Below are 126,203 nucleotides of genomic sequence, written 5' to 3' on the forward strand. Positions count from 1 at the left end.
TCCATGAAGTTTATAAACTGAATTGGTAGAGTACACCTGGCTAAGGTGTACTCTTAGTGTAAACAAGTCTTACTGTTAGCAATGTGAATTAAGCTCTGACACTGGATGTAGGGACCTAACAGCCTGTATCAAGGTGTACCCTATACTCCCAAAGTACGCCCAGGACTACCTGAATAACACAATGAAACATATTGCAGGTTATGGGCACAAAGCACATGCAGACTGGTTGGACAGTCTTGGGTAAATTTCATCGTAACTGTGCTGCCCGTTTTTAGTGGCACCACCGATTAAAATCTTTAAAGGCTTAAAATGCTCTAGTGTTCCACAGCCAGGATGAAACCCACTTCCTCCTGATTTTGAGGTTTGACTATCTCATATAATTTCTTCTCCAGAAACCTTGAATTTACCTAACCAAGAAGAATATCATTGGTAAGAAAATATTTTTGGAGTTGTGCTAAAAATATATTTTTTAATACAAATAAGTTTTAAACATTCTGTATTTTCAACATGGATGTTTAGTTTTGAATATCTGAACTAATGTCAAAGTTAGGTTGGCCTTTCTAATGTGTGCTTAGACTGCCCCCTTGTGGTTTTATCAATGCTTGCTTCAGTAAGCAAGTATGCATGATATGCATGAACCTTAGAAAATAAGTGATTTGAGCGTGTTTTAATGAAAAAAAAAACTTTTTAAAATTCTGTATATTTTCAGGTTTATTAATTTAATTATGGTTCAGTCATATTTCTTCGTCATTGTTTCTACTTTGAAATCAGACAGGAACGAACAACTGTTGCTTGTTTCCTCAGGTGGAAGCGGACGGCTCGTTGAAGGAGCAAATCAAAATGGCGAGTCAAGAGGAGTCAGTGAGGGAGTTCGTCGCTGTTACCGGCGTGGAGGAGGAGAGGGCCCGCTTTTTCCTGGAGTCCGCCGGTTGGAACCTGCAGGTAGAGATTTTCAGCGGGTTTTCCTACGGCTGTATCGAGTAGGACCGCGCTCTGTCAGAAGCAAACTGCGGTTAAATGGTGTGTTTGATGAGTAGCTTACCGGCTAACGTTAGCCTGTGTCGCCAGTCATTTGTGCAAGTCACCCCTGGACAATACCTACCCGAGTGATTTCAGACAACAACAGAGACGTTGTCGGACAGCCAAATAGCGGTTACATCCACGGCTACATGAACAGCTGTACTCGTCTGTATGCGGGCTTCTTTCTATCAAGTTTTATCCGGTGTGCCGTGGTTCCACGGCTAGCCAGCGTTAGCCCCCTGTTAGGTTGGATTAAATTTAGTTGACGCAGTAAGGGTAAAGCTGCTAGCCTGTAATCTGAAAAGAAAGCAGAGTCAACAATCGAATTCAAATATAACATTGTGTTTATGGTTACAGACATATTAATAAGACACCTAAATAAAGGACGTCCTTTATAGAAACTAAATAATCTCGAGTTTCTGTTTAAAAGCGACTCCGTAGATAAAAAAAGAAACTTGTCAACATGCCAGAGTCATGTGAGCACAAAAGCTGACATTGGATAACAGATTTAACGTTTTTTTTCTCTCGAGGCATTGTTAAACTGTGTTGGCTTAGTTCAGTGAGAATTTCTTTGACATCAATAACTAAATGTAATAACTGTCAAAAACTCTTCAGTGAAAAATAAGAGACCTGGCAGCATTTTAGTGCAAGCAGTTGAGTTATAAAAACCAAGACCAACTACCGCTGCTGATTTAGATATTTGAAACGTTACTTTAAAGAAATCAACATGTTTGTGTTTTTGCTTCTTATTTTTAATTGTCAAACCTACAACAGTGGCTGTGGGAAAACATGGCGCCCCATCTTGGCAGTTTCAGTTTCATTCAGCGACTAAAGGTTCCTTTGTTCTCACTTGGTTTTAAGATTTGGCCTGAACGATCAGATCTGAGTTACTTACTGTACAGACAAAATAAACTTGTCCCTCCCACAGTGGTCAACAGCACTGTTGACATATACAGCGTGCAAAAATAAACAACTTTTTTTGTGTGTTGGATATTAGCTAACAGTTTGATTGTTAAGTCCAGGGGTCAGCAACATTTTCAAAAAGCCACCTTATCTCTATTACTACAAAATTAAAAACTTGTCTAGAGCCACATGAAATGTCTTTTTGAATATGTACTAAATTAAGTCTTATTTTGAAAGCTACAGAAGCCAAGAACAGATGTTTTCCTGCATATATTTGTTTCTGATAGTTTTCTTTTAAGTTGATTTCCTTAAAATACAGGTACAACCACATGCATATGAGGAATGGAAGTTAATGCACACGTCAATCGCCTCATGTTAGTTTTGAGAAATCAAGGTTTGATTTTATGAGATTAACTCATCTTCAGAAAACCACTGGGAAAAGTAAATGCAGTAAATGTCCGCTCTCAGCTTTCATAGAAAACAAAGGAAATTCAACTAAAATCTTTATATTTTTGATCAAAGTGACTCCTCTAAAAATTACAAAAAACAAACAAAGAAAAACATCTATTTTGTCATATGAGGACAGGTGAATAGACCTTGCCCGTGAATATGTCAAATAAAGAAAGACAGGTAGCATAGCGTAGCGCTATTTACTTTTGAAAGCCTTGTACAGTTGGTGCCCTTCTGTTTTAGATATGGGGATACTGCATAAAACCTGCAAAAGAACTCATAAACCATCCTTTTCTTATTGTCTTCTAATCAAAAATATTTCTTATTAGAAGAGCTGTGGATGGAGGGGCCAAAGAGCCACAGGCTGCAGACTCTTTGTTTAATATTAGTTTTCAGAAATCCACTGATCAATATATTTCTCAGCTTTCTAACGTTGGGTATCATAATATTGGCTAGACTTCAACCCCCATTCCTCATAGAGAGCCTTCTGTTGCTCACTGTGCATAAAGAACCAGGAGAGCATGGAATGAAAGTTTGAAGTGACGTTTTTCTTCGTCCGCCCTGACCCACGACAGATGGGTCTCACTGCGGCCGGTGATACTAGTTCACCAGTCAGGTGGTGAGTGAAAGCCGCCTGGCAGCATTCCGGCGTCTCATTTCCGTCTCCATGTTTCCTCCCCAGCTTGCACTGGGCAGTTTCTTTGAAGATGGAAACGATGATGACATTATCACACTTCCTCAGCCTGAGGGCGGCTCCTCCGTGTCTCGATCTACTGGGCCCAGGTGGGATCTTTTTTTTTTTGTTTGTTTACATTCTTCAACATTTGTTCTACTCAGACTTGTATTAATATTATTATTATTGTTTAGTAATTTTGCAATATAAAAAATACCATTTATGTACAGTAGTCAGCCCAGGGTGACCTCCTTCAGAGATCTGATGCATGACGCAGAGGATGAAAGTGATGAAGAGGAGGGTCAGAGGTAAGTGGACTGACTAATAATGGCTCTTTTCTCTTTCTCCAGTGGAATTATTTCTACATTTAAATGTGCAATTAAAGAATAAAATGTCATTCAGAGTATATTTTAATAGCTTCTTCATGTTGGAGCTTTTAGGTACCAGTCATGCAGGGTTGCTCTCAGAAAACCTGGTGGCCCTCCAGGCTTAACATACTCTGGGGGAAACCCTGCCATGTTTCTGTCAATGCTTTTTTTTCATTTGCATTTTGATGTATTGATTTAGAAAAGGTTGACAGAAACTGAAAAATTCTAAATAACTTCAAGTTTTTCCACTCACTTGACATGTTTTTTTTCTTTTCCAAAAAAGAGTTAATGTGCTAAAGAGGAGATGGAAGCACATTTTCAGGATAAGTTTTGACATAGCGAACTTTCCCATCCAGTTCAAACTTCTAAAGTTTATCAAAGGAAGACTCTCTCCATTTTTATGAGATGTGTGCTCCATGCTTGTTTGCAAAGTCTGCTTCCTGTTTATTACGCCATACCTAGCATCAACATCTGACAAAATCCTGCCTTGCATAGCCTGGTTGATGCACTCCAAACCAGTAGATGGAAACACACTTAATTTGCCTGTTTTCTTTTTACTTATTTTTTTTTTTTGCAACTGTTTAAAAATTAGTTGAATATTCAAATGACAATCGGATGGGAACATAGCTAGTGTTAAATATAAAAATAAACACGTGGATATTTCAGAAGCTTTGATAAGTTCTAGATTAATGAAGGGAAAAGCGATTTGCACTTTCCCTTATAAATGGCTATTGCATTCATAGCAGCTCTCTCTGGCATCCTCATCCTGAATGAGGCCGACACAGGAAGAGGCACACCTTAGGAAGCTGGTTCCAGAAAGCACCAAACCAGTTTGGGCCTCCACCTCATTCACTGGGAGCTGATGGTGTTCCTGCTGCATAAACAGATTCCTCTGCCAGGGCGATCTGCTGGGCTGCTTTGTAACGGATGAGCGAGGATTTAATGGCGATTTTATTAAATCAGCACATGAACCGAACATTTTGACCAGAAATAGTTATCAAATAATTTACTAATCTACACTCTTGAAGTGGTTTTATGGTCTTAAACCAGGCTTCAATCGGACTTTTTGTTGGAAACAAAAGGTAGTCGTCCTTTGGGTGTGTTTGTTTACTGGTATTTTCTGCACTGTTTGTATTGTGCATCTCAGACCTGAGTTGGTATGACTAGCTGCTTATTCACTTTTTTAAACGATGAACATAAAAGTGGCTCACCTGATGGTAGTTTTTTATTTTCCTTTTGAAATGTGTAAAGAATGCCAGTCCAAACCAGTTAGCTTAGCCTCGACAGATTTCTGGTTCTGTGTGCTGATGAGAACTTTAACGTTTATGGAATAATCCAAAGACCGTCTGTGTTTTATTTTCTATTACTTTTAATATGCTCAAAGAAAATGAAGGCCCAGATCAAGATATTTAGTCACTAATGTTGACTAAACATTTTTAGTCAACATTGACAAATCTCTTTTGTCAACGAGATTTCCGATAATCTCAATTTAAACTAACCCTATAAGTTACAATAAATACACCATCCACACTAACTGCGTTTTCCTTCCAAATCACCTCAATCTAGCACCAAAACATTTTAGTGTAAAACAAGTTTTTTTTTTTTTTCTAAATTGCTGTCTTTCAAAATGTTAATATGCACAATTATATAGTCGGTGGAAACGCAGTTAGTGACGCTCAATTCAAAAGACGGAAAGAAACTGTACTGCTACAGTGAAACTCATGTTTTGCTCTTGAGAAAAATGTTTTCCCATGAAGCAGTTTGCTCTGGTCAGGCTAATGATTGAATCATTCCCTTTTGATTCATTTGACTCTCTGATGATTTAACCTTTAACAAAGTTTTATGTGAAACACAAATTTACAGTGAAAGCTCCCTCGCTTTGCAGAGGTGGGCATTTATCGTATCATTTTTATCTTATTGTGAAATACAAAGATTTATATTTATCACTGTTTCAATCATGTCAGGTTTTTCGCGGGGGGATCAGAACGCAGCGGGCAACAGATTGTTGGTCCGCCAAAGAAGAAGAGCTCCAACGAGGTCGTGGAGGATCTGTTCAAAGGGGCCAGAGAACATGGAGCCGTGCCGCTGGACCGGACTGGGAAAGGACTAGGAGAATCCAGCAAAGCAAAGGTCCAGTTTACTTACATTTTTACCGTCTGTTTTCTGTTTGTCTTTGACTCTGTTTTCACAACCTTGTGTCGTTTCTTAGGCTTTTGTTGGTGGAGGTTACAGACTGGGCGCTGCTCCAGAAGAGGAGTCGACCTACGTAGTTGGAGAGAGGCAAGCGTCTAACAGTCAGCAAGACGTAAGAGCAGATCCTCCTTCCCTTCACTTCCTGCTGGGTTTACCTTGGTGTTGCCATGCCAATCAGATCCAGGTTACCCTCTGTGATGCAAACTAACATGGAGCCACCTTACAAACAGAGGCTGTTTTCTTAGCAATAAAGAGAACACTAATAATCCAAAACAGAAAATGTACCACTTTAAAATCTCACTGAGTGACGGAAACATCTGTTTTCAGTAGCTGCACTTCCACCACAAATGTGCACAAAACTTGATATTGCTATTCCGCTTATTTTTGAAAATTTTGCAATTGCGGTGTTTCCATTAAATAAAGCAATTAAAATAACAGGTGAATAAGTATGTTCACATAAGTCATTAAAAACACACTACGTCATCCTCCTATCACTTCCTGTTGTCTTTGTTGTTGTTTCTGCCATTAACAAAATCTGGTTGTTGATCATGTGACTTGTGATGTGAATAAAGTGTTTCCATTGCAGTTTTGCAAAATCCATTAATTTCAATATGGCCAAAAATGCAACCTCATCCGAGCACCAAAACTTATCATCAAAAAACATTTTTGAAATTGCCTTCAATCCTATTCATCAATACTGTTTAAACACAGCCAATGTCCTTGGTGTGGTTATTTTTGTTGGTGTTTAAAGGTCGGCCAGAAAATTGCAGTTATTGCTTCCCTACAATAAATGGGCTTTTTTTCCCCCCCTCAACTCAATCAGAATTAAATCCCAGGGTGTAGTGATATTGTCTCATGTGGGTGTGTTTTTTTTTGTTTTGCGTTAGGTACATGTGGTTCTGAAGTTATGGAAGACGGGCTTCAGCCTGGATAACGGTGAACTTAGAACCTACAACGATCCAGGGAATGCCAACTTCCTGGAGGCAATCAGACGAGGGTGAGAACAACTTTTACAGGCCGTATGTCCTAAGTGGATAAATCCGATCCAGCATCAGTCATGTTGATGTGTTCCTGCAGGGAGATTCCTCTGGAGCTGAGGCAGCGTGCTCGAGGCGGCCAGGTCAACCTGGACATGGAGGACCACAGAGACGAGGACTTTGCTAAGCCCAAGGTCGCCTTTAAAGCCTTCGAAGGTGAAGGACAGAAGCTAGGAAGGTGAGATTTCTAACCAGGCGTATAACTGGCTGGATATCAACAATTTTTATAAATTTAACCTGATTATTGTATCTCTTTGGTTTTTCTTCTTTCTTTTTTCTCCAGTGCCACTCCAGAGTTGATTTCAGCTCCACCCACCTCCCAGCAGGACCAGGCCGCCAACGAGGCCCAAGCCAGTTCCTCCATCAGCCTTGACCCCTCCCAACCTACTACTAACATTCAGATCCGACTGGCTGACGGTGGCAAGCTGGTCCAGAGGTTCAACCACACCCATAGGTGAACGTTTATAGACTTCTGGAACAAGACTTCTGGAGGTGGAATAGTTATAAATCAGAAAGCTGCAGAACTTTGTGAAAAGAGCAGTATTACATTAAATTGACTTTTTGATCTTTATGACAGGTTAAGTTGTTACTCCCTCATCAAAAACATACCTGGAGTGTTGTCTTCACTCTATGCATGTTTTAGGAATCATGGAAACCAGTTGTACAAAACACCTGGTTGAACCTACTTTTTCCTTCAAGTTGAAGCTCTTCCTCAGCTGCAGGTTCCAAGCTTCCTCCTCACAGAGTAGCCCTCCCCTGTGGCTCCCACACTCAGCTCCTTCAGACTAGCCAGCAGCAATTAGCAAACACCTGGTGGAATTATGCACCTGCTGAGCTCATTATAGGAGCTACTTCTCAGTTCAATTCTGGTAAAAAAAAAAATAGAGGAGCCATGTTTTTATGACTTCATGAACATGGAGTTTCAGTAAGAGCAGGAGTTTCTTAAAGAGACAGAGGCCCAATTTCAAGTAAAATTTCTTTTAAGTAATTTGATATATAAAGGATTTTTATAATAATTGAAGGCAACATGGTTACTTGATTTGCTATAATCAATAAATACTAAATATTATGTGGCTGGAAAACACATAATACTGCCCCTTTAAGATTGTTATAAAAGCTGTAACCTAAGCGTGAGTTTGAAAAACCTTCACTTTTTAGTTAAACCTCATCTGTCTTTTGGAATTAAAGAAAAAAAAAAATACACTGCTCAAAAAAATAAAGGGAACACTCAAATAACACATCCTAGATCTGAATGAATGAAATATTCTCATTGAATACTTTGTTCTGTACAAAGTTGAATGTGCTGACAACAAAATCACACAAAAATCATCAATGGAAATCAAATTTATTAACAAATGGAGGCCTGGATTTGGAGCCACACACAAAATTAAAGTGAAATGTTCAATCTTCCTTTTAAACGGATGAGATCTGACCAGTCCCAGGTCCGACATTATAGGACACCATTTAGGATGATGCCTTCAGGTGCAATCATCTGCAGAAACCAAACAAGTGCAAGTATTTTAAATAGGTGTCATAACATAGTTTAACTAGTCTGATGGCGATTGTTCATTCAGCCTCCTTAAAGTAAATATTTGGTCGAGTAATGTTAAGCTAATACACTGCCGCACCCTCAGTGGAAAGAAGTCCCAGTTTTCTTGGAGAAACCAAAATATCTAACTGGTGCAAATTCTGGCAAGTATTATTCAAGTGATCTTTTTATTTATTTATTCTTTTTTTTTTAATGATGCCTTGGTGAATTTAAAACCAGTGGTCTAACATGCAAACTCAATCACTGTTAACTGAAGATTAATCAAGCGGGGCAATTCGTTTCACAGAGAGGCAAGATTTTTTTTTTCTTATTTTACATAAAATTAAAGTTTGTTTGAACAAACATATCTTGTGTTCCGCTAGATGTCTTTATTGGGGGAATAACATCAGCAGAAATATCCTTTATTGTCCCACAACGTGGAAATTCAGTTGTCGTAGCAACAGGTTGGAACATGCATAATAAAACAAAGGTTAAAAAAAAAAAAAACTCACAAAAATAACAATGAGACTGTACAGTAAGTATGTTACAGAAGAAAATGCATGCGCATTAGCCTGTGAAGGGAAAAGTAACTTTAACTGATGAAAAACTAAAATAGTAAAGCATTCTGCATCATTTTCTCTCTAAGCTAATGTTAGCTTTCCTTGTTTCTGCCGGTGTTCCTCAGGGTTTCGGACCTGCGGCAGTTTGTGGTGTTGGCCCGACCCGCCATGGCTGCCAGAGAGTTCGTTCTCATGACGACCTTCCCCAACAAGGAGTTGGCAGACGAGAGCCAGACGCTGCAGGAGGCCAACCTGCTGAACGCTGTTATCGTCCAGCGGCTAAACTGAGGCTGGGACAACGAGACAGCCAACACCCCCTTGAATTCCCTCTGACCCTTTGCTTCCCTCACCCCAAAGTGGCTGAAGAACCACAGCCCCTCTGAGGGAGCAGAACACACGGACTTAAATGGACTTCTAGTTTCTGATTTTTGTTTTTCTAAAATGAAACGTTAAGATGTTGCTCCCGCTTCTCCATCCTGTTTTCCATTCTCCTCCCACTCAGACGCCAGAGGGCTGAAACGCTGGTGAACCAGTCAGAAACCACCAGATGCTGGTCACTTCCTCTTGTCTTGATGAGTCTAGCTGAAGGAACATTATGCTGGTCCACTTTGGAGTCCAATCTACACTTTAGCTCGTACTATAATCTGGCCACTGAACAAAGTTTATATTCTGGTACAGGAGCAGATTTCCACTTGTAAACTGCACAAACAATAACAGAGATTAGATTCATCATGTTTTCTTTTCCCCACACAAGGATTTAACTAACTGATACCAGTAGCCTTACTCTCCTTTCTTCTATTGTAACGCCACAACCGGTCTGTTGTTGAAAAGCAAATGACTATTTTTTTAAAACGCCTCTGTTTCTTAATTTCCTTTTCTCAGTTAAAGATGCTTTGCCCCGTTCCCACAGCAGCATATTAGTGAGAGTCTGGTCTAATGAACCGGTTGAGCAAATGAACATAGAGATTGTAAACACTGGTTTCCTTTAGTAGAATCTGAATTTCTGTGACAATGACATCTTCTATGCATCCTGGGGCAACACAGAAACACGTTTGAACCTCCAGTGAAATAAACTCATTTTATGGTTGATGTAAGGAGAACCCGCTGTCTTGTTTTTATTTTGTTTTTATGTCTTGCTTTATTCTCGTACTTTACTCACATAATACGACTTTATTATAGTGTTTATAGAGGTAGGAACTGGGGGAACAGTTCCCACTAATATTGGAGACGTTTGCTAAAAATATTTGATTTTGAAAGCACTTGCGTGCTTTTATTTTGAAGGCACAACACAGCGCCCACCACCCCCTCAAACGGTTCAGTGTTGGAGAGGCAGGAGTCTGTAAATGTAAACTGACATTTTGTCAGTTTACTTTAATATATAACCAAATCTTTTGGCTAGGTCGTTTTAATTCTGGAATACTCACCTGTGCAATATTTTACTAATTCTGTCTAAAATTGTCTTTGTCATTAACATAAGATGCATTACTCCCACTAGAAATATTACATTTGGTATTCACAGCTGTGAAAATTTACAAAACTTTACCAAAACATTACTTAAAAGTATTTATTTTAATTTTTTTTGTTAAAAAAGCCACATTTTGTTGATCATGACTGATTTGTAAAAACAAAAAGGCCAATAAGAAAAAAAAAGACAAAATGTGTGAGTACTTCATATACTTAATATTTGGGACAAATCAAAACAAATAAGGACAAAGGCAGATGCAATTGTTGTTTCACTGGGTTTTACTTGCAGTAAGGAGAAAATACAGTTCATATCAAAACATTCTTTAACAACCATTAGAAAAGATTGTGCTTGTAAACAGTTCATTGCCTATGCCTGCGCAAAGATGGAGAGAAGATGCAACCTTACAAAAGCACATTAGCAGCAGACGGATAAACAGGAAATGAACTAATTACTGCAAAAATTTAAAAATGTTACAATGAGCAAATTAATGACATACTTTTCCACAGTTAAACTCTCTGGAAATGTAGGATATATAAGAACATAAACAACAATTAGTAAACAATGTAATGACTAAATGCCAAATGATGATTAATATATTGAGAAAAATATATGTGTAAATATGAGGAGATAAGTAAAAGATAAAAAATCATGATGAGAAAACATATTTTTTCCAACAAAAACATAATTCGGTGTATTTTTTGATGAATGATTTTATTTTTTTTACATCCAACAGGTCAGTTTTCTAGCTCATGATGCAACTTTACATATCAAAATAAGACATAGACCAGATAGTTCTGTTCTGTCATTTTATTAGTTACCAGCCAACCAACCAGGTCTCTCCCTTGATACGATTATTAGTTTCTCTAGAGTACAGTATAGAATTAATCTGATCTGATCAAATAAAAACAAACTTTAACAACACCAGTTACAATCAAAGTAAAGAAATATATTGAAACACAAATATATTTGTGTAAAGATAACACACACAAAAAAAATTAGTCTCTGTATATTTTACTTGTACTCAATGATCCAACCAACAGTTCAGCTCAGAGAAAGAGAACATGAAAGTGATGCAGAAGGAACATGTGACTGGTACTGGTTCTGATTCTGGTCCAGAACTCAGGACCCAAACCTGCTTCTAAAAGGCACAGAATTATAAACAGCTGGGTCTCGTTAGCGTATCACTGCATATCTGTTATCATTATCTAAGATTATTTGTGTGTTTTTCAGTCTTATTTCACTGCTGGCTTTAAATGAGTTTACTTGTGTTTCTAGTTTTGGAGAACATTTTTCAGTGGAACCACGGACTGGAGGCCTGCTTCACAAAACCAGGATAGCAGAATGAGCCAGGCTTCTGGATACCCTGACTGAATGAAGCTTTGATTCGGTTTCACAAAAGCAGCAGTGCATTGGTTGCAATGGGAACTTATCTTCTCCATAAGGTCAAAAGGTCTCTCTCATGGTCTGTTGAACGAAATCTGTAGAGGCACATTCACCTGAATTACTTCAGCCTGGCTCAACATAGTCGCACCTCCTGAGCCTGGTTTGGGTTTTGTGAAATAGAACTGATCCCATTATGATTATGTCAAGCCTGACTTTATCTCATATCCTGGATTTCTGAATCCTGCTTTTTTTGAAACAGCCCTCTGATCTTAAATGCTCTAAATATTTATCATCAGCTCTAAATAACAAATATATAAAAGAAGTTCTGGATGGCGCTTCATCAAATCAACGACCAGCCTGTTTTACGGGACAGATGATCATGGGAGCAGAGTTTCTACCTCCATCTTTGTTACAGGGGTCAAAGAACAGGTAGAGTTTCTGAGCGAAGCTACAGCCTGTAAAAGAGTAGATCAGATCTCCAGCACATGCGTCATAGAAAGAGACCAGACCCCCCTCATAATCCACAAACACCCCCACCTTCTCAGGACCAGGCTGGAGATGGAGACGGACCGGGGAGTCAGCACAAGCTGTGTACTCATCTACATTCCTCAACATAATGGTCCAGAAGCCGTTCTGAGGACTCAGTGGAGTTATTCTCTTCCTGTTGATGGACTCTCTAGCCACTCCTAAACTCCATTTAGTCTTCCCTTTAACCTGAACCTCAGAGTAAAATCTGCCTGAAGAGAAACTCTGCCGGCCAAACACAGAAACACACTTGGAAAATCTCTCTGGGTTGTCTGGAAGGCTCCTCCAAACATCACCCACTTCCACTCGTTTTCTGTCATCGGACAGGACGAGCTTAGGATGAGCTGTGTCAGGATCCAGAGTCACATCCACCGCAAACTGCCGGACCCTCTTCATCTCCGCCTCCTTTATTATCTTCTTCATCTCCTTCTCCAGCTGAGCCACAGCCCTCGCCATGATCTTGTCAATTGGCAGTGGACAAACTCTGACATCCATCCAGGTCTTGGTGGGTGGAGGGGCTTTCAGGGAGGAGAAGCTTTGGACGACGTGGAGGTGGTCTTCAGCCTGGGAGAGCTGCTTCACCTCGGAGCTCCTCTTCATCAGCACAAAGATCTCCCGTTCCAGATCTCTGATGAAGTCTTCAGCCTGTTTCTCTGAAGCTTTCTGTTTGTCCTCGATCTCCTTGATGAGCTCCTTCAGGCCTCGCTCAGCAGACTCCTTCAGTGCCGTGAAGACCCGAACGCCTCCCGCTTTCTCCCTGTCCGCAGCAACTTTGCTGATCTTCACCGACTCTCTGATCTCCTCGACCTTCAGTAGCCTGTTCTGGATCATCTGCTGAACTTTGATCTCCGTCTTCCTCAGCTCCACCTTTGTTCCTTCAGATTCTTCTCTCAGAGGGACCAGCTCATGATTATTGTGACCCATGACGGGACAGAGCGAGCAGACACACATCTGGTCGGTCCTACAGAACAGCTCCAGAGGTCTGTCGTGTTTCATGCACATCCTGTCCTCCAGGTTCTTCACAGGCTCCATCAGCTGATGGCTCTTCAGCCGTGGAGCGGTCAGGTGAGGCTGCAGGTGTGTGTGACAGAAGGAGAGGAGACACACCTGGCAGGACTTCAGGGCCTTCAGTTTGGGTCCCGTGCAGATGTCACAGGGAACCTCTCCTGGTTGAACAGCTTGTTGGTGAGCTTCACGTCTGAACTGATCAACCACCTCAGAGAACAAAGTGTTGGTCCTCAGCTCAGGCTTGGACGTGAAATGCTCATTGCACAGAGGACACTTGTAGAGACTGCTTCCATTCCAGGTTTTAGTGATGCAGGTTCTGCAGAAGTTGTGGCCGCATGGTGTGGTGACCGGATTCACAAACACGTCCAAACAGATGGAGCACAGGAACTGATCTTCAGACCACAGGTAGGTGCCAGAAGACATGTCTGAACTCTGAGGACAGGAGACACAGATCAATGATTTATCAAGATACTGTGAAGGTCTGCAATGACGTTCTAATCAGGTTCCATGTAGGGAGTTCAGTCGGCGGGACCAAAGGAGAATCACCCTGATCACCCTGAGACCAGACGGCGTCAGGAGCAACGGAAGCTGTTACTTCAGGACCTGATGTCTCAGCTTTCTGAAACACTTTCAATGAGAAACGATATGTATCCTAAACATTGATTCTTGTTTTCAGATTCTCTGCCTCACAAGGCAAACTCTAACGGTTTCAACACGTCCAACCAAATCAGACAAAGACATAAATGATCTGAGCCTCTCTGAAACACCAGTTCAGTTTCAATTTAGTTCAATTCTATAGCAGCAGTTTACAAAAAACATCTTCTCAATGCAAAAATGTATTTCAGTTCGATCAAATGGAATACATACATTCCAACTGTAACATTATGAAGCAAATTAAATTGCTGCCTTCTGATGTGTTTCTCTGAGATTCTGAAGTAATATGGCATGAAACAATTCTTTTAAAATTTTTACAGCATTATCTATCTGATAAAGATTGTCTATAATGAGATTTCATTAGAGGTTATCAGAAATGTTCAGACAGCACAGGGGGACGGGGAGTTGCTGTTATTTCTTCACACTCTGCCATGTGTCAGCACAAGGTCTAAGGTGGTGACCAGAGGAGGTAGGACTGTGAATTTTCTTAGTAAAGCCAATTGAGTCTAAGATAGCATTAAAGGTGGCATTTAGGCTATCGTCCTCAGTGTCAACATGAATGTTAAAGTCCCCCACTATATTGAGCTTATCAGTATTTAACACTGATTCAGATAAAAAGACTGAGATAAGATCTGAAAATTGAGAGTAAGGTCCAGGTGGATGATACAAAACAACTAACAGAAGTTATTTTATTGCTCCGCGACTAGGATGAGGAAAACTAAAGGCTAGATGTTCAGAAGAACTGCAGCTATTAGTAGGTGCAGGATTAATTAGTAAATCTGAATGAAAAATAGTTGCTACTCCCCCTCCTCATGTTGTACTTTGAGGAATATGAAAATATGAACAATTAGAAGGGGTTGGCTCAGTCATACTAACATAATCTTTGTGCTGCAGCCAGGTTTCTGTGAGAACAAAGCAACTCACAAATCAAGTCATAAATTAGAAAAGCCCTCGAAGAGAGAGATCTGATGCTCAATAAACCACGTTTAACTTGTTTCCATTTCGTTAGACATGTTTATCTTTATGACAGTTTGATAACTTGCTCCTTTCAGGTTAATCTTTAACCCATTTGACTTTAGCACTGTCCTAATGGGGTGATGGGTGAGTAACTGCAGAAAGAGGTGCTAAACTGCAATTATGCTTCCTGGTCTGGGCCGTGTTGTCACTGTTTTTGGAGGATAATATTCACCAAGCGGTGCTCCAGAAACCACCAGAGGTCCAACTGCAACATCTTAGTTCAAAGTGGTCCAGAGAAATGACTGAGACAATGACAGAGATGATCCTGTAGATGTTTTCTCATCCAGAGAACACACTTCAGAGTTTACAGCTTTAATCCAGATGCTGGATATGCTTCGACTTCTCCTGGACTAACTTTGACTAGACCGTCACGGCAGAAACCCAAAAATTGGACGAAACACAGACCAAGCTGGAGAATCTTCCTGTGGACTTTGTTTTGACACATTATAAAGATAACATTTAATCTCCTCAGAGGCATTAACTGGGATTATACTGCCTGCAAGAGTCTCTCTTTGAACTTTAAACTGGGTGGAGAGTACTTGTTGACTGGAGTTCAACAAAACCGACTTTTGAACCCCACCTCATGTTCCATTTTTCTTAATGGAAGTAAACAAGAAAATACACTTTGCAACATTTTCATTTAGAAACAACATACACAAGACAAATGATTGCAGATGATTTGTGTTTCCGAAAGTAATGAGATGATTTTCCCCAGTTTGCTGCTCATTGAAATCTTTTAGTTGGATGTTGACGCTGGTGGTAAGGAGCACAATCAATATCATCAGCTGTACTCACCGATGGTTGACTCAGGTGATGAAGAAAGGGAAAAAAAACAAACAAACTCAGACACAGAGAAGTCAGTCTCCACTGCAGCTCTGCTCTTCTTCATTAACTTTGATCTTCATTTGCAGAAGGAGATGCTTAAATTTTCCGTTGTTGCTCCGCCTCTGTCCAGAATCATCATTGGTATGGGCAAGAAGATCATTGGCACAGAGCAAAGGATGCTGGGAGATTTATACTAAAAGGTAAGAAAAAACAAATGACCCAACAAATTGTGAGTGACTTATTCCATGGCCCATTTGGGGAATTTAAGCTTCCCTCTTGAAGGCGATTTTAACAAGAAATCGTTTGTCTCAGATGCAATAATGTTTCTAAACTGTTGACCATTATTCAGACTGTCTGTTGTCAGCTTGTGAGTCTGACAACAGACAATCAGACTCACAAGCTGACAGAAACGCTGAACTGATACCAATGTCAGTTGGTATCAATAATTGTTGATATCAATAATTATTGATTCGTTTTTTGTTTTTTTTATCTGAAATGCTACGTAGAAACTGTCCACATTTAAAACTCTCTCCAATAATTGTTAAACCTTCACCTTGTCTCCAGACTTTATCATGCATGTTGGGTTAGGAAGAGATTGTCTTAAATCATATTACATTTTTTTTAAATGTTGAGTTTTCGTTTAATTAAAGATATGTAAAGTTATGTGAAAATAGCTGCTTCCTCCCCGGACAAAGACAGGTGGTGCATGATGAAAAAAGCCAGACTTAACAGTCTGATCTTAATTTTATATTTTGTAATTATGTCAAACAAGATTTTAAAAAGCATTCTGATTAAAGCTGATTTTTTTTTTTTTTTCAAATCAGCATTCATCCATGACGTCCTGCACACCCACAGTCCACATGTCTGACACTTTCTCCATGGTAACAAGAAACATCCCTGATGTTTGTTTTTTCTCATGTAAAAGTTAGAGGATTAGAAGACAGGTATGGTTATATATTAGCGTTTATATCTCCTTATTTATTTATTTATTTATTTATTTATTTATTTATTTATGTATAATTAGAAACATCTAAGTTCTTCTTTCTTTACTGTGCATTAATTCTACACCCCATGTGTCTGATGAAAGGATTGAAGTAATCAGATCTATAAGAAAAATGGTTGTTTATCTCTGAATTTTCTTTGTGAATAATTATGACTTAATGTAGCAAAACGTACTTCTGCCCACAGAAGAACAGAAACTAATAGAAAAACTCCCACCTTGCTCACTTTGCTACGCTGCCCATCAGGTGTCAGGTTAGTCAGAAACACAGGAAAATGGTGCACTCAATTGTCCTTCAAAATAAAAGCAGGAAAGCTATCCAATTCTTTATAACGAGGTTTACATTTAGACATTATTTGTAATCTTTACTCTGCCAATTATCTTGTTTTGTCACATTCAGAATAAATTAGAATATTTTTTAATTTATTTGGTGATTTAAGTTACTGAAATAAATATTTTTTTCAGTATTATTCTGTTTTATTTCATGGATCTATAGTTGCACTGATAAGATATATTCCAATTATATGCAGAAGTGAGGCTCCCAATCTGTTTAGGTTTTCAGACTGAGATGACCAGACTAGCTAGTGATGCTAAAAGACAAGACAAAATCAATAAAATCTGATTAAATCACTTTCACTGGAGTTCAATCTGAATTCATTTTCTCTCGTTTAAAACAAAAGACAACAGGAAGCTGGTCCATCAAAATTATATTTCTTATCCAGAGTGGTGTCTAAATACATAAACAACACCAAGGGAACACTTTAAATTAGACAAGGAAAGAGAAACTGTCTGAACATGATTTCTTTTGTTCTTTTTTGTGTATGGAAATTGATCTCAATCTGTCTGCAGAGCAATGCTGTTTACATACAAAATGTGTATTAAATTTCTTCTTAGAGATCGCATCATTATTTTTATATATATTTTTATTAACATGTTCTGTCTGGTGATGTGACACAGAATTGTTGTCTGAGTGCCAAGGTGAAGTCCATCAAATTCACTTTCACATGTGGAGCATTGCAGCTTTCTCTATAATGCTCCACGTGACATTTAAAAATCTTTATTAGAAGTTGCTTAGGGTTTATTTAATGTGTAATGCACATGGAAATGGAAAAGAAAGGGAGAGAGGTGGGACAAGAACTTTAAAGGGAAAAGACATGAGAGCAGAGGAGACAAAGAAGGATTAAAAGGAATACAAGATAAAAGCAGAAGTCTGCTTCTACACATGCAGAAAGAGAAAAAGAAATATATATATATATAAAAAAAAAAAATTCCCTTCTCACCCTCCGCGGGTGGTCTCTCTCTCTCTTTCATCCTCTGAGCTCGGGTCCTCTACCAGAGGCCTGGGAGCTTGAGGGTTCTGCGCAGTATCTTGGCTGTGCCTAGAACTGCACATTTCTGGACTGAGATGTCTGATGTTGTTCCTGGGATCTGTTTGAGCCACTGCTCCAGTTTGGGGGTGACTGCCCCGAGGGCCCCGATGACCACAGGCACCACTGTGGTCTTCACCTTCCAGGCCTTCTCCAGTTCCTCTCTGAGGCCCTGGTATTTCTCCAGTTTCTCATGCTCCTTTTTTCTGATGTTGTGGTCACTTGGTATTGCTACATCCACCACAACGGCTTTCCTCTGTTCTTTATCCACTACCACAATGTCCGGTTGGTTCGCCATTACCATCTTGTCTGTCTGGATCTGGAAGTCCCACAGGATCTTAGCTCGGTCATTCTCCACCACCTTTGGGGGTGTTCCCCACTTTGACCTCGGGGCTTCCAGTCCATATTCGGCACAGATGTTCCTGTACACTATGCCCGCCACTTGGTTATGTCGTTCCATGTACGCTTTCCCTGCCAGCATCTTGCACCCTGCTGTTATGTGCTGGACTGTCTCAGAGGCCTCCTTGCACAACCTACACCTTGGGTCTTGTCTGGTGTGGTAGATCTGAGCCTCTATTGCTCTGGTGTTTAGAGCAATAGAGGCTCAGATCTACCACACCAGGTGTAGGTGTGTGTGTGTGTGTGTGTGTGTGTGTATATATATATATATATATATATATATATATATATATTTTTTTTTTTTTTTTTTTGTTTTTTTTGTTTGCAATTTTGATTAAAGAAGATGACATGATTCTTTGGGGTTGCCATTGGCACTGTTGCCTTTGGGGGGCGCCTTTGAAATGAGGTAGGAAAAGGATGAAAGCAAGGATATAAAGGAATGACACAATAGCGGAAGAATATTTCCTTCATATTAATTTCTTTTTGTGTGTTTTTTCATTAAAATTGTGAAATTAAGTGCCAAACTTCTCCAGACTTCAACTATTTTGAAGTCCGAAGCGGAAGCGATGCTTTATAGCTCTCCTTACATTGATTGCAGCGAAAGAGAGATGGAGAGAGACAGAGAGAGAGAGAGAGAGGAGCGACCAAACAGGCTGAAGGAACCACTGCACTAAGAGCGCACCGGGTCCTTGGGCAGCAGGAAGACGCACAACGCTGACATGGGAGTCGAGATCGAGACACTCACGCCGGGAGACGGTAAGAGCCGCTGCACAGGAGGGGTGGAGAGGGAATGTAAGAGAGCCCGTCTGTCCGCTCTCCTGTCTAATTCCGCTCCAGGACTCAGAAATCACCTCCTGCTCTGCACGGTTCCAACTAAGCGCCTCTCTGCTTCCTCCACAGGAAGGACGTTCCCCAAAAAAGGCCAGACGTGTGTGGTGCATTATGTGGGTGAGTTTGGGAAGGAGATGAAACTTGTTCCTTTTCTGCTCCCTTCTCTGGAGATTGCTCTGAGACGAGCTGGGTGACTGCTGCGGGCAACTGTCTCTGCACCCCAAATAAGACCCTGGCTCAGAATAGTTCTATCCTGGAAGCACCGCGCCAGAAATGATCGGGACCCACAGACGCGGTCACTGTGAGGCACAATTGACATGTTCCTGCCCACACCTGCAGCAGCTGAGGCTTGACTTCCAGCCACACACGTCCCTGGGACTGGTTTTCCTACGAGATTTGGCAGGAAAAGTCCCCCATAACGCGTCATGATCGGTGCTCTGGATTCCACATTGCGCTTCAGTAATAAAAAAAAACAAAAAAAAAACGTGGCTAGAGATCATCATCTGTCTGCTCTGGATACAATAATACTCATAAACAGCGAGTATGATGAATCCCGCCTCAGGGTTTCCCCAGACAGACAGACAGACAGGGAGCAGGGGGCAGACAGCCGGGCTTTAAATCCTGTCTGATTTCCAGCCTGGTTCTGTCTTTTGTTGGAGTTTCTTCGGGGTCGAGGGGCGGGGGTCAGTGGCAGTTGAGCTGAGCGGATTAGAATCGTCTGGGAGGCTGGAATAATGGCAGCCTCGCTTGTATTGTTGTTCATTTAATATTTTTCAGCAGACACGCACATGAACGCAGTTTCCCTCCGCACCTCATCAGATTCGCCTCAGCCAGTCCTTCCCTCTGGAGCCGAACATCCTCCTCATGGATATGAAGCTCTTCACACGTCATTTGTAGCATAAAAGGGATTGTTTTTATGGTTTACAAAAAGGAAATGCATGAATTTCAAAATGTACTGACTAGTGTGAAAATTATTATTATTATTATTATTATTATTATTACTATTTTAAATGTAAATAGTTTTGTGCTTCTTGTCTTTTGCTTTAGTTATACAACTTTAAAAATATCGTGGTTTGATTTGTTACATTTTCTGCTGGTGCAGCTTTCACATTGCACTATTTCAAAGATCCCTTTCTTCCCCTCGCCTGTGGTGGCGCTGCACCAAGATCCACTAAAGAAAATGACAAGAAAACATTGAAAGAAGAAACTGAGTGCAACTTCATTCTCATTGAAATTCAAACAAAAAAGGAGTGATGTCTGATTTTAGCGGTTGTAGGATTTTCTGTTTCGTCTTTGATAAAAGACCACAAGCCATTTCTCCCACAGTCGCAAGACATGCACATTTGTTTTGGTTGTATTTACTCAGGATGCCTTGCGCTAAAGTCCGCTTCCTATGTTTGGAGTGGTCTCCGGCCTGCTTGCATTCACATATGCATTCCAACCGTACCAGAATTCACTTCAACAGAAACAAAACCTAGGTTTGTAGGCAAACAAGTTTGCTTTGTTGATCCGCATCAGAATTCAACTGCACATCAAATTTTTGAGGTGTTTGGAGTGAACTCCATACACCTCAAACCCGGTGCGATGCACACAGCCGATGCGAACCCGGCTGTGTGCAGGGGTTCGCATCGTGTGCTTATGCTCTCATTGGCCTTTTGAGGTGGAGTTCTCTTACACTCGCCCTGAGAGTGGGAGGTCCATCATATCTATATTGGTATGTTATAGATAAACATACCAATATATTGGTATGATAGGTATTTTTGAACCTCCATAAAAGAACCACAGACAACATATATCAGTTTTCTGACCAAACTTTTGCAAAAGGAGAAGACTCAGCAAACTGCTCCTCCAAGGTTGGGTGTGGCCTGGTGGGGGAATTCATGTTAGAGGACTCTGGAGGTTGGGGCCACATAGAGTTGGACCTCTGTTGGAGCTGGTCTGGTTGACTTGCACATTTGGACTGTGAACCTTTTTTGCCACGGTCTCTGGATGGGGTCGGTGTCTGAACCGGGGTCGTTTGGATGGTACCTAGCTCTAGTCTGGACTGATGGACCACTGCACTACTGCAGGAGCTTGGGCAGTCTGCTTGTCTCCACCCCAGACTGAAGCAGAGCACCTCCTGAGTTTGGGAGCTAGTTACCCCTCAGGGGTATCATTACCTGGACCTGGGAGTATAGAGTGTGTATAGGGAGTGTGAGTGGGTGTATGGCATCCATTTCTGTGTGTTTTTACATTGGATGAATAGGTGTGAATGTCTGTGTGAGGATGGAAATGTGTGATTGTCTCTGTGTCTGCCTGTTTATCTGCCAGGTTTGGTCTTGGGATGTTCCCTCTCCTGAATCATCTTTGTGCCTTCTTCTGCCCTGTCACACTTCCTTCTGGTGACTGGTGCCTCTGCCTGCCAGTGCATTGGTGGTTTTTGCTGTCTGGGGTTGGGTGTTTGGGTAGATTTCACTTCTAGTGACTGCTTGGTGCAACCTGGGCACCCTAGCTCTTGGGAGCTTGTGTCTTGGTGCACAAGACACAATTGTTGGTGGAAACTGTGGGCAGGCCACTTAGGCATCTGCATTGTGGCTACCGGGGGTTCCTCTGGGACTCAGTGCTCCTTTCCGGAAGGGAGGTGCAGTCGTCCCTGTGGTGGGGCTCTCAGGGCTCTGTGCTTTGGATGTCTGGGCTCCAATTTCCCTCATGCCTGGCTCGGGTGGGTCTGTTGTTCCCCACACACGCTATTGAACATTCTTATGGAGAAACCTTATATACACAAACTTGCACGCACCCAAGCACGCACACACGCACGCACGCACACATGCACACACACACACACACACGTTTTCATTCAGGTGTTTTCAGATACATTTATTTTTGGGCTACGGTTGCCACTAAATATATCTTGTATTAACTAGAACGGTGGGCTTTTCAGTGATGTTGTAGTTTTTTTTTTATAAGCATATATCATTGGTTGCTATGGTTTTTTTGGTTTTCTGGTTTTTTATTGTCCTCTCCTACTGCAGGTGTAGAGGCAGACCTCTGGGGTGTTTCTCTCTCCAAGCAATTATTGCAGAAGAAGCTGTCGTGAACAGGCGTGGCTGCAGACTACAAGTCAGACAAGACTGTCTACAATTTCTCTGATGGATTGATGTCTGGACAAGACTGTCCGACTTGTAGGGTGTGGCACACGGAAGAAAGCAATTGTCCTGTTTGGCAATAACTCAACAAGCTCAGGAAGAGGCTCAAGTGGAGCATCATAGCTGAAGATGTAATTCTCTGCTTGTGAAAGTAAATCTGTTGGGAATTGCTGTCTGAGTGCCACACTTTGGAACAGGACGCGTTGGGGAAAAAAGAGAGAGAGAGACTGCAATTCTACTCCACGGTTCCTTGCAAAACTCTTCAAGGTCTGTGAACATCCCTTTCCAGATCCAGCTACAATTTCTCTGATGGATTGATGTCTGGGCTTTGGCTGGGTCACTCCAGAACATCCACCTTGTTGTCTTCAAACCATTTCTTTGTAGCTTTAGCACATGGACTGTCAACATGTATCATTTAGAAAGATGTTCCAGCTATTAGCCTGGAACTCAGACATCATTTTTAAATACTTAATCAGATGTTATAATTAAATATTAATCAGTTACTCTGTACTTCAGTACCTTTTCAAGGAATACATTTACTCTTATTTGAGCAATTACTAGGACAGCTACTTTTTACTTTTTACTTGAGTAAAAATACACTGAAATAGTCCCTTTCTTGCCCGAGTACAATTTTTAGGTGCTCTCCCCACCTCTGCAGTTACTGAGGATTCACTTTTAGTAGCAGCCCAAGGCAATACATACCTAGTTAATGATGAATAATTAAATACAGCCGTATCTGATTCCCTGCACTACTTTAAATAGTTCTAAACAGTAAGAAGTGGGAATACAGATGCATGTTTATTTTTTTCTGTGCTTAAATTTTGTTTGAAAAAAAAAAAAAAAAAAAAAAAAACAGACCAGATGTTCAGCATCCAACAATGTAATAATAATTACAAAGCATATTTATGTTTTCGGTAGCTTCTAAAAAAGTCCAGTCCGTGTCCACTTGTTGTTGGTTCTTATTTTTTATCCTTGATTTGAATTTGAGGTGTTATGGAGCGCCACCCTTCAGTGTATAACTGAACAGCACCCCCTGCTGGTGCCTTTTTTTTCTTATTTCTGATTTTAAGGGAGATTTTAATCAAAAACCAAACAAAAAAACTAATATGAACGTCCTGGTTTTGCAGGACATGCCAAAAGTTAAAGGTACATGTCTTTGTTGTAAATATAGTCGCATCCTTTCTTTCTGTAAAACATGGGATTTTCTTTCTCTTAAATTCCCAGTTTTTTGCCTCGCCTCTGTGGCAGCTTGTATTCTTTGAGACATGGACTTCACTGATGGAAAAACAATATTCTCCATCAATTAGGTTACAGCATTCTCTACCACAGCTGAGGGATCAACTCTGTAAGATAGAGCTAGCCTTTTTTATTGTTTCAACACAAATTTTTGCTACAGTAGCCTGGCCATTGCCTTACTATGCAATCCTCCTTGATTCTCATTTCCCTCCAGTGCTCTGTCTGGGATTTCTAATATTGAGTTTGATTTCTCAGAATGAATTGAGCAACTAAAGTTGGAGTATAATAAATATTTAAGACATTGTATTGCTCGCAAAAATGTTGCGGCCCCTCTTATTGATAGATACCTCGCTCTACCTGGCACTTCTCTCATCGCAGTTTATAGCACAGGCGATTTTTAGTAAGCTTTATAATGTAGCTTCTTCAAGACCAAGTTGACACATTTCATACATCACTGCCAAACATTAGCTGTTGGCTAAAATTGGATCCAGTTGTTTGAAGCGTCAATAGAGTCCATGCCTCAAGCAAGCTGTCGTTCTCTATAATCGAGAGTCCAAACTCTCTGTATGAAGTAAACAGTAGAACAAAGAGACTTTTGCCAGACTGGTGCTCCAGAGCTCCACTTACAAAAACAACAGTCTGACAGCAGAGTGCCCAGATCAGAATTAGGCATATTTGCAGTAATCCAACCTGGTCTGGACTGAATTCAGGTTCCTTGTTTGTGGGCACAGTCTTGGCCAAATAAAGCTGATTATGATCTACTTATCTTAGATTAGGTCCAGTGGGGAAACCCAGACACTCCTTTACCCAGCAACAGTCTGCAGCTAGTTCTGGGAGCTTCTTGGTGCAGTGCCACCACAAGCGAGGGGGGAAATCGGGTTTTCAAAGGGTTTGGGTCATTTGACTTAGTGCAGAGCGTGAAAGGGAACAGCAGCAACTAAAACTATAACAAATGTTGCAAATTTGGTTTTCAATCGAACCGAATCAACTGGACCATCAGTCATGAAAACACCCTAAAAGTCACTGACCAAGTGCCCAAACTGGTTGTTAGAATGTCTTTTGCTTTCCAGTATGACTGTACATATATCAGGATGTTGACTAGCAGATTGGAGGGGAATCACATACGGTAACATTAGCCTGCTTGCTTCAACATTATGTAACTTGCAGTAAGGCCTAATTTTAGTCTTTCACCACAAGGCATTTCTGTTTAGAAGATAGCTTATGTTCTCCTTATTTCTTTTTTTCCCAAGGAGTATCACCCAGTCTGCAGGATTTCCTTTCTTATCCATTTTCCTGAAAGAATACAAAGCAGCCCTGATATTGGACATGAAACAGGATATTCTATTAAAAAAACAGCCTTTTTTTCCCCTATGCAGTGTGAGGATCTCTTTGAAGGGATGCTTCTGCAGGAAAACAGTCAGTGTGATGCTATGGGTATCAGTGTGTTGTGCTGTTGGCTGATGAAATGGGGGAAAAAGAGCCTCATGATGCTCGGATCAAACCTTTTGGCTCTTCTGGATAATTCCATTAGGCTGCCATCAGGCTGTCCAGCAGCGGAGAGAAGTCCCACTCAGCTGGCTGGATTAAAGGTTGCATCCCTCCCAATAAGATGAGCAAAGCTGCACCCACACAGACACATCACGCCTTGCACACACACACATCTTGTTGGTGCTAATAGCTCTAAAAGCCTTGCTGTGAATTATTTTTGGAAGGCGGCTGCCTTGGAGGTTGATGCATGGGTTTTCCTGACGCTGGCCACAGACGGCTGTAGTTGCTGAACAGAAGGCACAAAGTTCACCTATTTTCCTGCCAAAAAGCAAAGATAACGGCATCAACCCATCAAGGAAAATGTTTTATCTTTAATAGTATTTTTGATAACCACAGTGTGGTCACGAAGCAGAAGTAGTGCAAAGATTGAAGCAATGGGATGCACCGATAAATCTGCCCCAGTTTCCTTCATTTTGGGTGACACCGCTAAGTAGTTTTTACTGTTAAACTTATTGAAACAAGTACAATATTCGTGACTACCAGTAGTTCATTTTTGTCCTCTGTAGAAGACATTTATAAACTTGAATATCTCCCACCCCCTGCATTCTACTGAATTAATTCCTTTTGGTATCTACAGAGGACATTTAGGGCTTTTCAGTGATACCACATGTGAAGGTGTGGGACTTTTGTACGTACCTTTTTCTAATTCAGAAAAATGGCGTTCATCAGTACAAGCACATTTTATGGGGAGAGACAAAGTAAGTGCATAAAACTTTTTATTGTGCAAATTTTGGTTTAAAATGTTTTTGGCATATTCTAAATAAGTCTGTTAGCAGCATATTAAAACATTCTATGAATTATTTTGACTGTACTTTATCGTAGTATTTAAAAGTTGAAAAATTGTCCTCTGTAGTGGACATTTGTAATTATTTTTCTGTTTTTTCTGTATCCATCCACCCATCCATCCATCCATTCATCCATCCATCCATCCATCCATCCATCCATCCATCCATCCATCCATCCATCCATCCATCCATCCATCCATCCATCCACTCATTCATTTATCCTCCCACCAACCCATCCATCCACCCACCCACCAACCCATCCATCCATCCATCCATTCATCCATCCATCCACTCATTCATTTATCCACCCACCAACCCATTCATCCATCCACCCACCCACCAACCCATCCATCCATTCATCCACTCATTCATTTATCCATCCATCCATCCATCCATCCATCCATCCATCCATCCATCCATCCATCCATCCATCCATCCACCCACTCATTCATTTATCCTCCCACCAACCCATCCATCCAATCATTCACTCATTCATTTATCCACCCTCCATCCATCCATCCATCCATCCATCCATCCATCCATCCATCCATCCATCCATCCATCCATCCATCCATCCATCCATCCATCCATCCATCCATCCATCCATCCACTCATTCATTTATCCATCCACCCACTCATTCATTTATCCTCTCACCAACCCATCCATCCATCCATCCATCCATCCATCCATCCATCCATCCATCCATCCATCCATCCATCCATCCATCCATCCATCCATCCATCCATCCATCCATCCATCCATCCATCCATCCATCCATCCACTCATTCATTTATCCTCCCACCAACCCATCCACCCACCCATCCATCCATCCATCCATTTATCCAACCAACCAACCAACCAACCCGGAGAGAACCCATCATACACAGGGAGAACATGCAAACTCTATGCAGAAAGACCCTGGGCCAGGTTCTGGATTCTTGGCCTTCTTGCTAGGCAACAGTGCTCAGTTTTGTCAATGTGAAATTCATTCTTATCTTGATGTTTGGATATTTTCTTTCGGACAAACTGGTTGCCATCAAGGTTCAATTTCAAATGTATGGGGTTCCGATGTCCACTGTAGTGGACACATGATATTTCAAAAATAAAAACTTTTTTTCCAAAAAAATGTTTTCAGTATGCTAATTACCTTACAAAGATTGAGGAATTTGAAAAAAATGGTGATTGGACAATATTTTTTTTCCTGGTAGTCAGGAACGCATATAATTTCTTTACCAGACAATAGAATTGTAATTGTAAACAGATTTGTAAAAAGTGAAAGCAGCTACAACTTAAAGGGAACTGAGATTTTCAAAGAACTTTGAGTCAAAACGGCGACAATGGAAAGATGTACTTCAATTAAAGGGGTCAGTTTATGGATCACTGTGGACAGTGAGATAAAAAGATATAAATCTCTCTCTCTTCTAAAAGAAATTTGAAAATTATTTTGAAACAGCAATATGGTAATGAATCAGCTGATGTGTTGCTGTTCAATTTTTGAAATATGTTTGCGATAGACTTCTGAGCTGAATAGCACATTTTCTTATGCGAGTTCGGGCCAGATATAAGTTTATGCTTCTTTTCGTACATGATTTCTTTTAGTTGTTACGTGAACTGTTCATATTTATTAATGAGTGAATGAAATGAAATGAAGTAAAGCAACTTTTCGCTTAAAAAAACTGGAATCTACAGGTCAGGTTTTTATAAGATTTATTATTCGGCAGAAAACTGCAATAAAAGTGGTGTTCTGCTAACACTTAATATGTAACATGCTATAAAAACTCTACAAACTAGCTGCCTGTCTAACAGCACTGTTCCTCTCTGCTCTTCTCAAAGGCTCCCTGACGGATGGACGGAAGTTCGACTCATCCCGCGACAGGGACAAGCCTTTCCGGTTTAAGCTCGGCAAACAGGAAGTGATCCGAGGGTGGGAGGAAGGAGTGGGGCAGGTAAGCTGAAGGGTGTTAATAACGGTGTTATTAGACAGCATGTGACAAGAGCAAAACTACTTTTCGTTAGAAAACAACTACAGCTTTAAAGAAAACAATCTTAAAGCTGCAGTACGTATTTTTTTTCTTTCTCTCGCAAAATCAAAATAGCAGAATCTTTCTAAAAATTAATTTTCTAAAACATATCTCCAAGGAATTTCAGATAAATCTGTAGACAAACTCATAAAAGAAAACACAACCAAACCTTATTTTATCTATTTAGCAAATAATTTTTATATTAAAATGATATTGACAGAGTGAAAACAATTCTGCATGTCTAACTAAAGCGCAATTGTTCTTAATATTTACTCTGACCTTTTTGTTTTTTAATGAAATCCTTCTCCCTTATTCATCAGTTTTCTTTTATTTCAAATGAATTTTAGAAGGAGTTGATTACAGGCTTTGTACAGAGTGTGTGCTGTTGTGAGCTCTACTAAACCATAAAATTTCAAAGCAATGTAAGAAATATTTCATTAGTTGGATGAGAATAGGCAGACACAGCTACAATTCAAATAGCTTTCTTCTGGGGAATGTAGAATTACCTATTCAATACTGAATATTTGTATGTATTTGTCATTATTTTTGTAGAAATCAGTTTTCTATTTGACATTAAAGGGATTTTTCTTCTCAAAAATTTAGTTGATTGTGGTTTAATTGTAAAAGCAATAAACTGAAAAAAGGATAAGATATCCAAGTGGGTGAATGTTTTTTTTTTGACATGTACTGCAATAGGAATCAGATGAAAGGTTGTTGATAACATTTATCTCTTGAAATACGTGAAGTTTATGAAATGTCGCCACGCTCATCTTTGACGTGGAGCTGCTCAGTTTGGAGTGAAGGCGAGCTGCCGCCTGTTTGTTACGTAAGTTGTTTAACTGAACAACACTTGATATTTTTTTTTGTTTTTTTTCCCTCTGGGATGTTGATTGCTTCTGCGTGAGCTGCTGAGAGTAATAACAGTGGAACAGATGTAGTAATAGTGAAACATCATTAACAAATCAAGATGCCCCCCCGCCCCCGCCATGTCTCTTGTGAGATATTATCTCCCTTCAGCTGCATTATGAGCAGCTCTGTAAACCCATTATCTCTCCTCTCTGTTTGCCCTCTCTGCTCTCTCCAGATGAGTGTGGGTCAGAGGGCCAAGCTGATCTGCTCACCGGACTACGCTTACGGAAACAAGGGCCACCCGGGCATCATCCCCCCCAACGCCACTCTCATCTTTGACGTGGAGCTGCTCAGTTTGGAGTGAAGGCGAGCTGCCGCCTGTTTGTTGCGTAAGTTGTTTACAGAAAATAACCATCCGATAATGACGCATGATGTCGCTCTGATCTCGGTGCAATCAGCCAAAGCATTTTAACATTTTTGTTAAACAGAATAAATAAAAACGGGAATTAATGGGGAAAAACCATATACCGTGCGTTCATAAAACTAAAACATACTGAAATTATGCATATTTCATCCTACGTTTTTGTGTTTATGAATCTATTTACTAGCGTTCTGATCTGATGTGAAACTGATGTTTTTCCCATCCCCTCACACAAACAGTTTATGTCTGCCGTCGGCAAATTATGGCACTCCTTACTCCTCCTGGTGGCAGCTACGCTGGTCTGCAAAATGTCAAGAAAAAAAGTTGAGGAAACACCAGTCAGTTTGTTCCATAATAACTGAACATATTTTTTGAAAATATCTTCTGTTGCATATTCGTTACTCAATCGACGTATAAACAATCGCAATATGATACTTTGACCTTTTTGGATGCTCCACCTAAAACTTAACCAAAGCGCGAAAAAACTAATAAAAACTAAACAATATTTAACTAATGATAACTAATGAAACCTAGCAAACACACTCTAAAAACTAATTAAAACTAACTGACTGAGACAAGCAAAAATTCACAACAAAATAAAACTTAAATATAATGAAAAACCCAAAACTGTCATAACCCTGGTGCGAACTCCGATCCTGTTAGCGGCCAAAACTCTACGGATCAGATATAGAAGTATTGGGAAAATGGATGTTGACTCTACAGAGGCTGTGTGTGTACACTCTTGGATTTTACATCTGATGGTGTTTTAATTATGTTTTTTATATGTTGTTTTTTTTTTTTCTCTTATAAAATTTTTACCTGCTGGGTCGGGGACCATAGATGATTAAATGAAATTAGCACCTATGTTATACCCCGGACCAGTGCATCTATCAATCTACAATAAATAGTAAGACTGCAAAACAGGGCAACATTGTCACCGAGGCTGATGGATCTTATTCTATTTTATGGTATTATTAGGTTCAGGACTTTGACATGTAAATTTCTTTTAATTTGTTACATACATAGATTTTAAAAAATTAAACTCAGTTAATTGCTTTTTTTTATACATACAAAAGTTCCGCCCAGAACCTTTATATTCACTGTTTCTAGTACGCCAATAAATCTGATGCACAAGCGACATCCGCTAACGATAGACGATGAGGCTACTGCTCTTGGCCCATTGCTGGTTAAGTTTTGCTCAATAATGATCTGATGGGATGATGCAAAAATATGACTGTGTTCGAGTTGTGCTAAAAGGAGTTAGCCTATCAGTAAAGCTATTCAAATAGCACTTCAATGCTAAACATGCTGCAATAGCATAGACGTCCCCTACGCAAACGCCCTCTGTTGAATTAGCTCAGCTACTCGAAATGGGGTGAATATTTATGCAATCATTTATTTTGTTACATATTTTTATTTAATTCTCTTTATTTTGTATAAATCGATTTTCAAGTTTTTATTTTTTTTGTAAAAATAATTCTCCTTTTTGTCATCCTCACAGTTAACTTCGCACCTAGGCGACCTGAAGAGAAGCTTGGAAAGTCAGCGCATGATTCTTTCAATTCAGCGTTTTCATCAAACCGTCTGTTTTTGTTATTTTTTGTTTTTCACTCGTCCTCCATTTTGAAACATCTTTTTTCAATCCTACATTTTCTAAAAGTCTTGAATTGTTACAATTTTTTTTTTTTTTTTTAAAGAAAGTGTTTTTTTAATTTTGTATTTCTTGACATTCTGTTTGTGTGCAAACACAATGAATTGGGTGTATGAAATGCCATTGAATCACTAAGCAGCAAGGTTCAGCTTTTATGAGTCAGTTTGTTCTGGTATTATACAATTCTGCAGCTTATTCTATTGTATTAGACAGAAAAGTGAGCACACATTTACGATTTTAAAGGGTGGAATCGTATTAGCCTGAGTTCTAATAAAAGGTCACACTTAAAACTGAGATTTCTGCAGAAACAAAAACCCTACATTATTATTTCTGTTAAAGAAGAATGAGAAGAGTAATTGGTGGGAAGAATAAACCAGGCTTAGGTCCAGATACTTCTTGTGTGGCTAAATATGGTTACTACCTTGCCCTGTGTGCATGCCAAAAATCTGATGGCATTCACTTTGCATCCTTCCTATCTCTTTAGACCCATTTAAAGCCATACCTAAACAGTGCACAAGGAAGACTGTGTCGACTCACAGGAATAATCGGAACTGAAATTAGTCTGAGATGCTTGAAACTTCTAAAAGGTGGGCAGGGATTTGAACTCTTGACACTTTGTGTAATAACTTGAATTATGCATTTCCTTTGATGCCAAGAGTCTCTCTGAGAAAATAATAAAGCTTAAAGCAGAAACTCTCCTTTTTAGAATTACTGTTAGTAGTGCGCCACGCCGTCCCGGCGGATGTTGGAGTGAAGGTGTACCGTGAAGAAAAAAACAAAAATAAAGGCCAACATCATACGAGTGTTTTTTCTACCTGAACTAGTTTTAAATTGAGTCTAAATGAATGACTTGTGCTGGCCTGGCTCTCTGACACCGACCACGGCTGTCCGTGTTATGTGCTTGCCGTGCTGCAAGCGGCAGACCGTCTGTACTGTGCAGTTTTACGTGCTGAGATGTTACTGTGTGCAGGCTAAACCAATGATGTATCTCAAATAAAATAAAATACCATCCAACTGCCTCCAGTGTTCATTTCACTGTTACTTGATTTCTCATTTTTCCACAAAGAAAGAAAACGAAAACGGCTGATGATTAAACATAAACCAGCGTAACAGAAGTGTTCACGCTTGTTTTATACTTGCTATCCAATTATCTTTTCAAACATACATAACACTTTAAAATATACCCATTCTGAATGAAATGAGATGGACCGAATAATAAAATAAGCAAGTAAACTTTTTACTGGATTATGAATTGAAGACAAAGTGGAAATTGGCCCCCATGCACTATTCAATTGTACAGTTGTAGAAAACTCGTTGCACAATTTCGTTTGGACAACTATATAATTTTTTTTTTTAAACTTTTTTTATGCATAGCTTCCAGACAGAAAAACAAGGTTGTTTTTCTGTCTGGAAGCAGCTGATTATAATCTCAAAAATTCAAATAATAATACCTGATCTATGATGCCAAATCCCAATGAGAAGAGAGAGGAGAAAGTTTAAACTATTTCTTCAATCAATCATAATGAGCAACACCAGCATCTCTCAGCCCTCATTCTAATCATACAGACAGAGATTTAAAGAGGAGCAGCAAAAATCAAACGAGGTGGATTAGCAGCACCTGCTAACTGATGGTGTCAAACAGGAAGTGTGGTCTCTGCTGGCCAGATGCTGAGCTGTTGGCATGTCATAACAGTCACAAGACTATTATACAGCAACAGTCTTCAGTCAGACACTAAACTAAAGTGATTGCTACCAGAGATGCTTCCTGTCTACATCTTCACCATCCACAATTACCCTTTTGACAATTATGTGGATTATATGAGTTATGACAACATTTAATTTGCTTTTGGGACAAATAAAGTGTTATTGAGCTGAATTAGAAAGACATTAGATTTTTTGTTAGCTCTTATATGAATTCATAATGTAGTACTGAAGACAAGTTATTATAAGCAAGGAAGAAACCTGGATCATTTAATGAGTAACTTTTCAATTTTATAATCCCAACCAGATTAAAAATATGTTGATTTGGTTTGCATTTTATTTAATTTTTCACCTTTATTTATGCAGAGCATGTACAATAAATTATTGCAACAGCAAGGTAGGCATGAGAATACAAAAATACAAGTAGTATATATTAAAAATCATAAAATATCTTTGAGGTTATAATTGAAATTTCTTTACAAAGTGTTTTGGTCTCCAGCATATAGGACCTCCAAAGATTTTACTTATTCATTAATTTTAATAATAGCATGATTTTGAAAATATTGTTTTTACATAAAAACTCGTAGGCCTATAAAGGTGAATTGCAATAATACTGGTCTTAGTTACAGTAATCTAAAGTGAACAGGAAAACATACTTGCATAAAATACTGTATGTATTGTGTCTTTCCAAAATAACGTGAAAAGGACAGTTTAAGGACAGTTCCAGAAAAGATAGGGGATTACTTTAAAGCTGGGTCTACACTGGTTCAATGCAGAATATTTAGGCATACTGAAGGGAATTTAATTATTTTTTATTAAATATTTACTACGTAGCAAACATTTTTCCAACCAATATCACAATTTCCAAGAAATTATCCCATAAAAATGCAGAAGTGTGCTTGCTCATATATCAATTTTCCAGTAGAAATCTTATTGGTTAGCTGGTCTGACTTTTTTTTTCTTCCAAATCTTTATTGAAAGAAATGGCATCCATACATGACAGTAATTAATATGAACAGAATCTAGACTGATTATTCCCGTAAATACATTAAAAAAGATACAAAAGTTAAATGTTTTCCCCCAATTTCCTTGTCATAGGAGTCAAAGCTATTTATAATGTACTGTCCAAATTCTTTATGTCGATAAAAAGCGGGAAAAAAAAAAAAACGTAAGGGTGAGTCATGACTCATGTGACCGATACGGGGCGTGGCTTACGGCGTCAACACTGATTGACGTGGATCGGAGCAGGAAGCCAGCAGTGACATCACTTTCCAGAAGTCCCCTTCAGGTTTCAGACAGCGACGAAGAAGCAGCAAAATAAAGCGAGAGCGCTACTCTCTGGGAGTCCTGTTGGTCCTGTTGGTTCGAGTTGATATCCACGCAAACACTGAACAGGTGAGGCTGTTGTTTCTATTAGTGTTGAAGTGAACCCTTTCTGAGCGATGAAGGGTTTCGTTTCCCCCACCAAGCTAGCACCGTCTCGGCTAGCTCCCCTCCACCTCCTCCGCTGTTTATGTCGGAACAAAGACGGTCTGCGTCGCGGCTCCGCGACTTCTGTCTGCCGTCAGATTTTCACAGACGGTGCTTTTACTTGTATCGGGGTTTTTTCCTACCTGGTCTTGAAGTGGTTAACAAGTCTTTTAAAACCAGTCAGGCTTGTTAATTTTTAATGATTATGCAGTAAGGCTAGCTTACGTTGATTGGCGAGGTTTTGTGTCTCAAATACAACCTTAGTTCCCTAATAAAGTTGTTTAGGTTGGAAAACAACCTAAACTAATATTAAGATTATTAGTTTTTATATCTAGACGAGATCACCTTACACCGCATGTATCATTTCTAACCCTTTTTATTTATTTATTTATTTATTTACTTACATCACCTATAAGAATAAATACAACAACTGTCTTTTTATGTCCGTGGGTTTTTTTTTTTGCCTGTACTTGATGTAATGGAAGACATATTTAGCAGTTACAGCGTTCAGGGTGTGGGTCACTTCATATTTTTCCATCAGTCCTCCGACCTCCCTCTCTCCCTTCCTCTTTTTGCTTTCCCAGCCATGTCAGTAGACCGGAATAAGCTGCCAAAAACACCACATTCTTGGATCCAGGCCTCCTGAAGTTAGCTGTTCAGCTTTCGCCTGCTTTTAATAGCGGTTGTCACATACTACTGTTGAATAGAAGCAGAGGAAAGTGACTGAGTTTGCTTATTTGTCTGAGTATTTCTGTTTGAGTTACTGTTTGCATTCATTTCTCTGACCTCGTTACATATTACTTGGACTACGAGGAAGATCAAATATACTAAAGATGAGAATACATAACTGTCTGGCTTGTGAAGGTAGATTTCCACAACAGGATAGAAAATAAAACATATTGGAAAAGAACAAACAAAAGGTGACCAGGCTAACTCTGCTTTCTTGTGACTGATGACATCACAAGAAACATGTAGTAATAATAATAATAATAATAATAACAATAATAATAAAATCAGCTGTCTTTAGTAAACACAACAGCCGAGTGTTGAGAAAGAACTTACTGATATTTAATCTGCCAAGTTTTCATACTTACTCGTTACTCATGAAATGAGTAAATTCAGTACTCTGTTTCTGTTTTACAATCAGTCTGAAATTCTGCTAGCTTTCCTGAACAACTTCTGCCTTTTCAATAATGGGATTTTTTTTCTTAGTTCTGCCCTCTCGTGGAGTCTTCATGGCGATGGTGTGGAGGGTTGGTATGGCTATAGGTGGTTTGTTGGGAAATTAAATGTCGCCGTAAATCCTGCCCTTCACATATCTTCAGAGTTGTTGTGGACTGTGATCCTGGTAGCAGTTAGTCTCGCAACAATCTGAAGAAACTTCTGACTGTTGCTTTTTGACAGTGTCATGACCGCTATACATGACATACTGAAGGCTCAACTTCCAGGCAGCAGAAACAATACAGTAAAATGTCCTGTTAGACACCATCAGTTGTTAGCAGCTCTGCTAACTCTCCTCCTTTGCTTTTGCTTCTCCCTCTCTCCATGCGCTTTGGTCCTTTTCAACTCTTCTGGGTTTTGGGAGTTGTAATTCAGGTATTATTTGGACTTTTGAGATGCTAATTAGCTTCTTCCAGTTATAGAAAACATACCTTGTCAGGGTTGTACATCAGTTGTCCTGAAGTTGAAAAAAGTAAGAGCAAAAAAAATCCTCCCAGTTTCACAGGATCCAACGCCAGAGGGAATAATTGTTGAAAACAAAAAATAGCAGAAGTCTTGGTTAAATATTTTTGAAATGGGAACTTAATTGCAAACAAACAAATAGAAGAATATTTAATAGAAATACTGATTTGCAGAAAAATAGCTAAATAAGAATAATACCCAACCATTAAATGTAGATTTGGTGATGAGTTATATTTGAAGTGAGTTTGTCTTCTAGAAAAGAAAAGTTTTGCTTGTAACTTTAAAATAATTGGCAGTTGTGACTTAATATTATACTTTTTCATCTTACAAATCATGCAATAAATTATGTTGATGACTAACTTCCACTGCCGTTGCTAGAGGACCAGGTTATGTCATCAAGAGTTGCTCAAACTCCCATTTTCTCTTCAGTCCCATTCACGTCGAGTCCGCAGGTCGGTCTGAGAGAAGAACACAAAGCAAACAAACGCATCGCTGAAAAGTAAACAGAAGAAGATATTTAAAATGGCCTTCTTTGTGCGCCAACACAATGATGCGCTTGTGTGTGTGAGGAGTGTGAAGAAGAGAATAGAGTAGTGGCCGGAGTAAAGCTGGAGGACTGAGGTGTCTCAGTGATGCGATCGTGGCTGGCTTATTTACTTGTTTTGGGGGCTCTTTGCAGATTTGACATGTCTGTGTCAGAGCAGGTCTCTGTGCACATAGACTGTGGTTATGTAAACATGAGTCAGCAATGTGGGAATATTGAACATTTGGTATTTGGGAAGGTGCATTTATGTGGGAAGGGTCTGTTTAAACTCAGTGTGGTGTTTTAGCTTTCTCTGGTAATTCAGAGGAAAGCAAAGTCGTTCCATGGTCGACTGTTATCAGTATTAGTAGTTTTGATATCGATCAGTCACACCTATTGGTGTTTTTCTATTTTGCAATGAGGAAGTGTTCCACATGTCTTGTGACCAACACACATTGTTGTGCAATGGACTGAACTCCTAGATCTGCAACTACTGACACTTTGATTTACATCCTGAAGAATGTTTTTAGCATATTTAATAACAAGGACTTCTCCTTTTAATCGTTATCGGAAATGTCCCGATACAACTTTTTCACTTCCGATATGATTCAAATATCGTAGTTTTAATTATTGGCTGATACCAATATTGACCCACTTATACTTTTATTACTCATTTTATAGTGTGGAATGACAGAAAAGGCTTGATAAAGTAATATTACTCAGAGAACAGCAGTCCACAACAATAGGTATGAAAACAACTGACCTATTTATTATTAATCAGTGGGTCTGTGTGAGGGATACAAGTACTGCCTGAATAGACTTGTCACAATAAATCAATCGGATAATAAATTAAAACAAGCTCAGTAATTTCCGTTTACATGATTTAGAGTTTTTTTTTTTTCTCTTTTTTTTTTTTTTTTTTTTTTTTTACCAAAAATTGGATGATGAAAGTTTTCAGTCTGATGCTTTGGCCTCAACTAGCCCCTCTTTGTTTACAGAGACTTCATAATTAATTTTGTTTGTTGTTTTGTTAATTTAATTTGGATATTTAAAATGTCTTGTGGTGTTTAATGTTCATTAGAATTTTAAATTTTATTGATGTTGGAGATTGTGTTCCTGCGTTATTATGCCATTACCATTACGTTACTTGAAAAGGGTCTCAAAACAACAATATTATAGTTTATCTATTGCCCAGCAAAATTTGTTATCATGACAGGCATGCGGGATAGAAATTCTGGAGTGGACTAAATGCTGGATTGGATTGCTTGTATCAAAGATTTTAAACATCTATGCCAATGTAATACGATACCAATTCGGACTAAGTTCCAAAATCAATATCGAATTTGGACACTGGGTAGAAAGACTTGTAAAGTTGTCCTTAATATTATTACTATTGGATGAAATATTGTGCTTTTTATTTCGTCCTCATATATTTTTATTTTTTTTATTTTTATGAAAGAGGTAGCAGCCAGCTACGTTTTATTTCTGTTGCACCAGAAAAAACAGATTTGAATAATTGGCTCAATATATGGATCATGTTACACAGAATAGTCTCCTGTTTAGCAGTTTGCAAATTTCCTAGCTGATGATCTACAGAGAGGCTTGGCTGATGAGAAAACAGTTGAGAGCAGGTATTAGATTTGGGTTATGATCTTTATGGATCATAGCCTAACAATAGCAGCCAGGATGTTCTACCCCTTCTTGGTTCTCCATATTTTGCCCCTCTGCCCCATTCTGTTTCCATCTTTGTGCAGCCTCTGACAACCTTTGCATTTCGCATTTTAGAGAAAGATGAGGAAACAAATAAAAGGCTCATTTTCTAATTTGGTAGTTTTGTACCCGACTAAGTCAAGTGTGATGCACTGTGAACTGATACTAACCGTGTATCAGTTCACACCTGATTTAAGGATGTTTTTTAAAAAAACTTCTGTATTCTTCTGTAAGGCAGTGTGTTTGTGTGTCTCAGATAAATTATATCTAACAGCAGGTTTGATAAAGAGTCATAATTTGAGATCAGATCCTCAGTTGATGGTAACAGTGTATTCTTCGGCCAAAGACTTGGCCATCACCGATCTCCCAAAATGAAGGAAATCGGCACCGATAAATCGGTGCACCCTAGTGATTTGTATCACTGAGCTATACACAGTAACTACAGTTAATCAGTGGTACAAAAAGTGGGTATGCACTATGAGGGGTCAATGTGTGCACCAAATTATGGCGGAAAAATGACTTCTCGTCAACATTTTCTGTATTTAATTTGATATCTTCATTGAACAAATGGGAGAAAATAGTAAAACTAAGAATCCCGACGATTCGGACAGTCCCAGTGGGCTAAATAAGAGAAGCCTTGATCTGTGGATGATTGGATGGAACTTAATGTCAGTGATAAATCACCTTCCTCAGTTGGACAAGGTGGTGTTTCTGTAATCTTTTGTTTGGTGCAAGTCAAATAAAACCCAACATAAATGTTTGCCTTTAGAAAACCTCCTTCCAGAACATTGATAAGAAGCGGACAGTCAGATAAAAGAGCGACAGCTACCGCTGCAGTAAATCCACAGGTGGACTTTGACCTTTCCAGTTCTTTTCATTTGTTGAAGCAGAAGTAGGTTTGTGGGTAATGAAGTCATTTGAGAGGATTCGTGGCGCTTCTGTTCGGTATCTGTTATCTTCATGAGAGCCTCGCCCTGCTGGGCTGAGCTGTTGCTCAACCTCAGTCAGCTGATTTCCTTTCATTTCCGCATACTGCTTCAGGCTGCTGTCATGCTTATATCCAAGCTAATGGCGCTGGAGCTAAACTGTGCTTTCAGGAGACCTTAAGGGAATTTATAATGGAGAACCACAATCCTTTTTTGTGTCCACTTTTTTCTTTCCTGCTTCCTTCATGTTATTTCAATTAAGGCTGCAGTTAGTTTATTTAGGATAAAATGTCTTTGTTGTTTGTTAAAGTGGCAAAGTCTTCTTTAGAACTGCCTGTGTTTGGCTTTAAAGGCTGAAGTCTTAATATTTTATTAACCTAATCTTCCAGTAATGCATTTCAGCTTCACAGAGTAGTTTGATCCAGTTGTTTCAGTAATGTAGCTTAAGTTCTATGCTAATGGATAGCATGGAGTTAAGGTAAAATCTTGCTGCTCACAGCCATTTTATGTTTTGTTTTTCTCAGAATGTCTCTGTATCCATCCCTGGAAGACCTCAAGGTCGACAAGGTCATCAAGGTAAGAGAAATGTGCTGCTATGTCTCTGTTTATAGCATGTCGATTCACCAAAATGCTAAGATATTATTTGTTGGTTGTAGTAACCAATTCTACGTGAGCGTATGTGAAGGAGACCAGCCCGTTTGAAAGAAGCTAACTAGATCCCAGCTATTTAAACTGAAGAATGTTGCAGAGATAAGATTCTTGGGGAAATCAGGTTTTAGCCAGTTCCAATGTCTCTGCAAGATCTGGGATCTGAGAAGATAAAAGAACAACATTTACGTTTTTCTGAGTGGTCATCATTTGTTTACATCCATTAATTGTTTAATGTTGTTTGCAACATTAACACAACAGTAAATCATAACAAGAACTTAGCAAAAAAAAAAAAATAGTCCCTTTGAATGTTCTTCACTTGGTATCAACCACCACACCAAAGTGTGTTGTGTGCACTTACTAGTGTTAAATATGGTTAGTCTACTCATCAGAAAATGATAATGTTTGTGAGTTTCTAAAAAAACAAAAACAAAAAAAACAATCACTAGTAAAGGCTGATTAAGCTAAAATTGTCGCACTCAAGTCAACAGAGATTTTTTGAGTGCCTCTCTAGTCTTAACTCAGCCCTCATTTGTTTGGCTTCCATGTTACTTTATGTAACACTTATCCAGAATTATGTTTGGCGTAGTTGAAACCAAACAAGTGCATGATCATTTCTGCCCTTTGCAGTGTGTTGTCCTGTACCTTATCTTTCCCCAGACCTTCACCATGTCTCTGTTTTGTCCTTTTCTGTTGTTCTGAATGGAATCTACTTCACTAAGCTTTCATTTGACTGCTGTGTCTGATTGCTTTCTAGGCTCAGGCCCAGTTTGCACAGAGCACCGCCCCCATGCCGGCCATCACTGAGGGAACCTACCAGCCTCAGCCTGTTACTGCTGGGATGCCAGGATCCAGTGAGTCCCACGCCATGTTGCCAGTGCTAAAGCATTTAAAACAGAACCACCCCCAGTTATCTAAAGTTTCCTATAATGTTTTTATTTCTTGCTCTTCTTTTCTGTGCTTGTGTCTGTGTCCTTATTTTGTGTGAAATTCTGTCAGTGGGCCACATGATTGATCCAGAATCATCGGAAATTGACTGAAGATAGGCAGAGATTAGAAACAGTGGAATTTTTGCTAATCTTCTCCCTTGTTCCTGCATCCCATTCTCCCACCCCTTCAGAGACTCCTCTGTCTCTATTCGGATGCAAAGTCCTGTGGGTTTTTCCTCTTTTGTTTTCACCTCAGCAGAGCTCGCTGCGAGTCACCATGGCGACAGGCTCTGGCAGTTGTGCCGGGATAGGGCGAAGGGAGGTGAAGGAGAGACTCACGGGTATTTAGCGAGCTCGAGAGGAAAAATGGAGTCTAGTTAAAGGAAAAGGAGATGAAATAGGGTAAAATTACTGACAAAAATATTATTGTAAAATGCAAACGCTGATTTTAGATTATTTTAATATAAAATTAATAGGTTTAAAGATTTGTCCCATTAAACCTGAACATATCAGCGGCTCTGCTGTTCAAGGAAGATTTTCATCAAGTATTGACATGCCAGCATGCTTTAATGCCTCTATCCTTAGTGTATTGGACATATATTATATTTACTTCTGCAAAATTCATTTCCACACTGCCAAGGCAGCCTTACTAAGTATTTCTGGCCTCGTTTCTTGTGCAAATATCTTATTGCGCTTGAAATAAGACAAAACTAACTTACAAGTAACTTTTCAGCAAGATATAGGAGCTTGTTTTAAGTCATTTATTCCTTAATATTAATGAAGTACTGGTTCCACTGGCAGATAACAAAAGAAAAATGTCTTGTTATAAGTGCAGTAATCTGCCAGTCAAATTAGTACTTTTGAAAACCTTCCATGTGTTCTACAGCAGCTCATTAGAGAGTAATCAGATTCTCTATCCACCGTGTTTGTTTGACATTTTTAGCACAGACAAAGGTCTGCAACCACATTGGTTTACTCAAGACACAGACAGACTTACTGCTATAGTCTTTCAGTACATGCAACAGTCTGCATAGTTTTCCTCCAATAGTCTGGAGGAAAACTATTGTAATTTTTAAGAATTTGGAGAAGATAAAAAGATGAAATCCTCAAAATTTTGTGTTGCCTGAAAATATAGGCAATGACAGATTTTTTTATTTTATTCTTTTATAGTCGTCGCCGTCAACGATGAGGCCAAATTGGCAACAATCTTTCAATCTTTTTATTTCCAAACTGGAAACCCATCAATCAACATTATTGCTGGTCATTGTTATTCATTATTTGACTGAATGTCTTGTTTTAGTACCATTAGTAATCACGCTGTAACGCCTCAGCTACTTCCTGTTATTAAATCTCCATCCTGCTGGTCAGGGTGACTCTTCTCCTGTTTCCTTGTTTATACTTAGCAGGCCATCATGACTAGCATCACCTCATTGTTTTGTTTCTGTTTATATATTTGTTTAAAGACCAAAGAAGACGAGTAACTAACACATACAGTTATGTGTTCATGTTTTCACAAACAGGAAAAACCTGCTAATTCCAGTAATCTGTAACTGAACACTGCTGTTGTAAAACATGGCTGCCATCATCTGACATTCTATCAGGTGTTTTTACGCCTGTGAATGAAGGGCTGATTGTGTCCGTGTTCAAAGTTGAACAAAGACCTCACTGAATTTCTGGAAGCTATTATCCAGTAGAGGGCGGATCATCTTTTCTGTCTTCTCACACTCATATTTTTTTTTTTCATCTTGCATCTCCTCTTTTTTTCAGGCTTGTACCCTAATCTGGAGGAGCTGGGAGATTATATGGGTCTGGCCCTCAACAGCGATGAAGTCCAGAGGAACCTGGCTCTTGTTCCTGTGGCTGACAATGTAAGCAGTTTAGAGTTTGTTTGCTTCATCATTATCATCAGACTTGTTAGTTTGTTTTAAAGAGGAAGTGTTATGTAAAATGGACTTTTAAAAACATACCTGAAATGCTGCCTTGATTCTTTCATGCATGTTTGCAAAAATCCTTTAATCGCCATGGCAACCATTCAGCTGTGCAAAATGCTCAGAAAGAGCTGGAGTTTCTTAAAGAAACAGATGCCTAATTTCAAGGAATTAAATTATGAAGTCACATTTCTTTTAAGTCATTTTTGTCATAACTTTTCTATAACTGATGGCAACATAGTTACTCGATTGAGCTGTAAAAGAACTTTCTGTGCCTGGAAAATGCATAATGCTGCCCCTTTAAAAGAGAACCAGAAGAGGTCAGGCTGGATTGGAGACACAGAAAGCTGCTGCTTTGGCTTCAATGCAGCAGGAGCAGGAGATCCAGTCTGCAGAGTGACTCACTGCAGGCCTGAAGCTGAGTGGGAGACTGTGATCCCTTCACGCTCCTCCAGCAGCCTGATCCCACCCCCAGCCTGTCAGCTTTTCTGCTGTTTGATTCAAACTCTTATCTTGATGCTTCACTTTTTTCATCTTCTGTTTGAAAGCTGAAGAAGTGAGATTTCTAAAGAGCTTCATGAGACATTTTTAATTGTTCTGCCTGCTGAAGGAGGAGATGAAACGCAGTCCTCCCACATACAACTGAAATATTTATCAGTGTCAAAATGTGGAATTGATCGAATGATCTCAAATTATGTGCTGTTTCGATGAGCTTTAAGAGTCTTAAAATGTAAAATTATAAAAGCTCATACTGGTATTCAGATGTATATGTGTTGTGTACCCATGTACAGTTGAAACCAAATATTTACATACATTGAACAGTGAGACACTCTTTTTCTCACTGTTTGAAGTTAAATCTGACCAAACTTTTCTTAGATTTACCAAATTTAATTCTATTTGCCTGAAAATTTGTTGAACATTTTTTAGAAGTTCGACAAACTTAGCGGAGTGATTATGCAGATCAGGGAGGAGATCGATTATTTTTTCAGAGATTATCTGTCTCATGTTAGGACAGCGGAAGTTTTAATACGTATGCAAAATTAATTTTTTTAAGTTAGATGCTGCAGCTTTAAGCAGAGCTTCGGTGTGAGAGTCACTACCAGGTGGAGCAGAAGCGGCGCTCCGTCTGTGAAATATTACTACCTGTAGCGTAGCAGCGGTTCAACAGCGAGAGCAGAACCAGCCTCTTACATCGCAGCTCGAAGACTTAAATAGACTTAAATAATTTTGTGGGTTAGCTTTCTGACCGTCATGCTAATCCGGGTGAGTGTTTGTAGCTGTGCGCTGCTTTACCTGCTATCTGATTCTCCGTATGTCTTTTTTACTGCAGTGAGCCTCGATGTAGCCAAACTCCGTCAAGTATGGCACTGTTTTTATGCCATACTAGATTCGTCGTGTTGATGCATTTTGACATGCTTCACCCCACGTGCTTCAATTTTCCGCCGCAACACGCAAACTTCCCCATTCACTCAGTGCGTTATAGTGCCACCACAGCTAGCATTGAATGTTTGGAGCACATCCGCTTAACGTTGTCTTGAACGTCCGCCGAACGTCCGGTGATTACGTTTGATCGACGTCCAAATGAAACTTCAAAGGACGTCCTCCCGAACGTCATGAGACATCGCTTAGGATTTGTTGCTGTGCGTTTGCGCAGTGTGAAGGAAAAGAGGAGACCAGCTGCAGGGGCAGGCTGCGAAATGAGAAGCAGGTGAACGGCTTGTGAGATCTGCAACAAGAGACCGTGATCGGCAATCACCGATCATACACTTTTTCATGGAAATCGGCCGATTATGATCGGTGGCCGATCTGCATGCCTCTTATATATAGATGGCACATGTCTCTCGATATTGTTGACATTTTGAGTCTATGAAAATAGTGGCTAAGTCAGCCTATTCCTTTGTTGGTAAATTGTAGGTTGGAAAACGGTACTTTATTTTGTTTTCTTCTTAGTTACTCTAAATTTACCAAAATAAGTTGATCTAAATAGCTCTTTTTAAATCACAATCTTCCCTCTTCTTCTTTCTGAACCTCCTTGTTCTTCTTTGCTCCTCCAACACAGCAGGTGGCGCTGCCCTCCGGCTCTGGCGTGGGGGCGATGGTCCGCCCCGTGACAGGAACAGACATGGGCATCAGGAGGGCAGAGATCCGTCCCGGCCTTCGAGAGATCATCCTCTGCAAGGACCAGGACGGGAAGGTCGGGCTCCGGCTGAGGGCCATCGACAATGTGAGTCAGCAACCGCCTCGCCTGCGTCTTAGCCGCACATAAATTATTTAGCACACACTGATTTTTAAACGCCTTGTTCCACATAAGTGCTTTTGAAGTTCTGTAGAGGTGGGCCCTTTCTTTCACTGTACTTATTTGTGTGTGAAAATAAGAGATTTCTGGGTTGAGTTGGATGATGTTTTGATTAACCCTGAGACTTTTTGTGTGTGAAGAAATTGTGATAACCACTACACTACACAAACTGATCATCTATGTGACATTCCTGCTTGTCAAAGGCTAATTCTAATAATAGGTGGTAGACCAAATGTTAGTACTACAGAGTATGCTATAAGGCATGTGGTTCTCTCACAGAGCGCACTAACCTACAGATAGACAAACTGTCAAAACTTTGTTTCTGCCTAATTTCAAATAAGAGTTCATACATTAACTTCTCTTCCGTTCTCTTTCTCTGCTCCGCTCACTAACTGACTGTTTGGGGCGACAGGGGCTGTTCGTCCAGCTGGTCCAGGCCAACTCCCCCGCCGCCCTGGCCGGGCTGCGCTTTGGGGATCAGGTTCTTCAGATCAACGGACAGAACTGCGCTGGCTGGAGCACAGACAAGGCCCACAAGGCTCTTAAAGCTGCGGCAGAGACCCGCATCGAGATGGTGGTCAGGGACAGGTGAGGACCGTTTGATGTGAAGAGGCGGGGAATAAAACATGACATAAAACAGTAATTCCAGTCATTTCTATTTTATACTGGAGGAAATTCTGTCTAATTAGCTCATCAGTATTAGGAAACACCCACCTAGTCACTGTAAAGAACTGAGGTCATTACTTTATTTTTTGATGTTACATGATCTATTATTCCTACATTTTAATTTATCCAGGACATCAAAACTGAAGCTTTACCCTTGTAAATCTCTGATGGTCCGCTGTGAATTTTTTGTTTTCCAAGACCTTTTCAGCGCACCATCACCATGCACAAAGACAGCTCAGGACATGTGGGCTTCATCTACAAGTCTGGAAAAATCACCTCCCTGGTCAAAGACGGCTCTGCTGCTCGCAACGGCCTGCTGACCGAACATTACATCTGTGAAATCAACGGACAGAACGTCATCGGACTCAAGGTCTGACTGCATTTATGCCCATCAGTCACGGTTTTGTAAAATTCTCTTAGATGCTGTAAGAATTCAACACAGAGTGGGATTGTTACGGTTGTGACAAAGGAAAAGTAAGATTAGGTGGAATTATTGTCTTGTTGCATTTGGATTCAGTTGCATTTCCTTCACCTTTTACACAACCATGATGCAGTAAACACACTTCCACTATATCCACTATTTAAAATAATTTACCAAAAGTTGATTCCAGATTGCTTATCACATTTTTGCAAGCTGATGGAAACTCGCCAAATGTAATGTTACAAACGGTAGGTTTTAATGGAAAAAGAATCAACGTCTTGCTTAAACTAATGTCACCAGATTTGGGTGACGACCCCGTTAGCTAAGAGGTACTACTTTAGGATACAGAGTCCAACACTTGTATACACTGTTTTGTTTGAAAGGAAATAAATGCTGATACTTTATATCGAAGATTCAGTGACTATATAACTAAGGTCAAAAGATTAAAATAAACACAACTTTACATGTTTTATTAAAATGATTTTAGATGGCCAGAGTTAAACTAATGTACTCACACTGAATAGAATCACAACATAAATGTTTCTCAACAGACTCTTTTTACATTGGTTTTCCACACATCCACATGTTAATATGTTCTAGAATATTTGTTTGTGTAAGTACTAATTTTACCTTCTGTATGTTTTTCCAATAGGATCTAATTGCTGACGTGTCTCTGTATTTTCTAGGACTCTCAGATTAAGGACATTCTGAACACTTCCCCCACCACCATGACCATCACTGTCATGCCCAAGTTAATCTATGAACACATGATAAAGAGGTACGCCCAGCTGCATCCTTCCATTTTAATCAGTCTGCTCATTTAGGATTTAAGATAAATTCTGTTATCTCACTGACAAAAGTGTGCGGTCAATATTTTTGGTGCTTTAAACGTATAGTTTGACTCAGACTCTCTGCAATAATAGTTGAATGACTCTTATGCTAATGTTCTTTTGTACAAGATGAAATGAAACCCAAATTTTAATTTATTGATTGGTCATTTAAGCAGTATGTTATATAAACGATCTAGATTCATAATTGGTTCTAAAGTAATTAGTTGATAAATTGACTGAGATTGAATCTCAATTTTCTATTTAGCTGAATCTCCTAAAAAGTGCAAATATTTAACTTTATACTGTGTATTTTTAAAGTATTTTTTTAATTGTGTGATGTTTTACTCTGAAATGGTAATATGCAACACTGTTGAAAATTTAGTTCTGCAGTTCATCCGAAGCAGTTCATCATTTATTTCTGATAAATGGTCACAATAACAAATTTTACTGGATGATGAATTGCCCCACAATGTTGTCCAGACAATCTCAAAGTAATATATTGCCACTAATGCAAGTCCACCCTTTAAATAAACTTTAATTTCATAAATAACTCAACACTGGAATTGTAAGAAATAAAACAACCAAAAACAATAAATAAAACCTAAATAAAAACACACAAACTCTTTTAGCAGCTCATTTTGAATTATTTTGCTATTAATTAATTTATTACAGTGAGCTTGAATAAATGTAATGAATGCGACTGCGTCCCATTTATTTCCAAGCTGATGGAAACTGTATTTGTTTTCCGTCCAGGATGTCCACCGGCCTGCTGCGGTCCGCCATGGACCACTCCGTCCCTGAGGTGTGAGGATCGTCGGCCATGCTGAAAACCGTCACCATGTCTGCAGAATAGTTCCTCTTGTCATTTTTAACCGTTTTTTTCTTCTGTCTTCATACCAAGAAGCCTTCAACTTCACATCACAATTGTTTTCCTTCATTACCTGTAACATATTCTTAAAACCTTTTTTACTCTTCACTTTTCTACATTTTATCCTTAGTACTGTCTGTATGTTTACTTAGTAGTCTGATGTGTAGTACGCATCTGTTTTTCCTTTTTTTAAATTCAGGATTAGGACTATAGAGTAAGTTTTTTTTTTTGTTGTTTTTTTTGTTTTTTTCCTTCTTCTTTTTAAAAAAGAAACATGCACAAACTATCATGAGTCCAGATCTTCCTCCTCAGTATGGAGCCAAGTCGGTGACACTTCATCCTTTCCTAAATGCTGTAGAAGTTGATCGGCAGCCATGCGGATAGTAGATGTAGTCTCTGCACACCTTTTTTTCTGTAAATAATCCAATCTGAACTAACACCTGGGTTCTGCGAATCAAAAATAAACTCATCTAATTCCAGTGTACAGCCATATACCGGGGGCCAGTAGGAGTGGTTTGTTTTTACTTCCTCTCATTTAACGGTGAGGATCAGGTTTTAGTCAAACATTGTGAGTGTTAGCATTTTTTTTTTAATTATTATTGTTGATTTGCTGTTCCGAGATTCAAAGTCTGAATGCAGCAGTTTTCTATATTGTCCAGCAGGTGGCGACCTAGAGTAATACAGTTCCAGCCTCTGAGCTGCAGCTACAACTAACACTGCATTTTCCAGGGGGAACTTTTGGGAAAAGAAACAATGTTTGGAGGGATGAGGGAAATAAAAGAATAATCTGAATATTATTATGGTCGCCTGTTAATTGGTGGTAAAGCGTTGTATGGTTTTGTGTTTCATGAGGAAATGGCTGATATCATTTCATTGGGGGCCCCGAGCCGGGCCCGCCCACTAAGTGCACTTTTCATTACCTTATAAAAGTTTTTTTTTCTCCTGTATTAACCATTTCACCTTTTTTAATCTTTGTGGTGCCTCGTGTTAACCAGACGACTCATAAAAAAAAAAAAAAAATTCAGACAGGACTTCCTGCTGTCTTCTTGTCTCACGACTGATGAACAACACCGACCTTACACTTGTAAATTCCCACATGTTCCTCCTTTTATTGCTGTTCATTTTTGGGATGCATGTACTCTTTTTAATTTTCTCCGTATGCAATCTGATTAAAAAAAAATGCTGTCATTCTGTAAAAAATATTACAAAAATCTAAAAGTTTATATACAAATGTAACCAAGATAATATTGTAAAACTGAATAAAGTCTTTTCTGTTCACACCCTGATTCTGCCTCATTGATTCACAGTTCGATGACAAAGACGACAGGAATGCTTCCATCACGCTCTGTTAACATAAGTTTATTTTTGACTTTATACAGTGTGGAGGGACCTGGACCCCATTTGTTTTTATATCTTTCTTTTTTTTCACTGCACACCCTATTATTGCATTAAAATAGTTATTTCAGATAAGCTTCAAATATATATTCATTCTGTACAGGATAACGGACGCCTGAACAGGCTTGATGTTAAGGAACTAGACCTCAGGATACATCAGGGTTACTTAGGGAAGGGAACACACACAAGTATGTTGTGTTTACAAGGACATTCCATTGACTTCCATTAATTTCTACTGTCTAACCTTTAACTTAAACATAACCACTACATGCCTAACCTAAACTCAGTCCACACCTTAGTCCAAACCTAACCCACAAACAGCACTTCTCTTGGTCCCCACATTGTGGTGTGCTTTAGGACAACAGTCCTTGCAATTTAACAAATACAAAATCAAGCACACATGCACACACACACACGAGTAATTTTTGTAGCACATGTTCCTGCATAATTCAAAATATTAAAAGAAGATTTTAAAAAAATATGTTTGTGATAAGAATTTAATTTATTACTGCAACCACCTTAGTTTCACTAAATCATCTCAGTGTTTTGCCATGTGAATGCTATTAAGACAATATCTGTTGTAAATTGGCGCTATAAATATATAAACCGACAAAACTGAATTTAATGTGCTCAACATTGTTAATAATCTTAATATTTAGATAGAAATTATTGCCCAACTTGATTAAAAAGCAATAGCTACTGTGTTCAACATTCAGGTACATGAAAGGCAAATGATTCGACATAAGTGGTGTACAAAATATCAAAACGACCAAAAGGGCTTGTTTAAACAATGAGCATGAGCAAGACATGATATGGTTCTGCTCAAAAGTCATTGAAGGGCAAAATATCAGTGGATTTTCAAAGCTCAAATATTCTGGAAACTGAGGAAATTGATTTAATATTTCATGACTGTGAGGAGAATTAATATTCTACCATCTGATGCGTTTCTACAGTATGTTTGTCTTTATCGGTCCTGCACACCAACCTGCAGCTGGTTCCATCGCTGCCCAGGCTTTATTTAAAAGGGATAGTTCAGATTTTTTAGGGATGAGTTTTTGAACACAAATGCAAGATCTGTTTCTTGGAGTAAAAGTAATTTTTGGAGTTTTTTTTTTTAAACTGTGACTTCATATCCAATAGAGATCAAAACAGTTTTAAGATTGTTCTTGACTTCTATTAATTTAAATGTCATAAATGTTATAGCAAATAACAAACTCATTCTACAGATGTTCAGCTTTTTCAGGGGCACTAAAAGTTGCTTTCCATAGTTTCTGTATTAATTTTTCAGCAAATAAATATGCATGAGCAAATATAACAATATTGTTGAAATATGATGATACTTTAAAGCAGGGGTCCCCAAACTACGGCCCGCGGGCCGGATCCGGCCCGCCACGTCATTTGTTCCGGCCCCCTGAACAATGCGGGATCCGGCCCGCCTCCTCATACCAGAGAGCATTCAGTGTTTTTTTTTCATATATTGTATTTTCCGGTTTATATGTGGATTTTTCTTCAACCACCAGGGGGCTTTTGAGCAGAAGTGAAACTAACTTTCCCTCAATGGAATACATACTAGTCAGTCCCAGTCACCGTTTCACTCACGGTTTTTTCCATTTGCATTCTGAGTAAAAATCTATCTAAAAGCGCGAATATGTCGTCGCGCTCTTCCCCCCCCCCCCCCCCCCGCTCGACAGTTTCAAAGACAGAACAGCCTCCTCCCCCCCCCCCCGTCGACGAATTTTCTAAGGTTTCTTTCTACAAAACCTGAGACCGGCCCCCGACCAGAGAAAGGAACAGCTATGTGGCCCTCGCAGGAAAAAGTTTGGGGACCCCTGCTTTAAAGACTCTTAATGATATCTGCTTTATATCAGCAACATTTTGAAACTATTTTAAAATGGCACAAGACAATTTTTATCTTGGCCCAACTGTGATGAACCAGAGTTCATCAAAGTGAGGAGCCGCCTACAGGAAGTGATCAGTGGCGCCCCCTGGAGGAGATCTGAGGTTGAAAAAAAAGGAGCTTTTATCTGGATACCCTTCACAACTGTGGTCATTTTTGATTGGATGTCGCTTAACGTCCAGCCCAACCAAAAACATTTTGACATAATGTATTTGCTTCTAACAAATAATTTCCCCTGCTCACTTTTTGATTCATTGAAATAATCCCCTTCAACTGGATGGCAACTCTCAAGAAAGAAAGACACATTTTCCTCAATAGGTATGTGCAACAATCTTGTCAATTTGAATTAACCTCAGGTGAAACTGTTTTATAATGCAAAACCAAAATGTATATCCAATGCGTCAGAAAAATAAGTTGTACCTGTTAACAATGAAAACTGGGAACATCAGTAAGAGATATTCCCATATCATAATCAATTAATAAAACTCTATAAAATGTGGACTTTAAGATGTGAACTTTACAGGCCAATATTGCTAAATCATTTCTGTTTAGAAAGCAGGGAGATTCTGTACAACAAGCCTGACTGGATAGAAACATGTGACCTTAACTACATGTGCATGTCAGTAAATGAGAATATCATCCAAGTAATTGGGTGATATTATCCAATTATTAATTATTGGATAATATCATCTAATTATTTAATTCAATAATTCACTTCAAAAAGGGAAACTCTGATATCAAACGGATTCACTTAGTAACGGGGTGATATGTTTCAAGCATTTATTTATGTCAATGTTGATGGTTATGGCTTACAGCTGATAAAAACCCAAATGTCAGTTTCTCCAGTAATTGCATAAGACCATCTTACTAAGGTCTTTAATACAGAAATGTTGGTACAGTTGATACAGTTGTAACCATAGCCAAGACTGCCTGTTGCCTTGTTGACAGCTAACAGTGTTGCAGCAATGTTTGCATGTGAATAGAAAGTTGGTTGGAAGAAAAAAAAAAGTTTGGTCGAAAAAAGCAACAGGAAAAATTGCAGCCTCAGCAGGATTGTGAAGCCAAACTTGTTAAAGAGTTTGAGGAAGAATTACAAAGTGGAATTGGTGTTTCAAGAAACACAACTCACAGACATGCTAGTGTCGATATTTATGCAGTGGACCCCAAAAGCTGCCCTGGACTAGCTCAGATCCACTGAAACAAAAGGTTTAGACCTCCTGTAGAATAACTTAGTGTATATTGTAATAGCCAAATAAATACATCTAAATATGCATTAATGTGCACAGTGGAAACCCTTTTAGCATGTCTGCAGAAGCTAGCATCAATGGTCCTCCATTACTTGGGGGTGCAGCCAATCAGCTCTGAGGAAATGATTGGAGTTCCTAGATTGACTACTTTGCAAACTCCAGCCAGTAGGATGTCAAGTTGCATTACGCCAAAGTATCTTTGTTTATTTTTGATACCCTCCACAAAAAAGCCCAAGCATAGGCAAATCTTTTGCAAAATATTTTTAAAAATATGCAAAAACTGAACTTTGATTAAGCGGGGGTCCAGCGTATTTCTGTATTAGATTTTCTGAAGAAAAACAAAAAACCCTAAACTGTAAGATTTAATTAGCTGAAATACATAATTGTCAAAATAAATAGAAGTAAACATTTGAGTCTGTGTGCTGAATATGAAAATATATAAGTCTGAACTTAATGCGATATATTGACTTTTCTTTGTTCTCATTTCTCAGGATGTTCCTAGTAAACTGCATTAAGTCTCTACAGATGACAACTTCAAACTTTCTTTGCTTTATTACCCTGTTAGTCACAGCAGCCTGTGGTTAGTAACGATGCGAAAGCAAACTACAAGATACTGGAGGATTGCTTCACATAACTCTGGTATTGTGTTTTTTTTGTCTTTTTTTTTTTTTTTTTTTTACATTACTTTGCAGTAGAGAGGCTGACTCTCACATTCCCACACTTTTACCCTGACAGCTCTACAGCATATGGCTTTATTTAAAAACATGGTTTCTGCCTCTTAATTTCCCTTCATACAGTCAGACAAGGGATCAAATCTACATTTCAACACAGAGAAACAACAGAGGACATGTTCTTTCTCTAGAACCTTCTATGAAACAACAATAGACAAGAGTTTCCATGGTTACCCCAAACATAAACTCATGATTGTTGTAATTTCTTTACCAGTCAGATTATAGCAATAAGCATCGGTTTGGAGGTTTCACTTTAGTTAAGAGCAGCTCATTTTAAGGATTAAAGGATGATAAATTACAGTTTTTATCATACAAAAATGATCAACATTAAATATCTGATTTTCCATTTTCCATTAAGAAGTGTACCACTACCAACCCTTATGGACCTAACAGAGCATCAAAAATAATCAGTGATGAAACAACAGTTGGTACAGATACATTTACAGTCGACTTCAAGTAAGTCCTTAAAACATATAAAGTGAATAATAGTGCAATATATGGCAGTAAAAACTTAAAAAAAGAAGGACATTGCGTATTCACGTGTTGGTGGTTCCAGAGGATTCTTGCGTTTGACTCTGACATCTAACAGAAACATTTAGATTCACTTTCAGTGGAGACACATTTATACCAGAATACAGAAGTAAAAAGGCCAGCAGAACCTTCATCTGAGGAAGACGAGCAGCACAGACTGAATTCAGACACAGTCATCCTAAAACGCAAGCTCTGTGATTTCTGTCTTTTAAGAAGTTTGACATTTTCTTACTTTCCATTTTATGTTTTTATCATAAACGTATTTGCCTATATCATTTTATGAAGTCATTCATGGATGTTCCATCTCTCTGAATATTACTACACAGTGTGATGTTGTATTGTTCCTTTCTCTGTCATTTTGCTCTTTGCAGCCTCTATAGCCCTTAGAGTTATATGGCATATTTTTGTTGGAACTTTTCATCTCCAAAAAATTATCTTGGGCCTGCATGTTAGTTTTTTTTATGTGGTTATTTTGTAACTGATAGCGTGCTGTGAGTTAACATGTTTTATATATACTTTCAATTTGATGATTGAAAGTACATGTAGTCTGGACACTTTCGACTCTTTATTATTGAACATGAGCTATTTCTTAAGAATGGGCAAAAATAGTAGCTAAAAAATAATTTGTTTTGGTTCACCAAAACAGATTGTTAAAAAGAAATTAAAAACTAGAAAGCTATGCTTTTCCCCCCATTTCAAAATTATGCTTCATTTTATGTTGGTTTGTCAAATAAAAGAAAGAAAAAAAAGAAAAAAAAGGCATTGAAATTTGTGGATGTAATAAAATATAGTCTTAAATGTAGTTATTTCTTTTAAATATTTACAGAATGTATTTTGTCAGTATCTTGAATGCTAAGTGAAAAATGCTTTACCTTAGTGGTACTTAACCATCAATCTGTTATATGCTTCTTGAGTTTTGACATCAGCAAACACCAACGTCAGCCTGATAACAGATACACAGAAAATAAAATTCAGCTGAATGCAACTGGAACCAAACAACACATTTTGAAAAAGTAAGTGAGTTTGCCCTAACAGATTTCTAGAATGTCTTTGCAAGACAATTTTAGACACACAGTTTGTTTTTGTGATGGACTAATTTGTGTACGATGGACTTGAGAATACATATCGACAGTTAAAGACTAGCTACAGCACAAGAGCATCAGGGTTAGCAGAAATATACAGCACAGATCACAGACTGAGCACAACTCACTTCACTCAGATCTACCGATGGTGTCAAACTGAGATAGTGAGTATCTACAGACATTTGATCATGACTTCACTGTATGACTAAAGAGTTCTAACTCTGCCAGCGGTACAATAAACAGCTATATAGGTAACTGTATAGAAAATATTCCAGGCCCACATCATTCCCCAGACACCGTTGTGAATTTGGCAAATAAAAAGGCACAAATTAGGGAGGAATAGTCTAAGAGCAATATATTTCTCAATGTACAAAATTTACACACTGAATTTTCCATAACATTTCATGAATTCTCACCAAAAAAAACCCAACTTTGATTTATTTAGCGTTCTTTCAAAGATATTCAAAATAGCTAAAGGACGATTCAGAGCAGGTGTAAGGATATGATGAGCGTTGAATGTGTTGTCTGTGGACTAATTATGTAATGGCAAGAAATTAATGGACAGGGTAAACATCTGGAGGGGCAGGAGGGGAAGGCATTATTAAATCACTGAAGGACACTTAGCATACAAGTGATACAGTGAAAATAAACAGGTGAGTCTAATGAAAACAATCTCAGGGTAGAAACACAATCAGCAATCTGCGAGAAAGCAGATCAGTGTCGATTCCAGAAGCAGATTGCAGAAGAAGGGTTGGACTGAAAAGAACACAACAAATAAACTACAGAGCAAACAAGGGAATAGGATGCAGCCTACCACATGTAGAGAAAACTAACAGGAAAACCTGGACAGGTTGTTTGCTGTAAAAAAAAATGACTGAATGTTAGCCAAAGTAATGGCTAACATTGTTCATAGGTTATCATTACTTCTGTCTGAACTTCCACCATGACGGTGGAAGCTACTGTGAAGTGGTCTGTTTTTATGTACTGAGGCGTATTTTTGAAGTGTTTACAGCTTGGCTAACTTTCTTCTTTCATGTTTGTTTAAATAAATACACAGCTAGGTACGTGTCCCTGTGAAACTAAGACATATCTGGATGACTTGTTGCACTGCTGCACCTAATCAGAGCCAGATTAACTCCAACAGGTATGTTTAACATGAAACTGGATTACAGCTAAATTCACTGGATTATCTTCCATCAGTTAACAGATGGGAAATCCAGACAAACGACTGACCGTCACAGAAAATACATTTAATTATAAGAAATAAATGCTCAGAGAGGATCATGTAAGATTTTAGGTTAATAAAATCACAAATAATCTATATTCTTTATAACTCTGCAATCATTAATTAGCGCATGACCTCACTGTCATGTGCTCTTAATGATTTAAATTTCTATTTTAAAAAATGCCTGACCAATTCTACTCTAAATGCGTTGACCTCCATTCACCGTTATGTCTTGTCCATTGCTGGAGCTAAAGGTAGTCACGTCTCCTTTCACCTAGAATTTTTTACTCCCCTGAAAATGGAAACATTTCAGCTGAGCACAACATTGGATAAAGGTAAAAGAACAACAAAATCCAAGTTCCTCGCCACTGAATAATTTTATAATTTACCATTACTAAAGTTGTCATTAAGAAAACCTTTAGAAAAGGAATAAAGTTCATCTAAAGAATAAATGTCATATATTTGAATTTATTCACTTCTGCTTCTGGCCAGTAGAGGGAACCATTAACTTCTAAAGCAGTCATTTAATTCAGAACAACCCTTGATCTTCATCTAGACTTGTGTCAGGAAGTGAAAGAAAAGTGAAGTGTTTTCTTCCTGTTCTAGCCGATCTAAACCTTTTGTGTTTTCAGTGGACACTAAAGAGGCTGTTTATAAACATCTGAACTGTAATAGCCAGGCCTTTCCATGAAGTCTGCGCTCTGCAAATTTCTTATGCTGCAGTCAACAAGCCATACGGAGGTTACAGACAGCTTGGATATCAAAGACAACATTTTCATCATAAATATCTTCACTGCCAGTTTAAAGAGAGGGAGCCAGTAAGAATAAACTGCTTTTGACTGAAGTTCATTTAGCATACCACTGTACAAAGCCGCCTGTCAGGATCGGTTGTGTTTCTACCCCGAGCAGATACCTGAGTTCTGTGTCTACCATGTTTTTTCTCCACAGCAGACAAATTCAATCTATTACCTCTTGAAGTTATCGGTGAAAAGTGTCTGCAGCTTTGGATTAAAGTGGATTTTGTTTTCCACTACCACTGGTCAACAACCGTTACCTTAGTTTGTTCTAATTTAATGTTACATATACACGCCTACACATACATATAAAGTATTTATGTACACATTCACCAACATGTGATCATCGTATTACGTCATAACTGACAGCTGACATGGCAAGGAACATTTTCTCTACATTCAAAAATAAATTAAACAATCAACACCAAAGCATTGATCATTCATTTCAAGCAGCTCATTCAGCTAGCACAAGCCAGTACATGGATATTTTGGTAACGACAGCAAGAACCAAGCAAGAAAAAGTAATTATCTTTCTTGCTTTTACAATATGTTGCAGGGTCAAACAGAGTAGAGTTGATCGGTCAAAGGTCTGCCCAACTCTTGTTCCTAACATTCCCATTCTTTATTACCATCCAAAGCAGAGGAACAAGAAGTTCTTGCTCTTCCTGTCCTTGCACTTTAAGCAATGGTCTCACACTACAGACCACACAGGAGAATTGACACCACAGTAAAGAACCAGAACGATGTCATTCTGTTATATTTGTGTGCCTCCAAGATCCCCCCCGCCTGCGGGGTAATGTCTCAGGCCACCGCCCCTGCGCAGCGAGTGCAGTGCAACAGTGCAGCAGCCTCTCAGAAGTGAACCGAAGTGATACATAGGCTGGCCGCCACGGACCGGGCCACGGCACAGCCACGCCACCGTCGGCACCACAGGGATGGCCACCGCTAGCAGATCAATCAGGAAGTGACGACTCCAGTAGCTTCTTTGGATTTTCCCAGAGTCCTCGTCTTCTGCTACAGCAACCCCTGTGGCCTCTTGTTCATTAGTCTTATCTTCGTCATCATCCTCGTCATGAACTTCCACCACTGTGACACCAGCTATCTCTTCACGGGAGACAGATCTCCTCGGAGGTTGGGATGTTTGAGGCTCTTGTGCACCAGGAGACAGTCTACTGTACTCTGGAGTAATCACAGGGCTCGTTTCCTCTGTGGATCTTTCTCCAATCCCGGCCTCTTGCTGCTTGTCCTCCACTCTCTGGTCATCTTGCTTGTCTTCTCCACAGCAGCCTGCAAAATTAAGTTCACCCTGCATTCTTCCTGCTAAATCACAGACTTTTCTTTGTTCTACCTCTTCATGCAGTACCTCAGTCCCTTCCACTGAGCTTTGAACTGTCTGCTGCTCCTCTTCTGATTGTCTGACTTTAGTGTTTTCCAACTTTTCTCCTGCCTTCTCTCTTTTTTCTCTTTCTTGCTTTTCCTCTTCCTCCACTTTGTCATTTGCCTGATACAAAGGACTCTCCATGGAAAATGCCACAGTAGCGGATCGTGGAAGAGGTGGAGCCAGTGGTGTTTTGGAAACTGGAATTGGCTCAGTGGCTGTGCTCATCACGGTCGCTGTTGTCACTGAAGTGGTGGTGGTGATGGAGTCCAGATCCTCTTCCCCCTCATCAGACATCCAGGTGGAGGTGGGGCTGCAGGCCTGAGAGCGAAATGTACGTTGCTCTGCAATAGTATCCAGATCAGAGGGATATCCCGCTGTTGCAGGGATGGGGCAGCTCTCAGTCTGAATGCCTGCCTCCCTCAGGGGGTGCAGGTACAGGTGGTGGTGGGACAGGCAGGGGTGGCTCATGCAGCTCACTCCACCCAAACTACAACGAAATGGAGCCAGCCGCTCGCCTGTGCAGAGTTTCTCATAGGTGGAGGAGTGAGGCATCGTGTGTGGCATGGAGTGGGACATGTTGTGAGGGAAAGAATGAGGTAAGGTATGGGAGTAGGTGTGAGGGAGAGAAAGGGAGGCAGAATGAGGCAAAGTGTGGGAGAAGGTCTGCGTGTAAGAGTTCAGCAAAGATGCCGTTTCCTCTGAGAGGTAGGCGGCTTCCAGGAGGAGGTCTGCCCGGCTGGGGACGCTGTTCTCTCCACAGCACACAAACCCGCTGTCCTGTGTGCCGTCAGCTGAGAGGCAAGGAAAGTCTGCATCATTGCAATTGCGGTCTCCCAGTGCCTGGTCACTCAGCTTGGTGTAGGTGGAGCTCCGAGTCAGAGAACGGGCTGGAGAGCCATCGCAAGAACAAGACCCCCTCCCTCCCACTGGCAACTTAGGTACAACTCCAGGGCTTTCTCCAGAAACAGATGCTGGGGCTGAGCCCCCAGCACGGGTCCTGCAGCCTGGTATGGCTTCTCCTTCCTTGGCTAGTCCGGCTTGTGCTATCTCCATGTTAAGCAAAAGGTTCTCCAATTTGTGATTCTGAGTATTGATGTCCTGGAAGTACTTTTGAACCCCTACGTCTCCACTGAGCCCACCAGCATCACTAAGTCGGGTACGAACTGTGTCCACTGCATGTTTGAGCTGCTGAATTTCCTGACGGGCCTCCTTCAGGGCTAACTGAGCCTCCACGCGGTGACACTCCTCCTCAACCCAGTCTTCCTGCATTCGGTAAAGCTTACTTCGCAGTGTATCGATCTCTGTGTCCCTAAAAGGTTGAAAAGTGAGAGGAAGGGCAGAATGATCAAAACTGGAATACAGAAAGACATTTTAAACATCAGTTTCTATCCAGGTTTTTGTAATTCGGTCTCAGTATCTCACCTGTCTTGCAGGGTGTTAATGGTCTCTTTGAGCTTGGCTCGCAGGTGTCGGATACACACTTCCTTCTGCTGGAGAGGCGTGAGGTACTGCTCTGGGGGAGGAGGGCGAATACCATGGTTGTCCGTACATGAGGTGTACTTCTGACGTCTGGGACATAGCAGACATAACAAAATATAAGTGATCCGCCACAAGTTGAGTATTAATAAGTTGATTGGCTTGTTTTAAAAGACAGGCTCTGTATGATAGCTCAGAAATCCTGAAATTTACTGCAAGTTTTAAAAATGAGTTAAAATCAGGGTTGTTATACCAGTCTTGGTCACAAGACTTTTTGACACTCTCCCAGCACCTGGACTTGTCTCGGTCTTGGACATTAATGACAAGACCAATCATTACTGTGGAATTATCACTAAATTGCCAGAATACTGTCCAAATTATTTAACATCCTTGATTCAAATCTAAGCAATAACATGACTCATTGCTAATTGTATGATTTTTGTTACCGTTGCCACCCATTCACACCTCTTTTCACTTGCAGTTAAAAAAAAAAAAGTCAGCTCTGGTTATCTGGATGTGAGAAAAGATGTCTGCAAAATCTTCAGAAATACAATTCATAAAGAATATATTTGTAAAACAAGATCCAGAAGAAAGCATACAGTAACTTATAAATCCCACAGTCCTTTACTTTTACAGATGGTGCGGACCATGCCGATGTTTTTTTGTCACTTAGAAAGGGAGCACAGAGAAAGGTAACCTAAGTGTAAGTAATTATAGCAAGCTAGCCAGCATAAGCAATCTGCCTCTGTACCAAAATTCTTTACCCAGACCTCACACAATGAGATTTAGTCAATAGCTACACATTAATTTATCAACCTGTGTGCAGTATATCACATATGTTTTATGGCACTAAAACATGGAAACACCAAGCTGCAAAAACTATCACCTTATATAGTTAGCATATTGAGGGAATTAAACAAATAAAACGTTTCACATTTCATTGTGTGATGCAGAGCAGGGTGCTGGTCTTGGTCTCGATTTGGTCTCAGGTTATGTCTTGACTATAATACAAAAAAAAATAACAGACTAGAATCCTAATATTAAGCTGATTGTGTCTTTTTAAACAACTTTGAAAGAAATGTCGGGATTCCTGTAGTTAAAGGAATATGTTTAAATGGAATAAGCAGTTAACACCTGACAATTCTTTTAGCGTCTTCGTTTAGAAAAAAATAGCAGTTCAGTTTGTAGGTTCCAAAAATATCATGCTGGTTTGAGTTAATACTATCACATTCACATTGCATAGACTTTGCAATGTGAAATCTATGCAACACTCTTATTGTTCAGAACTTCTTACCCTTTGGTGGGGCTGCAGTCACTGCCTTTACACGAGCCTGAGTTGCTGCCACTGCTGACGGAGGCATTGCCATGATCTCTATTACTGGGTGCAGCTGGAGGCCGCCTGGAAAGAAGGAACCAACTCTTCACCTCTTACCATGCAACTAAAGACCACAAGTGGACTGATAAGTAGTTTTACTTCACATACAAAGACGGAAATGCACATAAATACAAGGCACTGACTCGTGGCCACCAGCATGCCACTGCAGCATACACACTGACAGATCACAACACTCAGACATTTAAGTGGATATCAACAGAAAATAAGCCTGCAAGAGGAACGTGAACACACACTTCTCTGGATACTGATAATATTATTATCAAGAAGGGAATGGGCTCAGTGATTTAAAAAAAGACAAGCAAAGTAGAATCCAACAAAAGCAAGCTAACTAGTTGGTGCACAGACAGTTTTTTTCTCCGACTGTAAGACATCGTGAGACACCAAAAACATTCCCATGCTCAAAAAACACCAAGATTTGGACTCGCCACAGACCGGGAACGTGGCGTGGATGGAGAGTTTGTCGAGCGGCGATCCGGAGACTTTGTGGAGGTGTATCCTTTAGTGGGCGACTTGGTCGATGTATAGCCTTTAGTGGGACGCATTGAGACCATGTAGCCCGACTCCATGGGGACATAATCTAGCTCTATGAACCTGCAGTAGTCAAACCTGAGCAGGCAGAAACAGGAAGGTGTTAAACCGCAGAAGGCGGATCAGCAAATCGTACCTGCATGACGCGATGTGTGTGAACACATGCAGGCAAACTGCACCTGTCCTGAGGGGACAGGAGAAGCTCTCAGGTGGTGGCTGCACTGAATATCACCATTAACTGAACTGACCCAGGAGATGATGCCTTCTGAAAGGCTCTGCATTTGGACAATCTGTTGCTGTAGGGCTGCACTGACGGAAAACATAAACTAATAGTGTGGATATTAAAACACAATCTTAAAGTGAGAAAAAGAATGGCCAGAGACGTCTTAGAGGGATAGCATAGCAAGTGTCATGACAAAACTAACATTTGCTCGTAAAAACCTGGATATTCAGAAGCACTTTATGCTAAATATGTTTTCACACAAATGATTCTAAACAGCAGAGGATATGAACACTAGGTAATACTGATACAGAAATGATGACAACATGGCTAAAACCTATTTTATTTCAATACAAAGAAAATCTTTTGCTTAAAAAAATGCAGTAGAGCTGATCACTAAGACCTTTCTATCACTCCTACAACAGAAACTATAAGACAATTTACAGTATAGCCAAAGGATGCGGCAGTAGGGAACTGCTTCAGGATGATGAAAGACAGCTTGAAAGTTAGTAGGAATAGCAATATTTGCATATTCCTGGTAAAAATTTAACCTGTAGTAGACAGTCATCTCTTGTTTGCACTCTCTGTCAGACCAACACATATAAAACAAGAGGTTAAAAGACTGAAAGCAGGGCTCTGTGTTTTTTGCTTTTATTTCCCCTGTTGTTTTTACTTAAACACAGAGGAAAAAATTGTCAACCTTTTTCATTCTTCTACATCCAATTGTTATGGATGAGTAGGATTTTGCCAGCTGTTTGCCCATGATTCCAGCTTTTATATAAAAACATGCTGATGTTCAGAAGTTCTGGATTCTGCCAAGAAAGTAAAGCATTTTATGTAAAAGCACATCCGTCCCAGGCGGGAAAAAGGAAGAATGCTCTGTGATGGGCAACTTCCATATCTGTGTTCTATAATTATAGAGAGGTTTTAAAGAAAAACATACGTTTTTTTTTAATGACTGTTGCCCAGTCACTGACCACCAAAAGTGGAAGAGGAGACAAGCAGGTCTACTCAGAGCAGCCATGAGGGTTTTACACACAGGACACGGTAACTACAAGCTAACCCAAGGCTCCAGTCTTTGCTTTGCTTCCAGTTGTCATTTAGGGCAGCAGTTCCCAAAGTAGGGGTCAGGGTGTCGAGGGCCAAAATAGAAAAAAAAAATTATATCAAATGTGAATGTACAATGAAACAAATAAATGTATCAAAACTATTCCATAAAATATTTAAATTTCTTAAATGATGAAAGGAAATAATACCATTTTAGTCCTAAACCATAAATGCATTTAAAAAGCATATAATTATATACAGAGTGAAATAATTACACATATTTTACGGGCGTCACCAGGTTGTCAATAGACTGTCAGTGCTCTCTGGTCCTATGTTTTAGTTGGTCACAGTTGGGAACCCATGACTTAGGGGAGCGGGTTTTTTCCTCTATTATTTTTAAAGTACAATTTTAGAATGTTATGAAAGTAAAACTCTTTCAATAACCTCCAACAGCTCTCATAAAATCTCACCCACATACATTTAAACTACTAATTTGACGATTAAACAAAAATAATAGGATTATGTTTATATTTAATAATTTCTCACAAATATACTGATGCTTAAACATGGGCCATCTAACAGTTTTTATTTATTAACTCTTTTAAATTATTTTTGCTGGTCTTGCAGTGGTGAAAACAGCTAGCTAGCTAGATACAAGGTTAATGGTGGATGAATTGGATTTCTTGCTATAGGATCAATTTGAAACCCTTAATTTGGAGAAGAAACTCAAAATTAAGTAACCTGGTGTTTACCAGTCCCAAAAGAGATGGGCAACTTCAATGAGTAGCAAAATGGATTTAAAGCTGACAGATTCACTGTGGAGAAGTGGCTAACTGTTAGCTTACAAAATAAAACAATTTCAAGCTCTTTGAGCTAAAGCATCAAAATGTCTACATAATGGCTTTGCTTGTGTAGTGTCATCGTGTCCTGTGCAACACAACGAGGGAGGAGGTCAGATATTGACAGCTCAACAGATCTTTGAAAATCAATATATGACAAACAAGCCCAGACATTAACGAAAGGTGAACCAGGCAGACAGGAGCAGCTCAAAACAGGGGATGAGTCTAAGAAGTGACACAATACACAGAGAATCAGTGTCTCTGGTCTGGTTTATTCATCTACAGACGGTGCCTGTGACAGGTCAGTCAGGTGAAGGTGAGCATTAGATGTCAGCATGAGCAGCAAGCAAAAAGGCTTCAGTCTTTTTGATAAATCAGATACAAGAAGAAAAGCAACAAAATTAAACAATAAGATATTTCCCATTTGAAGTGAAGCCAGTGTCTCAAATGTATCCACAGGCTAAGCAGTGAGTGGTGAACCAGTGATCACTCATGATCACAGTATGCTTTCCTAGCACAGCTGCTTCCACTATAGCCACTAAACACGACCTCACAAGAACACCGGTCCTCCAATATGAACTCCATGTTCATGTTTACCAGCAGAGTGTAAGGTATAAGCAGGTCTACCTCATCTATTTGCTCGAACAAAAGCTCAACAAGAGCAGCAAAATAAAGTTTTTAAAAATTTGCCTTTGTTTTCCATTTCTGGTTTTAGTGGCTAGAGCGTCAGAGCTGCAGCTACAGCCGGGGAGCATGCTCGCTGAGACTGCAATTCAACAGTGTCTCACGCAGGGGGCGCAGGCACCGGAATGGCCACCGGCGCAGTGGCCGCGGCTGCACTCGTCCCCGATCCCGATGCCGGCTTGGAAGCCGCCGGCACGGGCGAGGACGCCAGTATTTGCTGCAAGCGGCGTTTGGGCTGCAGCGCCTTCAGAGGGTTGAATCTGAGGAAGAGGAGAGATGAGAGAGGAGGACACCATGGCTTCAGACTGAGGCTGCTGCTCATTACCGTGACCGTAAAAAGCAGACATCTTAACACCTGTCAGAAAGGAAAGTGATGACAGAGCTTATGTACAAGAAATAACCTAAGCTTAACTAATGCAATTCATCTGTATTAAGTTATATGTGGAAAGGTTCTAAAAACTTTCCGCATTTGTTTGTGTAAGAAAGATGCGAGCCAACTTATTTTCTCTAAGTAGTCTGTTAGAATAAAGGGGACAGGTCAGAACATGACCACACAAAGGCCCAGTTCCACAGAGAAAAGGCACGAAATTAACAGCTGTTCATTGTCTGAAAAAAAAAAAAAACTATCATCCTCCTACCACTTCCTGTTATGTTTTTTTGTCATTTTCGTCAGCAGTACAATCCGGTACTGTCACGTTGATCACGTGACTTGTGTGATGCAAAAAAGTGTTTCTATTGCAGTTTTGTGAAATACCTACTTCAATAAACCACCTCATCCTAGGGCAAAATCTTTTAGGTTATCCTAGCACAATAAACTTTTTGAAATTGCTGTGTTTCCATTAAGCAATGTCAATTTGTGCAACAATCAATATAGTCAGTAAGTCATGTTCCTGTTTCCTTGTCTTTTCTGGCCCGTGTAGGACAAACTCTGGTTTTAGAAAATAATACCACCACTCTCCCTGGATCCCAGGAGTTTCCATTTCTATATCTGGATGACACAGATCCCTCAGGCACTGAAAAGGCGACACATTTTTGTAAAGGCAAAATTCAATTATGCATTTTTTTTTAAATAAGCAAACTGACAGACCACATTGCCACTATAACTTCACAACTTGTTTGTCTGAAACATGAAATATGGACAGACGGGTTCAGGACTGGCTTGAATATTTATGCACCACTGACCCACAAATTGTCTGACCACAACTGCATTAGGATCCATTTGGTATGCAGACACTTCAGCTCATCTCCATCTCACACCTTACACAAAACTCTTCTATGTCCCGAAAGAATTACACACAAACATTAACTTACTTATTGTTAAAAAAAATAAACACATACAGTGCATCCAGAAAGTATTCACAGTGCTTCATTTCTCCCTCAGTATTACTGCAGCAGTGATTAAAGAATAAAGTTGAAAGAAGTATGCTAATTAGGAACTCTCAAGCTTCCTTGTCATCTTGAGGCACTGTGCTAATGATCATTGAGTGAGTTTTCTGCAATCGCCATTAGAAGAGTTTAAAGCTCTACATGTGACCTCAAATGTTGTAAAATAGGAATCTCTTTAAGCCACTAAATGTCCCCTCTGATACGCAGAAGTAAGTAAAGCTATACAAACCCTACAGAAACAGAAGAAAATCACTTACACAAAATGTAAGTCACTTCTGAAATATATCCCTGGTTCTGGCACCATGTTTAGGAATGACTGGATAATAATTGCCAACTAACATATGAGGAACATTTGAAAAAAATAAGCAACTGTATGGAATACCACTGTTTCTGATAAGTTATTAACAATCCGATTTGCCCGTTTAACCGAGGTCCATTCAGAAAGAGTTGCTAAAACTCTATGCTGACAAAAACCATTTCAATTACCATAATATAGGATAACAAGGCAGATCGCCATTAAGCTGGACTTGAACCAAACACAGAAAAATGATGTTTTCAATGAGATTCAGGGAGTTAACAGACAGGTGTCAGACTGAGACAGGTGTGTTTTTTTAAGACTTTATCAGGATCATTTACAGGGATGTTCTCTTTGGAGACATCTGAACGCAGGATATCACTGATGTAGATGTAGAGATGTGCCTTCAGATTCATTACTGGATTTATGATTCCAAATGCAGCTGTCTCTGATCTGGTATTCATGGCAGCTGGAACATGGGGCAGTGACTCAGCAGACTATTTGATGCCAGAGATATGACACAAGATGAAGCCTGTCCCTAAACATGTATTAAATTAACAGTGTAGAAAAAGATTAAATGGGAGGGGAGTTTTTGCCATAAAATATAATAAATATGTCATATTTAGGATTTGTCCATCTTTGACTTGATGACAATTTTTAACACACAAGTCTAGATTTATTTATTTAGCTGTGTCCGAAATTCCCTTATTTTCTGTTCAGTCATTGTGATGCCAATATTCATGTACTGGAGTAAAACCAGAACTAAGTTAAGTAAAGGGTAAACTGATCCATCCATCCATCCATCCATCCATCCATCCATCCATCCATCCATCCATCCATCCATCCATCCATCCATCCATCCATCCATCCATCCATCCATCCATCCATCCATCCATCCATCCATCCATCCATCCATCCATCCATCCATCCTCCCTCCAGCTCATCCTGGGGAAATCCCAGGAAAGACTGGATAAATTGTTTATCCAGCAAGTCCCTGGTCTTCCTCATGTCTCTTCCTCCATCACATGAACACCAGTCCCTCCAAAAATAAAATACGTCAGAATGAAACAAAAGCAGTAACTGAGAAAACTTTAAGAGTGGATCCAGCTGATAATTTGGTTTAGAAAACCACAAGTGTAAAATGCTTTACATGAAGTTTTACATTTCTTTTTTCTTTAACATATCTTTAGTTCATTAAATACTTTTGCTGCTTTCTGTGTTGAATCTACATTTTCTCCATGCGCCTTGGCAAGGACTCTTCTCATACCCATTGGTTCCTCCTTTTGCCACAAAAAGCTTACACCCATCAAGTCATATCATCCAATCTAGATGTCAAGTTAATGCATAAGCTTGATTGTTTTCCTCAATCCATTTTGTTGTAGATGGATGACAGCTTTTGTTTCCAAAAGAGACTATGAGGACTTGTTTTTCTTTTTTTCTTTTGCTTAGGTGGCACACTTAACACTGAAGAAGTCAGATAAATTTGGGTAAAAATGTATAATTTCATGTGGTTAGTGGATTTTAAAATAGTTAATCAGCCAGCTCTTAACTTGCAAACAACTCTATCATCTTATTTAGAGAAATAGGTGACACTCACTTAGTTTCCACGCCTTGAATCTTTGTGTTTTTCTCACCCAGAGACATTTCCAAACAGTTGAATTCATGTTTTCAGATAACATAGGAAAAATGTACATGTTCTAATGTCAGTCACTATAGAACGTTCTATTTCAGTTGAACTGTAGGGACCATATGGCAAAAAGTTTCAGAAGTAAACCGTGACTCTTGAAGACCTTAGTGGAGCTTGAGATTGCTAACCGATTGTTACCTTGGAAACTGGTCCATAGCTGCCCAACAACAGTGGCAGAGTCTGAAGAGGCTTGTGCAAAGAACTATTGCCCACACAAGACTGGTGTACAAAGTCCTCCAATGTGATATTCCATGTACATTTTATCCTAAAGGGGACATCCACTGTTACAGCAACTCAAGATCATAAATAGACCTTCATGACAATAAGTGTCAACAAACCCAGATCATGTTCTACAATTTCATTCATCCACCCTTGATGTTAAAGTCAATGTGAAGCTAATAGTCTATATGGTAGGTACCCTGTACCAGCTATCTGATATGCTGTCTTATGTCAGTGGTCAAAATGAAAGTGTTTCATCAAAAAATATGAGCCCCAATCCTCAACACTGAACAATATCTACCTCGAACTGAGCAACACGCGTGTAGAAGAACGGTGAAAGTCCTGTTTACTTCTTACCGGCGAGAGCCTGATGTCGTCCTCCGACTGGCTGGAGCAGGGGCAGACATGGAGTCAGACAACCTCTTGCTAGGCCTGAAGGTTCGTCTGTTGTCGGCCTCCTGTTTTCAGCTTAAGTCCAAGAACTCGGAGGCTGAAGGAAGAACAGGCAAGCATCAAGAAACAACAAAGGTCAACCAACAGCTGCTTCATTGACAGCTCCTGTGTTTAGGTCTGGGCACTTCAGCAAGCAGGCTGGCATTGCTGACTCAATTTGACAATTAGCTGGATCATCACAGACTAGACATCAAAGTTAATCAACCAATCATCTCTCAGCCTTATGGGTGAACCACCCAGTCAACATTAGTCTGTCTTTTCTCAAGTCAAATGCAATGGAAACTGACATCTGCATCTGTAGCTCAAGTCCAATTTAAGCACAGATGTGACTTTATAAATGAAGAGAAAAGGCAGCTCAATGTAACAGTTGCGCTTGATGGCACTTTAAAACCAAACATGGTGCAAATATGTTGTATATTTCTGCCACAGCTGTGCCAGAAATATCCTGTCAGCATCCAATATGTGAGCTTGCAGGCTGAGACAGAGAAAGGGGAAAGCACATGGAAGCGGATTATTGTCATCAATAATGCATCACCACTTGGTTGGGCCTTGAGAGCCAGGCTTGTGTATGTGAGTAACTAACTGCAAGCTATTTCCTGCTGTTCTGTCTGCCAGCTGTGATTCACTAAAATAATCTCACTCACCCCTTTCATCACTTGCACAGCATATATTTCATTCAATCCAGTACATGTAATGTATTTACCATTAATTTCTAGGTTTATTTTAAGTCTTTTAACATCAGTTTATTTTTCACTTTTACATCAACTTAATGTAAATAATGACATGCCACTTGAAAATTGGGAGCAATACACAAATCATGTCTTCATTCTGTAGGTGAAGACGCTGACCAAAGCGGAAATTCACTTTATAAAAACATTACAAAACTTATCCCAAACATGTGGGACAGCTGTCACACATGAAATGTTGGCTCAAACAGTCTGGCAGTTGATGTTTTGGTATATATTTTTAAAATATAAAGAATGATAAATGATACGTTTTGTTTTTCTTTTTCACTACAGTTTATTGTGGTGAACTATGATCTCAGGCCTCACAGATTCATCAGTGCATGAAAAGTCCAATGTATGGGAAACATGGAAAATTATCATGGATGCATTATCCATGTCTTAAATTAATTACATAGCAATGCACTTGCACTGTTGCCTTGCAGCAATAAGTTCCATATGTCTGGGTTGTCAGGAACTCCACTTGCCTCCCACAGTCCGAAAATGAGACTGTAGAGCTAATTGCTTGACATTAATTGCCGTTAAGTGTGAGTGTGTGCATGTGTGTTTGGTTGCCTTGTGTGTTTCTGTGTTTTCTTGTGATAGACTGACAACATGTCCAGGGCATATGCTACCTCTCACCCTGCCAGGATAAACGGATATTGACCCTTTACACTTTTATTTAGTTGATTTCACAGTTTTGCGTGTTTGGCTACACAAACAGACAAGCATGCAAACTGAACTTGTCATTTTATCAGAAAACTTTTGATGAGGAATAATGGAGAGCAGCTGTCAATAGTAAGCACTTGCAGCCCTTGGTGTGTTGCAGTGAACACTTTTGAGAAGGTAACAAGACTGATGTCCAAATACTTTCCAAAGTAAGTAAGATTAGTAAGATGCAATAAAATACTGCATTACTGAGAAGTTCTGCGCTTAAGACATCTGTTACCATAGAGGCAATGCCTCGCCATTATGTAGCCTAGCATGTACGAAAAACACTGGTAAGCTTCTAGACTTACATGCTTTTAAGACTGTTCCGATGTAAGGGGAGACGCCGTTAATAACACAGTGGTATAAATTATGTGGCATGAATTCAGTCAGATTTGATCAAATTAACAAACACATTGGAAAGAAGGTGATATTGTTCAGTTTCTAAGCTAGCTATTCCCAACTTTTGTAAACACCGCTGTCTATAAGACCCCGATAGGTACGCTACTTCCACAGGTAAGTTAGTTTGACTTGAACAAGTAGCCATGGTTATTTGAGAAGAAATAATTTGTGAGAACAATCGCAGTTGCAATGTTCAATACTCCCGTCCCTCTGACTTTCAACGTCTGCTATGGCACCTCGTGTGATTAAGTGTGGTGTTGCAAAGGGTCAACAGAGAAAGGACGGATTTTTCCAACATTTACTGTTTGACCTCAGTGACCAGCTTTAGTTAAACCTCTTGTGTAAAGTAAATGAGTCTTCTAAAGAAAGCCTGTTCTCCATATCCAGCTGCTGACACGACACATCAAACAGGAGAAGAGCGCATCATCATGCATGATTTACTAAGTTAGGCTGGTTATGTAATGGCGTACCCATCCTCAGAGATTCTGACACGCAAGCAGCTTCTGTGCTGACACGGCGGAAGTACCGAGCAGGTTACGAGAACGAGACAACCTGTGAAAGAATGAAGAGTACTGGGAGGGACCGGGTGAGACGAGAGCCAGTGTGATGGCGGGAAGAGATGGCACGTGTAGCGAAGGAGAGAAGACGGCATGCAGAATGAAGAATTGTGTGATAAGCTAAGTGAATCTGCAGCAGAGGAAACACTGCAGTGTGTGCTTGCCTTCTAAGCCTTGTGTGACCTTCACAACACCCAGCAGGATTAATAGCAGCATCAGTGCATAAAAATACTGACACCTGAGTTTCAGAGGGCAACAAAACACAATGTAAATGCAGAAAAACAACAACTGAGCTCAGCTGCCTGAGAAGACTGCAGCGGTCGACTCATGACTGACAGCGTACAGGCCAGACAGACTGGTGAAGGGTCATGGTGAGCCAGGGAGTCTTCTGTCTAATATCCCAGGACATGTGTGTACTGTGTGATTGCTGTGAGTGTGTTTTGTGTTTATGTGATGTTCTGCAGAGGTCAATATGATGCTGAGGGGGGATGATAGGGTGAGTTTCTCCATCAGTGAGCTGGCCTGTTGCAACATGACTGTTTGTTGCATGTGACACTTTGTGTTTTGTTAAATAGATGCCAGAAAATTCCTGAAGAAGTCTGATCAACTTACAGCTTCTCTAATTAGCTAGAATAGCAAGATGCTACTCATCTTGAGAACTTGCAGCAGACAATATCTATTTGCTGACAGATCTTTCATGTTTGATTAAGAAAAAATACAGTTAAATATTTTCCATTTAAAATTCCATAGTTTTCAGACTCAACCTCCAATATTTTCAATGTTTGGTCCACTGTTGATGTCCCAGTACAAATAACAACAATAAATTAGCTCAAGTCTGTCTACAAAAAACACCCCCCAAAAAACTCCAGATCGCACAAAAAATACAAATACCAACGGACTTAGAAGTTTTTAACCATTCCTCCAGAGCTACATTTATGAGGTCAGGCAGTGATGTTCTCCACTCCAATTCATCCTAAACCTGCTAGGTTGAAGTCAAGACTCTGTCAACATCTTAAACTAGTTTTATTTGAATAATTTCATTTAATGTTTAACAGTTTAGATGTTGGAAGCAAAGCAAGAAAAAACTTTTTTTTTGCTCAGCATTGCATGCTGGAACATGTAAAGATGTCAGTAAAGGTAATCGTAAGGTGTAATATGCAATGAGTGCTATAGGAAAACACAGACTAAACCACACTAGTAGACACAGAATGTGGACTCTTTCCACTAAGTTCTTGATAGACTTGGAGATGCTCTGAGCAGCCCATAGAGAGCACTCACACCAGCCCAACTTAGTCCTGTCTAGTCTGTTTAATCGAAAGTTCAGTTCAAGTGGGGAGGTGTGAAAGCGCAACCAAACTCTGATGCAGACCAAAAAAGCAAACTCTGGTCTGCCTACAAAGCTATGTAGGTCTAGGTTTGGTTGAGGTAAACTCTGGAAACGGTCTGAATGCATATGTGAAAGCTAAGTGTACCAGAGATCGCTCCAAAAGCAGGGCTGTAGCACAGGGCATTCTGGGTAAATACAACCAAAACAAACGTGCGTGTCTCATGATAGTGTCAGAATTGGCTTGTGGTCTTTTATCAAAAGCAAAAGAGAAATCCTACAAATGCTAAAATTTGGGAGACAAGTTTTTGGAAAGGATTGGTTGGTTTGACACAGTAGTGTGAAAGTGAACCACACCAGCTGAAAATTTCACAAATGTTGTAATTTTGGTCCCCAATTGAACCAAGTCTACCAGACTAGCATGTGTGAAAAACCCTGATTGCATGAAAAAGTAATTGAAAACCTTTTCTAACATTAGTACATCTTGTGGAACCTAAAATGTGACGTTTGGCCTTTAAAGCAAACAGAGATCAGGCCAGTCCTGCAGTGTCACCCTGCTGCTGCTGCAGTGTGTGTTGCCCAGCTCAGCTAAACTTTTGCCAAGCACCGCAGCACACTAAAGCCCAATTAACATAATAAGTCTGATGCAGTTCAACCGATCACAATCTAGGAAGTATCTGACACATTCACCAGAGGTTTTAATCTTAATAGTAGTTGCTTGACAAAAGTCCCTGCAGAGTTTTTCTCTCAACAAGCAAGACTTAGCCCTCATTAGGCTTATCTGGTGCTCAATGTGAGTTTATTCAGGTCAGGAGCCTGAAATATCTAATACACTAAGGGTTTGTCAGTAGTGAGTCAAGCTACATTGACAGAAATCATGCCTGAGTGCTGCTACCCACAAAAGCATGCTAGTGTTTTACTCACAGCCAGGAGGAGCAAAGGGGCATTATTACAAACCAGAAAATCAATGTTTATGATCACATTAGAAGTGGGAGGAGACTGAACTGCATTCATTTGTGGTACTCTGCAAATCTACAAGAAGCTGACTGGGAGGAGCCTTGGATTTATAGAGCTGTCTGTTCTGTGAGCAGAGCTTCTAAAGCACTTTTCCAAATGAGACTGTTGATGTTTCTAGAGACAAGGCAGTCAAATCACATCTTTAAAGGGGCAGTAATGTGTCTTTTCCAGGCATATGGTTCCATTTTATAGCACAATCAAATAACTGTATTACCATCAGGTGTTGACTTTGTAATTTAATGCCTTGAAATTGGGCCTCTGTCTCTTTAAAAACTCCTGTTCTTTCTGAAGCTCCGCCTCCAGGAAGTCATCACAATAAAGCTCCTCTGTTAACCCTTTCACAACATTTTTATCAGCGTTTCAGTGAGAAATAGCTCATATAATAAGCTCAGCAGTTCCACCAGGTGTTTGCTAAATGTTGCTGACTAGTCTGAAGGAGCTAGGGGAAGGCTGCTCTGTAATGTGGAAGCTGTGAAGCTTGGAAACTGCAGCTCCAAGGAGGAGCTTTGTCTGGAAGGTGGGGCTAGGTCCACCCAGGCGTTTTGCAAAGCTGAATGGTTTCCATGGAGTATAGAAGATTTCTCAAACATGCATGGAAGAATCAATGGAACAGACCAGGTATGTTGGATGTAAAGCTCAAAAAAGTAGATTTTACATAAACAGTATGATGACTGCATGATTTCTGCGGGTAGACATGTGTGCAGGTTTTGAACCATTGTCCTACACAAAGGACAGCTGGTAGCATGGTTAGCTTCCAGCAAGAAGGTTCTGGGTTCTGGAGTCTTTCTGCATAGAGATTGCATGTTGTCCCAGTGCATGACTGGGAGACATGCAGTCTCCCAGTGCATGACTGGATGTTCTCCCAGTCATGCACTGGGACTGTGGAAAGTTTTGGGACATTCCACAGTCCCAAAACACGACTCTTAGAGCAGTTTAAAGAGACCAGTAACTCATAGTGTGAGTGCGTGCAGGGCTGGGTGTCCTGTGATTCTAAACCATATGCTGCAGCTGTTCTTTGCTTTCAAATAAATGTTGTTCCAAGACTTGTCCTTTGTGATTAAAAGCACAAACTCTAATTAAAAAACAGTGCAAACAACTCCAACTGACTGTGGCACATAGTGTCAAATAGTGTCATTTGTACCACAAGCAACACTGAAGATATTTACAAGGATTAAAGAAATGAAATTCCTGTGAAAATGTTTTGTAGTCTTACACATTTTACTTCTTAACTATGATTGTTTGCATTCACTTAGTTAATAGGAATATGGAACGATTAGGTTTTCTCTCCATGTGTGCATCTTACCAAACACCATGCGGTTACAATGAGTGCCAAGTCACCATGGAGACGGTCAGTTTTCCACTCGTGTGTGAAACGTGAGCAGAAGGAGAGCTGCGGCCGACGGATAATGCTGGAAAACGGGACAAGGGGGGGAGTCTGCAGCTGATGAGGAAGGCAGGCTGCAAAGGACAAGAGGAACCAAAAACCAGAGGGAGAGGTCTGGCTGGTTTTCATCTCCTCACTCTTGTGTTGCGTCGCTGAACAAGTTGTATTTGGATTAATAAATAGATCAGGGTGCATATGGCATGGCCCCTAGAGCACAATGTCTTATTGTTGCAATATTTAAGAACAAACCCAAAGGACTGAGTACAGAATCGGAAGGACAAACAAAAACTTGCTCGGAATGAGTATCCTGTGAGCTGTCAGTCAGCTGTGTATGACATCTGGAAAAACACAAAACTTTTAATCGAACCAACTGTTTCAAATCCAAAAAAAAAACAAAAACCATCCAAGAAACAGTAGAAGATTGTTTTGAAGTTTCAAACCTCAGACTCCTTCAGAAAACCTCTGAAGAAGACATTGACAACTTAATTCATCACAAAATGTAAAGAATGGGGGTGGCATCAGATTTTAGCAGTTACAGGATTTCTTTTTTGTCTTTAGTAAAAATACACAAGCCATCTTTCCCTCTGGTGCTAGATTCATGCGATTGCATTTCCCCAGATTGCCCTGCGCTATAGTCCACTTCCTGCTTTTGGAGAAGGTATTGGTCTGCATTCAAACTGCACCAAAATTCACTTCAACTGCACCAAGACCTAAGCTTTTAGCCGGACCAGACTTCACTCTTTTGGTCCATGTCAGAGTTAGATTACGCATTCCCACCTCCTCAAACAAACCGACTTTCTAGGTAAACGGACTGGAGTTCGATTAAAGAGGATCAAACTGGGCTGTTGTGAATGCACTCTTAAACTCAGAGTGCATTAAAAGCCTATTGTTCTTTTACTTGCCAAGTACAAATAAATACATATCATAGCCATAACCATAATCTACAACATTTAGTTATTTTTCTTGGAATCGACCAAGATTTTAAGATTTGTCAGCTTTTCCACAGCAGTTTTGAGGTCAGGACTTTTTAAATGCTTAATGTTATGTATGTTTGTGATCATTATCTTGTTATGTTATTCCCTGAGATTAAGGAAAACTAACTGGAATGCTGAGGGAAAAAAATCTAAGGTTATCATAGTTAGCTAAAATAAACAAAACAAACAAAGAGTGACAGCAAAAGTTGAGAGAAAATACCAGAGTGATAAAATGATATCTTCTGTTGCATAATCATTACCCAGTCAATTTAATCACAATGCAATACTTTGGTTAATTTTTAGGTACAGGACTCAAAAGGTGAAAGTGTGAAAAAAAAATCAAAACTACTAAAATTACTCATAAAAACCAAGCTAAAACAAAACTATATTTAACTAATAATAACTAATAAAAACTAACAAACCAATAAATAATAAAACAGGCTGAACTAGACACGCCACAACTACCCCCCCCCTTAAAACTCTTCATGCATTATTTGATTTTGCATAAAGATTATTGATATATTCTTGGTAATCATCCTAACTTACCCCTGTGGTTGAGTGAGACTATGCTGATTCCATGCACATTTACAAGAAGCAGTCATCATTGATTCAGTTTTGCACATAGAAACAATACGGAAGCAAAACAGAGTTATTCCTTTCACCATGAAAAAATATTTCGCGCCTTAACATACTTAGAGTAAAAATCCCTGTCATTTATCAGGTTGGGGCACAATCAGAAAACAAAACAAACAAACAAAAACAAAACAAAACAAAACAAAACAAAAAAAACACAAATGCTGCAAGGTCAAACTGCAGCGCAAAGCAACCTGTCACGACTCGCTGCGAGCAAACATGGACGACTCTTACCCAGAGTCCTGGGTACACTGTCCTAGACGCTCATAGTTCCACAGGAAATTAGATGCAAAAATCGTTGGAATTCCAGTTTTGGTGCAGTGAGTGTGCAGTAAAGGCTGTAAGGAGTTGAGCTGAATCAGGCACACAGCGTGAGCAAAACATCTGCCGGCGCAGGAGCGCAGTGCGCAGCTTCCATCAGCTGCAGCAACATAAACAGAGCAGAAGCACACCGGAGGCCTGACTCAGAGCTGAATTAACCATCGAGATCTACACACTCCCTGCATAATCTCTCCATGCATTCATTCTTTTCTGCTTAGAACAGTTTTAGTCCTTGACGCACAACACGGTCTTCACTCTTCCGCCTCAAAACGACACGTCTGTCGCAGTCACCAGTGGCCTGACGGCTGCACTAACCAGACCTTACCTGTGCTCCTTATGTCTCATATGGATTTTTTTTCCGCTTTTCACGCTCCCATGTCCTCGGTTCTTGTGGTTTGAGCTCTGCCCGATAGAGCGCTGATCTTGGCTCACACGCCCGGCGAACAGAGGCGGAGGGAGGCGGAGGAGGGAGGGGTTGGTCCAGGGGGTGATGCAGGAGGTGAGCTGGATGGAAGGAAGGAATAAGGATGGATGGATGGATACGGCGCGAGGAAGAGAAGACGAGAGAGGCGCACGGGGATTTGTATGGAAGCATCTGCGTCATGTTACGTCAGGTTACTTTTTAAAGGGAAATACCACTCAGTCTGTTGTGGCTGAAGAACTCGAGATTGCTTGATTGGTTCTTTCATAAAGTAAGAACTTAAAGGGATAGAGTTATATATATATATATATATATATATATATATATATATATATATATATATATATATATATATATATATATATATATATATATATATATGTCAGTGATTCTTGAGAATAGGGACAAAATGGGTTTTAATTTTCCCATATTTTTTTTAAATTATTTCTCAACCTTATTTATGCAAATATGACAAATAATGTTTAGAAAATATGAAGATGCTAAGGTACAGGCTCCCAGTTGCGAATTTTTTTTAAAAAATTACATTTTTAATCGACCTGACCCAAAACTTTGTCATCACCATCTGACAAAAATAAATCTAAAATGATTTTTAAAATACCCCATTAGTGATATTTTTACTCAATTTACAGACAAATGCTTCTCAAGAAATAAAATAAATATTATTTAAAACAAAAAACAAGAAAAAGTCCATCTGATGGAGTTGACAGTGCATGACGGAGTTGACACAGAACTGAAGGTGGTGACAAACTAGTGAATAAAATGAAAAACTTGGTACATGTGAAGTAATGCAATTCATGTAAAATACATTAAAATGAATTAGTTGCACAATTAAGTGAGATTTGACAACAATTTCACTGAAAGAGTCAGAAAAACTCTGACGGAGTTGACATCTGACGGAGTTGACGAAATGCCAAACTACCTCAATTTATATGATGTTATTCTGAAGGAGGCCATATTGTAGCTCGTCAGGTCCATTAAATCTTTACAGTTTACCAAAATTAAGCTTTTATTTCGCAAAATTTCATCAAAGTTTTGTAAATTGTCAGTTATGGAGTTGACACATCATGGTTGTGACAAACAATTTAGGAATAAAACAGAAGAAAAAACTAAAGAATAACTTAAGCTAACCGGAGCTAACTAGCCCTCCTAGCAAAGGAAGAGAAAAGACAACGTCATGGGGTCCTCAGAAGTTCTGGTGCCCCCCAATAATGCCTGATTTTTTTTACATTCTTTTCATTTCTGACGGTGTTGACAAAAACTAAGGACAAATTTTAACGGAGTTGGAAAATATCTAAAAATTATTTTTAATTCAATTTATCGATACTTTTATAATTATTTATATGACTACTTATACTTAATTGTCATAATATATAATTTTAGTATTTCTTTAATTGTTTTAAACTATAAGAATGTATTGAGTTCTGCTCCTGGACAAGGGCTTTTACAGGCATCATCCACCGACTACAATGTTTAAAATAAAAAAATATTCAGCAAAAAAAAGAAAAATATACATTGTTGTGCTCACATGACCCAGGTTAGTTTAGTTAGATATTTGAAAAAAATATATTTTATATTTTATTCAAATTTCATGCTTTATCCATAGGACCTGTTTTGTCCCTATTCTCAAGAATCACTGATATATATATATATATATATATATATATATATATATATATATATATATATATATATATATATATATATATATATATATATATATATATATATATATATATATATATATATATATATATATGTTGAAAGTGGCAACTCTAGGCCACTTTCATATGGAGTACCATTTGGGTTCTTTACACTGTCATAAGAAAAAAAACGGAGGTTAATTTTTCATAGCCGTAATACGGTGTAAAATAGGGCAATTGTAGATAGAAAAAAAGGAAAAGTAAATTTCCATCAAAAATTTGCTAGCTTTTTCGATTAACCTTAGAAATGATCTAGAAAATCATTTCTAATACGAGTTACAGCACCGGTATTTTTGCCCTGAAATGAATTGCACTGCAGGCCAACGCTAATCCACTCAGCACTAAAAGGTAAAAAGACAAACGACCTAAGCTGGAACATTTGGAAATAAAATTATTTTTCAAAATTACTTTTTCCAATTGTACTCTGACAGCAATAATAGAAAGACATACTTCAGACAAGCGGTTTTGGAACAGATTAGAACAGTCTATGCTCAGCGATGCCTTACCACCAGTCTTTTCTGCCACCTAGTGGTGTATATGCAAAAATGAAGGTCAGATAGCTTCCCTGTGTGCTGGTAGGATGTTCTCTACCAAACATTAACAACTCGATTATTACTTAACTATTCCATAGAAAACCAGAGCAAAAAAGAGCAAAGCTAAGTAAATAATAATAATAATAATAATAATAATAATAATAATAATAATAATAATAATAATAATAATAATAATAATAATAATAATAATAACAAGCAAAAAAGAGAGACATTCTGCAATTACTTGTAATATCACATCTTCAACAGCAGAGGTCACTGTATCATCACCACGCTTATCAACATATATATATATATATATATATATATATATATATATATATATATATATATATATATATATATATATATATATATATATATATATATATATATATATATATTTAAATATATATATATATATATATATATATATATATATATATATATATATATATATATATATATATATATATATATATATATATATATATATATGAAATATATATATATATGAAATATATGCTGGAATAACAGAGCACTTAAACACTTTTTAAAACCAAACAAAACTGTAAAAGCATATTTTCAACAATAGGTGTATACATTAATTCTGTTCTACCACAGAGTCAGTATTAAGGAATGCTTACATCACAATATTTTCATGTGTAGGATGTTCTTTATCATGCTGGAAGACAATCAAGACTTCCTTTTGCATAAAGATTTTGAGTCAACAGAAATACTTCATATTCTTACTGCAACACTAGAACTGCAGTAGGAAGCTACATTTGATCTGCAAAATTAAACATTTGAATCAGAGTTTTCTTCATAGCACCAACCTGCAACAACAGTCACTTCAATGTGCATTATAACATATACAGGTCCGTTTTGTGACCAAATGAAAATAATTTGTGAACTACTTTTTGTTTCTAAGTTATCTTTGTCTAATATCAAACTTATTTTGATGATGAAACGTTGACCATGCAAACAACAACAACAAAGAAAAAAAACAAAAAAACAGGAGTATATAAGAGGTTAAACATTAGCTCAGGAAAACCCAGAAGAAGAGCCTGAGGACTGAAAGCTCTGCCTCTTGTTCTACTAAGAATCAGTGCAATATGTTCTATGCTTCAAATCATATTGAATAATAAAGAACAAAGATCAAATCATATATTCACTGAACTGCTCAGCTAAGAAAAGGACTGTGATGGCAAATCAAAGTCTAGTTACCATAACAACTGGTTTTAAACCAATTAAGGCGTCCTAAAGCAACTTGTTCAACATAAACAACATGAACAATTATGTTTAAAACACGTTCAACATGTAAGGAGGTTTCATGCTGTTCATTCATGAGACTATTAAACTCCAAATGATCTTATTATTCACCATCTGATCCAGTATACACTAATGAAAAGAGAACAGATGGAGTGAAAAATGTCAGTTTCAAGTTATTAATCAGATCAGAGATCAGTGAAATGACTCCTCTGGTTTTATTTCAGAAAAGTCAACAGAGAGCTGAGCCTGAGCAAACACAGCAGAGGCCAGACTGTAGTCACAAGCAGCTGTGTGGCTCACAGCAAATCTACGTCTGTTTGGGAAGGTAAAAGTAAATCCTCTCCTCCTTCACAATAACAAAGACTGGAGACTGGTGTGTGTGTGTGTGTGTGGGGGGGGGGGGGACGCTCATTAGTTTTAAAGCTCATCTGGAACAACAAATGACATTTGGCTCTTTAGTGTATGATGGGTGAAACGGTTTGGAAAGGTTATTCCTTCAGACTGAGTGTTGGGATACATGGCCAGCTGGCTTCCAGAACGCAGCATCGAACTGGAATTATTTTCCCCAGTTGAACTGAATACAAAAAGTAATCAACTCAATTCAGTTCAGTTCATTTACATACTGTCAATTCAGAATAAATGTTGTCAGTTCAGTCATATATTGATTGCAATTCAGTCTAGTCATCAAGTAAGACATTAAGTATTTTTGAGAGGTTCCTCTAAATCAACCGGTGCAACTGGATTTACAGCTGCAGTTTAGTACATGCTGGTTTGGAAGCATCCAGAAAAGTTCAAACCTGGGCTGCTTCATCCATTCACCGATTTAAAAAGTAAACTTAAACAGGCAGGAGTTTCATGTGTTAACCCAGACATTAGAGCCGCTGTCTTGGTCCAGATGGTATTTTCTCATCCCTCCAAACGTTTCCAGTGTAATCCACATGAATCTACAGGAGAAAATTTAATTTCCAGGACAGAGAGCTCCTGTGTGTTTCTACAGAAGGTCTTAAGTACACATACATCAAGTTCATCTAAAAGCAATCAGGAAGCCATACACTGACTAGAAAAACTGAAAAAAAGATATATATATATATATATATATATATATATATATATATATAGTAGGGGGTGGGGGGGGACACTACAGGTATGCAAGTGAAGGTAAAAAAAAACTCATTCATCTACATTGAGTATACTGATCCCCGAGAATACACACTCATAGCCTCATCACATTAATGGGTGTCTGAAATGGCAAACCAAATACCACAGGAATAAAAAAAAGACGTCACTAAATGCAAACACAATTTGATCACCAAACAAGGCAGGCTGTGACAGAACATTTAGAAGAATAGACATGTGGCAGCAAATGTGCACCACTGCTTCAAAAGGTATGGTAGCATTTTGTAAACTGCATATAGACCAAATATTCAGCACATTATGAGTCACCAAGCTCACCCCTCCATACAAAATACAATACACCCTCATGTACTGCTCACCCTCAATTGCTTGAAACACAGCAATTGCAATTTTTTTATTTTTATTTTTTTACATTAGCAGAATATTAAACTTTTGCACACATTTGTTATGGAAACGCAGCAAGTACGTTCTTTTGCCAACATTAGCACATTTACTTTTAGTTTAAAGTTATCTGCTAAGTTTGTAGGAGGGAGGACTGAATTTTCAAACCTTAGGTTACTGATGTATAGCACACAACAAAATCAGAAATTATATTCACAAACCACGTAAAGATGGTGTTAACAAAAAAACATTAAGGTCTGATGGTCAGTTGTCTGCTTGGCGGTTGCATCATCTCATCTTGTTTTGTGTCGGTATGATTTATCAGAGTGCGCGTTCAGACCGGCACTGCTGACACCACGTCTCTATGTGAACCACTAAACAAAGGCAGGATTGAATTTCATGGTTGAGGAGAGTTCAAGACTGAGGGACATTTCTATGACTGTAGCCATGTGTTATCAGTGTTATGGGAAGGATTATGTCATGGTTAAGGTTTATGTCTAAAGATATCCTAATGTGGCATGTATAGATTGCACCAGGTAGCTCAAGGTCCTATTAAACTGACTTACAATAAGTCTAACACATTGTTTTTTAGTTGAAAGTTGGTTTTCAGATTAAGAAAAGATGTGGATTAAGAAAACCTCTCATGATGACCAAAGGACATTTTAGCTTCACAAGCAGAAGATAAAAACATTATGTAGATAAAGTTGTTTCCTTAAGCAATATGATGATTCAGAAATCAATGACCCTTTGGACAACTGATTCTAACCAGTCAGTGGTGATGGATTTAGTTTTAGTTTTGAGTCACCAAAATTGGCCGCTTGAAGCAGGTGTACCTTCACAAAACGGCAGCTTAAAATGGACAAAAATAATCTAGCATTTTCCTATTTTAGTAACCGCTTGAAGAACCATGTTTATTTTTCACCAATGGTAATATTATTAGTGTCAACAGTTTACTACAGCTGACTGTGGAATGACTGAAAAAAACTATTTTGTAAACAACAGAATCGATAGCAGCCACCTGGATGGCTATCTTAGTTAGCTTAGCATAGCATTTAGCTTTCGCCTTTAGCAGTGCTTATACCACAGACTGTGGTCTGTTTGCACCAAGCAGTTCGGATTAAATTCCTGCGAAACACAACAAAAACTTTGATTTAGGTGATCAGAAACAATATGTAAATGATTTTATCCTCTGATAATTTGCCTCTGACAAAAGCCTTTTACTTGTTCTTGAAACAAAGGAGATATTTTTTGAGCAAATATTTTGTTTAGTTAGTTGCAAAAGTTATTAAAATTTAGAAATGTTAGATTTCAGTAAAACTATTAATTTTTGATTTAACAAAGTGGCATTTTTACTCAGTAAATTATATTAAACTATAAAGTGTATGTACAGTGGTTGTCTAAGTGTCACAACTATCAGACTGATGAACATGAGTCAATGGTTCTGTGACTGGCTCCTTAGCTGATACGTTTTCACAGAAAACTCTCATGTTTTTGATAAATAGTTTCCATGGTTACTGTCATGTTGGGTTCCAGTTTTCTAATCCACATGCAAGAACACTCTCAGGAGAACAGAAATCAGTTAAATATGTTTATTTTAACAGATGAATGAGGGAAGGGTGGTGGTCAGAAATCAGGGAGAGGAACCAGAACATCAAACTGTAATAGAGAGGAGAGTAAGTAAATGATGGGTTTAATGCACGTAGGAATCTTCAGTAGAGGGAAAGGGAGAGAGAGAGCTTACGTTCTGGATGGTGAGTGGAAGTGTAAGACCTGCTGCAAAGGCGTGGGTTCCGAGTTCCGGAAGACGCCTCAGTCAGTGAGCGTTGGAGGGCGGACAGGTAAGTCTAGGCTGCGGAACGACAGGGGCGCTGGCGGCTGACGGAGGTCCAGGACTTATCTTGAGCCCAGGGCTAAGGCAGCCTACAGGTACAACCTGTGGCGTCTCTTAGAAAATCCGCTGGGGTAGGACCGGGAAGGGTGAGTGCACGGAGCTTGGCGCCCGATAGGTAATACCTATGGCGTCGTGAAGGTAACACACGGGGGGATCCAGGGGGCACAGTTGTGTCTACAGGGTTGGCACCGCATCTCTCCAGGGGCTCAGTCAAGCGGTGACACCTGGTGGACGTGGAAGGAAGCAGCAGGCAAACCAAAGAAAAAGAAAAACCAAAACAACACAAAACAAAACGGAACTTGGACCATGACAGTTACACACCCGCAATAAATCTTTATATACCGAGTGCCCTTGAACACACCTAAGCAGTAGGATAAAAAGGTATGTTGTTGAGTAGAACTTAATAGTGAAGAGGTTTGTCCATGAATATCTATCTGTCTCTACTAATGTGTTCACACAAAATGTGTTTATGTTACCTGTTTATGTGTAATAGAATAATTATCTATTACACATAATAGATATGTGTAATAATATTATTATTACACATATTATAAAGTGTGGGGCCAAAGTGTGTTTGGCCCCACACTTTCTTGTGGGGCCAAAACATCATTTGTAGGTTAGGGGTTAGGATTAGAGCTAAGGTGTGAATGAGATTTTAGATAAGGGGCCAGTTTAGTTTATTTATAGGTTCAGTGATATGATATCACCTTCTAACATTTCCCTGACCTCTAGTAGAACAATATCAAAATGCCATGAGCTTATATAAAACTGAAGAAATTCTCAGAGCGGTGGAAAGCTGGCTGACACTCAGATACAGCCCACATTTCAGCTGATTTGTCTACAGCACTATATTAGGGGATGTTAACCATCTACACTTTCACAAGATACCATTGTGAGTTTGTTGCAAATTTCTGCATCTTGGACGTCGTTCCACAAATGAAATCTTGTTTCAAATTCCAAATGTTGTCTTGACTTCTGATGATTGTAACTGATGAAGTGGACCCGTCCAGCACCAGCCTCCACCCACATCACATTTGTGTAGTTACACAAAAGCTGTTTCACAAACCTAACAGCAGTTTATTGTGCAGAAAGTTAAAGGGGACAGTATTATGTAAAACTGAATTTTTTTGAAATTACATCATGTTATAATGTGATTCGCTCATCAAAACCATGCCTGTGTGTTGCCTTGATTCTTTCATGCATTTTTAAGAAATTTTTTAATCTCCTATGGCAACCAGTCAGTTGTGCAACCTAGCGGATGGACTTGGACTCAGTCTACCTTTGAGACGCAGCTCATTATATGAGCTACTTCTCAGTGCAACACTCGTAAAAACGTTGATAAAGGGTTGATAGAGGAGTGATGTTGTGATGACTTCCTGAAGGCGGAGTTTCAGAAAGAGCAGGAGTTTCTTAAAGGTGCTAAATAATGAAGGTGCTAAATAATGAAGTCAAATTTATAAATATATATATATACAGCATTTTTATAACAACTGGAGATAACATAATTACTTGATTGTGCTATAAAATTGCATTATGTGCATCGGCTAATGTGGCCTTCAAAAACTAAAGGATCACGTTCACCAGCAGATGTTTTAGGGTGTGTGTGTGTGTGTGTGTGTGTGTGTGTGTGTGTGTGTGTGTGTGAAAGACTTAAAGAGGTACAAACCATAAAAAGTTCAAATGCAACTTTATTTTAGGTACACAGCAGCCAGGCTGGATTTTAAACTACAGGCTGCTCATAAACTTCTTGAAACCCGTCAGTGAAAAGGAGCACCACAGTTGGTTTATGTCACAATCTAATAACGTAGAACATGGTTCATCGAGCCTCTTCTCATTCTTGCGTTTCTCTGGAGAATCCAGCAGCGTGGTGTTGCACGACGATCAAACAATCGACCCTGCACGCATTCATTCAGTGCTCCATCTCCCGGGACTCGGCCTCGTGAAAAATCTATTTCAGTGCTGCAATGTTTTCCAAAAAGCAGGCAACCTGACCAAGCTTCATTTGTTGAAGCCATGGTACAAACAAAGACAAGGATATTACACGGTCCCTGTGATCTCATTTATGCTCTAAATGGGGGGCCTCTGATTGCAAACTCATGATGGAGTCCATCAGTCGGTTACAGTACTGAAACATGTTGTTGGAATTTAATCGTATTTAATGTGTGTTTAATATTTTCCTTCAGTAGAAAAGATTACAGCTATAATAAAGTCGTCATTTACCTGAAGCTTCTCTCCTGTGCTCCTTGTCCCAGTTAAACCGTAAACAGTTTGTGAAAATGCTGATACTGGTTCATGAAACTGTGTTGTATAGGTTTGCATGAGGGGATATTTGGCATGTGTGTCACATTGTTGGCTGTTTGCGTCACCTGAGCCGACTGACAACAGGATTTTCTCAGTTTTACTTACCACCTCTGAGCACCTCTGTGAGAACTCACGCAGAGCTGTATTTCCGTGCAGTTGCTCCACAATGAAACTTTTAAATTGAACTGTGAGTCCGAATAGATCCAAAAGGTAAACAATTTTATGCCTCATCTTATAACATCATCTTGTACAGCCCACCATATAACAACGGTTGTGTGAAGAGAGGAGGCAGGAGGCAAAGCAGAACCTGTAAATGAAAATGCAAAATTGAGTTTGATGTTGTGTGTCCTGCTTGAATTTGATGACTGTAGAGAAGTTTTACTTCGTTTAGGAGATGAGAACTTTTTCACAAACAGCAGAAGAAGTACTGAGCTTATCTCTCAGGTGTAGGAAAATGACAAAGGTTGCTATTCATTACATACGTCGTCTTAAAGGGGCAGTATTTTGTATTTTCCAGGGACATGGTGCCATTTTATAGCATAATCAAGTAACTTTGTTACCTTCAGTTGTTAAAAAAAATGCTGCACATACCAAACATGACTTAAATGAAATTTTACTTTTAATTTTAATTACTTTAATTTAATGCCTTGAAATTGGGCCTCTGTCTCTTTAATAACTCTTGCTCTTTCTGAAACTCTGCCTTCACAACATGGCTCCTCTTTTAACCCTTTAACAAAGTTTTTACCAGTAATGAGCTCAGCAGATGTGAAAAAAGAACAATCACTTCACTCCAATCATACAGACAGATTTCAAGTCAATAACAAACAATCCAAGTGATCCTAGAGATCAAACAGTGCAGCCAAGTTCAGTTGATTGCTCAATGTCGTGGAAATTCACACAGATTTCCACGATCGTGTGAACTGATTGTGGACATCGATTTTTAAATCGAACATTTAAAAAATGTTAAAACATATTTTAAATGTTTTAACTTGTTGGAATTTTAGTGAATTTTGAAAATTATTCCAGAAGCAAGTACAGTAAATGAGTGCAAACTTACCAAAAGTGTAATATCTAATTTGGCCTTTTGAGTAAAATTGCTGTTGAAACAACAGAAAATTCAGTTCTCAAATGTCGAGATGGTTAAAAAGATGCACTGATCCACATTTTTCACTTCCACAACACATATCTGAGGTCTGGTTTCAACCAATACTGATCCGATACAGAAAAACAGCTGAACTGACTTAAAACATTTATTTTTTTAAGCACAGACATAAATGTACTGAATTACAAATATAAAAATATCTGATAACTCTGCACCAGTGCAGCACACTTAGATACACCAATACAAACAGCTTCACAGATTTGATCAAAAATGTAAAAACAAAACTTTCATTTGTTCAGTACTAAATCAAGCTGTTATTAAAGTCCAAGATAAAATAAGTAATAAAGGAAACTGAAACAGATAAAAACAATAAGTTGGCTACCTTGGTCACATATTTAAAAAATAAACTGCACCAAACCTTCATTCAAACGGTTCATAAAGTGCAATTAGGAATTCTATATCTGATTTAAAATCAATAATAAAGCATAAAGAATGTCGCTCAGAGCACAAAACTAAGAATTAGACTATGGATCAGGCACATTGTCACGATCCATACCAAACATGCCAGAATGTTTTTTGAGACCGATGCATATATTCATATCGGATCGGTGGATCTCTAGTTAACCCTTGTGTTTACAAATGGGGTCTGACCGACCCCACACCCGTATCACTTGTATCATTTGCCTCAGTCCTCACACACACGAGGGTTAAACCCAATAAAAGCTGATTCTTGTGGGGATTTTCCTGCCAGATCCTGGGGCCAAGGATGACCGCTACACCAAATAAAGCATAAACTGCATGACTTGAGTTAAATATACTATTAATAATTGGTTTACCTAAATTGAAGTATACACTTTCTACACTTTCTAAATGCTTGAGTTTCACTTTTCAACTCAAGCATTCAACTCATATTTGCATCATATTTACTTGCAAATATGATGTGAGTAAAATCAGCAGCTTGAGGACCAGTTCAGCTCAGATCAGCTCCGCCAGTCCTTAACGATGCATCTTCAGGCTGAATGTTCTCATTTCTGTGTGATCCTGTAGGTGAATAAGGATTGAATGATTCAAAGGAAGTCCAGCCTCTATTATTCAGAAACCCTCTGAAGTTAAGACGAATCATGCAGTGAAACATTGTTAGATATGGTTGAGGTTCACTCTTAGCTGCTGGCTGCATGGACAGGTTTGATCTAAGCTGATCTTTACTGACTCATTTTGTGGGAGCTGGATGCGGACTCCACCACCAGTACCAGGCTTTCTGCAGCAGGCGGCCAGTCAAACAGGCCCTGCCCACTCTACATTCTCACCTTCCTGTCATTGTACATCCTTGTTTTCATTACCTGTTGGTGACGTTGTGGCATGTTTAGGTCCAGCTGTTGTTTGGGCGTCCAGTCTAAGAGCGAAAAACCCGTAGATGTGTGAAGTCTGTGTTATGACAAGATTCTAGAACCTAGAGTTGTGAATCTGATTCGCAAAGAAAGTTCACACACAGACGGCAAGGAAAGATCTCTTCTGTTTCTTTTTTATCAGCGGATTTTATTCACCTCTGAACCACTGAGGATCAGACATTAGGAGGTCGGCTCTGTTGATGTGAAGTGAGGACACTTTGCGGCTGCTGCAGGGTGCTTACAATGCCGTGTGCTAACCTTCTCATTTCCGTGTTTGGCCTATTTTTTCTTGAGGAGAGCTTTAAATGCGTAAGCTTTAAATCTTCAGATGTTCTTCGCTCCTCTCAGCTCGTTCAAGTAGAGGGCAGGAGTCTGGATCTCCGCCTACTGTTTTTCGGCTGCTGTTTATTTTCAATCTCGCATTTCAGATATCAAAATCTTTTGCAATTTTTCCGACATCTACTCCATTTGTAACCTCGAATCACAGATTGTTTTGCCTGCTGTTTCTGACCTTCTTCCCCTTGTCTCTGTCACGCAGCCTTTCTACTCAGCTACTTTAAATTCTTCACACCCTCAACGTCCTTTCGAGTTGCTCCCAATTGATATTTCTCGTTGGGAGACATATTAAATATATTTCAGCATCAAATGGGAAAAATAAAACAGAAATTGAACTTTTGATCGTTGCATAGAAGTGATAAAAATTGAATTTTAAGTCTTAATATGTTGTATTAAGCAATATTTGAGGAAAGGTACAAACGGGGCAGGCAGAGAGAGTTTGGGGGCCCAGTGGTAAAAAAGGTAAAAATTAATCATGAAAAGCTGCCAGAAAGGTATGGCTGGAGAGGATAAACAAATTTTCACTCCTGGTAGAGTTTATACTTTATATGTCATGAAGTGACTGTTGAAGGAGCATTACGTAAATTACGGGTTGATGCAGAAAAAAAACATTTAAAGAGAAGGTACAGACACTGAGGAAAGTTTTCTTGGTTAAAGTTTGAGGCTGTTCGTCTCATCCCATTTGTTTCATTAAAGCGTTCAAAGGATTCATTAATCATCATGTAGATATTCTAGTTTAGTCTAGTATTGAATATTGTAACTGTTAACGGATGAAGTCATCGTCCAGCCAGCCGTCCGTCCGTCCACAGCGGAAAGGTTTCCACCTCATCTCAGGGAATAATGGCACCATAGTTCAATTAGCTTAAGTGAAAAAGATTGTGGTTAGAAAACTTTAGGAATTTTCAGAATATTAGGAAGAACGATAAATCATGTAGACAACCACTTGCTTAGTTGTGATAAAAGGTGTGTCAGATTCACGTTGATAGATTTCAGTGACTTAAACCCAAAAGACAAAATCAACTCCCATTATATATTTGCCTTTACAAAAACTTTGTCAGCCCAGGTATTGTTTTATTCTTGTGTTTTTCTTTTATAAATACATTTCAAAATGTATTATCTTACATTTTTTTATTTCTTTCACATATATTTTTTTTTCTTTTCTGTGTTTCTGTGTGTGTTTTTTCAACATAAATAGTGAAGCAGGAAACACTACCAAGCAAGTGTTAGGATCAGTAAATCTCCTGTAGATCCGTATGCAACGGACTAAACCAGCAGAAAAAGAGTCAACAAAGTAAAATTAATCACATTTATTGAATACAAAGATATATATTTGGGATCACGCTTCTCAGAACATCTAACGGCAAAACGCCTAAGTGGTCAGATTTGTCTTTTTACAGGTATACTGACTTCATTGGGCACATCTCTCTCTTTCCTTACACACACGCATACACACACACACACACTGTGTGTCTGTGTATTTATTTTAAGGTTTTTCTGTGTTCAGTTTCTGAGTCTCTGTTGTTTCTGCGTCTTCCCCGTTGATTGCTTCCCAGGTGTGTCTCATTCCTTGATTACCCTCCCTGTGTATTTAGTCACCTGTTGTCTGTGTCTTTGTCGGATGAGGAAGAAAAAAAAAAAATATGAATGAATGAATGAATGAATGAATGAATGAATGAATGAATGAATGAATGAATGAATGAATGAATGAATGAAGAATTTAAAGTTATGTTAAAATTTAAAACGGAACAGGATATGATTGGGGTGAGTCCTATCAGTTTATCGAATGGACTAAAGAAAGTTATCGGAGATGTGGAACTAGCTAAAGTTTTAAAGGATGGGAGCCTTCTTATTATCTGTAAGAATGTTGAACAAAAGAATAAGGCATTAAAACTTCAAGTGGTATGTAAAAAAGGAAAGGAAGGTAGTGGGGGAAGAAAGAGGAACAAAAGGGGTAATATCAGGGATCCCGATTGGAGAAAACTTGGAAGAACTAAAGAAAGTAATAAAAGGGGGAGAGATTTCAGGCATAAAACGATTGCAGGCTTTTAGAAGTGGGGAAAGATTGGACAGTACATCTGTGTTACTGGAATTCAAAGATGAAGTTAAACCTGATAAAGTAATGACTGGATACATGAGTTTTAATATAAGAACTTATACTCCACCGCCTCTCGGATGCTATAAGTGCCAAAGATATGGTCACATTGCAAATGTGTGTAGAGGAAAACAAAGATGTGGTAGATGTGGAGGTGAACACCCTTATGGGGAATGTGGAGAGAATCCAGTTAAATGTTGTAATTGTGGAGGTAATCATACTGCAGCTTATGCAGGATGTGTGGTAAGGAAAGAAGCAACTGAAGTTCAGAAAATTAAAACTGATAAAAAAAAATTACTTATGCTGAAGCAGTGAAAGAGTTGAAAAGTACGGAAAATGCTACAAAAACAAAGTTGGAAAGGAAAAAGGACACAGATGATACTCAAAATGTTATGTTAGAAAAACTGATTCCATTTCTGGCATATATCATTAGCTGTTCAGAGCAAGCAAGAACTAAAATTATAGTAAAGGCAGCATCAAAATTTTTTAATGTCAAAGATCTGTCATGGGAAAAATTTCAGGATGAACTTAGATATGGAGAAGGATCGTCTGAAAATGAGGCTTCTCAAATCACTACATAATTCAAATACTACAATGGAACGCTCAAAGTTTAATAGCTAACGGCCAGGAATTTAAAGGCTTCATTAACAAATTAAATACAAAACCAGACATAATATGAATTCAAGAAACATGGCTTAAATCATCATTGCAATTTAGTATTCATGGTTATGCAGTTTTACGTAAAGATAGAATAAATGGAAGTGGAGGAGGATGTGCTATATTTATAAAGGAAAACATAAAATTTATTCAAATGCAAATAAATACGGATCTAGAACTTAATGCGGTTAAAATTTGGACAAATAATGGCATTATTAAAAAAATAAATTATTATAATCCTTGTAAGAAAATAGATAAATCAAAACTTGAAACAGTCCTTAGACACTGGAAAGGGAAAATAATTTGTTGTGGGGATTTTAATGCACATAGTACTTTGTGGGGAGAACAAGATGATCATAATGGTGGGGCCTTAGAAGAAGTGATTGAAGAAATAGAAATGGTAGTGTTAATAATGGTGTAGACCCTAGGGTAGATTTGATAAGAGGTAGAGAATCAGCCATTGATCTGACACTGGTATCACAGTCTTTGGCGGATAGTTGCAGCTGGAAAGTATATAAGAATAGTACAAAAGGAAGTGATCATTATCCAATTTTTGTTGAAGTAGAAATGGATATAGAAGAAGGACAGGTAGTAAGTAAGTCAAGGGAAATGGAGATTTGGGGATACAAATTGGGAAAACTATAAAAAAAATAAGTGAAGTTAGTATGGTAAGTATAGATATAAATAAACCAGTAAATGAATTAAATTTAGAAATTAGTAATAGTATTGTTCATGCAGCAAAAACAATCATTCCTAGAAGTAAAGGGGTTAAAAAGAAGAAGATGGTTCCTTGGTGGACTCTAGAGCGTTCAATAGCAATAAGAATAAGAAACAAGGCCTATAAAAATCTTAAAAAATAGATTTGCTTCCAAAATCTAATAAATTATAAGAGAAAACAAGCAGAAGTCAGGAAGATCATAAGCAATGCTAAGAGAAATTATTGGAGAAAATATTATGAGTCATTGGGGAAAAATACGGCTTTAGACAGGGTTTGGAATACAAGTATATATTTACAAGTATATACAGATGCTTCTAAATTGTTAAATGATAAAATTGGAATAGCGTTTATAATTCCAGACTTAAATATTATGAAAAATAAGAGTGACAGACAGTTTACATGGGTGAGTTAATGGCTATATTAATGGCTCTAGAATGGAGTGAGGAAACGAGAAAGAAGGAAATATTGATTTGTTCAGATTAAAGTAGTGCATTAATAAGTATTTTAGAACAGAATTCAGAAACAAGACAAGATATCATTGAATATTAATCAATCAATTTTTAGAATTAAAAAAGTGGATCCCGGGTTAAGTTAATTTGGATTCTGCTCATATTGGAATAGTAGGAAATGAGTTGGCGGATAAATTTGCTAAGAGTGCAGCAAAAAGGGATAGTGTTGAGGTAAATATCAAAATAAGCAAAAATGAGGTCAAAAGTATAAGTAAAATATATATTAAAAAGAGATGGCAGGAACTATGGGATAGAGAAGAAAGGGCAAGATTTTATTACAGCATTCAAAAAAAGGTAGGGGAATGTAGGGAAGGTAATAGGAATAAAAAAGAAGAGGATGTTATATCCAGATTAAGGTTTGGGCATACAGGGTTAAATAGTACTTTTAAACATAGTACAGGTTTGTGTAGTTATTGTGGAGGATCAGAAACAGTGCAGCATATTTTTCTAGAATATAATAAATATAGTCAGTAAAGAGAGGTGTTGATCAAAGAGTTAAATAGAAATAAAAATAAATTAGATATTAAAAGTTTGCTGCAAAGATCATCTGAGGATGTAGTATTTAACAGCATTTTTAGTTTTCTTAGGAAGTCCGGTATTATGGGAAGATTATAGTGGTAGGACATCTAATCTATACTCCAGTCTGGAAGGTGGCGGTAATGCGCCTATAAGTTGTTTGCCAACCGTCATAAAACCAAAAGAAGAAGTCGTCTTTGTCGGATCCTCGTCAAACGTACGTCGGATGTCGCTGGTTAGTCTGTTCCCCTCAGTAGTACTGCGAAGTCCTGAGTAGCTTGTTTTCTGTCAAAGTCTTTTATGTCAGTTGCTACCATTGTTCTGTGTTGAGAGCTGTGAGTACAATGTAGTTTTCTTTTCTGAATTTGATTTATAATATATTTACAGAAATAAAGATTTTTTGCCAGTTTGCTATGAAGTTCTAAGTGCTCTCGCTGTGAATCAGTTTGATGCCACAGGCTTTACAGAGTTTGCATCAAAACTGGAGGAAAATGTATTTAGTTTATTTGGAATTGGGGCTGTGACCAGACAAAATGTGGGGAAAGTGAAGAGGTGTGAGGTACTTTTAGGATGCTGTTACAAAACAGAATAACTCACAGCCACCAAAACATTCTGACCTGACACTGCAGCTGATGCTGCGCTGAACAATAATACGTCCAGATAGCTGGGAGAGGGAGCCTGACTGTGTTTATCGGTGCAGTGGTCCACTGAGCCCTCCGTTAACCTTTCTACACCCGGAGGCTCCATGTTCTGGCTTCTGTAATCAACTTAACCTGCTCCCATTTTTAGATGTTACACAGGGCATTCAGTGGAGAGCGCCTGAAGCGTTGTCTGTAATTTCTGTCTGCTGCAGGAAAGTAGCAGAGATCAAGATCAGAGATGAAGCGATACAGTAAGTTTAATGTAATTTCTAAGGTGAATCTCTAAGATGAATCTCCAAGGCCTTCTCTGAAACAGTTAATGTACAAAACAATGGGCATCGATAAGAACCTCACAATTCAACTGTTTACTCAATATCGACTGAAATACTTTAAATACTCAAATACTTAGTTGTATATTAATAATTAATTGGAGCACCTATTATGAATTTTATGCAATACTTGCCCATGTAAATGATATAAATTATTTTACAGTGCATACGTTCACATTTTTGAGCAGTAAAATATCTGGAAATAAGTAGCACAATAACAATTGTGCTCAATATGGAGTACAAATGTTAAAACATGACTGTATTAAAACTGAAGTAAAGTGCACATAAATGTAAATAATCTCCCTTGTGGAAACTGAAATAATTCACATATGTATTCTTTTAACCATCAGTTTTCTACGCATATTTAAACAATATTGCGATTCTGAGTCACACTCCTCACCAGTAGTGGTAATGAAACGCAAATAAACTCAAGAAGAAGAAGAAGTTGGCTCCACATGCCGTGCAGGAGTATCTATTAAGGCTATCTTAAGAATCACCCAAATAATCGATACGTTCTGAAGATTGTTGGAACTGGACAGAGGTTTTAAAAGACACAAGTTCACCTTCCACCAGGACAACGACCCTTAATTCAAAACCAGAGTTACAGCAGTCAGATGTGACAAGCAGCATGCTAACTGGACTTATGATGAATGACAACTTTCATTCATCATAGGACGTCAGCTATGTCTGTCTATGTTCCAGTAAGTGATACGACACTGAACTGCTCTTCTCTCTAGAATACAGGTTCCCTAATGTCTGTGAGGAGAGATGGGATCACTGTACAAGCAGAGGGAGAGATGGATGTCTGTAAACAATCAGCCCAGCAGCCCCCCAGCCATCTCAGACAAACCTTCACATAATTGGAAAAAATAATAAATAATATTAATAAAAAAAGGTCCTTGTGTTTTTCTGAGTGGGAGGTTGTGCTGTGGATCAGGAGCCATAATGAATTGTTTTTTGTGCGTTTCCATAGTGTCGCAGTGTTTGCTCAGGCAACTGAATGTCATTGTTGGAGTGGCATAAAGAGCAGAAAGCACTCATATTTAATACATTTAGCTGGAACATTTTCACACTGTGTTTCAACAAGTTGTTTAAAAAAATGACAGTTTTTTTTGTGTGTGTTTCAATAAAACTAAAGAAGTGTTACTCCTCTGCTTCCGTGTAAGCCTGTACTGTAAATACCTGTTGCAATCTATGATGTGTTTTTGTGAATAAACACATTTCAGGAGCGCGCAAGGCACAACAATTCATCTTCTTTTTGATTTAATCTAGAGATCCATTTAAAGTCTCCACAGGAAAGAGATGACGTGACACGTGGGCCACTTCCAGTTCTTCAGAGGCATTTAAAGGAAACCTGACGCGTGAGTGACTGAGTTTCTTGTTAAAGCAGAACTGTTGATTTCAACTTGCTGCTTATCTGTTGGAAAACTGAGTCACGTTTCTTGTCTCTGCACTGATTAGAGCCAACATGCGACACCATGAATTATGTTTGTCGTGTGTATTCCTGTACAAAGCTGATTGGTTTGTTTTGTTTCCAGGGACAGACTGGATCTTTTGAGATGAGTTTGTGAGAAGCAACTTGTCAGAAATAGTTCCCTCACCTGCAGCAGACATGCCAAGTCACCATCACGATTGTCATTAGCTGTGTTTCCGCTAACCATGGAATTGAGAAAATTGAGTTTACGAAAATAAATTTGTTTATTGGGAACACGGCAAATTCGAAAGGTGGTTCGCCCGGGGCGCCAGAGAGCCTAGAACCGCCTCTGGTTGCTGCTGTCTACTGATTGATGCCGCCTGTACAGATTCCTGCCCTGAAATCACTCAGAGTGCGATTGTGTCATCAGCCCCTAACTTGTTTACATTGGATGCCTATAATTATTTAAAATATTTATTTGTTTATTGATCTGATGTAACATTCACAATTTTTTGAGATGCAAAATTTGAGTTTTATTATGTGAAAGCCATAATCAACAAAAATGTATCTATGTAAAAATTAGTTTCACTTTCTGAAATGTGGATGAAAAAAATTTGAACATTTTCACAGTATTCTATTACTTTTGTTGTATTGTTTTAGAGCTGTGCCGATATATCCACAGTGTTTCCTTTGGAAACGTTTAAAGCATCAACCTCGCTTGTGTAACTTTGTCTCAACCCGTCCCTGGGATAAAATAATTTCTAATGCTGCTCATGTTGATGTCACTCAGAAAATCTTCAGCTCCATCTTCTTTTTCTTCGCTCCGCCATCTTTACCCGTTCATCAAAACACATCTCATAAGCCAGCCATCCTTTTGTCACACCTTCCTCCTCACACTCATCTCCTCTCAGCTCCTCTCCTGCTCACTGCCTTTATTTGTTGACCACAGGTCCTTCATGGTGCTTCTTCTATAACTCCACTCCTTGCAGTTTCAGTGTTCCACACATTTCCTCCTGACATGCCTTTACTGATTTTTAGTCCAGTGTTTTTTTTTCTTTCAGAGTACAGGTCCACCTCTCCAGGCTCTCTTCCATCTGCTCACCGTCCTTGAAAACGTCCCACTCCACAATCCACACGTCTCTGCTGAGCCCTGCATCTGTCTGCAAAGCCACTGTTTCTCTCTTGGCTGTGAATCATTAATAAAGAAAAAAAGATTTTTAAATGGAAAAAATAAATTTGCATTTGTGAGTGTGTTTGTTGCCCTGGACACCCACCGTGCCACAAATGAACAATTCACTCGACTCTTTTTGAAGGGTACACTTCAGAAATCAATCAGTCTGACCAGGAAGCTACAACTCCGATCCTTTTCTCCAAATCTGAAAACTTGAGGCCGTTGCATTTAACAGATCACCAGCAGTCGAAGCAACATGTGAGAAGCTGAAAATACAGGCATGATGGAGACAGGCTGAGGATGAGAGTCAGTTTTAAAAATGAAATTAGCTGTCTCTTTTGAGTAAAACATGAGGACAACAATCTGATATTTTCTTAGGGGTCCTATCGCATCCCCTCGTGCTGCCACAGCTTCTCCCAGTGCTCCCAGTGCTACCTACAGAAATATACCTCTGAGTCAGAAACAACCAATCAGAACCAGGAGGACAGTCGAGGTGGATGAGCTTGATTTTTTTTCACAGATTTTCTGCCTCATATACTGTCACCACATATTGACTAAAGCATAATATATATATAATGTTTTATAAAAGTTATATTCATGCCTTTCCAAGTCTTACCATGTTTGGATTTGTCTATTTTTAATGATTCTGACCATATTGTGTGCTCAGCTACCTCTTTATTTTTCAGTATGCAATTACACGGCCTGTACAAAGAAGACAGTGACTCCTGCTACTTTTAAGCCACAGACTAAAAAGAACTTTTTAAATATTCTTCTCAGCATGTTTGTCTTTATATACATTTTTCCCATTATCCTAAAAGTTTTATTATTTCCTGTTTTCTGCCTTCCTTGCAGAAATCGTAAGATCGATTTTGTTTTTTAATAAACAATCTAAACTGTTCCCTGCCTGTCTGCCGGCTGCTCCTAAACAAGACATGATCATTCTGTCTGTGAGTGGTAATGCAAGCTTCATCAGTGGAGAACTGTGTAGAACGAAGTAGAGACGACTGCTGTTTCACCGGTACCATTACACACAGTCAGCAAAGACACATTGGCGCTGCTAAATATGACGGAAAACTTTCTATCATGCCAACGGGGTGAGAAAATCCAGCTGTGTGACATATTTTTGATTTCCTCTTCATTTGCTTTGTAAGCAGAGAGAACGAACCACAACCCATCACTTCTCTACCGCGGCGTATTAGGACAATTCTAGATAGAAATAAAAGACGAGTAAATTTCTGCCAAAAAACAAGGAAATTCCTGAGCTCCAAAAGTTGAAAATTTGGAAAATTTTGAGTTTCAAATGTTGACAATTTAAAATTTTTCAAACTCATACATTTTGAGATTAATCTCAGAAATTGACTTTTGGAAATCGTTTAATTTTTGTCTAGCAATTTTTTGACTTTTGAAAGTTAATTTTTTTTTCTGGAAAATTGCTCAAAAATTGTTTGAAGGTTAATCTAAAAAAAAAAAATTCTGTCTGAAATTTACTCTTTTTGTTATCTACAATTTCCCTAATATGTTGTCATGTGTCTCCTTCTCTGTAGAGTCTTTCTTGTAAAGAAAATTGCTAGAAAATATTTGCATAATACTTTGTATTAACAAAAGTTATGAAATAAATGGGGAACTCAATGAGGAATAATTCAGAAACATAAAGATAAGAGACCCAGAAGAAGAAGCGAGAAAAGGGGGATGAATATTAGAAGGATTTTTTTGTGAGAAGCAGACGGACAGCGGGTGGAGGGTTTGGTCAAGCGTGTTAACAGCGTGCTGCTGGTCAGTCACCAGTGGTAGGTAAACCAACACAGGAGGTAAACAACCCTAAACTCTGGGAACTTGCAGAGCAGATTGTTTTGAGAGCCAACACAGGAGCTTAGAGATGACTTTCCCACAGGTCTTCATGAGGGAGCCGTCACTCTCATTAGCTGCAGTTCAGCGGAGGAGGGAGAGCAGTCAGAAAGGTCAGGTCACATATGAAAACCCAGAAACAATCCTGTTGTTTTCTTTCTCTCTCTTTTTCTTCTTTTAAGAAGATTAGCCATTTCTGGATAACTTTCCAGAAATCTGTAAAGCAAAGAATGACAGTATAAGTAAAAATGGAAAATACAAAATAAAACTAGTCAGGTCAACTAGCATACTAACTTTCAGCTGATTGTCATCTAACAACTGAAAGATCAGTCCTTCCCAAACTGTGGTCTCTTTGTCTAACATGTTCCATTTATTGTTTTTTCCGCTTATTTGAGGGAATCCCACGTCGTTCCCTGGCCCGCTGAGGAACCATCCAGTGTGTATTTTCAGGCCTGGTTTAATTCCACGAGAGCCATCTTCTGTTTTTCATTCAGTGTTTGAAGATTTAGGAGCCACTCAGTTGAAACTTAGCAAAAGAAGAAAAAAACAAAGTAGATGTTTTTGCATCTCTTTTGCTAGCTATAGCAGATTCTACGTTCCATGAAGGTCTTGGAGTACGTGGAAGTTACAACGATGAGAAACACAGTTGCTGCCTACAAACTGTTTCAATAAAATTGTCATACAAGTTTCCATCTACTGGTTTGGAGCGAATCGACTAAGCAACACAAAACGTAATTTCATCCGATGTTGATGCTATAATAAACAGGAAGTAGCAGATATTAGTAGAAGTTTTATTATAAGTGAAATAATCCACCAGTGGAAGGAGAAAGTTTTCACCAATATGAAGGAATTAATGAGTTAAAACAGCCTTCTATATCTTGCTGGAAAGTTACTTGTAATTCAGTTCTGTCTTATTTCAAGAGTAGTAGCACTAAAACCCAGACTAAAACAGATTTTGTGTTTTTGCAGTGCATGCTTTTGGTAAAAATTTGTAATTAAACTGAGTCAAAATTCCTTCACCGTGGCTTATGTGCTGCTGTTTGTGGATGGAAAAGCTGTAAAGCCAAAGGTACAATTATTCTGCAAGAATACCCACTGAAAGTCTGTTATGATGGAGTTAATTGTTCAGAACTTTTGCCCCCAGCATCACAGGAAGAGAGCCTGTTGATCTGTGGCACTCGGAGTTCTGACAAAATGGCAGAAAGTGATGCTTTTGGAATAATAAGGGACCGGGGTGTAATTGGTATGTCACACACTGGTTCTCAGCGATTCGGCTCCCTGATCACATCGGCCTTGTGTCGACGCTGTTGAGGTTTCCTCTAAACTCAGTTTTCCTTTTGCTATTTCAGCTCTAATCTGGTGCCTCTGTGCAGTCGGCCAAAACAATCACACCACACACAGTTCTTCAGACTATATGAATACGCTGTCTGTTCACAATGTCAAGAGAGTTAATGGAGGAGAGTACAGGCTGTGTAATGTAAACTGTGATGAAAGTGCCAAGAGTTTATGTTGCAGTCATCTTTTCAAACCAAGCGACTTCATGGAGGGCTAGTGTTTTTTTCTCAGCTCAGTGGTTTCTGCCTTTCATGGTCACTCACTTTAAATAATGTTTTTGTTTTCAACACTCTAAAAGCTCCATAAATACTGCATACAGAAGCCGTAGACTTTAACTACTTCCTGCAAATTACAGCTGAAAATGACAGAGTATTACAGTCTAGCCTGAGAAAAAAAAAAAAAAAACAAGGTTGATTGACAGCGCTAATCCCCTCCTCCTGCTGGCTCTGATTGGTTGTTTTTGGTCGTGCATTTCTTCAGACAGCAGTGGTAGCTCAGGGAGGAAGTGGAGGAGATCGATCTTTTTCCAGATTATCAGTCTCATATTATAATGTCACAACACAGTGACAGCTTTAACAAATATGAAAAAAAAAAAAAACAATAATGCTGCTTTAATGAACAGTAGTTTTGACAGAAAAAAGGGTGTAGAGAGAAGACAGAGACCTGCACCAAACTGCCCAGGACTGGGAATCAAACCCAGGACAACTGCATTGAGGACTTTTGATCACATATGGTGCTGGGCTGCCTCGGTGTGGCCACTGCTTTTCCAAATTATCTGGTGACCAATGCCATCAATCTCACCACAGCAGCTTTGAGCATGCTCCAGACTGTTGGCTGCTCCTACCTGATTGAAGAAGAGCACATTATAGGAGGACCTTTCCCTGACCCCGGAAAGGCCACCCATGTTCATCCATCCAATTTTCATCCCATCTTCCCTAATAAGTTAATTATCTATTGGATTTGCTATAATTAGAGATGGTCGGTATTTGTATTGCAAAAGTGTAATGTGCTATTTAGATGTGGAAGGTTAAACGGCATTGTAATACCGCAAAGGTTTTAGCTAAATAGATACTTAGGCGTGTTGTTCCTCTGGGATGAATTAGAGCTTAGATTTCTCTGCTTTGTGTTCACTGCAATAAATATACCAACACCCGCTTGATCTCCCTCTGTCTCATTCTCTCTCTCTCTCTCTCTCTTTCTTACTCACACGCACATACACACATACAGGTAGTTGCCCTTCAGACATGCTAACCAATATACATTCATACTCAAATGCCTAGTTGCAGAAAACTGGCTTGTGTGTGTACCAACCCTGCAGGTTAGGTGATATTTTCACTCTGTCACCCTCCATGATGAGGTTCTTCTGGCCTGCAGGAGTGTCAGAGAACACATAGACTCTTGTGCTGCATGATCATTTAAACTGGCAGCTGCTTGAACAAACATTTTAAAACTCAACTTCTCAACCCAGAAAATAACATTTTTTTCTCTTGATGTATAACAACAGCAGGACAGACCAAGGCAAATACCAGAAATCTGGTTTTAAATCAGACATTATGTTGTCCACATCCTAAATGCATATTTTTGAGCGAACTTGAAATTAAACAGAACATTTAAAAGAATGTAAACAACTTATTTTTTTGTAATTAAATACTTGATGCCTGCATTTAAAAACTTGTCTAAGGTAAAATGAATTGTATAAGTTATTAGGAATCATCATGATAATTAGCTTAAACTTTCATGTCTGAGTGTAATTAAGCTCAAATTGCAAGTTCAATTAAATTTGATTAAAAATGCCATAATAATGTTAGAGTTTATTGTGTATAATAATTAAAGGTGCAATGATTTCCAGAACTATTCCAGGCGCATAGTTCTAGCATAGTCAAGCAACTAACTATATTAACTTGAATTAGTATAGAAATTCTTCATACACCAAATATGACTGAAAAGAAATTTTACTTCGTAAATTAACCCCTTGAAATTGTGCCTCTGTTTCTTTAAAACTCATGCTCCTCCTGAAACTCCGCCTACAAGAAGTCATCGCCCATTGCTCAGTGGACTCTAGCATGGTGAAGTGATATGAAGCCATCTGTCAAACAAGTCCAGTGGTAAAACTTTCTTCCTTCTAAATATTCAACAGTTTTGTGGAAAGAATGACAGTAACTCAGCCACAAAGTGGAACCACACGTGTCATCATAGAGGGGGTCAGTGGATGCTGAGGTGTGTGTAGTGCCCACAGGTCACTAATCTTCTGCAGAGTCAAAGGCTACACTCAACCAAACTCCATGTGGCCATCAGATTGGCTCAGGAACAGTGTGGCAGCAGCTTCATGGAACAGGTTTCCATGGCGATGCAAAGGGTCAGGAGCAGTGGTCAAAAGTAATCAAGTCTATTTGGATAGCACATTTCAGCAACAAGGCAGTTCCAAGTTCTTTACACTATAAAAATCAATGCAGTAATCAATCACAAAACAAGCAACAAACAAATTCCATCATCAAATTCATCAAGCAAAAATGCATGAAATATTTTTGATCAATGTTCCACTTACTGCTAATCAAAAGCAGCTCTAAACAGATGGTTTTTAGTTTAGATTTAAAGGAACTCAGTGTTTCATCTGTTTTGGATTTTCTGAAAGTTTGTTCCAGATTTGAGGTGCACAGATACTGAATGCTTCCTCTGATCTCAGACTACGATACAGTTCATGACTTAATGAGCATGAAGAGTGCATAAAACATGGAGGAGCTTTGCTGCCTGACATCCATGGATGCATTCAATCGATGTTTAAAAGGCGTAGTAACTCCTAGTGTGAATAATTTGGTTCTGGTGAGTGGCAGAGTAAGTACATGTAGTAAAATACACGTAGGCTACATGTGTGCGAAACTTTGATATTCCACTAATGTCAAAAAAACACAATTTTACAGTTGTGGTGTTTACATTAAGTAAGGATCGCAATTAAAATCACACGAGAATACGTTTATTCACACAATAAGTCATTAAAAAACACTCAGCTCCATCATCCCCCTGTCACTTCCTGTCATCTTCTTTGTGTTTTCTGTTGATCATGTGACTTGTTTGGTAGAACTGAGCCTGGATGAGAAGAATAAGCTGTAATTAGCAGAATTGTTATTTTTTTTTCTCTCAGAGATGAAAATAGCTTTCTTGAACTTTTTTTTTGGAATACTGTAAACAAAAATCAAGTACATTCCACATAACACTTCATCGTTTTCTGCACTGACTGGAATTTCTCACTTCAAATCTGCGCCTCCAGCAGAAAATCTTACACTCGGAGGCGCCAGGATCCAACTCCCAAACATGAAATCCATATGGGGAAAACAACTGATTTGCCTCTGTAAAGGAGAATTGGACTCCTGCTTCATCACAGACCGATTAGAAACCAACCGAAAAAGCACAAGACTGGAAGTCTTTCTATTTCGAACTGACTTAGAGAATTTTAATTAATGCACTTTCGAACAATCTTATAATTGGGTCTGTGGCTTATTTCCAATTGAGCATTTGAGATATACCAACTCACATTTGCATTTCTTCAGCAGTACCTCAAATTTGTTGTTTGAAGTAATTAACTGAAACCAGAAAAAAAAAGAACAAAAATGACCCGCCACATTGGTTCTCATTATTTTTTATCAAGGCTTTTCTGCCAAATCCAGTTCTCAGAGCAGAGAAAACTGTTTGCTACACGAATATGCAGTCAGTAAGTCAGGCATGACACGATAGATGTGACCTGCTGTCCTAACCAGGCTCAATGAAATCTGCCGCCATGTCTCTGTCACCATGTCAGGCCTGCAGCATCCTCTCTGTTTAGGAGAACTGGGAGCAGCCGGTAGCTGACTAAAAAGCTGGCAGTAAGAACCAGGTGAACCGTGTCAGATGTTGTTCAGTAGTTGTCAGTAGTACTGCTGTTTCATGATCTAGTTAGTAGGTAAACCAGTTCCTATCTGCCTTGAATCTTCTTTTGTTCCATCTGTTTCTCAGGCTTGCATCATCTTGACAGGTAGTATCTTGAACATACCTCTGCTGCCTGCCATGCCACTTTAATGCCTGTTTTTTTTCTTGGCTTTGTTCAGGTTGACTCATCTTCACTACTTCTTTTTGTACCAGCCACTCTCCGTCCATCACTGCACCATTTTACTTTTAGATCCAGCAATATATGAAGTAACAGAGACGTAATTGAAGAATCCATACTTAATTAACATATCAGTGCATTACTCAGTAATCTACTTAACTTAAATCTCATAAAGTGTTTAATTAGACTAAATTATGCCCATAAAAAAACACTTAATGTTCAGATACTTTAATGCTGGGATATTTATTTCATTAGTAAAGTTTGTGCTCTGTAACCATTCTAGAACAGTGTAGAAAAATAAAAACTAGATGGGACATCCATTGAAGACTTGGCCTATGGACAGACGTTGAAGAAGGAGGTTGGTCCCAAAATTCAGTCCAGAGCACAAATCTTTGTCGATATTCTGTTGATGTCAAAAGAACACAAGAACACAATTTCGCAATTGCGGCGTTTCCATAAGAAATTAAATTAAAATAAGCTTGGTTTTGGTAAAAGACCACAAGTCATTTCTTCTGCTAGTGCTAGGCTCACATGTTTTTTGTTTTTTCTTTTTTGATTGTATTTACCCAGAATGCCCTCCACTGTCGTCCACTTCCTGCTTTTGGAGCGGTCCCTTGTTACATATTCACATTTCCCCAAACAAACCATACTTTCTAGGCAAAGGAAAGATAAAAAAACGGATCTGACTGTCCCTAAAGTACAAAAGAGACAGTCTAGTGGACTCTGCAGAACAACAGCAATATCTGCAGCAGATCACTAGTTAACTCTCAGTCTGACTCCAACAGCTAAAAGTTTCTGGCGATATTGCGTCACTTGGTGCATTAATGTAAAGCTGGGTCTCTTTGTACCTTAGGTAAGCTGTGTTTAACACCCACACTCTGAATCAGAGTCACTTGAGAAATTTTCCTTCAAACTTCCAACTGATTATGTGGAGCCACACAGAGAGTGTTTCCAGACGTTGTTCTCACTCTTTACTTTTATTGAAAACTATACGGAGCACCAAAGTACGTCAGAGACGGAACATGTTTATTCTTCTCCATTCTGTTCATGCACCAGTTTCCTTTTTACAATGGGCATTTTTCTGTTTATGAAAGTTTTTATGTTTATAAATAAAGCCTCATAATAGATTGGTTTTACGTGAGACCCCTCTTTTGGTCCCACCGGCAGTGGAGAATGGGGGAGTAGAGAAAAATAAAAGTTGAGGACAAAACTTTCAAGTGGGCTTTTTGCTGTTGCTCTGTACCTCTTCCTGTACTGTACTGAAGTTAACACAAGTAATCTGTTTAGTTTTATCATTATATAAAAGTTAGAATGGTTTAAGGCAAGAAGTTTACATGCAATTCTTTTGGTAAAGTCAGTTCATTTGAATCAAGAGTGTACGTGTAAATCATGAGATCACTGTCACATGGACATATGTCCATGCTTTCTTGCAGGGGAATTCAAATCCAGGCCTTGAGGGCCGATGTCCTGCAACGTTTAGATGTGTCTCCGCTTCAACACATCTGAGTCAAAACATCAGGTCATTAGCAGGAATCTGGAGAACATTACTACCTACTGAGAAGGTTATTTAGTTATTTAATGCAGGTGGATCAGGAACAAACCTGAAAGCTGCAGGACTGGAGTACAACACCAAATCTGGTACGATTTGTCAGTGGATGATGGATAAAAGTGCATCATCTATTGGGTGAAAATGATGATGTCAAGACTATTTAATAAAGAGTCCAAAAAATAAAACATACTTACAAAAACAGTGGGGACACAGGAAGAGGATGCAAAAAGAGTGCAAAGTTAAATGGGAAGGCAATGAGATAAAACAGGAACATAGTGGGAGTAGCAAGGAGTGAGAGCAGGAGATGTGTTTAAATACTGTGAGGGTGAATGCTGGAACAAAAGACCAGGGCTGAATAGGCAACGGGTTGCAGGTGTGAAGGGCAAGAGCAGAAAGCAGGCTGAGGAGAAAGAGAGAGCGGCAGCAAGGGGTGAGGGAGAGCAAATAAGGAAACTAAACAAAACGAAAGAAAAAAGAAGCTAGACGCAAGAAATAAACACAACTAGAATCACTAAGAGCTGAACTGAAATAAAACAGAAACAAAACTGATCCAGTATTTTAATGTGGTTTTAGAAGTTTTGCATTTCTTCACAGGAACATTTCTTGGAGACAAAATAAATCAGCCATCACTCTGAAATCCTCAACTGTTAAAACCTCGTTGTATGTCGGCTGTCAGAAAATGTTAGAAACGTTGTATGTCGTGTTAGAAAAATATGTGACATAACCAAAGCTCTCAAAATGTGGCATTGGACAAAATGAAAAGTTTATTGATTGTTTTCACAATTGGTGATTGGATGTTTTTATGATGTGGAGCACTTTGAAATGCCTTGTTGCTCAAAAGTGCAACACAAATAAACTTCACTTAAAAACCACTGTGTTGTTCTAATGAAGGCTCCCGATAGCAGTTTTTCCATTTCGACAAAAATAAAACCATTAAGCTCTATTAAAATGGGTGGCTGTGTCATCTAAGAGTTTTCTAAAGCATCAGGATTCCACTTGTGATTTATTGCTCCAAACTGCATTCAGTCTGATCTGTAAATCAAAGCTGAAGTTAAAAGAAGGGGGACAACAAAAGAGGCTGTAGAGAGAATGAAACACATCATCACTGCAGTAAATCTGAACAACAGCAGGGATTCAAAGTGTGATGAAAATGAAACATTGGAGAGTCCTGATAGGCAGAATATGAACAAAAAAATGATGAAACAATACCCCATCAGACAGCTAGAGAGCTATTCCTGCCAAGTCGAGTTTCACCCTTGGACATGGAGCGCCTGGTTGACCTTCAGTTGAGCTGTCTGTCAAACGTGGTTTGGCACTAATGAGACAGCAGCTGGCTGCAATGGGCGGTGTGGCTTTGCATCATGTTAACAAACCGGAGCATAACACCGGCAAACCGTAAAACTTTCTAGGTAGTTCTGAATCCCTAGAGTGTGTGCAATAACAGTAATGTAGATTGATTTAAACAAGCAGCAGGGTTTCTTATTTGTCAGGTTACATACGGTGCTGTATTTGGCAGCTTACAGATTTCTTCTGTTTTTCTTTATCTGACACACTTAAAAGTTTCAGATCATAAAATGTCCACATTGAATTCAAAAAACAAATGTTAAGGGGTAAACATGAAATGTCGAACATGAAACGTGATGAATCAGTTATTTCATGATTTAACTAGAGGAACTTCATCGTCTCCATTGTCCAGTTTTACATTTTTATAAACAAATTTTAATATGAGACAAAAATACATAGCTTGAGTAAATAAACCAACTTCCTTTAAAACATAATTTTCCTACCTGTCTGGTGTATTAAGAAACATCAATGCATCCATGCTTCTCATTTCTGACGTATATCCAAAATTAAATTCATTCAGCATTTCCACATGCAGCTCAGACTGCATACTGTTGAAGAACAGAACACAAAACGGAAGGATCTGACTCAAAATACGGAGAAAAAAAATTATTCTGCATAAGGGATTTCACAGCAAAGTCTTGCTAGCATACTTGCCAAACTTTGCCAAGATGATGGAGTAGATTTTATGGCTTGTGATTTCTTCATGTAGTTTAGGTGCAACACAGCTAAAGATATTGAAAACTGCTTGGAAACCACACCAAAACGATAAATGATGAATATGGAAGAAAAAATAGGGCTGCACTGGGGCTAAGTACGACTGAGCACAATCATCTAACATGTAATAAGTGTCTGACATAATAAGTACATAAAATAGCAAAGGTAAAATGTTGGAATCTCCTTTTTCCAACGCTGAACTGGTAGACCTTCAGCTTAAAATACAGGACAATAACAGTTTGTCATGAAGTGGTTTTCTGGTTTGGAAGACCTTGAACATTTCTTGTTGTGCTTTGATGGAAACAGAAATAATTATAAGATATTCATCCTGTTTCTTCTGATTATGAAAGCTCGACTCAAGACCTCGGATGACGGAAGCCCTGGACAAAGAGAGCTCTCCTTCCTGCTGCCGTGAGTTTTGTGTAGACCGGAAGGATAAGTGGCTCCTTTTCATTTGCTCTGACTGATGTCACAAGTATTTCTGAACATAATATTGCAACAACATATAGTCAATTATTGAAAAAATAAAATTACATGAACACACAAGATTGCGATTTACTCTGTACTTCTATGAAGTACAGAGTATATATAACTACTGGGTGTGGTCTTTCATCTGTAAACAAACTTTGCTCAAATATCTATGTTATTCTAATATAAAACAAAAATAATGAACAGACATGTGAAAGTCGCTGATAGTTGTCTCTCCTTTAGTGTCTAGAAGTGAAACACAGCTAACAGCTGTCAGGTCTCTAGGAAGGAGGAGAAAACACAGCAGCAGTAGAAGCTCAGCCAAAGCAAAGAGAAATAAATGTGGGCAAAACCTTGTCAATATTCCAAAAACACACAATTTCACAATTGCGGTGTTTCCATGAAATAAAAAACACAATTAAAATGACACAATTGTTCACACATTAATTTATTTAAAAAACACCATGCACCATGATCCTCCAACTGCTTCCTGTCGTCTTCTTTGTGGTTTGCTCCAGTAGTAACATCCGGTTGCTGATCAGGTGACTTGGATAATGCAAAAAGTTTATTTTCCAAAAACTCCGCTGCAGTTTTGGGACATAAACCAATTGTTATACGGCCAAACAAGCAACCTGAGGTGGAGTTGTTAGTTAAACTACTTTTTTCAAAATTGCCGTGTTTCCATTAAGTACATTTATTTTGGACATGTCTAATTACACCGTTTTATGTTCACTGCAAACACAGTCATTGTTTAACACTAAAAGACGGGGTCAAGCGTATCCATATAGAAGGATAACATCAAATTATTCTATCAAGGTGTACCTAATAAAGTGTCCTGTGGGTGTATTGAAAATATTGCATTTTCTGAGCTGTGTTATTCTGCACTCTACTGCATTTTTATCCCGACAGCGCATGTTTGTTGTTTGCAGATTATGCATAATACAACATATGCTGCTGCTTTCTCTGGTCTGCTTCTTTTGACACGTTCTCTCTCCACCACCACTCTGCGTGGTTCAGGAGGTAGATCACACTCTAAGGAAGGATTACATGAGATTCAAACAAATGTCAAATGGATACCATGGAGTGAGCGGTTATTTAATACGTATGGATAATGGATGTCTGGATTCTCTGGGTCATTCTTGATGGACGAGCAGAAAAGCAGGGCTCTTAAAAAAATCAATAGAAAAAGTTAGTTCTCTTTTTTAGTTCTCAGTGTAGCAAAATAGAAATAAAAATAAACAGGGTATGATTTATTTTCAGCCTGGCTTGTAGTGCTTGTAGTTACATTAAATGGCTTTTTATCACTTCTATTTTTTTTATTAATTCTGATTACTCTAGTGCTTTACAGCAGAGCCACAGTCATCTAATGCTCTCACACACAGATCGGTAGGCAGGTCATATCAACATGAACCCAGGAGGAACCTAAAGTCAAATAACTTCTGCATCATCTAGGATATAACTTTGTGTACTTGTACTTTAAGCCATATGTGTGGATGACTGATGTTGAGGCATGAAAGCAAGACAAATGCCGACCTCCTCACACACCCAACACACACAAACACTGTTTGTCTGTCATGTTAATCTTTAATGGTGCATCACTGATGCAGGAAACTCAATTATCAGAATCCCTTCTGCTAGCTTCCAAAGACTGCTGGTGCAGCAGGATCTTTGTTTTACATCAATTTTAGTATTCAGTGTTTATAACATCTTAGTTTTCATGTGGATTTTATTATGCTTCAAAATATATCATGACTTTATAGAGACCCGAGTCTCTATAAAGTCTGTGAGGCTGTGCAGGTTATTCAGTCTTTGGTGTCCTGAAAAAGGAAAGAACCAAAAGAAACAACATGTTTTCAGGGTTTTGTTCTCTGAACAAAGCCATTTCTTTCCGTTTCCACATCTGTAATTTGTTGTTTCTCATGGCTTCTTCCGACCTGAAGTAGGATCAGACCCAGCAAAATACATTACATTTTAAAAGGAGACAAAAGAAGAACGCACTGTTCTCTGTCTTCACTTTGATCACGTGATAAAGGTTTTTTATACAGTGTTACAGTGAAGCCTACCATCCTTATGAGGTTTCACATAAGAGAATTGCTTTTTTACATAGCAGTGACTCAATAATCAGAAAGTTTTTGAAATGGCTTGTTTTCTAGACATAAAAAAACCCCATTAACTTATTGGCAGAAACTGGAAAGATTGTTTTGTATGAACACTTGTGCTGTTTCTAGAAGCAGTAGACTCAAATTGAAGTACAAAGCTGTGCAAAAAGTGAATTTGGTGAAACAGATCCCTTTAAAGTTTTGCAAAATGTTTAGGTTTTATTTTTGAAAAGATTCCAAAGCAAATTTCTATTTTCAAGTCACCATCATCAATTTACAGTATTTTGTGTGTAACACATAACATCCAAATCAAACACACTGAAGACGGTGGTTCTGATGTCGATTGTGGAAAACATCCTGCAGGATGACTTCTTCATCAGACTCTAAAGCTTTGTTCCTGTGGACTGTGACATAAAAAATTCTAAGTTTGAAAATATCTAATGCATATGGAGCTCAGTTTTTCTCTAGGTCGGTGATCAGAGCTGTAGCAACTGTTTCCATGTAACATCCAGACAGAGGCCGCATGGAGAGCAGAAGATCATCAATGTGGGAATATTCTTTGTAAATAATTGAAAGTATTCATATTACATGATTCCAAAGACTTGAACAATGTGACATTCTCTCCCCCCGCCCCCTACTTTCCTTTCATCACCTCTCTTCATTGATCTGAAAGCTCCAAAGTGGTCCAGGCACACACAGCCCAGTTTCTCAGTGGTTTAAATTAGCACAGTTGTTAAGGAGAAAAAAAGAGTAGGGCAATTACTCTGCTTCATGTTGCAAATCACGGTGAGGAAAATGGCATCATAAGTGCGAGTTTGGAGCATTCATAAGCACACACTTGAACCACATTATCTGGCATCGTCACTCACTGCTAATTAGAAATACAAAGCATTCAAGTCCCATAACTGAACTATATGGAAAATGAATGGTGTGAATAAAAGGAGTGTTTGGTTGGAGAGGAATCGATGATAGATGTGCATGAGGAATAACACAGGCTAGGATCTGGGTCCTTCATGTCCATATTTGACACTAAAACATGAGGAATGTGTATTAATGAGTTATTACAGCAGGATATTGTGAACGATACAATAAGGGCCTCAGAAATAATTAGTCTTATTAAGATTTTGAAAGACCTTTGACACCTTATTCTTTTTATCCTCCTGTGTTTTTCAGCATTTTTATTCAACAATTTTGTAAATTAAAAAAACCCCTCTCATTTCAGTTTTTCATACATAATTTATTAAGGAAATATGAACCTCTAATTTTACCTCTAGTCAAAGGTGGAAATAGTAATACTAGGAGCAGCAGCAGTAGATCTCCGAACACACCAGATGGCCTCCTCACACCCATGTGGCATCCAGGCTCACATGTTGCCCTTTTAGTTTCATGTTTCCAGGTACTTACCCGTTGGATCTCCTGGTTCCAGCTGCTGGAGGTCTGGTGGAAGGGTTCTGCACCATTGCACCTACTTCCTCCTCACTGAAGATCCTCCAGAGTATCTCACCATTCCTCTGATTGCACCCCCTGGGAAACGGCCGACAATCCTTCCCGCAACGATCACCAACAGCGAGGAAACCGAGGAGGACAAACAGAATTCATCACACTCCATCTTGGGTGCCGCCGACTGCAGACACACATGGAAATTCGGAACGTTCTCCTCAGAGACAGAACATTTACCACCAACTACGACAACCAGTCTGTTCTTCAAACCTCTGCAGTATCAGATGTCCCTTAACTTCTAATTCTGTATCAGCTCATCTTTTGGCATTAATATAGAAGAAATATGTGTATTTCTTTTGAATAAAGTGAATTATGCTGAACTGGACCATATGTTATGTTTGAATTAAAGTAATCTAATTTTGCTTCTTTTCACCGTGGGATGACTTCCTTTGGGGAATTTAACAGAACCGTGGAAATAAACTGTATAAATTCAAAGGTCCTGAAGCTCCACTGACTGTAAGAGCTAAAGATATCTACTGAGAATTCTGCATGTCACTCCACGCTCAATCACAGCTCCTCTGATCGTTTTGCTCTCAGACAGGGGGAGAGGATTAAGATTTTATCCTTTGCCACATCAATGGTGTCAGCCTGATGTTAAAATTCACCGTTTGGTTTATGCCCTGGAGCGAAAGTTCATTCTTTGGATCTGTGCTCCAATAAAAAGAGACAATCACTGCACTCCACAGAATGATATTATTATTATTATTATTATTATTATTATTATTATTATTATTATTATTATTATTATTATTATTATTATTATTATTATGTCATGCTCAGACACCATACTAAATAAAACAAAAATATTATGGAAATGTAATTCATTTTAATAAGTGGAATATATTTAATAGACATACTACAGTGTGATTTTATATGTTTATTTCTGATGATCAAGACTTATAGTTAATAGAAACCAAAAGACAACTTTTTGAAAATTTCAGTAATACCAACTGTTATAAATTATCATTATAATTTATAATGGTTGGTTATAAATTATAATAAAAATGTTTAGAACAGAACTGGTTATACAATTATGGGGGACGGCTAACAACTGCACACAAACTGACACACGGAGGGAGAGTTAGGCATAAACAGTCATAGCTAAAGCAGCTGGCTGTTGAGAATGGAAAGTTGAGTTGAAGGAAAAACATGTGTAGAAAATGTGCTTCTATGTTGCTTTTACAGTAACTCACTGTAGCAGTAATTACTGTAAAATTAACATAAAAGGTCAAATTACAGATCACAAAAGCACTTGAAGACAACGGGCTAAATTTTTGGAGACAGATCTTGTGGTCTGATGAACTAAAATAAAAGTTTGTGGCTATAATGATGATTGAGAAGCTAAAGCTTAAAATCCTGAATGTGTGAAGTACGTGAGTTGGGATATTGAGTTTTCAGCTGGAGGGACTGGTGCACTGAACCACCAAATCAGGAGCTTAAGGAGCTAAAGGACAACAAAGTCAACATGTCTGGATTGTGTTTCAGCAAATTGGCATTTGAACCAAACTAAGATAAACCAGTTCTGCCAGGAGGAAAAGCTTGATGTTTTGGATGTTTGGATTTGAAAGTAAAAAAAAAAAAAAATCAAACAAACAAACAAAAAAAACCATTTTAATCTGGTGTTTAGGAAATAAAAAAATGTTAGTAATGCTAATACTGAACAAAAACAAGAAAGTGAGACACAGAGAGAAAAAATATATTTTTATATTGTGTATATAAATATCAGGTTCCATCTGCAAACTGATGTTCCTCAGTGGGATCGTCAGATCAGTCTCCAATCATCACTGACAAAACCTGAAAGATACTTTGCATATCAAGCAGGATTTTTTTTCCCATAAACGAAGTTTGATGATGCATGTCTCAGCTCCCAGGTTTTGACTGAACCTGGGATCAGTTTAATCATTTTGTTGCACTGATGGAAGTAAACAGTTTTTTTAATGCCGTTTTCTGTGGTGGCATGAATTGGATAGATAACAAGCTTTCTCTTTTAATAAACATAGAAGTAGATGAAATCACATGAAAGGTGTGTTGCGCTTAGCATCTCTAAGAAAGGTTAACATTCCCTTTGATCAGTCAACACTGACGAGGACCAGACATGAAGCTGGTGTAAAACCTCCTGCATCTGTGACTGAACCATCATTTAAAATGCAATTTACAAAAGATGACTCAACATGCTGTCAAAGAAGTGCAAATATTTACAATGTGGAAATGATATCCTCCTTAAAACATCCATTTATTTCTAAATCTAAGGGGAAAATGAAAGCCTCATGAAACCTTCACTTCATTAAACCAAGTTCTTAGTAGCTTTGGAATAAAATCTAAACTAAACCCACCTTCGGATCCAAAACTCAAACTCAAATTTATTGGAGGTTTATGGGTTTATGGGTTGGCTAGACTGGATGTTGTGACAATCTGTGTTTTCTGTGTAGTTATTTTTTGAGGTTTTGTGTCCTGTGTTCTCCTGTGAGTCTCTGCGTCTTCCCCATTGATTGCTTCCCAGGTGTGTCTAGTTACCTGATTACCCTCCCTGTGTATTTAAACCCACCTGTTGTCTTTGCCTCTTGTCGGGTTCTTGTCTAACGTTGTTTGTTCTGTCCCCTGTGCTGTAGGTGATTTTTGGATTTTGAGTTCTTCATTAAACATCTTTTTGACATTCTGGGCCTGTCGGCGTCTCCCTCACCACCTCACATCATGACAGATGTGACTCCTCACGTCTACGTTTTAGATAATCTAAGTAATTTATATTTAGGTTGAGTTTAGACAACTATATTGATTTATTATATTAGGATAGGACATATGGTTTAAACAGAGTCCAATTTCAAAATCTGCTTTTGGGTAATGATTGACAGACCTGAAATAAACATAAAAAAAGATGTCAGATGATTGTAGTTTTTACTGTTTGGTGGCCAGGATCAGACACACCAAATAAAAGTGTCTTTCTTATGAAAATATGGAAAAAAAAAGATATGAGAAACAGGATATTATGGACAGAATTACTGAGGAAATTAAATTAAAAATGAAAACTAACAGATTGGATGGATTTACCAGGAGAACGTCACACTATTACTTGTAATATTTTCTCATTTTCATAAATAATAAAAAAAAAAATGCAGATTTCTCTGAAATACAGTTCTTTACAACATCCCACAAAAACAACTGGCTAAATGTTATGAGGGATAGTCAGAAATCATAATGTGAATGTGATGAATTTCAGACGTTTAAAGGGGAAATAATAACCTATTTAGTTCACATACGAAGTTCAAAATCTACCTTCAGGTTTGACTCACAAGAGAAAGTTTTGGGTTCTGATAGGTTCTGGGTTCTGATGGGTTCTGTGTGGTGTTTGCATGTCCTCTCCCTCCATGAACTGGGTTTTCTCTGTATTGGCCCGGAGACAAACTGATGATCTGCCCAATCACCTGTCACCCATTCAGAGCTGCAGAGAGGAAATGAATGAATTCATTTTTCTGTTTGTTTTACAATTAAAACAGATGATGTGAAAATAATGAACAACTTCATGATCAATATCAAAATTGACTTTCTCCTACAAGACAATCTTTCAGACAGTGTTCATGTCACTGTGTTGCAGGAATACAACTTAAATAAGGTAGTTTACCTACAATTTAACAGAAGGTTTTAATGTGACATGCTCTTTGGTACCTGAAGTGACTTCATTTTCCACAAATATTTCACTGTATATCTTCAGTCAAGAGCTACAAAAAGTTTTGTTTAAGGTCAAACCATCTATTAGTCTCCTGACTCTGCAAAACATGACAAGATTGTAGTAATTTACTGATGACCCATAGCAACAGGTAGAAGTAGATCTAAGAGATTCTGATTTCCTCAGAACCATCTCTACCTGCTTTTCCATCCATCCATTTTCTAACACCAGGAGTCAGGAGGGTTGCTGGTGGGGTGGACAGGTCACCAGTCTGTTGCAGGGCAACACAGAGACAGACAGGACACACACACTCCTAGGAAAAATTTGAAGAGACCAGTTAACCTGACAGTCATGTTTTTGGACTGTGGGAGGAAACCAGAGTACCCAGAGAAAACCCATGCACGCACAGGGAGAACATGCAAACTCCATGCAGAAAGACTGGGGCCAGGAATTGAACCCAGAACCTTCTTTCTGCAAGGCAACAGCTCTACCAACTACACCACTGTGCAGCCTGCTGCTTTTCCATTGACCATGTAATTACAAATAAATGAAAACAGCAATTTGGAAATCTTGTTTTTCAGTAAAAAGTTTTAGGTTTTTTGGCAGTATTGAAATTGGTTTATTTTCAAAGCTGCAATGGCAGCAGCTTTTTTTCACATGATCAACAACCGGATGTTGCCACTGGCGTAAACCACAAAGGAGAAGATGACAGGAAGTAGTCGGTGGATGATGGTGCGGCATGCTTTCTAATGACTCATCATGTAAACAAATTTATTTACGTGTAATTTTTCATTGCATTTCTTATTAGATGGAAATACCGCAATTGCAAAATTGTGTTTTTCGACATTAATAGAATATTGACAAAGTTTTGCGTACATTTGTAACAGAAGCAGAGTTTTTGTTGAATATTCCACCACATCCTGTTTTTGCAGTACTTCCTGTTTGCTCTGCCAGTCACTCGCTTTCCTGTCTTCCCTGTCTTATTTCCCGAGAAGAAGTTATGACCCATCTTGCACATTTTTATATTTATTTATAATCCCTTTAACCTTTACTGGTTTATAGTCTGTGATAGTTTGGAGTAGATAAATCTTATGTATTTTTCTTTATTTTTCAATATAGGTAAATCTTCTGTGAAAAACAGCAAATTTGTTCTAATGAGTGCAACTTCAGCATAGGAATAGGAGTCAATTTTCCATCAAAAATATAAACTGAACTTGATTGTAGCCTCATAAAAAAACCTCTAAATATGCTATGAATTTATATAGCATATTTATATGTATATGTATATGTATATATATATATATATATATATATATATATACACAAGCAAATATGTTAGAATTATTTTGAACAGATCAACTTTACTTAACGTTTCGTTTTAATTAAAATTCATCTCAAGCCTTTTCTCCAGTATTATCTATTCCATTCGGTGTTATCTCTTCAGACTTTCTATTTAAACCAGACTATCTATCTTCAGCAGAATGCTAACATGCTCTTACTGGCTGAATTAAGCAGCTTTTGTTTGCTTTCGCTCTCCGTCTCACTTTACTCATTTAAATGTCAGCTCCGTGTTTTTATGGAAATGTAGTAACATCAGGGTACAAAAGAATAAAATGAAGTTATAATTTATTTGTCTTTAATCTCACTGAAAATCTGTAACATCTGAACAGATTAATGATGTCCTGAGATAACAATGAACCTTTTATGTTGTAGCTGTCATCATGCTTACCTCAAAGTCAGGTAGGTTAGTTATCGTTCTGCAGCTCGCAGCCTGACAAGCAGCTCTGAATGCCGTCATACCCTTAACTCTGACCAGCAGGCTCAGGTCTGAAGTGAGCAGCAGATTACCTCTGCTCTGCACAATGCAAGTTATCCTTCACACATTCCAGTTTATTCTGTCTCTGGGTGTGCAGAGGTAGAATAAGCAGGGATTATGCTTCATATCTGAAGAAGCTTCAGACTGAGCTTGCAAGGCTTTTGATCCAGTATTATGGAATATCTTTGTTTTCCCTGCAGGTTTCACGTTTTCCAGAAATCCAGTTGTTGTTGTTCTCAGTGTAAGAAACATTAGATATGTTCCTGCAAAACAAGAACCCTACAATATTTGGGTAGTTCAGATATTTTAAAGAGGCAGTCTTATGTATTTTCCTGGCATTTTATAACATAATCAAGTCAATGTTACATTCAGTTTTTTATATATATATATATATATATATATATATATATATATATATATATATATATATATATATATATATATATATATATATATATATATATATGTAAAAATGGTGCATATTTTGTGTAAATGCGACTTGCACAAAATTTGACTTTGTAATTTAATGCCTTGAAATTGGGCCTCTGTGTCACGGTTTTTGGGATATTTTGGACCCACATGCAGAGAGGCTCTCAGGACACCAGAAAAGTTTTTAAAAAGTATTTACAGAAAAGAGAATGTGAAATGTGCAATGATGAATTCCACAGGTGATCCGGTTCAAGATCAGAAAGACCGACAGCATTCTGGGAAACGGGTTGGAGAGTTCAGTGAACAGACTGGAGATGCAGTTAGCAGATGAAGCTTACTTGTGCAGGAGATAATTTCCGCCAGATGCTGAGTGGCATCTGGTGTTTGCTAATTGCTGCTGGCTAGTCTGAAGGAGCTGGGTGGGGGAGTCGTGGGGAAAATTTCAGAAATGTCCAGATTTATTCTTTCAAATTTTCAACTTTTTTAGTTTTTTCTAGAAAGTTGTTTTTTCACTGAAATCTCTTTTTTTTCTTCCTATCTAGAATGATCTTTTGTAAGGAACAGTGTCATTAAATTTCATACTATAGTTTAATTTTCTAAATGCTTCAGCTACAATGGGCAGAAAATACTTGTAATAATATTTTATTTAGTTATGAGTGATTAGTTCCTTGATTGACCCACTTAAAAAAAGTAAAATATAAATCACAAAACAGGTTTGCAGAAATTGTTGGGACTGCCACTGTTTTATTTTGAAAATGATTTCCTTGTGCAGCTCCAAAGCAAAGCTCCATTTTATTTTGAATGCTTTTCGCTCTTTTTAACAGGGACATACGTGATTCTCCAACGGAGCATTTCTGGAAAACATTTTACATGTTGCATCTGTTCATGTCGAACACAAAAGCAGAGGAAACAAACATCAGGTGGAATAAAAACAAGTAAACACTCTGACTTGCTTCTGTCTGCTGCTGATTTTCCTTCATTGTTTACATCTGCAGCAGCCATTCAGTCGCTGTCTGTCTCTGTAAATCATCTACACTCAAGTTCATTTTTCTTTCGCTGCAAACAGTTCAATCACTTCAACTCACACATTAACTTCTCCCTCTCTTGCCGCTCCTGCCCTGCAGTTAGACTTTCCTCGCCGTTCTTCTCTTCTAGTGCGGACTGGACTCTCATTCCACATGATGATAGAGGAAAACGTAAGGCAAACATTCAAAAAGAACTAGCAAAATGTGGAAGCAGATGTTTTTTTTTCAGTTTCACTGGTCAGCCTTTTCTATTCCCAACTGATCATTTATTTCAACTTAATTTAAAAAAAATGTGAGCAATAAAATAGATGAGTTTTCAAATTATTCAGATGATAAACTGACCATTACAGATGTCCTGCGGTCAGTAAGAGGAGTTTGATCTGGTTAATTCTAGTTATATATAAGAGTCCTGCAGCAGAGTGGCGGGGCTGAGTGGAGGAGTTGAGAATTATCTCCATCTCTTTCCATTGTGTCTACAGTTATGAGAGTATTTCCTGGTTTATTAACTCCGTCTAAATGGTCTCAGAAATGAAAAGATTCTGGTATTATTGTTTGACCTTGTGGCATTTGAAACCAAAATAACCTACTGCTAACATTTAGAGAGCTGACAGAAAACAACTCAGATGAGGACAAACATAATGATGGAGTTTCTATTCATCCTGAAACAATGAAATGTCTTTCCTTTTAATGTGATCCTAACTGAAGAAACTCGTTTTACAGACTGATAATACTCAGTTGTGTCTGCTATTAACAGTACTACAACTTTTAGCATAATTAATTACAATTAATATATATATTTATTAAACACTCATTAAGTCATTATTCTAAAAATAAACAAAAATGACCAACTACAGCTTGTTAATTCTCAGTACTCAGCCACGCCCTTAACTCCTCCCCACTCCAGCAGACTGACTACTGACCAGCTCTCCGTCTCACGGGTCCGAAAAGACTCCAATTCTCGGGTATTACCGCAGATAAGAATTTAGAGAACTTTTATTTAAGCTGGGAGCGGAGATGACTCGTCCAAGTTCTAACTACCTTCATCCAGACGTTATGCCCCGCTTCAGTTCATAGCCCAGACATCGGAGTAGCCCCGCCGATGTCCGAACTCATAAACCACACCTGTTCACGGTAGCTCATCTCCTAATAATTAACGTGCACTTGGTAACCGACTTGGATAATTTTAGTGACTAGGAATAAGTCCCAGGGACATTATTTATCTGAACTAAAGAACGTAAGAAGCCACCATAAGTTACTAGGACCATAAACATTAATTTTACATTGACCAGAGAAATTAAATCTAGATGACTCAATTAATTTAACTGTCCACAACTTCAAATTAGACTTTAGTATTTTATTAGCAAGCTTTAGCAGGGGAAAAAGACATACAGCATTTTAATAAAGAATATAAGAAATTAAAACTTTTAAGAATCATCTGAAATTACTCCTACTTCTATCCCTACGCTGTGTCTTAATCTAAATAGAGGCTTTGGGGGGAGGCAGTAATACTCGAACCCAGATGCAGAGACGATCTTGGCAGAAGAAACTTTAACGTCCATGGATGGAGTCCTGTCTTTGTCTTGGCAGAATCCTTTCAGAATAAATCCAAAGTTGAACTGGTGAGAATCCTCTCTGAACTCAGTTCGTTATCCAAAAAGGATCTTGGTATATTCCCCATGTCCACTGCAGCATCGATGTAATCCTTTGGGTTGAGCGTGAGGCCACAGTCGAATCAGAGTCCCGGGTTGTGGGTAAACGGATCTTGTCCCTTTCACTGGCAGCGAGCAGTCATCCCGGGGTGTCATCACTCAGGCCTCATCTGACTCTGCTTCTCCTTCTGCTCAACTCGAACGCTGCGGAACAAAGAACCCCGATCCTCCTGTGTTGTATCTTTTTATCCATTCATTTCCCTTATCTTTGCTTTTTCCATCTCCTACGTGTCACTGACCCCAGGCCCACACAACTTTCCTCACGTCAACATTTTCCTTGGTTAACAAAAACCTTTAGTTAACCCTCTTTCTTTCCGAGTTGCACTCTCAGTTCTTCTTCTTCCATCTGCACCTGTTTCCTATGTGCATCTTACACAGTTTCACTTCCTGTTACTTCCCATACTGACTGCTTGGACAGATCTCATATCCATCACCATCTTGGAGACATGATGTCTGTTCTGATGACCTAATGTCTTGGTTACCTCTGCTCTCCTTGACCCTTCACCTACCATCTACCTCCAACACAACATCAGTGACCTTTAGTTACAGTTACACATTTTACATCATTTCAAGTTCAATGTCAAAATCACATGTATAACCTTTTAGTTTCTCTGATTTAGCATTCATTTGTAACTTTATAATAACCTTTACTTATTAGTTACTCTTATTATAATCATAATGTGAGTTATTACAGACATTTCTGAAAAGAAACCAAGAATAATCCATTATTCTAATTATTTGACACCATGTTAAAGTTACTTTTTTCACCTGTAAGTACTTCCATAAGTTTAAGAGTAAGTGCAAATATTCTTATAATCAAACCAACATCAACCACTGCTTAAACCAATATTAATTATTGGTTTAATCATAAGTTATCATTATTAATTTAAGTATTTTACTCTGGGTTTTATCCAATTACTCAAATTGTTTAGATTTTATTCTTTAAACCTTTAATGCTCAAAATGAGCAGTCTGAACTATTTTTATCCACTGCAGGCTGGAAACTTCCTCTTTTTCCAGGAAACCTGCTTTTCCTGTTACATGATTCTCTTTCTGCCTGATTATGATTTTTTATGATTAAATAGAAAAAAGTAGAATTAAAGCAAAGTTTGCAGGACACAATAACAACACACACAACCAGATTAATTTTATTATTGTCTGACTCTACTGTTGGGTCTTGATGTCACCTGTGTAATTAGTTTTAAAGATAACTTTATTCATTGTTATTATTAAACTAAAATCTCCAGCATGGGGAAGTGGGATGAGCTCGACTTTTCTCGACAAGCTCAACTTCAAATTTTCCTCGCAATGATGTCAGACAAATATTAAAAAATGAAGTACCTCCACTTAGGGGAGATACCATCTAGGCCAGGGATCTGCAACCAAGCATGCTAAAGAAACGGAGCGTTTTTTAACACATTTTAGGATTTGTTTTTTGTGTCATCAGGTTGGAAACCATATTTTTTTTATTGCAAATGTTTTATGTTTTTCTTCCTTTCCAAACCTAGGTTTGGAAAGGAAGAATTGCAACTTATTTCCTACATTAGTTGTATTTTTGTTCAGAAGGTCAGATCAAAATTAGCAGCTCTCAACCAGTTTTACTTTTATCAGAGGTCAAAAATGTTTTTATTTTGGATGGTAATGGTTGCAGATCCCTCCTATAAACCAATATCCAGTATCGATATCTGTACTCACCTCTCAGTGCAGATATTAAGATCGTTTCAGTGTATTTTCAGCCTCACAAACTAGCCCTTTTCTCAGAGCCTATAATTGACAATATATGCAAAATCATAAATGCTTATTTGGACACATGGGTTTGTTGGATGGTTCCTTCAGCAGGTAACATGAGCTGCTCCTCAGCTTCGTTTGGCCCCGGCATGTTGATGAGGCAGGCCACGTCTGAGAAAGCGACACCATTGTCCTTCTGAGAATCAGAACAAACCCAAACTAAAGCCTGCAGGCTCGGATGAAAGATTTAATTACAGGCCTCTGGTAAAAACTCAAAGTACTCTTCCAAAGCTGATGTAGCTTCAGTAAGACACTGGACTTCCATGTACATTGTGAGCGGTATTTCTTTTTCCTAGTATACAGCTATTAAATGCAATGACTGTGCTTCAGAAAAGGTCAAACACTTCTCTGCTAAGTGGTGTGTTTGCACAAATGAGCAGTCTGTGCGGAGGTGAAACCTTCCCGATATAGTATACTCTTATATATACTATACTCAGCAGGGGAGAGCGCCAGAGAAACATGCCAGAAGTCATATTTTTATGATGTGCATTTAAAGAAAGTTGATATTCAGAAAGTTTTTTGAGTCATGGCAGAAACCATCAACCCAATAGAGTTTCTACAAGAGTAGAAGAAAGTACTCCTCTTAATAAAACAGCAGCTTTGATTAATCTAAAACTATTTTTTTGGAGTTTTGAACTAGATGTTATAGTGACTCAGTCAATGGCTACATTCCTTACTGAGGAATTCCATACAGTGACAGCCTGAGGGTTTTAACTCTGAATCACTTGTTGCCATGTAAACTTGATATGAAAGTCTGTTTTTATTTATTTATTTATTTATTTTACGAACTTACCACAAACTAAGGTTGCATTCAAACCAGCCCTGCTTAGTTCATTTTCCTAGAAAGACCAGTTTGTTTGAGGAGGTGTGGATGCGCTATCCAATACTGATTCAGACCAAAAAGGCAAACTCTGGTCTGCCTACAGACCCAGATTTTAGATCAGCTGAAGTGAACTCTTGTGCGATTCGAATACATATGTGGACGCCAAGTGGACCAGGAACCTCTCCAAAAGCAGGAAGTGGTCTATAGTGCACGCCATTCTGGGTAAATACAACCAAACCAAACATGTGAATCATCAGTTACCAAAGAAAGAGAAATCCTACAACTGCTAAAATCTGATGCTGCTTCATTTTTATTTACATTTTGTGAAGAAGGAAGTTGCACTGAGTGTCTAAATCAGAGGTTTTTGTGTGATTTCCTTCAGTCGCTCTTGGTGCAGCGCCACCACAGGAGGAGGGGAACAGGTTTTTTAAAATGTTTGGTGCAGTGAAGCGTGAAAGCAAAGCTCACCAGCTTTGTGTTAAATGTTTAGAGAACTTTGGTCTTCAACTGGACTATGAGGTGTGAAAACACCCCAGGCCTTATTGTTTAGTTTCTCTTAACCTGGTGGACAAACCAGGTGAATTTAGGAAAGAAGCACTGAAGTCTTGGTTTAACTGTGGCTGCTCTGATAGAGAGGATCTTCACTTCCTGCTGCCAGGAAGCTGGAGACACAGAAACAGCTACTCATTCATGTGACTCTGGTCAGGGATATCAGGGAAGAGGATTTGCTTCTTCTATGTGAGCATCCAGGGTTTAGCAGGAACTTGTCAACACAACACAACCTGCTTAAGACCATAATGTTGCTGCAGATGTGAATGCTCTGCATTATGTAGCTGCTTCCTGGTATGCATGGCGCCAAACTGAAAACTTAGAAAGCAGAGGCTCTACAAGACAACCACACTTAAAAAAAAAACAAACAAAAAAAAAATCAGAAAAAAACATTGTTTCTGTAAAACAATTAAGTAATGTTATTTCTAGATGAATAACATAAAATCAGACTAAAGCATTGGGGAAATTAGAGAAACCTAGCTAATGTCTAAATTGATTGAAATGTGACATACTTTCTGTCCAGAACAATTGATGAAAAGCTACCCAAATTATCTTAATTTGTGGGAAATTCTTACACCAATTGTATTTGATCATTTTTTAGCTTTTTTTTTTCCTATATCAGTAACCAGTCAGGATTTGGGTTATCATTACTATCACGACGTAACAAGATGATCAGGTTTTACACTCAGTGATGGATTGAAATTTTACCCTGTTATTTGCTAAAGTGCTCGGTTGTTGCAGTAGAACCTAAACAATTGAATAAAACAGGCAATTTTTATAGGTTTTGTTTATTTTTATTTCATGCTTACATTAACACTGTTGTAGTTTTTTTTTTTTTTTCAAACTTGGTATCTCAGTTTTTGTACTTTGGTATTCTTTTCTTTTTGAAAAAAAAAGAAAAGAAATCCACCTCATTATATGCTTATAAATTGTTTCCCTCTGTTAAAACCCATCTTGTGGTTGCTTAATCTAAAGCCTGAACCTAAAACGTCTAAGCTAATGCTAACCATTGGACCGCATCCACCCACAACTGATTAATTCACACACATTCCTACTGCCAGGAACTTGGTAGCGTGGAAAAAGCAAACCATGCAGTATGTGACACTGGTCGGGGGTTTCAGGGAAGAGGATTTGCTTCTTCTATGTGTGCATCCAGGGATTAGCAGGAACTTGTCAACACACCAACACAACCTGCTTAAGTCCACAATGTCGCTGCAGACATTCTGTAAATGCATAACAGTGTAAGACCATTTCCTGCTATGCATAGTCCTGAGGTTAGATTACCAAACTTAAAACTTGAAAGGTAAAAGTTCAACAAGAAAGAAACAACCTAACATTTTCCATGTTTGCTGTAGATTAATGGCTAATCCAAATCCATTGCTAAAGAATTATAACAATGGAGTAGCCAAAAAGAATTTGGAATTAAGAGAATGAAGCATCTCCACTTTCCAAAGCCATTGATACATTTCAAAACTGCAAAAAAAACAACAAAAAAACACATTTTATGCTTATTAGTATTATGTATTAGTGGCAGTCCTAATCATAAGCCTCCCTATACTGTCATAACAGGGGGAATTCTGTCAGCAGACTCTTCATAATATAATGGGAAATACTGAGTTAATTGTTATTGCAGAAAAATTCAAGCTGCAAAAGTTGGAGGCTGTTTATATGCTGCCTCCAGCATATGCTGGGTCTCATTCTTTCGCTCATGAGTTATTGCTTATGACCATAGATGAAGGTATGAAATTGGTCTGGTAAATCTAGAGCTTCACATTTTGGCCCAGATCTTTCTTCGCCCCAATAAGCTGGAGTAGCGTCACTTGCTTACGTCCTGCTTCGTCTTGTTAACCAAACACACCACAATACTCGGCCTTCTCCTGTTCAAAGGAGGGATTTTTGTTCTGTTTTGGCCAGAAAAACCTGGCTTCAGATTGTGTCAGACAAACTGAAGTTTCATTCTGTATCCTGTGTGAAGAAAATAGGAAGAAAAATTAGGAAGAAACTGTAAGATTAGCAAAAGTGACTTAGAATATCGGTGACATGAACAGGAAGTCAACTTCGGGCAATTCATCTTTAGAGAACTTCAAAAAGACTTGACTAACTTATTAAAACGCACAACAAAAAAAAACCTACTTTCTTCTTGATCGAACTGAACACTATAAATTGTACATTGAATTTGAGTGAATTCAGTTAGTGCTCATGGTCAAATTTTACCTGCATAAATTAGGTCCATTATCTTTACTTTCTACTATTTACAACTTGCCTCTGTTGGCTCCTTTAAAGAAAATGACCTTGTGAGCAACTATTGTAAAAACAAAGTCCAGTAATTATTAGACTCTAATAAAGCTCTTGTCTCCATTATTAATGCTTTCAGAGTGCTTGTTTTTGCATCATCGGTGATGATTAAATTGATAAATACCATTATAGAAATTGGACTTTTCGCCCCAACATTCACTGTGCAAAGCAGCATTGAACAATTTTCCTTGACACGCTGCATGACACTGTCCTGACTGGTTTTAAACAATGACATCTGAAACAATACCTACATAAAAGTCAAGTTAAAACATCCAGTCATTTGGTTATATACTAGAAGATATGTACACCGAGTAGGCATACCATTATGATCACTGATAGGCACATTTTCGCTAATAGTGGAACTCATTTTTCATTTAGAGCTTTGGTGTTTTTTTTGATAACATTGAAAATATTGTGTAAGATCAAGCAGCAAAAAGAAGCTAACACCTAGTTTCCACTAAGCGGTATGGAACGAGTCAGGGCAGTTTGGTATGCCTTTTAGTCCATCTCCATTGTAAAAGTCACCCATACAACCAACCCGTACTGCAACAGTCTAGATCCATAGAATAAATGTGCAGTACAGTCAGGGAGGAGCTACCGGAGTAGCACAACACAGCACATGGACTGAGATACAGAAAAACATCACTGCTATGGCA

General features: G+C 38.6%; 5 protein-coding genes across 7 annotated transcripts; 3 read left to right on the forward strand and 2 right to left on the reverse strand.

Moving 5' to 3' along the window:
* Nucleotides 1-785: 785 nt before the first annotated feature.
* nsfl1c (NSFL1 (p97) cofactor (p47)) lies at nt 786-9,832 on the forward strand. Of its 2 annotated transcripts, none has more exons than XM_014990453.2 (9): nt 786-942; nt 3,056-3,156; nt 3,277-3,354; nt 5,379-5,544; nt 5,624-5,719; nt 6,495-6,604; nt 6,685-6,822; nt 6,928-7,098; nt 8,858-9,832. In XM_014990453.2, the coding sequence occupies exons 1-9, from the start codon at nt 841-843 to the stop codon at nt 9,018-9,020; spliced, it is 1,125 nt and encodes a 374-aa protein (XP_014845939.1). In that variant the 5' UTR covers nt 786-840; the 3' UTR covers nt 9,021-9,832. The 2 variants fall into 2 exon arrangements, with proteins under 2 accessions (XP_014845939.1, XP_014845940.1); XM_014990454.2 differs by having other exon boundaries at nt 3,280-3,354.
* Nucleotides 9,833-11,330: 1,498 nt separating this feature from the next.
* Nucleotides 11,331-13,536, reverse strand: LOC106919828 (E3 ubiquitin-protein ligase TRIM21-like). Its single transcript, XM_014990455.2, has one exon. The coding sequence runs from the start codon at nt 13,534-13,536 to the stop codon at nt 11,926-11,928; it is 1,611 nt and encodes a 536-aa protein (XP_014845941.2). The 3' UTR covers nt 11,331-11,925.
* Nucleotides 13,537-18,674: 5,138 nt separating this feature from the next.
* On the forward strand, nt 18,675-31,857 carry fkbp1ab (FKBP prolyl isomerase 1Ab). The gene is made up of 5 exons (XM_014990456.2): nt 18,675-19,131; nt 19,276-19,323; nt 27,735-27,847; nt 29,007-29,160; nt 30,694-31,857. The coding sequence occupies exons 1-4, from the start codon at nt 19,095-19,097 to the stop codon at nt 29,133-29,135; spliced, it is 327 nt and encodes a 108-aa protein (XP_014845942.1). The 5' UTR covers nt 18,675-19,094; the 3' UTR covers nt 29,136-29,160; nt 30,694-31,857.
* A 1,931-nt stretch (nt 31,858-33,788) lies between these two features.
* LOC106919832 (syntenin-1-like) lies at nt 33,789-48,728 on the forward strand. 2 transcript variants are annotated; one of them, XM_014990464.2, is made up of 9 exons: nt 33,789-33,939; nt 39,381-39,432; nt 40,262-40,358; nt 42,201-42,301; nt 44,421-44,585; nt 45,070-45,245; nt 45,522-45,693; nt 46,431-46,522; nt 47,328-48,728. In XM_014990464.2, exons 2-9 carry the CDS (start codon nt 39,382-39,384, stop codon nt 47,380-47,382), a joined length of 909 nt encoding a protein of 302 aa, XP_014845950.1. In that variant the 5' UTR covers nt 33,789-33,939; nt 39,381; the 3' UTR covers nt 47,383-48,728. The 2 variants fall into 2 exon arrangements, with proteins under 2 accessions (XP_014845950.1, XP_014845951.1); XM_014990465.2 differs by having other exon boundaries at nt 44,424-44,585.
* Nucleotides 48,729-52,623: 3,895 nt separating this feature from the next.
* On the reverse strand, nt 52,624-64,533 carry snphb (syntaphilin b). The gene is made up of 5 exons (XM_014990458.2): nt 64,020-64,533; nt 61,030-61,203; nt 60,496-60,600; nt 59,148-59,294; nt 52,624-59,034 (listed from the first exon to the last, which is right to left on the reverse strand). Exons 1-5 carry the CDS (start codon nt 64,235-64,237, stop codon nt 57,099-57,101), a joined length of 2,580 nt encoding a protein of 859 aa, XP_014845944.2. The 5' UTR covers nt 64,238-64,533; the 3' UTR covers nt 52,624-57,098.
* Between the last annotated feature and the right edge of the window lie 61,670 nt (nt 64,534-126,203).

Source organism: Poecilia mexicana, unplaced genomic scaffold (assembly GCF_051168715.1).
Source record: "Poecilia mexicana isolate PSO_F unplaced genomic scaffold, ASM5116871v1 scaffold_7, whole genome shotgun sequence".
NCBI classification, from domain to species: Eukaryota; Metazoa; Chordata; class Actinopteri; order Cyprinodontiformes; family Poeciliidae; genus Poecilia; species Poecilia mexicana.

Coding starts and splice junctions, on each gene's coding strand:
- nsfl1c (XM_014990453.2), top strand. CDS start 841: ATGGCGAGTCAAGAGGAGTCAGTGAGGGAGTTCGTCGCTGTTACCGGC. Junction 943..3,055: donor CCGCCGGTTGGAACCTGCAG/GTAGAGATTTTC, acceptor TTTCCTCCCCAG/CTTGCACTGGGCAGTTTCTT. Junction 3,355..5,378: donor GATGAAGAGGAGGGTCAGAG/GTAAGTGGACTG, acceptor CAATCATGTCAG/GTTTTTCGCGGGGGGATCAG.
- LOC106919828 (XM_014990455.2), bottom strand. CDS start 13,536: ATGTCTTCTGGCACCTACCTGTGGTCTGAAGATCAGTTCCTGTGCTCC.
- fkbp1ab (XM_014990456.2), top strand. CDS start 19,095: ATGGGAGTCGAGATCGAGACACTCACGCCGGGAGACG. Junction 19,132..19,275: donor GACACTCACGCCGGGAGACG/GTAAGAGCCGCT, acceptor CTTCCTCCACAG/GAAGGACGTTCCCCAAAAAA. Junction 27,848..29,006: donor GGGAGGAAGGAGTGGGGCAG/GTAAGCTGAAGG, acceptor TGCTCTCTCCAG/ATGAGTGTGGGTCAGAGGGC.
- LOC106919832 (XM_014990464.2), top strand. CDS start 39,382: ATGTCTCTGTATCCATCCCTGGAAGACCTCAAGGTCGACAAGGTCATC. Junction 40,359..42,200: donor TGCTGGGATGCCAGGATCCA/GTGAGTCCCACG, acceptor TCTTTTTTTCAG/GCTTGTACCCTAATCTGGAG. Junction 42,302..44,420: donor TTGTTCCTGTGGCTGACAAT/GTAAGCAGTTTA, acceptor CCTCCAACACAG/CAGGTGGCGCTGCCCTCCGG.
- snphb (XM_014990458.2), bottom strand. CDS start 64,237: ATGAGCAGCAGCCTCAGTCTGAAGCCATGGTGTCCTCCTCTCTCATCT. Junction 61,204..64,019: donor CCGGTGCCTGCGCCCCCTGC/GTGAGACACTGT, acceptor CTGCCTGCTCAG/GTTTGACTACTGCAGGTTCA. Junction 59,295..60,495: donor GACTGCAGCCCCACCAAAGG/GTAAGAAGTTCT, acceptor GCTATGTCCCAG/ACGTCAGAAGTACACCTCAT.